A 121896-nucleotide genomic window follows, 5' to 3' on the forward strand; every position below is an offset into this window, starting at 1 on the left:
ATTTTTCTTTAAAAAGGCAGATGTACAGACAGAAGGAGAGACAGACAGAAAGATCTATCCACTGGTTTAACCCCTAAATGGCTGCAATAGCCAAAGCTGAGCTTACCAAAACCAGGAGCCAGGAGCCTCCTCAGTGCCTCCCATGTTGATACATGGGCCCAAAGACTCAAGCCATACTCTGCTAACTTCCCAAATAACCTGCAGGGAGCTGGATCAGAAATGGAGCAGTTGGAACCAGAACCAGTGCCCATAAAGGATACCAGTACCCACAAATAGAGAATTGGCCTGTTTAGCCATCACACCATCTCCAAAGGTCGTGTAACCTTTTAATGTGCTTTTGATTTGGCTTGCTTGTAATTCAATGAGGATTTTTACATCTATACTGCTCAAAGACATTCTGTAAAATTTCTTGTAATGTATTTATTTGCCTTTGATATTTCATGAATGTTGGTCTCATAGAACCAATTAGGCAATATCCCACCTCTTGTATGTTGTGCAAGAGTTTAAGGAGGACTGTTGATTGGCTCTGGCACTGGGGTGAAGTCTCACCACTGTTAGCCCTGTTCCATTCCTGCTCCCGGCAGCCAAGGAGAACCAAACAAGACTTGGCAGTACTCATGGCATCAACATGATATCGCAAGGAACAGGGCCTTCTCTGGCATCTAATTCAACATGGGCGGATATCCAAAGTTTCTTGTCCTCTGTTGGTCATTCACCGTGTGAAGGATGAAATCACTCACTTCTCTCATGTCCAAGTACTTCACCTAGCTGTGGAGCTCTTCTGGGGTCTCAAAAATTCAACTTTACAGAAGATACTAGAAGTTGAATGAATTCATATGATGGGAAATAAATGATAAATACATGGAGATGAAGCAATCAAAAGTAACAAACAATCAAAGACCTAGATTTGTAAGCCAAATTCCTGCTGAATTAAAGGTGTTCTTCCCATCCTGCTGAAGCGAGAGACCACTGCTAGTTGGGGGGCTCATTAGCATGCTGTTGGTTTCTCAGAGGTCAAGCAAAAATTATTTCCTGGGATTTTGTTAAAGACATTTCAAACATGGATCTCAAAAGAAGCAAAAATAATGATGTGAAAAATGTGAGTGGCAACAAAAGGGAAAAAAGGCTATAAAGATGGTTGTTTGCTATATTTTATCTTTATAACAATCTTCAGTTTTACTCACGATTGATGTTAGGGTAGCAGCATTCTGTAACAGTTGAGTGGAAAGAGAAAGGAAGGAGCCAAGACAGCCAACTTTCTAACCATTTAGCCTGACTCAAGGAAAGCAACAGAAGACATGCATAGTTCAGATAGTATCTGCAAGCTGTTTTACACACACACCCTTTTCAACCGAAATGACAAAATTTGAATGTGGGAATTTTTACTACTCTCACCTCTGGTCCAGTTCTGTAGTGTCCTTTTTAATTTTTAAAATTTTGATGATTTTTACATAGCTGATTACTATCTGGGAGAACAGTGAAGGTAAGTGCCTCCCAACTGCCTCAGTACCTGGGGATGGGGAACAGCCACCCAATGTCATCTAAGGCCCCTCGTGTGGAGCATGATCCAAGGGTCCTGCTCAAGTGGTTTCAATAGTTCAACAGTTCTGAAATGCTATGTATCTCAATGATCCAAGGATGAGGAAATCCTCTCAATGTCCTCTGACAGACATAGTGTACTCAGAGTTTCCATTCACCAGATATTTGCTGGCAACACTTGGCTGGGGTAGTTGACCAACTTGTTTGCCCTCTTTCCTGTTATTGTACTAGATGTCCTCTGCAGGCTCCAACGGACTGACATATCCTCCATGTACATCTGGGTATGTCATCTACTGCTTTGCCCAAGCCACTGAGGAGTCCCAGCTCTGACACATGCACCACATGGTCAGACCACAGATCCTGCAGTTCTCCCCACAGTTGGAGTTCTGAGTCCAATGATTCATTTGGGTGAATCCCCAAAAAGACCTTGTCTGAAGTGATCCCAGATCTGACTCTTGTGTGTGCTCACCAGTATGGGGTCTGGCTCTGTCTGTCCCCTACATCAGCCTATGCACACACTCTAGTACCTGCAATTGCTAGTTTAGTTCCTTCTCTAGACCTGACTCCTATGAAAACCAATGGATGTTGTGGTCCAGCCCAAGCCTGCCCACCACACACAGGAGCTACAACCTAGTCAGAATGATCCCCAGTGACCAGTGACCCTCAGTGGCCAGGGACCCCCCTGGTTCCTGCGCTTGCCAATTTATACAGACTGCTCCGGTCTGTCCCATATCCTATTCAGTTCTCACACATATCAATGGGCTTATAAACCTATCTCAAACCAACTAACCCCACTATCCAGCCCACACTCATGCTGACGGGTGCTGTTACTTGTTTAGCTAGGCACACCCCAGCCCTGGTTCTTATGCTCATCAGTGGAAGTTGCAACCTATCAGAGAGATGCACACAGTTTCCCTACTGGGCTCACTCCCAGTCCCAGATCTTGTACTCCTCTAGGTGTTTCTGCAGTCCAGCTTGACAGGATTTGCCCCTAGTCCCAGAACTTGCTCGCTGATGCTGCAGCAAAGCCCAACCAGCCTGCACTTACTCTGGCTTATGCATGCACTGGGGAGTACAATTGGTTAGCCCAGTCTGGTTCTCCCCTGACCCAGATCACATACATACAGGCCAATGGGTATTACAGCTCTGTATTGCCTGGACTGCCCCCATCCCAGTTCTCACATTTACCAGTAGGAGAAGTGGCCCAGCCATGTATCCCCTCCATAGCACCCCTACAGGGCTCATCCCCCTGACCCAGGTCCACACGTACTGGTGGGTTTTGTGGCCCAGTCTGGCATAGCTTGCCTCACCTTGGCATTTGCTGGCAGATGCTAAGGCCTGGCCCAGCCCAGCCTACCCCCAGTTCCAGCTCAGGCTAGTGGATGCTGGAGCCCAGCTCAGCCCAGCCAGCCTGGACCTAATGTGAACTTGCTGGTGTTACAACCTGACCACTCTGTCCTGCACCCCATCCTGGTGCTCAGATCTGCCAGTGGGTGCTATGAACTGGCCCAGCCTAGCCCGCTTTCAGACCTGACCCCCATGTACCTGGCCTGACCTGGGCTGCCCAAGCCTCGATTCTTTCACTCACCTGCAGGGACTGCATCCAACAGAGGAGTTCCCCAAACTCCACTATCAGGTTTCCTACCAGTGGCAGATCTTGCGCACACAGGTGGGTCCTTGACCCAGACTGACTTAGCTTACCTCCTGTTTGGGCAGGAACAGTGGCCTTACCCAATCAACCTACACCCATTCTGATTCTTATTGTTGGTTGCTACAGCCCAGGCACACCTGGTCCACACCCAGACATAGCTCTTGTGGCTCAACAGGAAGAGAGACCTAGCCTGGCCATCTCATACCCACCTGGCTCTCACTAGCATCAGTAGATACTAGAGTCTAGGCCAGTCTAGTGCACTTCAGACCCAGTTCAAACCAATGCCAAAGGATACTGCAGTCATGCCCAGTCCATATTGCCACCCCCTATCCAGCTCTTACACTCACCATTGGGAACCATAACACAGCCAGGGTGCCCCCTTAGCTCCCCAACCAGGCATAGCCTCAGCCACAGATCTTGGACATGCCAGTGGCTGCTCTGACACAGCTTGGCATAGCCCCTCCCATCTTGGCTTTTGTCATCAGATACTGTAGTCTAGCCTGGCCTGGCCCAACCCCAGTCCCATCTCTCACTGGTGGGTGTTGCAGACCAGTCCTGCCCAGTCTGCTCCCATCCCTGGCTCATGCAAACTGGTATGTCTGATAGCCAGCCCAGCATGACCTGCACTCCAGTTTGGATCTTGTACATGCCAGTGGACTAAGATTGTCCTGGCCCTGCCCAGTCTGCCCCACCCTATCCCCGAATCAACCTGCACACTTGCCAATGGGTGGAGCTACCTTGCCTGGCCTGACCTACACCCAGGCCAGAATCACATGCTTACCAGTGGGAGCTATGGCCTACCAGGGGAGTTTCCCAAGTTTCCCCTCCAGGCCAACTCCCAGACCCAGGTTGCACATGTCCAGTGGGTACTAGGCCCTTACCTGGCATAGTCTGCCCCCTCCACTCCAACCTTTGTATTAGCTGGTGGTTGTTACAGTCCAGCCCGCTCATTCCCTGATTTGGGGGTATGCCTGCAGGTGCTACAAACTGGATCTGCCTGGTCTGTTCCCAACCTCAGTACCCATGAGTGTTGGAGGGTTCCATGATCATGTTTAGTTCAGCCCATGACCACCCCCAACTCTTAAGCTAACCAGTACAAATTATAGTTCCACAGGGGTGAGCCCTCACATCCCCCACATCTGCTCCCGGATCTGGTTCTCTTGTGTGCTGGTTAGTGTCATGACCTAGTCTAATGTGACCCATTTCCTAATCTGACACTCACCAGGTAGGCCCCCAGCCCTGGCTTTAATGTGAATGGGTGAGTGGTATTCAGCTGTAGTCCATGCTAACTAGCCCAGCTCAGGTCTTCTACATGGACTGGTACATCAGTCCAACCCAGAAAGATTCTCTAGTCTCTTCCCTCTGAATCACCCAGTCTCAGCCCCCTCGCTTATCTCCAAGTACAGTGGCCTTGTTGTTGGGAGTCCCCAAGAAGTCATTCCTCACCTGTAACACACTCCCTCAGCAGTCCTCTCTACCCTTCATCACCCTGCCCTTTCCCCTGATCAATCCACGGTCCCTGCATGCTGGAGTACATAGGTACCCCAGCCCAGCCTTTTGACTCATGGCATGTGTGCTGTTCTGGAACCGTATCTCTCTCCACACCCAAGATACAGACCTACCCAAAGTGCCCCAAGCCCCGTTACCAGCCCACCAGGTCATCATGTTAACCTGGGGCTCTCCCGTCCCCACCCTCTATCACACCCAGGACCAAGCACCCGGGGAAATCCTCAGGCTTACTCAGTCTGCCTGGGCATTAGCCCCCAGGCTTCTGCATGCCCCTGATGGTGCTATCTGCCTGGCCTCCCTGTGAGCCCACCCCCAGGTCCCTATTAGCTGGCCACATGACAGTGGGGATCACCACCCCCCCCTCCAGTTCTGTGTTGTTAATTGAAAAAAAAGTCTATACCTTGTAGATTTTTGGGTTAACAACCTAATATATGCAATTTTTACAAAAATAAATCAATTCAAAAAGCAAAAAGGAAAAATTGGTGCTAATGTTTCTGAATGATTCTTGTATTTCTCTGGCACAGTGATATAGGCATACAATGAAGATCTGGAAAGCATACGGCAAATGAAATAATTCAGACAGAAGAGACAAACAGTATATGATCCCACTTATGTGAGGTATCTGTAATATACAAATTCATAGAGACAGAAAGTAAAAGTTACCAGGAACTAGGAGAAGGTAGAGTGAGGAGTTATTATTCAATGGGTAAAGAGTTTCTTTTTTGGATGGTAAAAATGTTCCTGAAGTAGTGGAGATTGCTGCATATTATAAATGTACTAACTGCCAATGAATTGGACATTCAAGGGTCAAGGTGTTACTATTATATATATATATATATATGTGTGTGTGTGTGTGTGTCTGTGTATATATTTATATATATATTTTTTTTACCATAATAAAATGGGAGAGGCAAAAATGGTAAAACAAACAAACAAAAAAACCCTCCAAATTTGGCAAAGGACATGAACCTACAAATCCAAGAATTTCAAAACAATCTTTCCCTAAAACAGTCAACCTTCTGGAAACTAAAGACAAAACAAGAGCTGAAAGTAGCCACAGAAAAGCAACACCTTATCACAAGAAACATGATTCAGGTGACTGTTGATTTCCCACCAGATGCCACAAAAACCCAAATGATATGGCACATTTTTAAGGTATAAAAAAACCACCAAAATGAAATCGTCCTAAAATTCTATATTGAATTAGAATATTATTTAGGATTCAAGGTGAAATAAAGGCATCATCAGAAAGGAAAACTAAATTCGTTACCATGCAACACACTTCGAAAGAATTATCAAAAGAGGATCTTCTTACCTTAGGGGAAACAATACTTGAAGGAAACTTGACTCATGCATAAAAGATGGGGAGTAGAAATGATGGACATCTGAGTAAATATAATAGTCTATTCTCTTTTTTAATTTTTTAAAATATGTTTGATGGCCTAAAGCAAAAATTACACCATCTAATGGGATTTTTAATAACTAGAGATATATGTTTGACAATTATAACATAAAGCATAAAGAACAAAAGGTGTATGGCTTCTACATCTCACTTAAAGTGGCAAAATACTATTTCTAAGTAAAAACCACAAGTTCAATATGTAACTTATGCATCTACTCCAGAAAGTTAGTCAGTTTCTTTTAAGTTAAATGCACATCTACCACAGAACCTAACAATCCTACTCCTGTTTGTTTATACAAGAGAAATAAAAACTATGGTCACACAGAAGCAGGCATTGAATGTTTATACCAAATCTATTCATAATCCAAAACAGAATTCACCTAATGGAAAAATGAGTAATAAGCTTGTTTTACCTATGAAATGGGATAACTATTTAGCTATAAAAATAAACGAGCCATGGATACATTGCCTCATGGCTAGAGGCTCCGGTAACTAATTCTGCTAAGGCATTCTGCATGCAAAGCAGCAGTTGGCCAAAACCAAAGCCTTCAGGTGATGGTGTTTCCTTAAGGTAACGAGATCAATTGTCAGAGGTCATTAGGGAGAAATATCAGCAGCTGGGGAAGGACCTGGACGAACCAGCCTGGAGGTCCTGGTGGATGACACTGCGTCAACAAGGTCCATGGTCGGCAAGGCCAGAGTCTCAGGCAGTACACATTCCCAATATAATTGATTTCAAGGAACTTTTGTAACTGACCAAGGGTTCTGCCCTCCTCCTCCTTCTGGCCACGGGATCAATCACCTAAGGACCTCCTGACTGGGAATGTGATTAGTCAAAAGTCCCACCGGTGAATCTAATCATGCAGTACACGTCCCCTAATGAATCAAAGCCACCTGGACACGCATTGCATTGTTCTTGTCTCCCTAAAAGGGATCCTCTGGCCTCTGCTTTCAAAACATATTTTTGTCGTTTGTCATTACAAGTTGTGTTCATCTTCGGTTGAAGCAAGGTAATATAATACATAATTTCATTTTATAATAGCCTCAAAATAATAAAACTCAACTGAAAAATCATATCAGTAGTTGTAATATCGCAAAACTAAAGAACATACAAATTGAAGATTTGAAGATTTTTAAATTCATAATATTAAGATTAACAAAATGACTTAAGTATGATTTGAATAGCATAAATAAGGAAAGTTGAGCGCAAACATACATAGTACCAAACAAATACATATATGAAACATTCACCCAAACTGATCATATACTCAGCAACAATCTTAACATGTTTCAAAATCTGAAATCATGCATAACATTCTTTGATATATCACAATAATACTTACTACACACCCATCAGGATGCATGAAAGACTTACTAAGTGTTCATGACAATTCCCACATAATGCCGCTGACAATGTAATGTTTTATGTTGTACAGCTTCTTTGGAAAGCAGTTTAGTAATTTCCCTAATTATAAATACATTTAATTATAAATTATAAATTATAAATACATGTAAGCCAGTTGTATTAGTCAGCTGTTCATTACTACAACAACTAAAGTATCAGAAACTACTTAAGCAGGAAGAAGTTTAGTTTTGGCTCACGGTTTTGGAATTTCACAATCCCAGATCAAGCAGCCCCATCAATCCGGCGCCTGATGAAGACGGCAAATGGCTGAAGGTGAGTGCAACAAAGGTATCACGCTGAATCGGGAAGCAGAGAAGAGCTGGGCTGACCTTAGCATAAACAACTACTTCTGAGGGCACGCACCTAATTATCCGCTGATCCCCCTCCCCCCCCACGGGCTCGCCTCCTAGACCGTAAAATCAGGTCTTCATCCTTAACCCATTAACTATTTCACAGAATGGTTTGAGGCCCAAGCACCAAATATTTGGGTCTTAGTGGGATACTATTATTCAAACCATAACGCTAATGATCCCATTCCCAGGTATTTGCCAGAGGTAAATGAAAGTGTAGGTCCACACGCACACTCACATGCAATGTTCAAGCAGGTCACCAAAGCCAAAAAACCAGCAAGAGCCTGTACTGATTTTTTTATGCCATATAAAACATGTCTAAAGATTGAAAATAGGTTTAAAATAGGTGTTTCACTTAAATTTATTTTTGAGTAGCTAATTCACTCATGTCGTTGAAACTGCCCAAAGTGTTGAAAGTAAAAGGTGCAGAGCCTTTCTCACACAGCAACGCCCGTCACAGCACCCTGATCCTTCAAGAGCCGTTGTGAGCGGAGAAAAAGCAGTCCGTGTGTGCGTGTGTGTGCACGTGCATCTGCATGCTTACCGGAGCCTCAGTGAGAGAATACAAACAGGGTGAACTCTCAGGGGGAGTTGCTGGATGAGATAAGGGAACTGAGATATGAAGACAGTCTTCATTCTTATACACATTTTCCTCATTGAACTGGTTGTTATAAACACCAATCTATTCCTAGTCAAGAGCTCAGGCCTTTGAGAAACAATTTACCTATCAGGTTACCTTTGGCAAATTTCTTACATATCCAGTGCTTCAATTTACTTATTTAAAAGGAAAGATATCGATCATTTCCATCCTACAAGTTTTGGGGGAAGATTACAATAAATAATCAATGTAAAGTAATTTTAGCCTGGTGCCTAGTATATAATTGGTGCCCGGTTAGTAAATAGTGAAAACTGTCAGCTGGTTTTAAAAATTCACCCTAGGGCCTGGTGCGATAGCCTAGTGGCTAAAATCTTCACCTTGAACACTCCGGGACCCTATATGGCCACTGATCCTAATTCTGGCTGCCCCACTTCCCATCCAGCTCCCTGCTTGTGGCCTGGGAAAGTAGTCCAGGACAGCCCAAAGCCTTGGGATCCTGCATCTGCATGGGAGACCTGGGAGGCTCCTGGCTCCTGGCTTCAGATTGGCTCAGCTCCAGTCGTTGCAGCTGCTTGGGGTATGAACCATCGGACGGAAGATCTTCCTCTCAGTCTCTCCTCCTCTCTTTATATCTGCCTTTCCAATAAAAATAAATAAATCTTTAAAAAATTTTCACCTTAAACTTAGTTTTAGAATGATTTTAGTCAACAATGATTCTAAGCAAACAGTGCCCAGATGAAGCTAGAAAGCAGACAAGAAAACAATGTCAAGTACAGAAACACTTCCGGTCCTGAGTGTAAACTCATCACTCAGCTCTCTTGCTCCACATGTCTGTAAGTTGGTATATTCAATTAACTAAGAAAGAGACAGAATCATGGATGCTCAAAACAAAACATACATTTGCTTGGGTCAGAAATAGCAGGCAACAAAATAGTAAGGTTCTGTGAAGCTACAGCCTTATAACCCAGTAAGATTTAAAAATTTTTTATGTAACAAAAGCACGCTCCTATGGCACAGAACCATGGACCTTTGTGTGAAAATGGTTATTGGCACTGCCTCAACTAACTGCTTATCTAAACCTATGGATCCCCAGTGTTAGGGGTGGCAGAGGAGAGAAAACTGCAGAAACCTGGGCAAAGCCAACTGATTCGGAGCCAGCTGCCACCTGGGGACAGGACTTTTGGCTACTAGAGCCTAGCTCTGGGCTAAGATTCTGGACAACTTGAGCAAAGAAACTACAGAGCTGCTGTGAAACATAGCTTGAGCACAAAAAAATGCAAAACAGGAAATTCTCCGTGAAAATACATCTGTAGATGAAAATTAAATACCACATTGTGAAGTTAATTGAACAGAAAAAGCCAAGAAAAGATTCACTAGAAGTAATCAAAAATATTTAAGCTTCTTCCTAAATAGATACAGAATCTGAAAGGAGAGAAGAGAAATTGAGGGGCCATGCAATGGCTCAGCTGGCTAATCACCCATACAAGTGCCAGCATCCCATATGGGCGCCAGTTCATGTCCAGGCTGCTCCACTTGCTATTAAGTTCCTTGCTTATGGTCTGGGAAAGCAGTGGAAAATGGACCAAGACCCTGCACTTACATGGGAGACCTGGAAGATGCTGCTGGCTTCAGATAGGCGTGGCTCCGGCCATTTCAGTCATTTGCAGAGTGAACCAGTGGCTTTAAGACCTCTTTTTGTATCTCCTTCTCTCTGTAAAAATCTGCCTTTCAAAAGGGTGCCGGTTCTTGTTCCAGTGGCTCTACTTGCTGTCCAGCTTTCTGCCTGTGGCCTGGGAATGCAGACAAGGATGGCCTAAGGCCTTGGCACCCTGCACCAGCGTGGGAGACCTGGAAGAGGCTCCTGGCTGCTGACATAAGAGTGATCCAGCAGATGGAAGACCTTTCTCTGTCCTCTGTCTCTCCTTCTCTCTCTAAATCTACTTTTCAAACAAAAATAAATATAAATCTTTGAAAAATATTTTTAAATGAAAACACACACAAAGTATTAACCACCCTACCAAAGTCTTTACTTTGTAACAGATGTTTCAGATAAATGTGTGTGTGTATATATATATATTTCTTTTTTTGCATTGGTATTTATAGAGCTGTTAAAGGTATGCCCAAAAACATTCTCCAATTTTGTTACATATTGCTTTGTTACATATTGCTTTGTTACATAGAAGCTGTATTTTCTTTCAAATAATGAAAAAAAAATTATCTGTTTGCCACAATGTTGGTCTTATTGTTGAAATTAATATTGCTTCTGTAATTTTAATTGAGATCAGTTTGGAATATTTCATAACATTTCCATTTTTCTTTGTGTCTTTAAATGTTTGCAAAGAAAAGGTAGCCTTCAGCAAATAATCAAACACTGGGAAGTACTAACAAATTTATTTGGTACTATTTGCATTATGTAACATATGTGCCTGTTTTATCAAGGTTAACAGCAGCATATAAAAATCACAAGCTAAAATATCCAATTTAAAGACTTACTTTGCTTAGAAATTGTACTGAATATACTGTGCATACAAACAATATTTACACAAGGGACTCACGAGCAGCAGAAGAGGGGGGTGAGCACAACAGTATAGCAATAGCAACAAGTAAGGCAGTATCATTAGACTGTGAATATATCTCTATTATTTGCTCTGCTTTCAGATTGTGGAAACATTAATCTTACCCTTAAACTCCATGTGCCAGCATTTCTGCTCTTGCTACTCGGCTTGACCTCAGTATATTTCATCAAATCATAAATCCCTCTGTTAGTTAATATGCTTTAATCTCAGCTAAGTTACAATACCTTCTATTCTTTCAGCAATGTCTTACCTGAATAGTCTTGAGACTTGTAAAATACATGTATTTCCCAAGAAACATTGGAAGGGAATCTGAAAAAGAAACACTACTGGCTCTCCTTCTAACCTAACTTGAAAGGACCCTAGTAAGAGTCAATTAGATACTTTTGACAGACTTCTGGTGACAACTTCAAGTATGGAAACATATAAAAGCTGATGGAACTCAAATAACCCTATGAGTTCTAGAAAAGTTCAGGAGTCTTAGAAGCAATGAGTCCAACATCATGGAAGTTGAAGGTAGCTGCAAACCCAGGTGATGAAAGCCCAGTCAGGTTGCAATCATAGCTGCCTCCCAGAGTGGGTATCAGCAGGTGCATATCCGGAGCGGAGCTAGGCAATGAAGTCAGAGAGTTGGATATGCGACGCTCACATCCTAACTGAAGACCAAATGCCCACTCTGTAATAGGAACCTTTAAGAAAAAGATGGCCAATTCATACTCTGTTTTTAGATAGGACATTCCATTTTATAACCTTTTTATTTTCACTATTGGTTATTTATTGTGGTTCACATTCTTTGTTACCTGTACTAGAGTCTTAAGTGTGAAATTTATTAGGTTGAAAATAGTTTTTAAATTTTAAAAAGTTCATATTTATACTGTCAGATTGACATATTTTCAGAAAAAAAAACCTCTTAAAATAATACATGGTATTTTTAAATTAAGTGGTGGTGAAAATTATGGAATTAAGGAAAGTTTGTTATACCCTCAGAGAATTAAAGATTTATTAATCTGCTGTTTGCGAGAAGCAGTCTGGAAAAGTAGCACAGGATGGCCCAAGTGCTTGAGCCCCTGCATCCATGTGGGAGACTTGGACAAAGCTCTTGGTTTCAGACCAGCACAGCTTCAAATATCATGCCCATTTGGGAAGCAAACCAACAGATGGAAGATCTTTTTTTTTTTTAAGATTTATTTATTTTTATTGGAAAGGTAGATATACAGAGAGGAGGAGAGACTGAGAGGAAGATCTTCCGTCCAATGGTTTACTCCCCAAGTGAGCGCAATGGCTGGAGCTGAGCCAATCTGAAACCAGGAGCCAGGAGCCTCTTCCAGGTCTCCCACACAGGTGCAGGATCCCAAGGCTTTGGGCCATCCTGGACTACTTTCCCAGGCCACAAGCAGGGAGCTGGATGGGAAGTGGGGCAGCTAGGATTAGAACCAGCGACCATATGGGATCCCGGTGCATGCAAGGCGAGGACTTTAACCACTAGGCTATTGCGCTGGGTCCGGAAGATCTTTTTCTCTGTCACTCTCTCTGTGTAACTCTTCCTTGCAGATAAATACATAAAATCTTAAAAAACAATCTTTTTTAAAAACAGATGAACATCTGAAGGTAACAGCTTGCTAATCTCGGACACAGAACATTTGAAAGGTTTTAAAGGCAGTGTATAAAGACTTAAAAACTTTAAACTTAGAAGTTTTTCACTGAAAAGGCTATTTACTTAAATACTGCCATGTATTTTAAAAACCTATTTCACTATCCATTTTGTAGATATGAAAAAATACTTTAAAAATTAAAAATTTCTTTTTGAAAGCTTAAATATGGGTAAATTGTTTCATTTCATAGTCAAACAAACAAGTCTTAGCTTTACAATAATGTAGCAAATACATATAAAAAGTTCTATTTCGGGCCCAGCGCTGTGGCCTAGCGGCTAAAGTCCTCACCTTGAACGTGCCTTGATCCCATATGGGCGCCGGTTCTAATCCTGGCAGTTCCACTTCCTGTCCAGCTCCCTGCTTGTGGCCTGGGAAAGTAGTCGAGGACGGCCCAAAGCCTTGGGACCCTGCACCAGCGTGGGAGACCCGGAAGAGGCTTGAGGCTCCTTGCTTTCGATCGGCACAGCACCGGCCATTGTGGTCGTTTGGGGAATGAATCATTGGACAGAAGATCTTCCTTTCTGTCTCTCCTCCTTTCTGTATATCTGACTTTGCAATAAAAATGAATAAATCTTTTTTTTAAAAAGCTTTATTTCATTACAATCAGTACAAGTAACCGGTCTTGGAGTGACAACTTCGAAGGAACAAAAACATGAAAAATCAAATGATGACATAGGTGAAACCTACAAAACTATAATAATTTTAAAACTCCAATAACTTATATGAAATATATGTTCAAATCACGTGGTTTTTTTTTTTTTCTGTGAATAAAATGGTTTCACCAACACCTCCTAAAATAAAGGCTGTCAGTTCTTAATAAAAGAGAGGGGTGGACATTTGGCACAGTAGTCAGGCTGATGCATGGGACACTTGCATCCCATTGGTAGAGGTTTCTGTTTATGCATTCCCCAAAAGGCACAAGGTAATTGTTCAAGCACTTGGGTCCTTGCTGCTCATGTGGCAGGTGCAGTAAGAGCTGAGGCTTCTGCCTTTGGCCCAGTCCAGCCACTGCAGCCCTTTGGAAAAGAACCAGCAGATGGAAGATCTATGTCTGTCTGACTTTCAAATAAAACAAAAATAATTTTGCTCAAAAAAGAAGAAACTAGGCCCATTTTCTTTCCACTTAAGGTATCATTGTATTCTTCATTCCATATGCATATAGTCACCAAAGGGATAATACATAAAACTATAATATCATCAATAAGAGAGTTTTTAGCAAAAAATAGTTATTTCTTTAAAGTAGCTACTCAATACAAATGCTGGAAAGTATAGGTATGATAAAAAAACATTAACATTAGACTCAGATCAAATTTGGTTCAGACTATAACACTAAAAACTAATGTCTCAGATGTTTGCTTGCCTAATATTTTTTCTTATACCCAAGGCAAAGTGACTTATTCTTGTTAATTTCTTTTAACAAATCTTTAGTATTTTAAAATTAATGGATGGAAAAAATTATAATTTCTGGCTCATAATTCAATGAGATACAAGGGTTAAAAAAACAACACAAGAAAATGATATCCAAATTCTCAGTATTAACCAAAAAACTATACTTTATAAACAAATATCCTTCAAAACATCATCAAAGTGTACTTATCATAAGTCCTATCCATTATGTAACAGAAAGCTATTAACATACTAAAATCATCTTGGATAATAATATCTTTTTCTTTTTACTTATTTGTTTCAAAGGCACAGGAGGAGTATAAAGATCTCCCATTTGCGGTTCACTTCCCAACTGCCTACAGCAGCTGGAGCAGGGCTAGGCCAGGCTGAAGCTGGGAGCTAGGAACCCAGTACGTGTTGTAGGAGCCAATTACATGAGCCATCACTGCTGATTCCCAGGATCTGCATCAGCAGGCATCTGACACTGGAAAAGGGGCCAAGGGTTAAATCCAGGGACTCACATCGTATGCAACATCCCTGCACAGACTACTCACCCTGGGCTCATGGGAATACATGAACAGGCCTTCACATGTGTAGCAAAAAGAATCTAGTGGCAGCTTTTTGATAATTAAAATCCCAGTGAAGACACCTGTATCCCATATTGGTACCTATATCTGAGTCCCAGCTCTCGCTCCTGACTTTAGCATCTTACTAAGCAGGCTAGGGGAGGCAGCAGTGATGTCTGAATTGACTGCCATACACATTGGGTGCTAGCACTCAACTACTGACTTTGTGGTCCAACCTCACCCTGTCATCATTGGTATTTGGAGGTAGACCAGCAGATGACAGCTCTCTGTCAAATAAATTAAAAGAAGAAAGAGAGAGAGAGAGAAAGAGAGAGAGAAAGGGAGAACCTAAGCATGAAAGAAGGCTTAGGAAAACTACGGTCTATGGCCAAATCCAAGCAACATCATGTTTTAGTAAATAGAAATTTTATTGGAACAAACTACTTACATATTATCTCCAATGCTTTTCATGATAACAAGGCAGAATTGAGTAACTAGAACGACATGGCCCATCATTTACTACCAGGTTCTGTAGGGAACAGGTTTGCTATCCTCTGCTATGTACTGCTACTTAAAGGCTTGGTTTGCATATTTGAATTGTTAGTTCCTAACTAGAGCCAAGACAGACAGTATGAGAATGCAAATCACCTCTGTTAGCAAGTAAGCAGGCTCTTCAAAACCTTCATAAAAATATGCATTATGAAAAAATAGGTTTCAAAAATATCTGCATCAAAATAAACTTTTTAATTCCAGTTTTTCCAAAACCTTTTTCAGACACTCTCTTACAATATTTCAATTCTTTTTTTGTTTTTATTGCCAGACTTTCTCAATGAAGGACATATCCTTCTTTTTCAGTGGACAGATGCAAATAGTTGAGTGATCAGCTACTTTCACTCTACATGGGGCAAGGTACAAGAACTGCCCAGACTTCCAAAACGAAGCATGGTGCCACTCAGTGTGTTCTAGAATTTTGTTAAGATCATGGTCTTGGCAACAAACTGAATGGTATTCTCAGGAAGTATTCTTCACACAGATTTTCTTTCTACTCTGCTTTTCTAAGGTTTATATTATTGCAAACCCTTTCCCTGTTACAGACTTAGGCTTCAACATGATGAATGACAGCTAATGGGACCCCCTCTCCCTATCTTTTCTTAAGGTCAGGAAAAATGAAAATGTTTGCCTCTTTCAAAATACTGAAAAAATTCAGTAACATGTTTTGTCTGTTTCATTCTTTTAGGTTGTCTAATAGCTGGAAAATTATATTAAATTGCATGTCTTTTGAAATGCAAGAAAAGCAAATCTACCCTCCTTATTAGCAATATTACTATACTTTTAATCCTAGTTTAAAATAAATCACATATATCAGTTTAAAAATATGGAATAAAGTCTTACCAGTATCTTTAACATGAAATTTCTTTGAACAGTATATAAATTCAATAGGCACCAAAGGTAATCTGAATCAAGCAGTGATTTGAAAAAAAAAATTATTCAGAGACAAATTTTTATTGCAAACATTTACTCAAAAACTACTATATACAGCAGAATTTTAATAGCCATTTAAAACATTTAACATTCAGTGAAACAAAATCTAGGGATTTAAAGCACATTTTAAGAAGTTAAAATGTAGCTTTTTAAATAAAAGCTTATTAGTACTTCAGAACAAACTACTGGTTTTCATATTATTTCTGTATCTATTATTTATTTTCTAGATGATAAAAAAATGGAAAAAATCAATGTAACAGCCATCTTATGGACAAACAGGCTCAATTCCCAAAACCAATTTTTACATCACCAAATTAGGTCCCATTTGAAGTTATTATTTTACAGTCAAAGAAAAGTCAATTAAACATAGCTGAATCCATGCCCAGACATGTTTTCAGTTTACTGCTTTATAATATCTACATTATACCAGACTTTGCTTTGGCTTCCAGACCTTTTTTATGGGCCTATTTCTAAAATTCTTCAAAACAATATTAAAAGCATAATAACTACAGGAGTTTCAACAATAGGTTTCTACTACATGGGATTTCTGCACAGCTTACTCACTGACAAAAAGCACAAATATAAAGTTATATTTTAATAATTTTACTTTCACTGAAAGTTTATTTCAAGGTAAGCTTACAGCCTGATAGGCTAACACTTGTATGGAGGTACATAGATCCAAATATTCTGCTTACATGCTTCTGACAGACTGGAATGTTAAATTAAAATCAAAATTAAGTTTATGTTCACCCAAGTTCTCATCAGGTCAATTTAACACTCTAAGCATGCTCTGTTTACCAGCATGATGTTCAAAACAAGGCCTTCATTAACAATGCCAATCAGCCTTTACTTTAAATCTACTGTTTCCCAAAGGGTGCACGCTCTCAAATCTCTGCCTTTAACTGAAAAGGATATACAGGCAATAATAACTTTCTGCTTAGAACTGATGAAAATTGCTAATGTGGCCAGAATTCTTTTAATAAATTCATATGGCAACCAAGTCCTACTTCCTCACAAACTGTTAAATCGACAGCTTCCCACTGCAAACCTAACCTTCATGAACACACTATTCATGTCTTTAGAAACCTGGAAAGCCATCCTAATCAAGGTAACATCGGTGGACTGGCCGGTTTATTGCTTAAGTTGAACAGATGGGTGAAGTGCAGGAAAGACCTCCTTCACATTTCTGCTTCTGATCTCCACTGCAGCGCCACTGAGCTCACCTGATAAGCTGCTGCAAATGCTCTTTCCACTGGGACACTGAAACTTAGACTAATTTCAACTTTTTTCTCTTTCATCTGCCAGGTCTACTGTGGTCTCTGTGGTGCCGGGACTATTTCCTCCAGGAATGTCATCTGTTTCAGACACGCTTTCCTCAGGGTTAGCAGCAGGATCACCATTACCTTTCTGAAGAATTTCTGTAGCTTCAAACTCCAGTACCTCTGATGGAGTCAACGGCTCCAAACGAACACTGCCTTGCTCACTGACATCAGAACTAACAGATTTAGGCTCATCTCTTTTTCTCAGAAACAGATCAATAGTAACATCACCAGATGCCAGGCGCAGATCCTTAATATTCTTTGAAGAACTAGCTTCATTGGAGTGAAGATCTTCCTTCTGATCACATGAAACTACCTTTTCTGAATCTGTGCATTTCTTCAGTTCTGCTTCCTGACAAACAGGCTGTACTTGTTTTTCCTTTTCCATTTCATCTGTACTAGTATTTGAATCATAATTGGAGACAGTCTTTGAGTCAATTTCCCGGTCTGTAAGACAAGGATCATTTTCCTTATCTGAAACTGTGAGGCTTTCTTCACTTTTTGCTGCTGACGAATCTTCACATAAATTTGCATTACATTCATTTTTTTCTTCTGAAGAAGCTTTATCATGTTTTCTGGGGGAAAGAAGTCATTTATTAGATATTTATTCAAAAACAATGTATCTGTACAGTTTTAAATAGAGACATTCTCCAAAAATTGAAAGAAGTAAAGGAACATTTGTCCATCAAAAAGGGAAAGAAAACTAAGGTTCCAACAAATGCCATCACAATGTAGGGAAAGCCCATGTTTTCTGGCAAGATTGTGAGAAATGAGTCACATCTATAAACTGGTTTTAGTCTTGGCTGTTATTATTTCCATTTGTTCACATCTTTTGCTGGCTGATAAATGTAATTTAAGCATTCTTAATTATCCATAAGACTACATAAAACCAGAAATGTTTGGAAAGGACTTTTTTTATGATTTATATATCATCTTATGTTTAGAATATCTTTTCTTATAAAAACCAAGATGAACATTCACAAATATTTCCCTAACATAAAAATTTTTTTTTGAAAGTCAGAGTTACAGACAGAAAGATCTTCTACTTGCTAGTTCACTCCCCAAATGACCTCAGCAACAGAACTTCTTCCAGGTCTTCCATGAGGGTGCAGGGGCCCAAGGACTTGAGCTGCTTTCCCAGGCCACAAGCAGGAAGCTGAGTCAGAAATGAAGCAGTTGGAGCAGGAAATAGTGCCCATTTGAGATGCCAATGATACAGGTGGAGGCTTAGCCTACTACACCATTGGCACCAGCCCCTTTTCCCTAACTTTCAATAGCTTAATTAAAAAATATAAACATACGCCTCAAAAATCTGGAAATGGTCCAAGTGTGGAATAGTGTGAACTTGACTCAGGTGCTCCAAACATGGGACGGACATCTCAAGTGCAGGCTTAACCTGTTGCCACAACACCTGCCCCCTACCCATTGCATTTATTAATCATACATTATTGGTATATCAGAAACATTCTGGTTATTATAACAAGTTACCTTAATATTCTTATTAATTTCACTAAGTCTTAGCTCATTGCTAGTCAACTTTATGCATTTAATATATGCTAAGGTCATAATTTCTCTTCATTTCAAGTATGTATAATTTTAATTTTATTCAGATTATGTTGGGCTAATGATATTTCACCAAAAACTGCAAAATAATACATAGATGATGAATTTACTTTTCTACCTAAAAAAGTTACCTTTCTGCCCCAGAATTCTAAGAAAAATGCTAGGAGGAGAAAAAGCTACATAACTCTATCATTGAAGCCTAAGAAGTACTTAAAAGACAAAATCTTTAGAAGTAAGTTCTAATTAAAATATTAGTATTCTCTTTTGCTAAAGGCATTATAAAATGTCTTGTTGAATACACATTTTAAAAATCAATCTGTGTGTTTTGAAACTTTCACACTGAACTCCTACAACAGAAGTAGCTTTGTAGTCTTTTGAAAATACTAAAAGATTTTAAAATTATACATTTTCAGGAATTATTCCCATTTTTAAAATTTATAGCCTCTTATAACTGTTTTTATTTAATAGTAGCATGTAAAACCTATGAACATTATATTTCCTGCAAGTATTTTAAAAAAAATAATTAACAAGGAGTGAGCATTAGTCCAGTGGTTAAAACCCCAGCATACCAAATGACAACAGCAGGTTTCAACTTCAGCTTGCTGCCAGTACTGACCAGGGATGTAGTGATGATGACTCAAGTAACAGCATCCCTGCAACCCACAAGGGAGGCCTAGTTTCCAATACTGCAGACATTTGGAAAATGAACTTATGGATGAGAACACTCTATTCTCTCAGTTCCTCAAATAAGTAATGAATATATATGTGTGTGTGTGTGTGTGTGTGTGTGTGTGTGTGTATACATATATATGTGTGTGTGTATATATGTGTGTGTATATGTGTGTGTGTATAAGAGAGAGAGAGATCTTTGAATTGGCTCAGCAGATGAAGCTACTGCTATGATGCCAGTGACCTGTATGAGCACTGAGTCAAGTCCTGGCTGCTCCACTTACAACCCAGTTCCCTTCCTGCCTGAGAAAACAGCAAAAGATGGCCCAAGTGCTTGGCTCTCTGCCACCCGCATGGGAGATCTGGATGAAGTTTCAGGCTCCTAGCTTAGGCTTGGCCCATCACTGACTGTTACAAACATTTTGATGAACTGACAGGCAGATCTGTCTCTGTGCAACTATAACTTTTAAAGTATCTTTAAAAAAATTAACTTATACAATGTGCTCTACAATAAGAATCTGAAGAACATATTGATATAAATTTTTCAAAATTTTAATTAGAAGTTATTATTGAAAGCAATGTCATATATATAATGACTGAAATAGTCCTACCAGTTTGTTATTAAATAATTTTTATATATTTAAATTTTCAAAAATTTTTTCCTTACCTTTCTGCATGTGATATTTGTATTTGTCCTTCAGTCATATTAGGTTTTGTAACTTCCTGAAAAATAATTAATTACACTTTCATTTTACATGATCAAGTTAAAGCAAAATTATTATACTAAACTTTCTGGCTAAAAGAAAAAAGTGTACAATCCAATATGTAAAAGAAACAAAAACAAATTTTAAGATAAGGTTATACACTAGAATAATTCTCATAAATAAAAGTAGGAGTAAAAAGAATTTTGGATTTATAAGATTTCTAGTGTGTCAAAAATTTTTCAAATAATTACAATGAGCAACTAACCAGTTACATTAATATTTATTTTATTTAACATGTGCTTCATATGTGGGCCATAATTATAATTAATTGAGTAAAAACAGTACAATATAATCTGGATATGAGTAACAAGATTCATCCACAGTATTTCACATAAACACTTTAAGTACTGACGCTAAGTTAAAACATTTCTGAAATTTCAGTTCCATTTTTAAAGCTATGATAACCCTTCCACTCTAAGGCAACGACACAATAAAAATCTAAGAAGTACTTTGTTTATTTCAAATGTTTTATAGAAAGTGAAGAACAATGTAAACCTAAGTTAGAGGTCAGCCTAAATACTTTGTAATCACTACAGAGAGCACATATGACCTATAAAGCATATAGAAAACTTATCTCATATTGCATTCATATTTGTAAACTCACATATAAAAATATACACATTAAGATTTACATCATCTTTATATAAAAAAATATGAGCACCACTTTTACAAACAAAAAATAAGTGGGTCAAATAGAGAACCCAAGGAAAACCTGTTAGATTCAAACCAAAGTCTAGCTTTTTACTACTTGAATAAATTGATTCAAGACTTTGAAGTTGGAATTTTGCATTAATCACATGCATTTATCTCCTCACCCTCTCAAAACTCTGCTAAAATAAGTGCAGTGAAATAAAATATTTTTCAGTCTTAAAGACAAGAAAACACTATCATATATATTTTGTGCAAAAGTAGCTAGAGAAGTATTAACTGTCTTAGCAGTATGAAGGAAAAGTACAATGGAATGTCCACAGAAGGGGTTCTGGGGTGTACTGCAAGGGAAGCTAAGACATCTGGTATTAACAGGAACCTAGTATCATATGCAATATATAAAAAGTAAAAATGAAGTGCAGGGCCTAACAGGAAGTTAAATGTTTCCCCTCCCAGTGCCTGTACCAGGTCCTTACTCTTGAATTGTGAACCAGAGACAACTCAGGCTTGTGAACACCAGGAACAGCAAACAGCGCACACACGATACAGAGAACAAACACAACTGTCACAAGTCCAAGGCTCCCCAAATCCCAGAAGCCAGGGAATTCATTCCCTACCTTAGCATCTCTAGCTATAATTTCAAAAACTTCTCTTTGGAGATAATCATCAGGCTCAAGAGACGCTTCTCACAATGACTTGACAGTACCTTCTTCATCTGAGAATTAGCTGAGTACCTGATTTTGCTACAATAAAGTGTGAACAATTCCCATGCTGATTGTGGTTTCACAGCTCACAAATCCATGTCAGCAGACTCAAAGTGCTACTCACAGATTCCCCGGGAGTCCTAACCACTTTAATGAGATATGTGAGGTCACAAATCTTGGCACAAAGGTAGTGGTAAGTAAAATTACTGTTACCTTAAGAGAAACCAAGGCAGATGGCATCAAACCCAAACTGTACTAGTAACCACTGTATTCTTCACTATCAAAAACAAGCTGCTCTACTGATTTTGCAATGGCATGAGAAAACTGTCTTCTAATAATCTGCATGTTATCACTCAAGTAAATGTACTTTTAGACACATTGGGGATGAGAAGAGAAAGAACTCCTGAGGATATGATTCATCCAAATGAGCACACCGAGAACACTTCCTGGCTCCTGGCTTCAGCCTGGAAGGCTCAGCCACTGCAGCCGTTTGGGGAGTAAACCACCTGATGGAAGATGTCTCTGTCTCTTCTCTTTAAAAAATCTTAATAAAACATTTTGTATTTGGTTCAAAGTAGCAACCCATCAAAATAATTTGCATTGAAAATTGTAATTTATTTATATAAGGATTCTAATTTAGCATGCTGTTTGCTATTAATGTTTTGTTTCTTAATATCTGATAAACAGCTTTCATTGTGTGCAAAGCCATCCTGATTGCATTTGATCTTAATGATCATCAGGTATGAACATCAGACTTTAATGTCAATTTTAGAATGAAATATTCCATTTGCTCACTGACTTCCCCTAGTCCCAAAAATATATATATACTTTACACAATATTAAAATGAATACTATCCTTAAAATCACAGATGAATTTTTTTATCTTAAATTATGATTATGAGCTAAGCAAAGCACAACTTTTCCATAATTATTTTAGGGATGAAATGTTGGCTGATACATTATGGCATAAATCTACTATGTTCAATGATGATCATATTCCTTGCTGAAAGAATTTTTCTGTAAATGCCATCTTCTTCTACTTACTAATAATTTCATAACCTAGATCATAACTGGCTTTAAAAAGTTTTACTGATACAATTATCGTTTTGTTTTTGGTTTGTCAGATCAGTAAAGCTTTCTCTTTATTATGACATGTTTTTAAGGAAACCATATGTAATAATCATTTATTCGTGACTGCAAATATACAGTTTATAATCAATAAGTAAAGTATTTTTATTTCCAATAGCATTTCATATTTAATATGATTAACCAACTGCATTACAAAATCGCTTTTGATTTTACAGACAAGATGAATTCCTTCTTATAATTAGTGAAAAGCTGGATTTGACTTGAAAAAATATAAGCACTCAGATACCCAATAATTTCTGTAAATTAATCTTATTATTTATTCATTTATTCATTTACTTATTTATAAGCAAGAGTTACTGAGAGAGATACCATCCATCTGCTGATTTACTCTCCAGATGGCTACAACGGCCAGAAGTGCACCAAGTGGAAGCCAGGAGCCAGGAACCACATCTGGATCTCCCACATGGTCCACTGTTTTTTCAGGCCATTAGCAAGGATCTATACTGGAAATGGAGCAGCCAGGATAGGAACTGGCACCCATGCAGAACACCAACATTGCAGACGTGGTTTTATCCATTATGCCACATGCTGGCCCCTCCCAACAATTTCTTTTGATTCTATAGGAGGTAAATTATTTTTGCACAAAAATACTAAAAGAGGGCCCGGAGCGATGGCGCAGTGGTTAAGGTCCTTGTCTTGCACGCCCGGGATCCCATATGGGCGCTGGTTCTAATCCCAGGAGCCCCGCTTCCCATCTAGCTCCCTGCCTGTGGCCCGGGAAAGCAGTTGGGGACGGCCGGAGGCTTTGGGACCCTGCACCCGTGTGGGAGACCCGGAAGAGGCTCCTGACTTCGGATCAGCATAGCATTGGCCACTGTGCTCACTTGGGGAGTGAATCATCGGATGGAAGATCTTCCTCTCTGTGTCTCCTCTCTGTATATCCGCCTTTCCAATAAAAATAAAATAAATCTTTAAAAAAAATACTAATATCAAAAATCATTTGCACATGTCACATTCTGTAAAGGATCATCTATTAAAATATCACTTTGAATATATTTTTTAAAATATTTCCATTTTCAAACAATATCATAATGAAATATGGGATTTTTGAGATAAATTCTGTGTAAATTCTTTCAAGTTAAAATAATTTTTGAGCTACAGTATTACTTTCTAAAATGGTATCATTAAAATTATTAGCAGAAACAACAAAAAAGAGGCAATAATTCTTTGGTATAAATATGCCAGACATGATGAATCAATTCAGCACTGGAACATTTTTTAAGAAGATACATCTTGTGAATATCTTTGCCCATAATGTGAAACATATTCTCTAAAATCCTAATCTTGATCTTGAATTGGCCCTTGCTTTGCTAAAATAATTTTTAATTTTGTTCAGAAATGGGTAACCATGATGAAAGATTACTAAAATTTATTTCAGGATTATCTTCTTACTTTTTTATTTATGTTTACGTTCTGGTTTTAGAAATTTTTACCTAATATCCTGTACAAAATCCAGAGTCTAAACATAAGACCTAAAACCATCAAACTAGCAGAAGAAATCCTAAGGGTAGTGTTGCAAGATATTGACCTAGGCCAAGAGTTCCAGGGTAGGCTGACCCTAAAAACATGGGCAACCAAAGCAAAAATACCCAAAGCAGAACAAACAATCCAGTTAAGAAATGAGCAAAGGACATTAACGGACACTTCTAAAAAGATGAAATCCAAATGGCTAGTAGACATATGAAACAATGCAAGTTCTCTAGCTACCAGGGAAATACAAATCAAAAACACAATGAGGTTCCACCCAACTCCAGTGAGAAAGGCCATCATTACAGAAATCAAGAAACGATCAATTCTGGCATGAATGTGGGGGAAAATATATCTTAACCCACTGTTGGTGGCTAAGTAAAGTAAGGCAACTGTTCTAGAAGACAATAAGGAGATTGCTCAGATATTTAAAATAGATTTACCATATGACCCAACCACTCCACTCCTGGAATTATATCCAAAAGACATGACATCTGTATATGAGAGAGTTATCTGTAATTTCATATTTGCAACAGCACACTGCACAATAGCTAAGATGAGAAACCAACCAAGACACCCATGGACTGACGACAAGACACTAAAATGTGATACATATACACTACAGAATACTACTCTGCCATAAAAAGGAATAATTTACCTTTGCCCTAAATAATGTCTGGTTTTTAACTACATTTTATACAACACTCAGAAGAAGGGGAAAATGCAATTCAATAGAGAAGCAATCAGCAAAATCAGACTCCAATATGACTCAGATGTTGGAAATATCAAACAGAAAATTTTACCTATGACTAATAGACTAAATGCTTTGGTTGCAAAAGTAGGCAATAAGCAATATGTATCATCAGAATAGGAATTTTTGCAGAAGGTTAGAAACTATAAAAATCAAAGCAAATACCAGAAAAAAATATTTTCAAAACCATCATAAGTAAAAAAAAATGCCTTTGGTGTGTTCATAACTGAAAAACGAATCTAAATTTGAAAATAAGTCAAGACATAGAAATTACCCACACTGAAACACAAAGACAAAAAAAAAAAGGAGTGGGGAAAAGGTCTGGAAACAAAAATAGGGTATTTAAGAAAAATGACAAACATAAAATGGTTTAACATATATGAAACTGGAACCCCAGAGGGAGTAAACAACAAATTTCTTTAAATTACCCAAGTAATAAAACTAAAACAAAAACTGGCAACCCAGAAATCTATAACTACAAAAATAATTTTTAGAAATGACAAAATATTTTTAAACAAAAAAGGCTTTTGCCAGTAGATCTGCAACATGAGATTATATCAAAGGAAATTCTGCAGGCAAAAGAAATATGATAGCAACAACAATATAAAGAAAATGAAGAGTATTGGAAGAAATAAAAATGAAATTAAGTCTAAAAATATTTTTAGTTTTTTTAATTACTTAAAATAAGTTTCTAAAGCAGAAGCTGTTGAATCCAGGAGCAGGTGTCACGGTGCTGCAGTTTAAATGGCCATTTGGGATACACACAGCCCGTATCAGAGTGCCTGGCTCCTCTGCTTCTGATGAAGCTTCCTGAGAATGTATCTGGGAGACTAAGACTGGTGCCTGGTTCTTGGCTTTCCTCTCCACATGGTTGCAATGTAAGACCAACCAGAGATAGGTCTAGCTGAAGCCAAGAGCCTGAAACTATCTGGGTGTCCCACCAGGATGGCAGGGGACTAAGCACTTGAGTCATCTTCCATTGATTTACCCAGGTGCATTAGCAGGGATCTGGGTCAGAAGTGGATCATCTTGAAAATGAACCAGCACCTAAATGGGATGCTGGCTTAATGCACTGAGCCATCACATCAGCCCCCATGCTATTAGTTACTACAGATATACACAAATGGAAACTTAGGATTTCAGACATCATGCCAATAATCTAATGTATAAACCATCAAGCTATGAAATAAAGCAGACTTTACCTTAGCCTCAGGTTCTCGTTCCTTACTGGGAGCTTCATTTTTTAATCTTAAAAATAAAATGAGCACTGAATATTTTATCTTGTACTTAACAATGATAAAACAGAAAATGTTTTGCTGCATGCTTAAGACAACAAAAATTTACTTAAACCAACGCATACTTTAAACTACAATACTGACTGTAAATATTTTAAAGTAGAAATTAAATGCTTCAACAAATGTGCCAACAGAGATTTTTTTCTCAAAAACCAAGAATAAGAAATATTCTCTTTGTTAAGTTTCAAAATAAATATAAAACACATTTACTGGAACAGTCTGAAAATAATGACAGGTTACATGCTTTATGAATATGACGTGCATCAGTCTTTACCATTGTAAAACTTAAAAAGTGAAAGCATTTTACTAATGTGAAACCCAATATAATAATGGCACTTCAATATATATATATATATATATAACAATTAATGTATTCTGCAAGCAATGAAATCAAAGGAATAATTGAGAATTTCAAGAAATATATTTCCTTAAAAGTCTCCATAGCATTTTAAAAATATTAACTATATTCTTAAAATCTTGCTTTCTGAAGTGAATTATAATTTATTGCAAAATTAACAAGGTCATATGCCATCTAGAAAACCTTGTAAAATAACTTAAAAGCAAGCTTTTCCACAATTTCTCTGTGTTAGAAATTGTTGATGACTAGATGTGTCGGTTAATATTACACAAGTCGCTTAATCTGCACAAGCAGGATGCCTACCTGATCTGAAATGCCATTAATCATGAGTTATTCATAGCTGTAGAAAGACTAAATGGCCAAGGGACACTTTATTTAACATAAGGAGCAACCATACTGTCTTAAATCTCACAGACAAAAATGAACACACCTAATAAGAAAGAAATGTCAACCACCCTTACGGCCAGTCTATGCAATATGGAGTTGGCAAACATTTTCTTTTTACCCATTCTCTGTGGGTAAATTTAAAAACATCACGAACATAAAATGCTAAGTTTACTACATACTACTAGTTATTGTTTGTCTATATTTTTGTTGTTACATAAAATTACACATAATTAAGATGTATCATATTCTTTCTGATCACTATACTGGAAGTGATTTATGACATAACTAATTTGTTACATTGAAATTAATAAAACCACCACAAAACACTGAGAAAATAGTAAAAGTCAATATGTTTGGGGGTTAAAGATACAGTAACTGTCTCAAGTATTTATTTGTGGACAATATTTGTAAAGATGAAACTCCCAAGTATACAGTACAATTTCATTGCTTTCAAGAACTGGTGAAATAATAATAGTATTAAGGATAAGACGTATAAAGCAGTAAGAAAATATGAAAAACCAGCTTAAAGAAACAAAAACTAGCTATTGGATTTATAAAGACTATATTTATACTATATTTATAGAGACTATAAGTTTATACTATAAGTATTTATAAAGACTATATATGTACTATATTTATTTAGAATATATATTACAATTGATTCTTATTTCTAAGTGCTTATTTTAAATTCAGCTTAGAAAAACCATAAAAAAATGGTCACAAGGCATTTTAACAAAATCTCATAAAAGATTTTTTTCAGCCTGTTAAAAAATGCTACCAAAGTAAAACTTAGCATCCTTACAAAAGAAATATTACCATACTAATCACCGTCACATATGTAACTGTAATAAATAATAAATTCATTTATTCAGTTATGATAGTGAAACCCACTATGCATGTTTAACTATTATTGCTGGCATTTCAGTTTGGAAAAAGGGAGTAATATCTGAATGAAGTTAGATGAGAGAGCACAGTGATTTACTGAAATAAGTAATTAAAGAGATATATAATCCCAATCTTATTTTTTGCCTTTGTCCATACTTTTATTCTTCTTAAGAGATTAACTTCAATACGCAGTAAAAGCATTTACAAATTCAAATTTAACAAAGAAACTAGAAAAGCACATTATAATTTGGTTGTTATAAACTCAGTCCTAACATATAATCTATTTTAAGTAAAGGTATATTTTAAGATTGATAACTTTTAATACAACTAGTAATACATAATTTTCTTACCTATAATTCCTATTCATTAAAGATGCCTGTTGAAATAGCATTTGAAACATTTAACTACTTTGGCAAAAACCATGAAATCCGCTAAGCTCAAAGTTCTGAGCTAATGACATGTCATTAGGTAACCACCATTCTCATCTGTGAAAGTTACTGTTTTTTTTAAAGAAAAATGCCGTGTAGCATTTAGCAAAAACATGAAGATTTCAATGTAAAGAGAATAAAAGGGCTATCAGCTATCGATTTCAAATCAACATCATCCACAGCAATCAGAACTCCAAATAAGTAGCTGTTTTCCTTTATGTTGTCCTTTTTGATATGTTTCTACAGGAAAATTCTTTCCCTCTAAAATAATTAACTACTCTCTTTTTTTTTTTACAGATTACAGAACCAATACAAAATTAAACATGAGTGAATATTCAATTATGCTTGTATGGTTTTTGAGGATTCAGTCACACCATAACATTAAAAAAAATATGAAAGCTGAAAAGAAACCAAATGGGTAAGAATATCTAGGTTCACTTCAATTAGCTCATATTGTTTCCAGTAACATTCAAAAATCAAAAATTTAGTGATTTAAAAACAATAATTTTCACTATAAGGGCAGTTGTAAACAAATTATAAAAAGCAATTGTGAAATCCACCAGTAGTAAACAAATTCTCAAGACCTTTCATTTAGGAGTGGGGAACCTGTTTTTTCTTTTTTTCCAGCCAAGGCTATTTGACTATTTTCAGCATAACTTCAAGCTATAAAAAGTATCAACATAAAAAAGTAGCCTGCTATAAACTGATTGAATTTCAAGTCCCACCTGCAGTTGCCTTGCACGAGCCAGAGCAAATATTTAAGAGGGCTTCTACAGTCTAGGGGTGTCAGACATTCCCTACCACTGTCCATAAGGACTAAATTTAAGACCGTATTAATCAGTCTAAGAAATAGCAGTAAAACATCCAGTGTGAAATTTCTGATCATTTTCTCAGAAAAGTGTTGACAGATTTCTGCATGGAAAGGGTTCCTGAGCTAAACAGTTACCAAGTTGTACAGACATTAGTATTGTACAGTTTCTTTCCAAAGGAAGGTTTTAGAAGATGACAAAAAGTTAAAATCACTCGCCCCCATTACGTAGACAAGAAAATATGAGGCCTAAAATACAAAAGTAATAAAGCAATTAAGGGACAGAATCAGGATTAAAGGTGTGGATTCTACTTCAAATTTCCACTCTATTATATCACAGCTGATTTTTCTATCAGATTACATTACCATCAACTGGTGAAAAGTGAAAAAGTTTTATTTTTATCTCCATTTCCCAGCTTGAACCAGTTTCCACCTTGGAAAAATCTCCAAATAATCTTACTACAAACCAACATATGCCATTCTTTGCTCAAATAATCTCTTGCCTGCACATGAGAATTACTGCTGTAAGACTGGGAGTCTACATCATCATTTTAGTCTACTGTGTCAGATTCTGTATACACTTCTGCTAAAAGATTCATGTTAAAGTGGACTTCTACCCCATACTCAGCCAACTATAAGCAAGGCAGGAAGTACAAGGGCACTTCAAAAGCTTTCTGGGAGGGTCCTGGTGCAATAGCCTAGTGGGTAAAGTCTTTGCCTTGCACACATCAGGGTCCCATGTGGGCACTGGTTCTAATCCAGCTCCCTGCTTGTGGCCTGGGAAAACCTTGGGACCCTGCACCAGTGTGGGAGACCCAAAGGAGGCTTCAAGCTCATGGCTATGGATCAGCTCAGTTCTGGCCACTGCGGCCACTCACAGAGTGAATCATTGGACAAAAGATCCTCCTTGGGCCCGGCGGCGTGGCCTAGTGGCTAAAGTCCTCACCTTGAACGTGCCAGGATCCCATTTGGGCGCCAGTTCTAATCCTGGCAGCTCCACTTCCCATCTGGCTCCCTGCTTGTGGCCTGGGAAAGCTCACTTGGGGAGTGAATCATCGGACAGAAGATCTTCCTCTCTGTCTCTCCTCCTCTCTAGATATCTGATTTTCCAATAAAAAATTTCTGCAAAGTGGAATTAAAAAATAATTTATTTCAGCGTAAAAATTTTCAAAATATATAGCCATGTCAAAAGTTCCCAGAAACTGTATATTGCAGGAAAAAAAGAAACTATGCATGGAATTAAAATATTTTAGTAAAAATAAAATTCTTTAACTCCCTTTTCATAAAAAATTTTAATTTCCTTCATATGTTGCCAACAAATATTAGTTATTATGACTGCCATGGCTGAACCCTGTGATCAGTCTTTATGGCCAGAATTTGCTTGACAGTGGGCAACCTTTTACGTCCAAGATTCTTCTACCATTTTATTTTTTGCCATGCTTCTGCCTCACTTTGAAATATAACAACACAGTATATTAGACATTCACCTTGATTGATCTACTCTTTACAGGCCAGTTTTAATTGCTGTAATGGGAAATAATCTACCTATTTCTAAACACATGACTATGGCGTGATCATCTTAAGTAAGCAAAGATAAAGCAGAAAAAACCATTCCAGAAAGCAAAGACACAATCAGGTAATAACAGACAAGGTATCTAGAAATGTTTCTTTCTTAAACAATAAGACTATTAAAGTAAAGCAGAAGATTTTAAAAACAGGATACAACTCTATCATGTTCTTTTCTTTTATTGACAATATTGAATTATATCCCATATAAGTTATAATGTATAAGCAACTACCCTTAGGACCCAGCATGTGAAACAGTGGTGTTAAGTTCAGAATCACAGGTAAAGGTCTGGAGTTTGACCTTTAAAGCCCTGAAGTTTCACCCATATCTCTTTGGGTTTAACATTCTTCCCTGCTTAGCACACTTCAAACATGTCAAACCTGCCAGAAACCACCAAATCTTGATGGAGCTTCTATTATTGATTTACCTACTGATTTGCAATTACTTATCAGTGCTAACTGTTTCACATCTAGTTTGAAAAGAAAAAAAAATAAGTTCCTAAAATGTATTTGAAATATTAATGTCTATGGTAGGAAGTAAGTATAAGGTGCAAGATTTCCCAAAATCTTCAATCCCACCCATATTTCAAAAGCTTAGAGAAGAAAATAAACCCAACATAAAGTAACAGACTAGATCAGTTACTTTTTTGTTTCCTGGTAACTTAAACATACAAACATTTTATTTTGAACCCCAACACTTGATAAACTGGGGACCAGTGCCATGTCTCTCAACAGGCTAACCCTCCAACCTTCAAGTGCCAGTACCCCAAATGGGATCCAGTTCATGTTCTTGCTGCTCTACTTCCCATTCAGCTCCCTGCTTGTGGCTTGAGAAGGCAATGGAGAATGGCCCAAAAACTTGGGACCCTGCACCAGAGTGGGAGACCCAGAGGAAGATCCTGATTCCTGCTTTTAGATCAACTCAGTTCAGCTCAGGCCACTGCAGCCATCTGGGGAGTGAACCAGAAGATGGAAAGTTTTCCTCGCTGTCTCTCCCTGTCGCTGTAAACGTTTCTAGTAAAAACAAAAATCTTTAAAAAGAAAAGAGTTGATTTAAGGATGAGAGGTGAAAAAAACTTGATAAACTGAATTATAACTAAAATCAAATAATTCCTCCCAGTAAATTAAAAATATTGGAATGACAGGAAAATAATAGAATGTTCCCTTACATATTTTTTCCGTGGTTATAAAACAGAACATTTTAATTGAAATAATATTTTCACATAAAACACAGAAAAGGTTGGTATTCTACTTCTACAAAAGTTAACTGCTCATCTATATTAAACAAAGTATGTGAGACAGTTGGGTCCTGATTGTAATATCTTGAGCTTAGTTAATAATCTTTTTACTGTACTTAGAACAAATGTGGAAGTCACACAAAGAACTCTATCAGCTTTCTAAAGCTGCTTCAAATTGTGACCCCTAGAACATTTCATGTGATCCATAAAACTAGGTTCAATAGCCTAGTTTTCAAACTTGAGTAACACCGTAGTCACCAGATTCTTACTCTGTAGATATGCTAAGGGAATCATCTTTCAAGTCTCAAGTTATTGTAACAAAAAACCTTCCAAAAACTTAAAAGTTTTATCATTACTCTGGAATTAACCTATCCAACCAGATACACTGTAGAAGATGGGCTGAGGGGATGAATGGAAAAGGAAACCGAAAACAGCAATTTTCACAACTGAATTATGGTGTCTCTAACTAGGTAAGTAGCTAAGATTTCTAGAAATGAATTCCTAGTAACAAAATGTTTTCCTTAAAAGAAAGGATCCCTGTAGGCTAAAAAGAATCATTTTTCTTCTAAACAGAGAGGACTAGGTTCTAATTTTGTTTTAATTGGAAAATCAGATTTCACAGAGAAGGAGAGACAGAAAAATCTTCTGTCCACTAATTCACTCTCCAAGTGGTTGTCAGAGCTGGAGCTGAGCCAATATGAAGCCAGGATCCAGGAGCTTCCGGGACTCCCATACAGGTGCAGGGTCCCAAGGCTTTGGGCCGTCCTCGACTGCTTTCCCAGGCCACAAGCAGGGAGCTGGATGGGAAGTGGAGCTGGTGAGATATGAACTAGCACCATACAGGATCGTGGTTCATGCAAGGTGAGGATTTAACAACGAGACTATTATGCCAGGTCCTGTTCTAATTTTCAACATACCGTGTTGTCTCATTGTCTCTGGACAGATTTTTAAAAATTAGTTCATTTTGACATTAAGGAGATTATGTAAGATTCAAATAAACACTGGAAACCAGAAGTTTACATAATTTTCTTACAAAACAACTGTAAATCAAAATTACTAATGCCTACAGTGTAAATGAACTTCTACTGAAACTCATAAGGATAATGAAATCTCACAAACATATAGTTCCCAGGAAGTTCTGCTATCAGCTAGCAATAATTATAGCGGATTTAAGGGCAGTAACAACAGAGGCAATAGCAGCTGAAGCACCAGTGACAACAAAAGTGTCAAGTCAACAGGTGCCTAGTTTGTCAGGCCAATGCCAAATAATTTTAATTAAGTATTTAACTTTCTTGTATTATCTGTATTTCTTACAGTTTACCCTACAAGGAATTGTTACATACTTTCAAAAAGAAGGAAGCTGAGGCTTAGCAAGGTCAAGTAATTTTCTCAAACAGACCTAAATATATCTAAAACTAGGATTTCAAATTTGGTCTAGTTGATTTCGAAGCTGTTCTTCTGGGCCAGGAGTTTGACATGGCAGTGGTTAAGATACTGCTGGCAAGGTCCACAGCCCATACTGCAATGACTGGGTTTGAGTCCCAGCTTCACTCCAGATTCCAGCTTCCTAGTAACACACAACTCTAGAGGCAGCAGGTGATGGCACAAGGACCTGGAAGATGTCCCTGTCTATCCTACCCTCTCTTTAACTCCGACTTTAAAATAAACAAATAAAACTTTAACAAAGAGAGAGAGAAGATGAACTTGATACATGCTCCACAAAATAGAATCCTAGGGAAGAATATAAAGTAGTACCCCAATATGTCTTATATTTTAAACTATGTAATCAAGGTAAAGCAAATATCTGCAAATAAAGAACTAAGATTACAAATTGAGAGATGGTTTTTTTCTGGGTAAAAACTGACAAAACTTGCTAGATACAGAGAAGAAAATAAAGAGTAGTACATCACCATGCTCACCCACTACTACAAATTTTGAATATTTTGGAAAATCTTTCATTTATTGTGTAAATTAGTTTAGATATATAAAATTAATAGATTCAATTTTCATTATTAATTGCAAGGAATGCATTACACAGTAAGAAGTCACTTAAACTAGCTTTGAATTGTGTTCCAAAGCAGAAAGGAAGCAGTTTTATTTTAATATAAAAATAGCTAGCATGATTGAGTCATAATTTCAGTGACTGCTTATCCTAGGGCTACTAAGATCACAAAAGGCACTTGCCTGGAAATTAATATTCAAGAATTAAGAAATTACTCAGTAGCAAATAATACCTGAGGCACTTAAACAATACAATCTTTTATTAACAGAGAATATTATCAAAACTATTTAGTATATCCATATTCAAAGTAATCAAAACATGCCAAATTTAAAATTTATATAGGAAACACATGTGTTACTGCTTATAATACACATATTTTAACATATTACTTTATCCAAAGGAACATTAGTGGTTTTGTAGATATTATGTCTGAGTTACACAAATCTGCAACTTTTAAAGTTGCTTTTTAAGATCTTCAAGAATAGGTTTTGTTACTTCTTTACACTTTACAACTCAATTATTAAGGCTATGTTAAAAATAAGTCCAAGATAAGATAAAATAATGCCTAATGGTCTGAGCAACAATTAACTTAAAAAGATAAAAATAAGAAACTATATGAATTTCATAGAGAAATCTCTTGGAGTTCTTAACAAAACCAACCAATCAAGTTTTTTTAAAAAAAGGAGTAGAAAAACAACTTTCAATAAATTTAGAGAACATAAAGTTAAGCTATTATAAAGAAAAATCTTAGCACTGGAATTACTGAAAACATTATAGTTAATACTGGGTAACATATTCTAATGAAAGAAAAATAAAGAACACTAACTGTAGAGACCTGTTATTCCAAAGTCAGGAAAATAGCCACTGGGTCCCAATTAACAGGAGTTTTTGTTTTCTTTGGACTGCACTCATGCTAGAGGAAGATTTAAGAGCAGCAGCCAAAATCATTAAACTTCAACTTGGATGTTGAAGCATTGATTTGATGGGCTTGCTTTGTAGCCGACCCATTAGGTTAAGGTCATGAGTCAAAGCCACCAGTGGGAACTGTGCTCAGAGTGGTGGGCTTCGAGGCTCTCTCTGGCCAAACAAGGGTCCGCCCTACAGGAGGCCAGCCACAATGGAAGGGAGTCTGCCCAAGATGGGATAACTTGAGGTCACAACCTAGATCAGGTCCCATTGTCAAATTATTCAAATTCCTTGGAAAGAGAGAACAGGCATCAGTTGTGTCCATCGAAGGGGGACACTGTCCAGGTGTACCCTGGATATTTTTTGAAATCTCTGGGCTGCTTCTGCATCTGAAAAATAAGAAAAATAGCACAATGACAGACACGAATGAGGAAAAGAACTAAGCATCTAGCCTAAAAACTAAGACATAAAAAATTAAAGCAGACAGAACAGACAAAAAGACAAACAGCCACATAAGTTGGAATGTACTATTCTGCAGGCAAGTACAGCAGAGAAAAACAAAAAAAGAAAATCATTTTAAACAAAGAAATAAAAGACTATAGCAACAAAAGTTGGTTTTTAGAGGTGGCCAACTAGAAGAAAAAAAAGACATGTTAGGATATGACAATCTGACACAGATTAGGTAGAATAAGAATCTAGACCCATTTGAAAGCTGAAAAGAGCTGAATAATGAGAGCTAGTGTTATAAACCTGGCTGCTTAACTGCCTTTGTGTAAGAAAACATCTCAGAACTTTGAACTTAGGAAATTCCAACTTGTCTTGCACCAGGTCATGAGCTCCACAGAGCAGGAACCTATTTCAACAAGCAGCTTTAGAGAAAAAAAAAAATAAAAGACTTTAATATTTTCCATTCCTATTAATGGTACATTTAAAACTCAATAATGTTACATTCAAAGTAAAATGCACTGAATAAAAATTAAACTTACTCAGAAAGATGTTCAGAAGTTGGGGTACAAACAGAAACTGAAATTAGAAGAAAAGTTTTACATTTACAACAGCATATGAAATATAAAGACTGACAGTAATGAGTAAAGAGCCTATATCATAGCTGAGCAAAAATATTAAAATAAATACCAAAAATTCAAAATAGCATTGCATATACATACCTTTCTTCATTACAACTTGGCAAATGTGAGTTTCATGTTGACATAAATGTGTAGCCATATTATCTAAGTCAGAAACATCACTTAGTAAATCACAATTAAGGCACACCACAGTAATGCCCCTATAAAAAAAAAAAAGGACTTTATCATCATGGAAACTTCATGTACATGTTCAGTAATCATTTTTCCATGACTTTCCATTCATTATGAATTACTCATTTACTTGAAAGACAGAGAGAGTGGAAAAGGGGAAACACAGAGAGACTGTCCATCCGCTGGCTCACTCTCCAAATGGCCACAAGGGTAGGACCAGGCAAGGTTAAAGCGGGGATCCAGAAACTTCATCTGCGTCTCCCTCATGGGTGGCAGAAACCCAAGCACTTCGGCCACTATCTGTTGCCTTGTAGGTACATTAGCAGAAAGCTGGATTGGAAATGGAAGCAGAACCTTACATTAGATATGGTGATATGGGATGCAGGCATCTCAAGTAGTAACTTAACCTACTGTATGTACAACACACACTCATGTAATTTGTTTTTTGTGCTATAACTACAACTTTCCATTTATGTTATTTAAATTTGAAATAATTGAAAATTATCTTTAAAATGACAGAACTATTTCCACATTATGTGACTATATGTTTGTAAAAAGTATGTATGTTTAAAAAATCCTATCATACTAGTTGATAAAAGCTAGGCTTGGCTCCACTAACAACTTGTATAATTAAGGCAGGCCAGATTCTCTGTGTCCTTCTGTCCCTCTACAATATCATAGTATTTATGAATTAAATATACATATACTGAATTTACCTTTTTTTAAAGACATATTTTAGTACTTTTTTATACACAGTGAACAAAAAAGTACAGTGTGTGTTCTAATATTGATTACAATATAGTATTTTATTTAGTTGAGAATAAAATTAGGAGAAATATAAGAGTTTCAAAACAAACAATAAGACAGCTACCATTAGCTATATACTATATGTTAGGTGTTTTCCCAAATCCTATTTCAATTGATATTCACTGCAAGTATACAAAGTTGGTTTATTTTACTTAACACTGTAGCTGGCATTTATCTTACTTAACACATTAAGTAGTAAATAAAATATTTTAGCTTGATGTGTTCATCATCCTAGCACTGTGAACTGACCACCTACTGAGTCTAAACTACTCATTCCTTTGAACAATACCTTATTGGGCTCTACGGTTTTCTTATAAAATAATTTCAACTTTTCAGAGATTAGGAAGCAATTCTTATACTCATCAGATCAAACTGTGTAGCATTTCCTAATTCAAGAATGTAAATATAATTGACATATAAAAGTATATGACATTAGCCCTAAGATTCTAATTTAGAAGGTACCAAGATTTGTGATGTTTAGTTGCAAATTACTTTTACATAGCATATAGACTGTAAAAGCATACAGACTGTAAAAGTAGTGAAATCTTTCAAGTATTTGGGAACTTGTTAGTGTTCTTAAAGAAAATCAATTATATTAAATATGACATTGAGTTATTTAAAATATTTTGAATTGTGAATAACAACTAAAAAGGTTGGTGCTTAACTTAATTAACTTTGTCATATATTGGTAGTGTTTTTAATAGTAGTTATTAAAAGTGCTAGATTTCTAGATGGAATATTATAAATCAAACTTACATGGTTAACTAAAAGTTAAAATCTTAAATACTTAGTTTAAATAACTAATTACGTTCTTTTCTATCAACCAAACATCTGCACTCACAAGCATTAAGCAGTCTCACTAGTAAACTGGAGGCTGTACGCCCGTTCTGTAAAAACTTGTTAACTGAAGAAGGGGTAGAATCCTCAAGTTCTCCAAATAGGTATTTATAATTGATAAAAATAATCAAACTTCTTGATCTAAGAAAATGTGGAGGGCTAGGAATGTCATTAATAAAGTTGGTTTGCTGAGAGAAGTCAGAAACCCAAGTCCAGAGAAAATAAGACAATATCATACTCTCCAACCAGGTCAAACTAGATAGAACTCGTGTTAATTCCTGATTTCCCCATTTGTTTTGCTTGTAGCTCCTCCACTTAGGAATCCATGGGATTCTCTGGATGCCTTCTAATGAATCACAAACTAGCTTCTTCATAAATTGTAAATGATTTTGCTAAGGTTAGAAAAAAAGTGAAATGTGGTCACTGCTATTGTTTATTAACAGATATATTTTGAGGTTCACCACATAGCAAAAATTCATGTTTTCTCCACATACAAGCAGTTGATATTAGACTGACATCTCCCCTGAATACTGTCCTGTACATCTGGAGGCCATATAAGCACAAGACTAACCATCATAAAAATAAAATCATTTAGGGCCAGTGTTGTAGTATAATTGGTAAAGCTGCCATCTGCAAAGTCAGCATCCTAAATGGGCACCCATTGATGCCTGACTGCTGTTTTCTAACCAGCTCCTGCTAATGGCATGGAAAACACAGCAGAAGATGGCCTAAGTGCCTGGGCACCTGCTCTCTACATGAAGACCCAAAAAGCTGGCTTTGTTCTGGTCAGGCCTTGGTTGTTGCTGTACTCTGGAAAGTGAACCAATGGGAAGATCTCATTCTTTTGTATCTCCCTTCCTCGTTCCTTTTCTCCCTTTCTCTTTTTTCTGCTTTTCATAAAATGGTAAAGTCACTGGTGCCAGCACAGTAGTGTAGCAAGCTAATCCTCTGCTGATTCAGTTTTCTGCGTATGATCTGGCAAGGCAGCAGAGATTGGTCCAAGTCTTCAGACCCCTGCATCCCTGTGAGAGACCTGGAGGAAGCTCCTAGCCTTTGGCTTTAGATGCGCTGAACTCTAGCCATTGCGGCCATTTGGGAAGTGAACCAGCAGGTGGAAGATCTCTGTTTCTCCTTCTCCCTGTAAACCTGCCATTTGGATAAAAAATGAATCAACCTTTAAAAATAAAATAAAATGTAGCATCACAGAGAGATGGAGAGACAAAGAGAATTCTCCATCTGCTGGTCCATTCCCCAAATGGTCCAGCTGCAAAATCCAGAGCTGGACTGGTAAGAAGTCAGGAGCCTATTACTTCTTTTGGGTCTCTCATGTGGGTAGCAGCAGCTCAAGCACTTGGACAATCTTCCACTGCCCTCCCAGATGCACTAGTAAAGGAATTTGATCAGAAGTGGAACAGCCACAACCCATACAGGATGCTGGCATGGTAGACAGAGGCCTAACTTGCTATTCCATAACATGGGCACCTACAAAAATAAATAAATAAAAACCCACAATGAGGTTTCACTTCACCCTAGTTAGGATGTCTATTATACAGAAATCAGAAAACAATAAATGCTGGTGAGGATGGTGGGAAGGACGGGAAAGGCACACTAATTCACCGTTGGTGGGAATGTAAACTAGTACAACCACTATTGAGACAATATGGAGATGATGCCTCAGGTATCCGGAAAGAGGACCCATCAATCCCACTCCTGGGATTTTATCACATAAAATTAAATCAGCATATTAAAGTTACCTATACCCTCAATTCACAGCAGCAAAGATAGGGAATCAACCAGATGCCCATTAACTGATGATGGGGATAAAGAACATAGGGCCTCCATATGTGTACATAGACATCCACGCACTATGAAATATTTCTCAGGGACAAAAAAGAATGAAATCTTGTCTTCTGCAACTAAATGAATACAATTGGAAACTATTATGCACTCCCAAATTTTTCCTTATCTGTGATAACATTCAGAACACACACACACACAAAATGTAATTTATATGAGATCAGCTTTCAAAGATTTGCAAGTTGTTTATACTCTTTAAAATTTTTTTTTCTACTTGCTATGTGTGGATATCTTTACCTATGCAAGTGTTAAGCCTATAATTGCAAAGTGAGTTGAGAGTATGTGACTATAAAAATTAGAAAAGAAAGTTAACAATAAATAAAGGAAGGAGGAGTGTAGGTGCGGAATGTAGGCAGGCAGAGAATAGGATGGAAAGAACCACTGTGCTGCTAAATCTATATAATGAAGCATGTGAAGCTTGCTCACTTTATATAAAAGGCATAAAAACAAAATAAAAAAACCAAAAAAAGCCAAATCATATACTTTGTCCTATAATTACATCCTCCTAAATATAAATAAAACTGCTAGTGCTTTTCTGATGCCATTTCCTTCTACACTAAAGCTCTGATCCTCTTCTTTCTTAAAATACATGTTAAATATTTTTGTAATATTATTAACTCATTACTTAATCTATGTCAGGCTTATCTTAGACAAAGCAGTGCATCAAAATCTTGTAATACTCAAACAGGTTAGGTCCTGGGACCAGCACTGTTCCATAGTAGGTTAAGCCTCAACCTGCAATGCCAGCATCCCATACCAGCACCAGTTTGAGTCCTGGCTGCTACACTTTTGATCCACCTCCCTCATAAGATGCTTTGGGAAAGCAGTAAAATATGGCCCAAGTTCCTAAGTCCCTGCATCCAAGTGGCAGACCTGGAGAAAGCGCCAGGCTTCTGGCTATGCACTAGCTCAGCTCCAGCCACTGTGGCCATCAGGGAGTGAACTAGTGGATGGAAGGGCTCGCTCTCTTTCTCTCACCTCTCTCTGTAAATCTGCCTTTCAAATAAAAATAGGTAGAGCTTTTGAAAAAAGGTAGGTGCTATAATTATCATTTATTATTAACAGTAAGACTTATCTTAAAAGTCAGATCTAGGTTTGAAATACAGCTCTCTGATTACAAAGCCCTATTACAATACATGTCCATATAGTGACAGCATCATACTAATGACAGAATGTAATCTCATCAGCGTAAATTGCATCACTATTAAATTCATAATTACCACTTTTAATCTGTAATGACAAATGTTTACAACTCACCTTACATATTCTGACTTCATCCTTTCTTTAGTATCACTTCATTCTACATAAAACATTAATGTTTTTCCAGTATCTTCTGAATAAAATTTAAATCCATAACTTAAATTTCAATGTCTTCAAATTTAGCTGTAAGCTCAATACTATCATCCTAGACTCCAATCTTTTTATTCGATAAACTACTTGCTCTATGCATTTATTACTTGCCATTTCTTCTATACATCTTCTAAATTTCACTTCTGTTCCCTTATTTGTGTTCTAGTAGATTGCCTATACCTCTTGTATCAGAAGCTACAACAGTCATTCTTTAAACATTATTCTAAATAACTTCCCTCCTTTCTTGAAATAACTCTCAATGCACTTATCAAAAAAAAATTTTTTTTCATATTCTTACATAGTTGATTAGGGTATAAAGGGTCAAGGGCTACAGAAAAGTGGGTAAGGCCATTGTTTCCACATTAATATCATCATTTTCCCCCTGTTTATTTCACCCAATGAATTGCACATTCCTTGAGAGTTAGTTCAAAATCACTTTGTCAGTTATTTTCATAGGGGCTGACACAACCTGTACTAAACAGAAAAATGGATGCTGGGGACACTGCATTGGCTCAACAGGCTAATCCTCTACCTATATGCACTGGTATCATATATGGGTACCAGTTTGTGTCCCAGCTAATCCACTTCCAGTCCAGCTCTCTGATAATGAGCCTGTGCAAACAGTAGAGGATGGCCCAGGTCCTTGAGCCCAGGCACCTAAAAAAGCTCCAGGTTCCTGGCTTCACTGGTCTAGCTTCAGTTGTTTCAGCCCTTTGAGAAGTGAATCAGCTAATTAACATTTCCTTTTCCTTCTCTGTAACACTGCCTTTCAAATAAAAAATAAGTAAATCTTTAAAAAGAAAGTTATTTCTATTCTCTGGGCCTGGTATTTGATGCCTATTGTATCTGGAGTTTTTGAGAAGCATTTCCATACTTTGTATGAATAATTCATACCACAAGTCATAAATTTATCAGAAGTTTACTATATTAAGGGCAACATAATAAATAAAATAACACTAGTAGGATTAATTTTACTTTGTGGTAAGTCTTAGTTTTACTTTTTTTCTCCCTAACTTCAAAGTTATTATAAAGATCAATAGTTTATCTAAAAAAAGATAATAAAAATGCAGTTTATTAGATAGACATGCTGCACTGTTTTACAAAGTGGGCATTTCCGAAGTATCTAAACTAGGCGTAGAGTATTTTGTATTTACTGAATAGAGCTTATTCTTGCAATGCTGTGTTAGTAATTGCACTGGTGTGACAGTACCCTGCGTGTCAGGAATGTGTGCACAGCACCACTCAGTGAGATTTTACAGAGGACAGAACAGAAAAGAATGTCCTCCCAGGATCTTAATCAGTAAGCCTTAATATTCTTATTTTTCTATTCCAGTTTCACAATATCAACTTTGGTGTTAAATTAGGTATATATTTTAAAGCACATGTTACTAGCACAAAACTAGTGTTTATTTAATCAAAGAGAAGTTCTTATATGATATTGAACTTCATACTAATCCACTTATTTACAAAGTTACCACTGTTAAAGCCATTGTAGAATACTGAGAAAATCTTTCAGCAAAGTTGGCCTTCTAAGTTTAGAGTGCATTTAGATAAATAACTAACATGCAGTATGTATATGTAGTATCTGGTTGCTCCACTTCCCTGCTTGTGGCCTGGGAAAGCAGTGGGGACGGCCCAAGGCCATGGAGCCCTGCACACATGTAGGAGATCCAGAAGAAGCTCTTGGCTTTCAGCTTCAGACTAGTCCAGCTCCAGATGATGCAGCCACTTTGGGATTGAACCAATGGATGGTGGATGGAAGATCCATATGTGTGTGTGTATGCATCTCTTTCATGTAAAATAAATCTCAGAAAAAAAAAGGGAGAGAATGCCTTTATTTTGTTGTTCTGGGTATTTTCTTTTGTCTTACCATTCTCATAAGTTTTAAAAGATGTCTGTATTCATATTGAATCATTTTTATTTGGAAAATTTCACTTCATTGTTTTAAAGGATGTTTGTATTCATCTTGAATTTTTTATTTGGAGGATTTTATTTCATTGTTAATATATAAAATTACAAATGAAGGACAAAGATGAGATATAAAAGGTATTTATTGTCACTTTTTGAAGTAGTGCACAAATAACATGAATATGGTTTAAATAAATTCATATTTAATAACTTCAGGTAAAATATATTTTGACTTTATTGTTTGACTTCATGACTCTGCTTATGATTAAGACATCTATTTGAATGAATTTACCAAATTTCTAATTGTGGTTTGTAAATATAAGGAGCGATATCACTGATTTTTTATTTTGTCACTTTCTTGCAAAATATCTGTTAAGCAATAATAAAGAGAGATCTACTTCCATACTAAACAGCAATTTACTTAACTAGATTATCTTAAGTGTCTTTTCAATACTCAAGTATTACTTGGGAGTTTTAGTATTATTTTACTATGTCAGTGAGTGAAAGTTTCATCTTGATACTGTTTATCACCACTGAAGTAAAAGTAGTAAGAAAATGACTCCTCTAAACTAAGGATATCAATGAACATTACTCTGTAATACATAGTAGCAATTATTTAAAGCATCTCAAAACCAGATTAAACAAAAATTCATAGAAAGCTACAATGAGATACCACTTTACACACACCCATGCAATCATATTCTGAAATCAGTAATGGCGTGGATTTTCATCACAGCAGTTAATATGCTACTTGGGAAATCCACAAAACATACTAGAATGTGTTTTGAGTCCTGGCTTGCCCATTTCTGATCCTCCTTCCTACCAATGTACATACTGGAAAGTAGCAGATGGCAGCTCACACACTCGGGTTCCTGCCACCTGAACAGGAGGGCCCAGAATGAGGTCTAGGCCTGGCTTCATCATAGACCACCCATGACTGTCACACAGGCATTTGAGGAGTCAGTCAGAGATGGAATATATCTCTTGCCCTTTTAAAAAAATAAATAAAATAAAACTTTTAAAGGGGTCAATGTGATGGCTCAGTGGCTAAATCCTCCCCTTGCATGTGTCCAGATCCCATATGGATACCAGTTTGTGTCCTGGCTGCTTCACTTCCCATCCAGCTCCCTGCTTGTACTCTGGGAAAGCAATAGAGGACAACCCAAAGCTTTGGAACCCTGCATCCTTGAGGGAGACCTGGAAGAATCTCTTGGATTTTGGCTTTGTAATAGTTCAGCTCTGGCTATTGTGGCCACTTGGGGAGTGAACTAGCAGAAAGAAGATCTTTCTCTCTGTAAACCTTTCCAATAAAAATAAATGAATCTTAAAAAAAAAAAACTTGTTTAAAAATCAGTAACAATGGGAATGGGCAATTAGCTTAGCAGTTAGGAAGCTGCATCTCACAATGGGACTGTTGGGTTCAAATTCCAACTTTGGCTTCTAACTCCAGCTCGCTGCTAATGCAGATGCTGAAAGGCAGTGGTGATAGTCCAAGCAAGTAATTGGATTTCTGCCGCCCACCTGGGAGACCTGGACTGGATTCCTAATGCCCTGTTCTTGCCCCCAGCTGTTGTAGGAATTTAGGAAGTTAATGAGCAGATGAAATATTTCTGTCTGACTCTCAAAATTTAAAGAACATTTTTCCCTATTTTATTATTATTATTATTTTATGATCTATTTCCATAGGCTCTGGGATTTCCCATCCCCCCCCCAAAGTTCCCTCTCCCTCACTTCTGATTTATCCTCTAGTATTATAATGGGTGGTCTTTCATGAATAGTCATTAGTCCATCATTCTGCTACTGAAGTGTTTCCTGACATCACATGCATGGACAATGTCAGAGTCCAGCTTCCTACTGTCAGGATATATTCAACAGTTTTACTGGGAGTTCACCTTTGGTAAAGAACAATATTTTAAGAGACACAAACACTGGCAAAGATGTGGAGAAAACGAAACCCCCACAAAGTGCTAATGGCAATGCAAAATAGCAGATCTACTTTGGAAGAATAAATCCTCAAAAGCTCAACACAGAGAAGACACGTCCATAGTAACAAATCTTAGTAGTATTATTTATAATGACCTCAACATGAAAGTAATCTAAATGGATAAAACTATGGTATATCCAGAAAATAAAATGTTATTCTGTTATTTTAACAAGCTGAAGTACTGATACATGCTACAATATGGATGAACCTGGGAAACTTTAGACTGGATGAAAGCCAGGAGTCATAAAACACCACATAATGTATGCTTCCATTGATACGAAAGGTTCAGAAAGCATAAATCTCTACCAATAAAAAACAATTAGTGGTGGTTTAGGGATGGACAGAAAAATGGAGATGACCATTAATGAGAAAAAGTTTTTTGAAGCGAACATGTGATAAAATCAATTATGGTAACTGTTATGGCTCTTTGGATATAACAAAGCATATTATTTTACACATTAACTGCATAAATTTTAACAAATCATTTCTCAGTAAACCCTTATGTAAAGAAAACAAAACACTGAGGAAAGAATTTTGCCTGACAATTCATATATTGCTTGGTTCTCTTGCATCCCATATGGAAGTGCCTAGCATTGTGTTCCAGCTCCACTCTTAAATCCAACTTCCTGCAAATGAGTACCTTTTGAGGCAGCAGATGATGGCTCAATAGCTGCTACCCAAAGACTGAGCCCTTAGCTCTTGCCTGGGCCAGCCCCAACTACTCCAGGCTCCTGGGGAGGGATAAGGGGTTAGAAGATTTCTGCATGTGTCTCTTCTTTATTTCTCTCTGCCTTTAAAATTAAAACAATAGTAATAGTAACAAAATGACCACTTTTGAATAAGAATAAAAAATGACCAACTAGTTACCTGAGTTCTGAATGCTTCTTAAATATACAAAACCTTTTACTTGGACGGTTACTATGAAAGCTGGAGAAACAAAAGAGATTTTAGTAATTACACAGCAAAGGATTTTCATTTTAAACTATATTTAAGCTGATACTTAAGTTTTCAGATTTTAACAGAATAGTATGATATAAATAATGTTTGTCATCCCTCTGCTTTTTTATCTTAATTTTATCTACTTGTCCTGATGATACTTATTTTCCTAAGTGTATTCTTAAATGATCAGTATCTTAATATTATTGTATCAAAAAAATTTACAAAGTATAACAGTACCAAATCAAATTCTATGTATTAATACTTGAAAATAAGTTTGAATTTTTGTTAATAATATGAATGCTTATCAATAAAAATCTCTAAACTTCCAAATATTCTCTAACCTTAAAACATGGATATGTGGAGTGAGAAGGACAGAATTCAGATCATCTAGAAAGCAAACAGTACTTGAGCAAATCCCACTGTATACCACTTGTAAATTTAAACTTCAAAGCATTCTTTACAGTTATTAGTAGATGTTAAAAAAAAAAAAGCAGAACTCACAAATTAAAGCAATCTTTCCCTAAACACAAGAACAGAAAACCTTAACCCAAATTTTGTAGTTAATAATAACTGTTTTCATAACCCAAATTTTGGTGAGGAAAGCTTCCTTTACTAGAAAGCCAGGATAAGGTTAGTACATTCTTTCTAAAAATGGAATCATGGACTCATAAAATTACCTCAGATCTTATTTAGAAACGCAAACTTTCAGAACCCCACAAACCTACTGAGTTAATCTCTAGCAGCACAGCCTTGGAATCTGCTGTAGTAAGCTTTTTCAATGATTCCTGGACCAGCTCAAGTTTGAGAAGCATAAGCCAACACACCAAGTTAACAGTTACTCTCAGACACAAGGTAATCACCACCACCACTACCACGTGCATTCAAGGAAAAACAAACATTCATGCTAGCTATAATGACTCAGATGATTGTTGATATCCCTTCTATTTGAGAGTAACCAGTATTTAAGAATTTACAAATCTGAGACAATATCACAAAGTTTTGTTAGAAGACAGCACCAGGAGATAGGGAAGCATTAAAATTATAAGGAAAAATTTACATTAATAACTTTTTCATCAGAGGGTTGAATCCAAGATTTTGTCTGATTCCTAAGAATATGTGAATGACACAAGCTGTTTTAAAAGTGAGATTTAAAAGCTTTTCTTTCTCTTCAAAAAAGGATTCTGGTTTTGGATCATTTATCTGTATGATAAGAGAAAAATTATTTTCAGGTCTTTCTGATACTTTTCACAACTGTTTATTACTGGTACCACATGATACCATATTAAAATTAGAACCATAACATTTAATTTTTTCTCAACTTAGTTCAAGAGTTACCTAACTACAAAAAATGGGGGGCTTATATCACTTCTTTATCTAAGTTTAATATACAAACTCCATAATCATAGTTTTTTGAACTTCAGGAATGGAAAAATGAATTCAGAGTTCAGAAACTAAAGGAAGAAAAAACTACCCTTCTTTTTCCTATTTGATTTCTACAAAGGTAATGGCAATATAGAAATAAATCTAACAAAAGAAAAAATTAAGATTTTTATTATAACATAGTAAAAACATGATATTAATACCTAGATTTAAAAACCCTGCTACCTGGATACATTAATGGATATGATTGTCAAACCTCATTAAGCCATTCTCTGTAAATGAGTGGATTTTATTATGTTTAAATTATACATCAAGAAAATACAGGACAAAACCTCTTCAACCATATTTTTCAATAGTCTTGACTACATTCAAGTAACTACTTTCCAAGAAACACAAAAAGAATATTTTCATTAACATTCAACAATATTGCTAATATGGTTACCATTTCAGATACAGTAATTAAAGGATGCTGGTATGGTAAGATGACAAGTTGACTGTCCTAGAACTTATGGTTTGGGTACAAGGGTAGGGAGACAGAAAGAAACTGATGCAGAAAAAATGTCCCATGAATATATTTTCACAAATAATTAAGATAAAGATCACCAATGACACATATAGAATTTTGTGGTTACACAGAGAAAGCTGCAGGCAAATGGAATAGAAGCCAGCCAATACATAGGAGTCCATTCCAGTTAAGAAGAGTCTTACTGCTTTGTTCCAGGCTAAGCAAAGAACAACAGTGAAGATATGTAAGGGTTTTCAAGAAATTAAAAAGCTAAAGGAACTGAAAAAGGAGTACCATCAGCTAGATTTAGCACTAACTCTTGTGAGCATCTGGGGAATGAAGTAGTAGACAACAGATATTTTCTCTGCCTCTGAAATCAATTAAAAAAAAATAGCTGTGAGCATTTGGGGGAGTTGGTAAGAAGATGTCACTTGAGACATCATATTCTATGGAATTTAGACCAACTACATTCTTAATTCCTGCTTCCTGTCTTACCTGGGAGATTACTACTTACAAGACAGACACAGACTGAGGTCTAGGCTCCACACTTTGGCTTTGCCCAGCCCTAGCAGTTGCAGACAATCTGGAAGTTAATCAGTGAATGGGATCTCTCTCTTGACTAGTCTGTTTCCTTGCCTCCCTTCCCTTCAAGCAAAAATGTAAAAGTAATAAACAGGAGGCAGCATTGTGGCAATGCCAACATCAGTTTTGGGTGCTGCTTTGAGTGCCAGGTCTCCACTGCCAATCCACCTCACTGCTAATGCAACTGGGAAAATAGTGGAAGATGGTTCAACTACTCAGGGTACTGATCTTATCTGGGAGACCCAACTGGAATTCTAGACTCCTAGCTTCGGACTAACCCTCACCTGTCCGTCTCTCCCTATCTCTGTGTAACTCTATCTTCCACATAAATAACAAATCTTTAAAAGAATAAACAAAGATTTAGTTAATGATAAATCTAAAATTTAAATTAGGACATCTCGCTTTTATTAATCACACATTAATTCTAAATATTTTTTAAAATCGTATTGCATTGAATTTTTACTTACTGGAGAGACAAAGACAGAAAGAGAAACCTCCCATCTACTGATTTACTTCCCAATGACTACAAAGCCAGTAGCCTGGGATGGCAGTGACACAGGTGCTTGAGCTCCACATTTCCTGTACTACTGCTTCTTGGGATATGGAATTAAGCCCAGACATTCAATATGGATGCAAGCTTCCTAATTGGTATCTTAACCACTGTGGTAAATGTCTAACCCTTTTAAAAAATGTTTTCATATATTTTACATTAATTAATTTGAGAGGCAAAGAGGGAAGTGAATAGAAACAAAGGGCCGGACACAGAGGACAACCTGATTTTGTATAATCTCTCTGGTTTATTTCTGAATAGCTTTTGCCATTTTTTTAAAATGAAAATCTATCCTAAAGGAAGTTTTCTCTACTAATGAGATCAAAATGAAAGTAATATAAGTTGAAGCATTTCATCAGCATGGAGTAAATTCAAATAATGTAAGCTGAATGAATTAATGAAAAAGAATCCAATAGGGACAGCACGGCTAGAACTGCTCAGCATATTCACGGAATGAACTCAAGTATAAATGACTGGCTGACTGGCTGAGGGGAAAGATGGTTGTAAAGACAGATGGATTAAAGGTAACAGAGAGAAAGGGAGATAGATCCAATGAAATTTCTAAAATCAGTGGAAATTCTGATGTGTCTCAGGGTACTCATTTCAAGGTTAACACTAACGATATTACATGTATTTATTTTGGACATATACCCTAAACATTAAAAATTTTGGGAAATTTGGAAATTTATGAAATATCTATAGGGAAAAATGAGAGAAAATCTATTTGCCTAACAAATCTATCTTAACTTCATTGGTTTAATAAACTCATCTCACAATTTTATTCTAAGTAGTATCTTGAGTTGATATGCCAGAAAATAGTTTCAGGCAATGTCTTAAAACTTTCTTCTAGTTCCTTAATGAGAAAATCTGTCTCCTAAAAGAACACCTTTATTTTCAAAACAAAAATTTGCTGACATATAATTTTAATTGGCGATTTACATGTTTAACTCATCTTACCTCATCATATGATTTACATAGGCTTTGCTACAGCTAGTGTTGTATCTGCAAAAACTACAGTGGACATATGTAGGAAAATGGTTTGCAAAATCTTTTATTTCGGAACAACATTCAATGCACTTGTGAACGCCCCGACGATACCTTATGGAGACATAAAGAAAATGATAAAAATATATTTTAAGACAAAAATATTAAGGGAGAGCCTTATTAATGTTCTGTTAACTAAAGGATGAAGTTTTTATGCTTAAATTTGAGTTAGTATTGTGTTTCAGGAATAAAGATTACCTTAAGTTCCTCAATGCTGTATTAACTTTACTTTTTTTATTGCTACTAGCCAATGTGCTTTGTTTCTTTTGTATATTAGATATTTTTGATTTGTATTTAGATTTATTTCCATTAGGCTTACTGGCACTGGGTTTACTTGCATTGGATTTGGTTGTATTAGGTTTACTTGTATTCAATTTTGTGGGAGTTTTATCAGTTATATTTTTAGTCCTTGGAGGTGAAAGCTGAAGGGTAGAAGTGCTTGCACTAATGGATGGTGTAACTGAAGATCCTGATTGAAGAGGTCCAACTGAAGCTCGAATAGTAACCTACAAAATGAAGGGAATATTTGCTTTAAGGAAGTCATCATTACATTAGTATTAGAACAGCACTGTACAAAAAGCTAAACATCAAGTATTAAAGAAAAGCATAATCTGGTTAAGTCTTCCACTTATTCTAAATGCTCAAACCAATACAATAGAATTAAACTTGGTATGTATTCACTTGTAATATTACATACTTGTATTTTTGTACAGATATCAGTTGTATGTTAACAGTTATTAAGGGATAATTAGGAGTTAATGCAAATTATATGAATATAAAAAAGAGCTCATTCCACAACTATTTTTATGCTCTGATACATATATGACAAAAATTCACAAACACAGAGCTTAAGATTTAAAGCCTGAAAAGTAACTCCAGAAAGGACACCTTTTTCCTTTCACAATTACAAAACAAAATAGGTTCAAAGTAAATGTGACCTTTTCTTTCCAGGAGTGGATTGCCTAGCATTTATGCTTATAGATTTCTGAAAGGAGTTGTATCGATTCTGTATACTACAGGAATAGTTTAGTAATATTTAGAATTTTCTTACAGAGAAGTAATATAAAGTTTATCATTTAGCATTTACAAGGCAACAATTTTATCTGTTGGTTTGTAATAGAAAGCACCAACGTTCTCAAGAAAATATCCTAAGAAATACACGTGCTTGGGTATCATTAAAAAAAGCACTGGACCAGGAATCAATACAACTGAGTTTAAATGCCTCTCTGGCCATGTGATCCAGAAAAAATAATTAATCTTTCTGAGCCTTTTCTCACCACAATACAAATCAATACTTTATATCACTGGATTGTTGTATGGGTTAAGTAACAGAATTATGAAAAAAAGTACACTGAAAGCCTAATTTCAGGTGCCACAGGAACATTTAGTATCATTATCATCATCATTATTATTATTAATAAGGGAAAAAATGAGAGAGTACTGCACTGCTTACATTAGTGTTCTGCATGTCTAGTCCCAGCATGAAATGAATGGATTGCAGGGAAGGATGCTGGATAGCTTCTCTTGCTCTAGGTCTTCAGAGCATGGCTTTACATTGTTTAGTTAATTCAAATAACAGACATACCCACACTCAAAGTACCCAAGCCAAATATAAATGTTTTGGGGATTATTTCACTTTGGATTATCCATGCCTCTGTTTCCCTCCACTGGAGCAAATATTCAAGAGCTGACTGTATATAGAGAAGTCAGAGAAAACAGATGTACGTAAGGCAAAAACGGAAAAGTAAATTAGAATCATCAGTATGCAGTCAGACATGTGTTTGCTGATTTAAAACACAATGCTATCCAGCAGCAGAACTTGCTTCTCTGAGAGTATACTCATTCATAACAACTTCAACAAACATTTGAAAATGAACCTATGGTATTCAAGGTGCTGTACCAGATGCTGGGGATACAAAGATAAATAAAACTGGATTCCTGACATAAAGCATTTTATTCTCCAAAAGCTAAAACTAACATACATAAGGCCAACTGGAGTAGCTCAAAACAGGCTACACAGTACTGAAACAACCCGCTGGCACAGGAAACAGTTCATCTGGTTGCACTTCTTTTTTTACAACAAAATACCATTTCAACATAACATCCTTCATGGACCACAAAACAATATTTACAAGTTTTTCTTTTTAAGCAAAAGTATTATAAAACCTAAATTTAAATTGTAATAAAATCAGAAGTCATCTTTAAAAATATATTCAAAAAATAAACTAAATCGTATTAAATATGATGCTAAAATACAACGTATTTGAACTCACTTTTGTCCCAGGAGGCAATCCTTCTAGTTGTTTAGGTTTTATAAATGTTCGATGATGCTGAGTCTTGTGATCCATTTTCTCTTTGCATGTCAAAAATTGCAATCTGCATTTTGTACAACGATGTATTCCTTTTTTCTGTTTAGAAGGCAAAATAATAATCATCCCTGTAAGTTTAAATCCTTTGTCACAAGGTTGTTCTACCTAGATTAAACGATGCATAAATTACCTTAAAATGTGTGTAGCTTCACAACATAACTAATTCCAAAATATTATTTCAGTTTTTACACAAATATTAGTATTTTGATATGAAAGTGAGCTATATTATGTTTTACCTAGGGAAAAGAAATCACTTTTTTTTTTAAAGATTTGTTTTGTTTATTTTTATTTTTAATTTGTTCTATTTCCATTTGATTAACAAGTTGGCAAAATTAATGTTTTAAGACAAAATAAATCTAACCAGACAATTCAAAGAAGGTTATGTTACAGGAATGTTTGTATGAAGCAGTGTTGTCTAATAAAATCACCTAATAGTGACAAGATCTAGAGCTGCATTGATCAGCACTGTAGCCATTGTGGTTACTGATGAGCACTCAAGATAGGACAAGTACAACTGAGGGGACTGAGCCTCTAATTGGAACTGAAATAATCTTAGGTGGGTGGTGGATACTGCTAAGACCATGTAGATATGAAAGTATAAAACACAACAACTAACAACAATCTACTAAACTGGTTAGGAACCTCTTACTGAATCCCTCCTTAAACTCCGTCCTCTCATTACAGACAGAAACTGAGAACCCTGAAAAATCTCACTTTGCCACAGAAAAAAACAGGTTTATTCTACAAGTCACTAAACTGCAATTCTTTTAACTTATATACTTTCATTAAAACAAAAGATATGCAACTTACATGCATATACAACTTAAAAGTATATGCATATTCGAGAGTATCTTCTCTAAAATTCTGCCAGATCCATCAACACTTTCATTTAAACACAATTGTAAACTTTGATTAAACTGTGTAGTCAGTGTGCAAAAGTTGATCCCATAATCAGATTTAGTCGATTCAGTTGCTTCTGTTTTGATAAAACCACTACGGCTTTTCCAAGCACTCAGAAAAAGTCCAATTTGGAACAAAAAATTTAGCCAGAACAAAAGATGGTTTAATTGATTAATAAACATAACATCAGAACTCTAGGAAAGAATACAAGTACTAACACTGGGTCCCCCAAATTACATAGTGCAACTGTTAGAAGTTATGCAATAAACAATCTACGATCTAAATATAGCTCGAATTCAGAATCAAGTAGTATCATAATTGTTTTCTTTGGCATGTAGTTACAAAAGCCCACTTTGGGGCAATGACGTCAGGTTCTCTCAATCAAATGGGAAGTTAGTAAATGGAAATAAAGTTTGAATAGAAAAAAAAGGGAACACAATTATGAGTTCTCAACCTTTTCTTTCTCAGTCCAAATTCAACTTTTCCCTTATCCTAACCGCCCCCCAAATGACCCCATATCTACCACTTGACTCTGAAATAACCAATCTTTTATAAATTCCATTCTTCCTCTTTTTCTCTCATATTCAGGCATCCCTTTTTCTTCTCTTTCAGAACTTTTGTTACTAACAGCTACATAATGGAAATAAAAAGAAGTTTTATAAATCATTCATCACAATTTACAAACTAATGTGATCTGGAACTCTGCCTCCTTTGCAAAATAAATCTAACTGGGCCCAGTGTGATAGCCTAATGACTAAAGTCCTTGCCTTGAATGCGCCGGGATCCCATATGGTGCAGGTTCTAATCCTGGCAGCCCCGCTTCCCATCCAGCTCCCTGCCTGTGGTCTGGGAAAGCAGTCAGGGACGGCCCAAAGTTTTGGGACTCTGCTCCTGCTTGGGAGACCCAGAAGAAGCTCCTGACTCCTGACTTCGGACTGGCTCAGCTCCAGTCGTTGTGGCTGCTTGGGGTATGAATCATCGGATAGAATATCTTCCTCTTTGTCTCTCCTCCTCTCTGTATATCTGCCTTTCCAATAAAAATAAATAAATCTTTAAAAAATGAATCTAACCAACGTTCTATGTCATACTCCATCCTTTTGGTACTGCAACAAGAACAAATAAGAACTGGTAACTCTCACCTGATGCTTCATGTAATGGTGCATATAGGGTGTTGCAATTTTAATAACTTTGAGGCAAAATGGACATAGCAAGTTCTTAGTGTTTTCATGAGATGTTCTGAAATGAGTTTCTACATCAGAAAATGATGATGATCTATAATTGCAAACCTAGAAATTGAAGAAGGTTTATTTCAATTTGAACATTAGCAACTGACACACAGTTAAAAAATAACAAGGATGAACCAATTGTTTGGAAGATCATTTTGTACTATTAATGCAGCTCTGATGCCTAAACTAACATGAATTCCACTAATGATGAGAATGAATTCTATCAAAAGATAATCTTTGATACAGGTTAAGTTATCTTTAAGGTTAGGGAATACGTCTCAAATCAACTAGATTCTCTTTTTTTCTAATGAAAATTTTTATTTATCATTCCCTATCTTGACTTGAACTTTCCAATTCTAGTCTCCTGCTCTTTAAATGTATCCTCTGCATATAAAGAGCATTCTCCATTCGATCATAATGCTCCAGGATACTGCAGTAGCAACTGATCTTTCTCTTGCTTTCTTATTTCTTTAAATTCTGGGGGAAAAAAAAAAAAAGAAAGAAAGAATCCCAAAGCATTCACTAGCGTTCTTTGAAGCTAACAACATCTTTTTTCCCTTTGCATACTTACATTCTCCCCATATGGTAAGATAAGTCCACACGTTTGTCTTTCTCTATTAAGGCACTTATCTGCCTCATAAACGGATGGGCGAAAACACCAGCATCTGAGCCAAATCCAGCTCCCTGCTCTCACCTCATGAAATGAATACTTACACCAAGGAACTTTTTACTGATAATTTAACTACAAGAGGGTCTTCTAGCTGCCATATTTATCTAAATATGAATATAAAAATTAAAAACTAATATATTTTCTGAAATATTAAAATTATATCAAACTCAATTTAACACCCAGATACAGTTTTGTTGGAAAACAGACACATCCATTTATCCACTCATTGTCTATGGCTGCTTTTGTGTTATGACAACAGAGATGACTAGTCACAACAGAGACTGAACAAAGCAAAAATTAACAGAAAATACAGTGAAAAAATTTTATTTTTGTTCAAAAAATTTCCAAATCCATGCATATGGTCTTCAAATAGGCTTATGAAAATTCGTATTATGAAAAATGATGCATAGATTTAAAAACTGTACCAACACAAACATCTTTTAATTCCATTTTCCACTAACGTTTTGAAGCACATGGATACAAGCATGACAAGAATGAAATATTTAGTTTTACTTACCATTTTTACTTTTATAGAAAACAAATTATGCTGACTTCAGGTCTAACAAGTTTAAATTGTAAAAAGAAAAAAGAGAAACCAGCCCAACAAACACAGGATTAATGTAATAAAATCTGTGTGTACCTGGCAAATATACGGCATCTCACCAGGTTTATGATTGTCCTTCATATGTTGCAAAAGAACATGTTCTGTCTCAAATGATAATTCGCAGATTTTACAAATTGCTGAAAGTTGAAGGGACACAGCATTATAACTTACTAGGATATAAACCTAAAATAAACACTTCATACATCTTTATCAAAACTGACAATAATATTAGTTGCAATGGCAATGGGGATGAACAATCAATAGTATGGTAGCTGTGTGCCAAACACACAAAGAACTTTATTACATTAATTAACTCAATCTGTGTAACAACACTATAAAGACAGTCTATCTTTTATCCTCACTATCCAAGTATTAGGTAAATTAGGTAAATTACTTGAAATCATATATCTGTATTTAAAAGCAGCTGTGGGATTTGCATACAATATATTCAGCTCCAATATCTGCTATTTTAACTATAATCGTAGTGGTGGGCACTGAGCACAATGGGTGAAGATGCTACTCAGTAACCCACATCTCATATTTGTGCTCCTGGATTCAAGCACTGTCAGCATTCCCAATTCTAAAAATGCACACCCTTGGAGGCAAGTGATGGCTCCAGCAGCTGGGTCTGTGCCAATCACACAGGAGACCTGGACTGTTTCCAGCTCCCAGGCAGTGGCACAGCAGCGATCTCTAAGTCATCCTATCTCTTCCTCTCTGTTACTCTGTCCTTGTCTCTCTGCCTGTCAAATAAAAGCATTTTTTAAATGGGGAAAAAAAGATTCTAAAATATTTTTAAATTGAAAGGATGATTTTCTTTTTATTTTCCAAAAATACAGTTTTGTAGGTATAGGGACTTCTCCCTCGTCCTCCCCCTCCTCCCTCTCCATTTTCCCCTTTCATAATGAGAAAAGATTTTTTAAAAACTACAACTGTTACTTTTCTAACTAAAGTTTAAATGAAGAGACTGGTATCATATGATCTGAAACTTCTAGCTTAGTCCCCACATATAAAGCACAGGTTATGCCCAGCCAGTGATCACAATGGAATATTCATATTTCAAGAGAGATTTTAATTTTTATTAGCTAACTTGATCTAAAAATTTAAGAAAGATCAAAATGAAAATTTTCAATTTTTCTTCAAATTTCAAAGCCTATTTCTTACTCTTGCTTTTCAAATAGATTTAAGTTTTTTCCACAATTTGTATCATCAAAGCAAGTTACATGAAATTGTAACTTACTAGAAAATTCATGGGGAGTGTGTGTACTTTCGATGTGACACTGCAGCTGAAATGGTGTGGGAAACTGACGGTAGCAGTGCTGGCAGGTGGTGTGGTTTTCCCAGCTCTCACTGCTCTGCTTCTCAAGTTCCAAATGATGTTTCATGTGGTTCATAAACCTATAAATGATTGTCAACAGGTGCAAAAGTTCAGATTTAAACAGAAAATCTCGCAAGTGTCTGAACCTATATCTTAAAAGAGATCAATTACTTAAAATAAAATGGAAAGCCTTAGTCTTCCAGAAAGGTGTAATGCTTAATTCACTTAATTTAAATGATTTGGCTAAACCTTTTCACTTTAAAAAAAAAACATCATTAATGTAGTTATCTGAAATATCACTAATGATGTAATTCTTAAGTCATTACTTCAGATAAAATAAAATTTTTTAAGATAAAAATAGCAGGGCTCTTTTCCATAGCTGACATACTTCTCATATTTTAAACATACTGAAAGGAAGAAAATCCTACCACCAAAAACAGCTACAGAGTCAAGAGAGAGATCTTTTACGGCTTTGAAGATACACAATAGATTCCAGATGCTTCAGAGACAGCTTACTGGTATTTTCACTGTGTCTTGATTTCCAAATACATGTAAGGGTAATTTTAATGCCTACAATTACAAGAACCTTTTGTTTTACTTAATACCACCAGTTTACTGTTAGTACAGACTGTTCACTTGCAGACTGTGCCCTTTGCAGGCAATGTCCATTTTTCAGTTTTACATTGTGCTTTTTCAGCTTCCCTAAAAGGCTTCTTATGAGCAGGAACTACGACCTTTAACAGAAGAGAGTACAATATAAATGGAACACCTACTTAGAAGAGTGTACTGAAGTTTTTGCTGAATGTCAAACCAGAGCTTTTTAATCGAAACAATTTTTACATTTGTCAACTATTAAGTTATTCACTGTGAATCACACACACAAAAAGTAATCTGGAAAGGAACTAATAATGTCACCAGTCTGAATAATCATCATTACGAAGATTGTAACATCTCTTTTTCACACACACAAATATTAGTGCTCATTAGTGCAGGTCATGGTGTCTTTTGAAATTTCTCCTATGATTTTTAACACCAGCTCTATAGACACTGCAGAAAACCCTAGCCTTAATTATTTTCATATAGAAAAAGGTCATGAGCCACTAAACTTCTGGCACATAGTTTCAAGTACTTTAAGTATATCTACGTATCAGCTGTCTCTCCCTTAATTATAGGATCAGCTGTTTCTCTTTTGTTATAGGATCTTTCATCAAGAGATCACATTTTTTCAAATCCATACTTGGAAGTTGGGGTGGGGGAAAGGCAAGCTTCCTGCAAAAACTGTCACAGAACAAAATAAATAAAATCTGTTTTAGTGACACCCAACGTAGGGAAACACACAAACACACACACAACAGAACACAGTAGAAATTCTTAGCCTTCCTTGCCTTCCCAGTTTATAAAAGGAAAAATTAAAGTAACATTATTTATTTCACTTTAGTCATAGGTATTTAACGTTAGTTACATTAAGTAAATAATCCATATTTTAAAATGCTCAATCTTTAGCAGTTTATTTAAAATTTTTCATTATTCTGACGATTTATACTCATATAACTAGTCATTTTTCATGTTTCATACTGAATGGGCTACTCACAAAAATAAATCCAGAGAGTCACTGCTGAAATAACTTACATTAACATATACCTAACACTGAACAAGAAACTAAGGAAATCAGTGAGCCTCACTCTACTCATTTTACCCTATTAGCTATCAGGACATCCTGGGGTATTTTACTACAAAACAGAAGGAAAATGGAAATAGATGGCAAAGTCCTTCTATAATAGTTGTTCACTGTTCTATTTTACAGCACAATTTTCTTTCTGTTAAACTCCTGGACCACAGAACACTGGAGGCTATTGAAACGTGATAAAAGAATGTGAAGAACTACGAAAAATTCATATAAAATTAAGGATGCAATAGAACTTGGAAAATGATAAAGTGCTATCATACAGAAATCATTAACAATTATTACAACGAAGTATTGCAGTATACTTCAGGATTTTTCTCCAGAAATCACAGCAACTATATAAAAGCTGGACCCAGAGTTTCATTACAGATGCTTCAGCGTGCAAACTATAAAAGACAATTATTAAGAATAAACATAAAAAGGCGAAGTACAGGTTTATGTTTTTAAACACACATCTCACTTGTGGAAAATACTCTAGTGCTTGCAATACATTCTGAAATGTGTCAAAAATACCAAACACTAGGTAGAACAATGAAAAAATATATACAAATGAAGCATAGTACAATGTTAAGGATAGAACCAGGGTGCTAGGTATACAAATGGCCAACGCTACATTTTTAAAACTTCAATATCAGAAAAAATTTTATAAGAAAATGATGGGAAAACAATCTTACCTAGTATAAAACGTCAAACTATATAACCAATGAAAAATACCATTGATCTGTCTTGTTACTTTGTTCTTGTTATTAACTTACATAGGATGATAGCTTTATACATAGTATATCATGTAACTCAAAGTTTACAAAGCTTAAATGCCTAAAATTTAAAATATGTATTTATAAATAATATCTTCAAAATTCCATTGGAAATTATCTTTTTTTCAAAGGTGTTAAATTTTAAAATAAAAAAAATTAGGTTTCCTACAACTGGTGCCTCTCCAAAGTAGATCCTTTTCCCAAATGGTAAAGGTTAAAAAATTATAAATATCAGCTAAAACATTTGGGCATTAAATAATATTAGTGTGTCCAACTGGACAAACATAAAGAAGTAAAGAAAAATGAAAAGCAAACACAGCTGAAGAAGTAAAAATATGCAGTAAAAATTATTTCTTAAGAAACATATAAGAAACACTTTATGTGGATCTAGAAATCAAGCACCAAAATATAAAAAAGAACAAATGCTTTTCATTGAGAAATTCTGCCTTTGTTTTGAAAGGAAAATGTTAAAACTGCTCATTTAAAGCGGCACTGAAAAATATAAGACAAAGACTCAACATTTGTATCTAAAACATTTCAATTTTTAAGCAGAAACAAAAATAAGCATTTACATACCTAATATTATTTTTTAAGACTTTCAAGCAACTGAAGCATTTAAAGGTTGTATGAGTCTTCTGTTCTTCCTGGACATCTCCTTCATGTTTTCCATAATAAAAGTCATTAACTAACATGATCAATTTTCCTTTCTCTGAATCAACAGTCTTACTTTTATTTGTTGTACTTGAAAACTCTGTTTTAGCCAGCCCCAAAAAGCTATTTATCATGTCTGGACAACAATACTGAAAGAGAGAAAAAAAGGCTTATTTATTTTTTCAAAAATTAAATAGCAAAAAAAATGATTCTACATTTACAACTAAGGCCAGACCATGTAAAACAATGCTCGGTAATATATACAAAAAGAGTTGCCAAAAATTCATAGTGCTTGCACAAATACAAAAAAGTTCAGACAATCCCTAATACAGCAAAAAAAAAAATTTTTTTTTCAAAGAGAAATGAAAAATGTCAGGACTGGACTATAGATTTAGCAGCTTTTAAATGCAATTTACCTGTCCAAATGTAAGTATTTTATAATAATTTATCCCTTAATGAAAAATCATATATTTCATATTAATATCATGATACAGTATAGGAGGGAAATATAGTTCATGAACCTTAAAGTGCATGTCTAATTATTTTAAAAGAAACAGAATTTCATAAAGCTTGACTTGAACTGGACTTTGAAACAGGTAATCTGTCAGTTTCCAGACTCAAGGCACTAAAAATGTGTGGAGCGCACACACACACACAAAAAACAAAACCAGGTCTTAGTTTCATCTTGAAAACTTCAAAAATTGTCTTAAATTCAGAATGCTTAAATATTTGGAGAGGAATCAAGATTTCATACAAACAGATTTTTTTCATACATTAAGTATATTCTAAAACAAGATATAATTAATTCAGCAACTGTAAACTGTCAGTTGTAGGATTTCTCTTAGGACAATTTTTCTCTGAGTGCAATCAGAGAAAGACCAAAATTAGAAAAATAAGTGCTTGTTAACATGCTAATTCCTATACTATATGTCAAAGGGACTAAACTACAATATCTAGAGATGAGGCCCAAAAGCTGTGTTTTCTTACAAACAACACAGGCACTTCTCTTACAACATAAATGCTTGCTAAAAATATTTATGTCACTAGTAGCAACATAAAAAAGTTTAAAAATCTATACACAATTCTCTAACAACATCTACTTCCTCTTTTGCTACATGTTAGGTAACTGGTTAAATATTTTTCATTACATGGGCCTTTACTCCAGGACAGATCTGTAACATTTCCTTCAATGTGGCATTGCTTTCATTTTGTTTCACTTGTCAACTTGCCAAAGAAAAAAAATAACTACAAAAAAAAAACACAAAGAAAACTGAATAAAATTATACATAAAAATGATATAATCAAATGGTAATTAGGAATTAAGGTAGAAACCACATGTAAAATTAAGGCAAATACATTTGTTTCCTGATGTAGTACAATTCTTTTCAGCTTTAAACTCCCAGCAGACCACAGTTGAAATGAAACCATAACAGATATAGATAAGAAAAGTTTCACTAGGTTGGCACTGTGGTACAGCAGGTTAAGTCCCAGCACCCTGTATCAAAGAGCAGTTTGACTCCTACTTGCTCTGCTTCCAATCCAGCTTCCTGCCAGTAAGCCTGGAAAGGCAGAAGAGCATGGCCTGAGTGGCTTGACTCCTGACACTCATGTGGGAGACCATGACAGAGCTCCTGGCTTCAGACTAACTCAGCACTTTGAAGTGGGGTTGGTGAGGTGGGGGTGATGGGGGATAAGATGGTAGGGGTTGGAGGTAGCTAAACAAGCAGAGAGATCTCTTTATCTGTTTCTCCCTTTCTACCTCTCTGTCACTGTGCCTTTAGAATAAAATTTTCCTTTTAAAAAAAGGCAGATTTTAAACAGAACTAAGAGACAGAGAGAGAGAGGTCTTCCATCTATTCATTCCCCAAGTTGATCTAATGGCTAGAGCAAAGTTGATCAGAAGCTGGGAGTCAGAAGTTCATTCAGGGTCTACCTTGTGGGTGCAAAATCCCTTCATTCTACCTGGATTTCCCAGGCCATAAGCGGGAAGCTGGATGGGAAATGGAGCAGCCAGGACATAAGCTGGCACCCATAAAGGATGCCAGTGGTGTAGGGTGAAGATCAGCCTGATACACCACCTGCTAGACCCAAAATAAAACTTTTGTATAAAGAAAAATTCTGTTGGGTCCGGCACAGTGGCGTAGTGGTAAAGGTCCTCGCCTTGCACGCCCGGGATCCCATATGGGCGCCGGTTCTAATCCTGGCGGCCCCGCTTCCCTTCCAGCTCCCTGCTTGTGGCCTGGGAAAGCAGTCGAGGACGGCCCAAGGCTTTGGGACCCTGCACCCTCCTGGGAGACCCGGAAGAGGCTCCTGGCTTCAGATCGGCATAGCATCGACCGTTGCGCTCACTTGGGGAGTGAATCATCGGATGGAAGATCTTCCTCTCTGTCTCTCCTCTATGTATATCCGCCTTTCCAATAAAAATAAAATAAATCTTTAAAAAAAAAAAAAGAAAAATTCTGTTACACATTTTTCTATATTATTTCTCAGATATACACAATTTTTTTTAAAACATTCATTCATTTTACTTGAAAGTCAGAGACAGAGAGATCTTTCCCCCATGGGTTCACTCTCCAAATGGCTGCAATGGGCAGAGCTGGGTTGGTTAGTCTGAAGCTGGGAGCCAAGAGCTTCAACCAGGCTCTCCCATCAGTCTAAGGGCCAAGGGTCTTAAGCCATCCTCTGCCGTTCTCCTAGGGCATTAGCAGGGAGCTATATCAGAAATGGAGCAGCCAGAACTTGAACCAGCACCCAAATGGGATGCAGGCATCACAGGCAAAGAGCTAGCCTGCATGTGACCGCACTGTCCCCTCCAACACATACAGTATTTAAAAGCTCAAACTTAGGGACTTTTAAAAAATTCTTTCAAAATATGCAAATTTGTAAACATAAATGGAAAAAAATAAGGATCTACAGCTATTCAAATAATTACTTCTAATCATGTATGTAAGTGGCACAATCTTAACAAGTAAAATTCTCTCCTTCTCTACATTTTTCCTATCAGGAAGATCTCACACAATAATGGAAAAATTATAATATATCAATATATATAGACTAGGCTAATTAGCAATGTCAATAATATTATGTTTCAAATATCACATTTCACTTTTATTAGAAGTTACTCAATTGAATCTAATTTTGCACTTAAGTCTCTTTTTCTTTCTGCAATCTACATAAAAATTTAAATATATGGTAAGTGTGATAAGGTTTATATTCTTCAGAAATATTTGATTTGGTATATCTGTAGAATTAAAGGTGACTTACAATATCCATATGTGCTTAAATACAAGACAAATGATCAATTACTTGCTTTTCTATTTTTACACGATCTTACAGAGAAGTAAGATAGGATTGCATTTTTCCAAATAAATACACCAACCTGGTTCAGAGAATCTAATTTAAACAATGTTTCAGATACCTATAAAAGAGCTGAATAACAAACCATTAATAACAACAGCCAGCAGCAAGTAGAGATTTAGTAATTGAGAGAAAAGCAAATATCCTACAAAAAATATCCTTTGGAAAACAATTTAAGCAGTAAGCTCAGACTGAAGAGACTAGAGCAAGTCAGAGATTGCATGGCTTAGGTATGGCTGAAGATGAACTGGTCATCCTATGCTCAGCCTTAGTAAGATTTTGGTTTCAGCCCTTATCTACAGCACCCAACTCCTCATTAATCTGTTATTTCCCTGCATGAGCCATTCTGCAAGTACCAAATATTTTTAATGCCATTTAATATGATTTGAAAAAAAAATCACACATTATTATACATTCACTATTCTCATCTCACTAGCTCAACTCCATAGACTGCATTCTATTGGTTTGTTACTGGCCTAATAACTCAAGTAGTATTTTCAGAGTAAAGGCGCTGGCATTGTATTTTTAAATATTAAAACAGTGTATCTCACTTGAATAACAACCAAAGGTCAACATTTTTATCTTTCCCATCTGGAAGTCATCCTAAAGCCATAACAACCAAATTCTACAAATCTGATTTTCACTGAACTGTCAGGCAAAATTAACACATACTACAAAATATGAAAGAACTATCCAAGATGGTAGAAGGAGGGTAATTGAAAAATCAAAGAATTCAAAAGCACTCATCAGTAGAAACATATTAGAAAATGTCAGTAAAAATATACATCCTAAAGTTGAGATACTGTAACATAAGTTACATCCTTTGTTCCCAAAATAAGGTACTGTAGCTGAGCTTAAAAAATACCTAAAGATCAGTTCAGAAGTAGAAAAGTAATACATTAAGAATCAGACACATAAGTCATACTTGCAGGAAGCCTTTTTCATTCTACCCAAATGTTATGAATGAACTCGCAAGCTGTGAGATTATCATGGCAATCCATGGTTTCCTCCCAAAAGGGATTTTATATAAAACAGCAGTCCAAGAAAATCCAACCTGTTCAACATGATAGGAACTCATGTCCAAAATTTAAAAAAAAACTTAAGAAAAAGCAACCAAATAACAGGAGAATATAAAATTATTCTAAAAACCCCCCAAAACATGTTGCCATGGAACAGATGCAGATCTGGACACAATGGTTCAAAGTTTTGCAACAAATGTGAAAACACCAATAGGGTAAGTGAGTAAGTGCCTCTATTTAAAAACTACGAAAACAAAAAAAAAATGGCAAGACAATTAAAAAAAAGAATGACAAAAGTAAACTAGAAGGAGAAAATAAAATGAACCAGATAAATTAACTTGAGTGGGATATAGTGGTGAACAGACACTGTAAAATAAGACTAATAAAAACAAAGTAAATAAAAATTTTAAAGGGCACAAAGAAAATGAGTTATACCAGCCAAAGACATCAAATTCATATTAGGTATATAATAAACTGAAATAGTTCTTTTCAAATGCAATTTAAAAAAAAAGGGTGCTCAAACAAAGGACAACACAAACACAGGTTAGAATAATATGCTAAACACAACATTCAAAATTCCAAATACCAACTTATGGCATTATAAACTTATTAAACATCAGAAATAAAAATCAGGCAAAAAAGATGAAATCACTTAATAAAGGGAAATACAATTCTGGCTTGTCCCAGATTCCTCAAAAACAACATTCATTGTTAGAAAATGGAAGCAATAACAAGATCATCAAAATGGGGGTTCCATTTACTTAATTTCTAACCAAAATGTCTTTTAAGAAGGCACTATAGTCAAATTTTTTGAGGATGAATTTCAGTTCAACAGAAAACATGAGAAAAATTTTGTTACTAATACTGACCATATTTACCATGGGAAACGAAAATATTTTAGAGGTAGATTAAGAAAAAGTTTCTAAGGATCAAATGAAATAATGCATTTTAAAAAGAGTTTATTTTATTTGAAGGACAGAGTAACAGAAAGAGAGAGAGACAGAGAGAGAGAGAGAGAGAGAGACTGACAGACAGACAAAAGAGATCTTTCATTTGCTAGTTCCCACCCAAATGGCCACAACTGGTGGGACTGAACCATGCTGAAGCCAGGACACTGGAACTCATTCTAGTCTCCCACAAGAGAAGTAGGGGCCCAAGTACTTGGGCAAACTTCCACCGCTCTTTGGTACATTAGTAGGGAGCCTGATAAGAAGTAGGACAGCCAAGACTCAAACCAGCACTTTGATATAGGATGCTTCACAGGCAGCTACCAACTGTGCCACAGCAGTAGCCCATATTTTATTTCTTTTCAAATAATGCACTCAAAGCTTAGCAATATATCTAACACCAGATATCAGATAAACTGTCTTAATCACTGCAGAATATTAAATATTTTAAATATTCTGTTGAAAATATTTCTATAATAGTCAATTTTCATTTATAATGAAAAACCATTCATGATGATCTAAAAAAATTCACATTTTCTCAAATAGGAAATCAATATCATCATATAAAAACTTTACTGATACATAAAAATGTATAAACAAAAGTTAAAAAAAAGTTTTAAAATTTCCCTTTATAGATTTAAAAATTTCTTTGTATTTCTTCATGATATAAACATACATTGTTCATAGTCTATTCAACTTAGTTTAACAGTAAGTCTTATAAATTCTTCTATATTATTACCTATTACAGATTATTTTCTTTGTTAAAATGATGCAGTGTTCTATTATATGAATATTCTATGATGTCTTGGTAGTCTCCAATGTAAATAAGCAATGTTATAACATAAATTCTGGAAAATGGCTGCTAGTGTGTTCAGGTGCAGATATATGTGTATACATACGTGTACATATATGTATGTATACATATACATTCACACAAAAATATACTACAATTATACATGAAAGTCAATTTTTAAAATTTTTAAATGCGATAATTCTTGGCTGATATCCCATAAGAGCATTGGTTCAACTCCTAGTTGCTTCACTTCTAATCCAGCTCTGTTACGTGCCTGAAAAAGCAGCGGAATATGACCCAGGTTTTGGAGCCCTTGCACCCATGTAGGAGACCCAAAACAAATTCCTGGGTTTGAACTGACCTAACTCTGGCTGCTGCAAACATTAAGGGAGTGAACTAGTACATGGAATTCTTAATTCTTCCTCTCCCTCTGTTTCTCTCTCTGTCAGTCTTTCTGGCCCTAGCTCTGTAACTCTGACTTTCAAAAAATAAGCAAATCTTAAGAATAAAAAACATTCAGAGGCCAGCATTGAGGCACAGTGGGTTTAAGCTTTTGTGCTTAACACTGCTTCCCTGTTTGAACACTAGCTTGAACCCTGTCTGCTCTACTTCCAATCCACCTCCTTGCTAATGCACCTGGTAAAACAGCAGATGTCTGGCATGCATGGACACCTGCCACTCACAATCAGGAAGCAGTTTCCAAGCTCCTGGCTTGGGCCTGGGCCAGCCCCATCCACTGCAGCCATTTAAGGAGCAAACCAGAAAACAAAGATCTCTGTCTCTCCTTCTCTATTTGTGCTTTTCAAATAAACAAATAAACCCTAAAAATTATTTAGAAAGAATTCTCAAATCCAATAAAAAATAATCATATTGAATTTAAATTTTACGTACAGAAATAAATCTGAACAAATCAATAAACAAATTTGCAGAATTCTTAAAAAATAAAAGTTTGAAAGAATTTTACCTTCATGTGATTTTTCAGAGGATCCAAAAGATTGAAATGAATATTGCACTTTGGACAAGCTTTTGGAAAAGGTGTTCCATTTTTAGATTGATTCGATGAGGCATTTGTACCTAAAATACATCCAAGATACTTGAGATTTAAAATCATCACTTTTTAATCTTAAATAGTCATTAGTAATAGTTTTTGAAATTTACAACAATTCCTAAAATAAAGCTAATTTCTTTTTATTTGTCATATCTTACTTACCCTTTGATGGCACTGCCTGGGGAGGGGTCACTGAAGGAGATGTAACTGAAGGGAATACAGCTGAAGAATTTGTTCCAGGAACATTTTCACCGGGCTTGGGCTTTTTTGGACTAACACTGTTGGCTTCAGAAGCAGAAGGACGTTTTGATAAAAATGAATTTTCATTCACACCTTGAATGGTTTAAATAGTAGAAAAAAGTATTTTAAAACATTTTAAAATTTGCTTGCAACAAAGTAAAAGTATTTCAAAAGTTAAAGTTAATCAAATTATCATGCAAACGACAACAATAATAAAAGCTGAGTGATCCAAATTCAGTAGGCATAAAGAAAGAACTTAGAACAATTATTATGGACTTCATGTAATTAAATAATTTATGAATTGTTTTTCATGCAAGAAGACTCTGAATTGGCTTCAAATAAAAAAAAAAACTACTATTAAAGAAACCAGATCAAAATATCCAAAGCCAAAAGATAAAGCAAAAAATATTACTCTCAATTGTTTCTACAAATGAATGCTTTTTCAGTGTTTACATAAATACTTTGAAAGTACCACTGTTTGTCAACAATAAGTGGTATTTGTTAAAAACACACAAAAAAAAACCTTACAGACTCTTAAGATGCTTTTTTATTAAATAATGTAGAACATGAAATGGGAAGGTTTTCCATCTGAGAACTGCTTCATTCAAGAATTTAGGTGATATTACACATACTGGCTAGTACAGAGTAGAAACAGCTCTGAATGAAATCACTCATTTGAAAGAGTGTATAATAGAAATAGTTGGCATAATGATTTTTGCAATATGTACCCAGAGCTTAATGGGCTCATTTTGAGGAATATACGGGGTATGTGTGACAGAAACTCCCTCCTCTTTTATGTATTAGATTTTCACACTAAATTTTATTTGGATATGGATTTCATTTCTATACCTTTTCATTTGAAAATTATCCTAAAGCTAAAAAAGTTTAGCCATTTTTAGAGCATTAGCAAGAGAAATGAGGATATTTAAGACTGTACTTGGACCAATTGAAACTTTTTGAAAAAAACAAACAAAAAAACAAAAACAAAAACAAAAACATGGGGCTAGCACCCTAGATTAGTAGGCCAAGCCTGCGCCTGCGTACCAGCGTCCCATATGGACACTAGTTCATGTCCCAGTGCTCCACTTCTGGTGCAGCTCCCTCCTGCTCGCCTGTGAAAGCCGTGGATGATAGTTCAAGTCCTTGGGCCCCCACACCCTCATGGGAGAACTAGAGGGAGCTCCTGGTTCCTGGCTTTGAACGGGCTCAGCTCTGCCCTATGTGGCCATTTGAGGAGGGAACCAGCAGATGGAACATCTCTTATCTATCTGTAAATCTGCCTTTCAAATAAAAACAATAAATTAATTTTCAAAAACTTTTAAATACATAACTATAATTTGTAAAAAAAAATTCTAAAACTGCACATCAAATTTAAAATGCTCTCAATATATCAAAAAATATAGAGGTAAAGTAAACACACCAGAAATAATTCAATCATTTGAATGAGAAAAGGTAAAGTCAAAAACAAATTCTATTCCTTCTTGCTAAGTATGTTCACATTTTTCTTTTTCTTTCAGTTTTCTCCTTTCTAAAGTTAGTTACATCATGTTTTATAAAGCTATTTTAAGGAAAATTGTAATAATAATTTCTTTAAAGCACCTAATGAAACACTTGGTATACTCCACAATAAGTGATACCTATTACTGTTACTAATGGAATACTTTACATATTAACTTACTTCAAAAGAGAAAACAAAAATTACTTATAAAGGTCAAACATGCCAATACTGGTATTACTCTAATTAGTGTCTCTCTATTCACCTTAAGGTAACACAAAATGTTTTTTTCCTCATTATTAAATCACTTGATTACTGATAGAATCACAGCAGTGACATGGGGAAAATTCTGTGTAATCTCACTAGCACTTGAAAACCCAATGAGCACGGATATTATAAATTAAGCACACTAGATGACAGAAATAGACACTAAATACAAGAAATGATTCAAAAAAAGAAATCTCAACATTAAATAAAATCTTATTTAAATTTACATTTGCTTAAAATCTGACCCTATCCTTACTGATTTCTGATCTCATTGGCTCATGCTACTTCCCATGTTCTTTCCTCATTACGATCAAGCTCAAATTCAGTCTTCTCAAAATTCCCCTATTTCCCTAGACAGTGTCTGTCAATCATACCACTGCACATTATCATTTATAACAACTGCTTATTGTCTAGACCTTTAAATCTTGTAATTCACTTTCATATTTCACTTACTTGGGAATCAAAGAGCCCTGTGTGAAATAGAGTGAGAATAAAATTCATATATGAATGCTTCAAAAACTAACAGAAAATGGAATTAAAAAGTTGGCTCCAAGTAAGAATTAGCTCAAAGCCGTGGGTCTACTTTAGAAGAAGAAGGAAAATATATAAAAAATCACCCAACCAAGGCATTCAATAATTAGTAAGCAGCATTCTACCTTTGGAAATATGAAACATAATACACCAGGGTATAGGTTTCAAAGTCAATTACATATACAGTTTATTTTTTTAATCTTTATGAAAAAAATTACAAACCTACCTGCTACAGAAACTGTTGGTCCACCTTGAAAATGTGATAAGCTTACATCCCGGGTCAAGTCAAACAGTAACTCCGGAGCACTATTAGATACAACTTGCAAGGAGTTTGTTACAGAACCCTGTCAAAACATTTTAAATCGAGAATATAATATTTATTCAACATAATCATTTATTATATAAATGCTATAAATGGAAATTTAATTATCTGACAATATTCTAAGGATAGCTTTGATAAGTTAATTGTAAATAAGTTAAAAAGCAAAAAGGTAATATTATTTTGCCAAAATTATCACGTAAAAGTGAAAGCAAACTATTAATTTATAGCTGGTTTATTCCTAACTAGCCAACTAAACAGCCCAGCACAACTTTTACAAAGTAAAGAACATAAACTCATTTTACATTAACAATTGTGCTACGACTTAAAAGGATTCCACAATTATAGTAAGCCCATTTAACAGAAGACAAAAAGAATTCAACAAAACCTTCATGTATAAGAAGACTAAAAATATAAAACATATTGAGGAAATTTAAAAATTAGTTTGTATACTTCTAAAAACTCGACAACAAAAATGAGAACTGGGAAAAAATCTGTGGTACTGTTCATCAGCTTAAAGCTGACCATATCATATGATATGAATTTTAGAATCACTTTATTGAAAAATTGTATAAGCTACAGATCAGAAAGATGAAACATGGGCCCCTCACTCTTCCTATCATCCCACAGAAAGCTGTGCTGTGTCAGGCAATCTCCTGTTCTATAAAATAAAAATGAAAGCAACTTGGTCACAGGTAAACAAGTTAAAAATGGCAGGCAGAGTTTGGGATAGAAGCTGCTTACAGGAGACTGCTCCTGAAGATCTGGGGACTCACAGAAATTTTCAGCCTTCCCATCAATACATCCAGATAAACAGGAAGACACCAAGATGAATGAAAAGTCTGAGGTGAACAAAATGCAGTAAAGTATAAAGTAGTATGCATAATTAGTATAGTTATGGAAGCCGCGATTACAATGCGGGTATGTATACTTCAACATTATGACTTATCTAATATACTGCTTCATTAATACATAGTTCAATGTTATTTATAAAATACACTAAGCCCTCAGAATTACTTTTGGAATGTCATGATGAATAAAGTTTTAAGATTAACAATATTTAAAAATCAAAAAAGAAAAACCCAATGAGAGAAAAATGGGCACAGAACACACACTAAGAAAATTCAGAAGCAAAACACAAATAAGCAATTGAATATAAAACACTTTCTTCCCAACTTACTAAAGAAATCAGGCATGTTTACTGAGTTGGCACGGTTCTGAACATAGTAATAATTTCTACAACATAAATCACTACTCTGAAAATTTTCATAATGAAAGAAAAAAGAAAAAATCAAAACTATGAAAAATATAAATAAGCTAGGAAGAAATGACTAATTGCAAGGTGGACTCCTGAAGAGAATCAAGGGAGGGAGTGGAACAGGGCATTACCAGAAAGAAATGGCAAACTTCTAATAAAGCCTGCAATTTAACTTTCAATTTTTAGCATGTTAACATTAAGGAAACATGGGTTAGAAAAACATGGGAATGTTTAATTCCACTTTAGAGAAAAAGTAATGATAACACTTACTATTAGCAAAATGGAGTTTATGCTCTGGTATAATTTTTCTGCGTCAAATTTTTTAAATTAAATTTTAAAAGATTAATTTATTTCAAAGAGTTACTTCAAAGACAGTGGTGGAGAAATACATGCATGTGTATGGGGGAGAGAGTGAGCTCTTACATCTGCTGGCTCACTCCCCAGTGGCTATAATGGCTGCAGAAGCACTAGTCTAAAGACAGCAGCCGGAACCATCTTCCAGGTCTCACAGATGGGTGCAGAGGCCCAAGACTTTGGCCATCCTATGCTAAATTCCTAGGTACATTTACAGGGAGCTGGATTGGAAGTAGAATAGGCAAGACTCAAATCAGCACTAATATGGGATGCTGGTGCCTCAGGCAGCGGCCACAGGGCTGGTCCCTTTGCCTAACAGTGCTGGCAGCTATCAAAGATTAACCTTTAGTTAAATTATCCATTTTCAGGAATTTATGAAGAAATAAAAATGTTACTGAAAAAACAATAGCCTATACAGATCAACTGGCAAAGTATCTGTTTAAAAGAACCAATAAACATGCTTTAATTTAAAAATATGCACAAAGAAACAAACACATTTCAAGTCAGAAAAGGCTCTAGTTTCTTTTATTACAACAATAATCTAACCATTAGCATTTTTTCCTCCCCCAGATTTGATGATGGAAGAATTTTTAGCAATCAAATTACATTAAATCAGGTTTTTCCAGTTATTCCTGACCCCTCAAGTGCCAACAAATTACGATAAGCCTGAGAAAACCAATCAGTTAATTTGACATAACCTATGGGACCTCAAAGTTTGCAAGACAGAGAATCAGTGGTCTCCATATTATTGCCACTGTCTAAAGACATGTATTTTAAGAAAAATTTACTATTGATCCTCTTAAAGCAGTGGGAGCCTAACTCTTTGCCTTTAAGAACTCTTAACACTTTTAAAAATTACTGAACTCAAAGCTATTGTTTTTATTAGCTATACCTATCAATATAGAACATACTATATATTAAAACAGAAAACTTCAAAATACATATTTATCTGTTTTTAAATATCAAATGTATGTTCCTTTAGAGTAGCATAAACAATATTTTTATGAAAAGTGACTTAAGGGCCCGGCGCGGTGGCGCAAGTGGTTAAGTCCTCGCCTTGCACGCCCGGGATCCCATATGGGTGCCGGTTCTAATCCCGGCAGCCCCGCTTCCCTTCCAGCTCCCTGCCTGTGGCCCGGGAAAGCAGTTGAGGACGGCCCAAAGCTTTGGGACCCTGCACCCGCGTGGGAGACCCGGAAGAGGCTCCTGGCTTCGGATCGGCATAGTATCGGCCCGTTGCGGCTCACTTGGGGAGTGAATCATCGGACAGAAGATCTTCCTCTCTGTCTCTCCTCTCTGTATATCCGCCTTTCCAAATGAAAAAAAAATAATAAAAATAAATCTTTAAAAAAAAGAAAAGTGACTTAAAACACATGAAAAACAGTAAATGTGGAGCAGCACTGTTTTGCATTTTTGCAAATCTCTTAAATGCCTACCTTAATCAAAACCTGCTACAGATTCTTACCTATTTGTGATTTCAAAATTTTCATTGAAGAATATAAAGAAAAATAGGCTTCACTAAAGCAATATATTACTGAGAAAGGCAAAAAAAAAGTCTAATAGAATTTTAAGATACAACTTTAATCTGTATGAAAACTCAAAATTTTGTACTTTTTTGAATGCTGCAATGAGAAATCTGAATTCATACCCCTGAATTTTTTGTACTATTCCACTGAAATGGTCTCTTACACTTTAAACAGTACTTTACCCAAACACAATCTTACACACATTGACGATGTGGAAAATACTGGTCTTTGTGAATAGGTGTATTTTCCAAATGCTGATATAGTTCATTATACAACATAAGTCATATATTTTTCCCTCTATTTTATTTTTAATTTTATGGTATAATTCCATAGGCTCTGGGATTTCCCTAACCCCTTTCTCTATCCCCTCCCCTTAGTTTGTTTCCTCCATATTATTACAATAGTATAGTATTTCATAAGCAATCATAAGTCATATATTTTAGTATTATTAACCTGAAAAAAAACCTTAAAAATGACAAGGTGCTTAAGATTTCAGTAGCAGATAAACATTTTCCAAAACTCTAATTTTTGCTTAACAATTTCAACTTTATCATTAGAAAGAAATAATCTTATCAGTTTTCTTTTGAAGTAACAGGTGCAACCTTTGTTCAATTTGAGGAAATTTTTGTTGGATACTCAAGATTTGGTAACTATGTAGAATAGACAGACTCTAACATTGCCTCCATGATCCCTAGTCCCTGATTCAGGTGTTACGTGATTCCCTGTTTTTGATTGTGGTAAGGACATAGGAATACTCCTAAAATCAACACCAAAGGTGACAGGCCATACACAATTATATATACATAATTTTACTACCCATGGCCATAATGACATCTAATTAAGGACTCCTTCTTGCTACCTTTTAAGGAAGCAAAGTGCCACACTGGAAAGAGATACTTGATACAAGCCAGAGAGATAAAGGGACTGTCAGTCTGATAGACTTTTAGGAACACAATGCTGTCAACAACCATGTCAACTAGGAAGCAGTTCTTTCTCTAGCAGAACTTCCAATAAGACAACTTCAGAAACCACACCTTGAATGCAATCTTCTGAGAAATAAAGCAGAAAATTCAGCTAAGCCATGACTTGATTTCTGACCTACAGAACTTTGAGAATGTAAATTGTGCACTGTTTTAAGCTAAATATATTTATGGTAATACTGATACGATACATAGAAATAAATCAGTAATGCAACACAGTTTGTCAGTAGTTCTTCAAATACAAATGACGTTCTATTTTTAAAAAGCAGGTAATTTTAGGTCACAGTTCAGTCATACCAGTGCTTTTCTTCAAAGTAGTCATGATATCTCAGACAGAGAGTACTCATTTCATCACACAGAATATTACAAAAGACATAATTAAAGAGCAGAGATCTAACAAAATTAATAAAACATCAATGCTTCATTAAGAAATTTAGTAGAACCAGGATATTTTTAGTGAGTGTGAGACAGATGACTAATGTGAAAATACAGCACATTTTGATGTCCTTGCACAATTAGGCATAACAACTAACCCACCTTTACTCTGGCATCATCAAAAGTTATTACACTAGAAAAAGCAAACAGTGAGTCTGATTATGATGACAACTGATTTCTACACAATTGGAAGAATCTTGAGTATCCCTGGGAGCTGCAATGCCTTTCAAAAATTTTCCCAATTAAGAACACTTACCTCAGCTTGCAATTTAAATATAGTGCCATTATGCAATGTTCATGACTGATTATACTTTTGTTTATGTTTTTGATAGTCTAGGTCTCAGTACCATACTTACTTCAGCATGTATTTGTTAACAGACTGGGTAGTTAATTCTTGCAGTTGTTACCTGAGTACTAGCTGAACCATCACTAAGATGGCAATAAGGCTATTCTTGTATTATAATCACTAAAGGTGCCATTTGTGACACTGGCATCCCATATGGGTGCCACTCCATGTCTTAGCTGTTGCACTTCCAATCCAGCTCCCTGCTAATGGCCTGGGAAAAGCAGCAGAACAAGTTCCAAGTGCATAGGCTCCTGCACCCTCGTAGAAGATTCAAGATGAAGCTCATGTCTCCTGACTTCATCCTGGCTCAATCCTGGCTGAGGAGCAAATCAGAGACAGGAAGATCTCTCTCTCTGTAACTCTAGCCTTTTAATTAAATAAACACTTTAAAAGAAAAAGATGGTAACATTTCAGATGCTGATTATGCTGATACCTATTATTATCCAAAATTTTAAATGGTTATTCTTAATACCGATAAACAATACCTAATATTTTTGAGTCGACTGTGTAGTTTCAGACACACTTACAGTTTTAGTAAAAGGTTGAACAATAACAGAACTATTTGAAGATCTAGATTCAGGATGAAAATTTGCTGGTGAAGGAGTCACAGGATTTGATGATGGATTCACATAGTGCTGATTTGTGGGCTTGAATGTAGCCGAAATACCTGTATTTTTAAATTACATAATATATTCAATATACTTTATATAATCAATTATATCTAAACTTTACTTTAAAATGAAAATAGTATAATAATACTATACCTCGATTGACTGCACCATTCTTTACTCCCCTTGAATATGAGCTGGGATTTACTCTGTTCAAAATATCTACAAAAAATTATATTTACTTAAAATTAATTGTTGAAAGAAAATAAACACAAAGATAACGAAAAAACATAAATTAAAACATGTAGTTTTCTGGATGGAATGTAAATTATTACTGACTTAAGTTTAGACACATACACATCTACTAAAGGAACAAAGAAAAATTACCAGCCATAATTTGTATGGAATAAGAACAAACTTTCTTATTGTAACTCAAAATCTAAAAGGTAGAAATTAAATAATAACAAATTTAACTAAATATAATTCCAAATATCTGCATGGCAAAGAAACAGTATACATTCTGAAGTTCTTTCAAAAAATATATGTAACAACAACCTACAAATGAAGTAACCTCCCTTTAATGACAAGCTTGTATAAACATCCAGGTTCCTTTGGCACAAAGTCAAATCCTTGTGCTATCTCCTTATTCCATTCACTCCTCTAAAAGCCATAACATTTCATTATGGGGAACTTCATCAAGCAAGAAAAGTTATCAGAGAAAAGTAAACTAAACTGAACTTATAGTTTAGCAGACAAGGATGTCCGCTATCACCACTTCTATTTAACATAGTACTGGAAGTATTCACAAAAGCTATCAGACAAGAAAAAAAATCAAAGGAATTCAAATTGGAAACAAGGAAGTCAAGCTATCACTATTCGCAGATGACATGATCTTAAATAAGAGACTTGATGAAGAAACTGCTAGAACTTACACAAGAGTTTGGTAGAGAAAAAGAGTACAAAATAAATGAACAAAAATCAACCAAGGCACTCAGCCATCTTGGCTCCTGCCTGGAGCAGCTGGGGCCATCTTGGCTCTGACCGCTGACTGCCCACCAATGAGCTCTGGGGACTTGGGGGCAACAAACTACTGCCTAGAGACATCCATGGATAAGGACACCTTATGTGTATGTGAGCAATGAATCGGGGGACACCTGACAACAGGGCCATTATACTTGCTGGTAAGCCATGGGACTGAGACCTGGAGGTTTGGAGGGGAGAGACTGGAAGATCTGTATGGGTCACAATGATTCACCAGTCCACATAAGAGTTCTGAGATGGGCTTGTTAGCACAGAGCATCATTGACCACCACATGCCACCCCACATGAAAGCTATGGCTAGGGGCCTGTCTAGCAGATCTAGATCCCAGTATCTGACTGGGTGTTGGAACAGGAGACAAGTCATATTAGGTAAGGCCATGACACTAACAAACACGTGAGAAAACCAGGTCCAGGGTAAATTCTGTGGGAAATAAGTGGGCCCAACCCTGTGGAAATACAAGTCCCACTGGTTAGTTCAAGAGCTGGGGTGAACTAGGTGTGAATATGTGACCCACCAACACTCACAGGTACTGGGGCTAAGAATAGGCTAAGCAATTCCAAGCTGCAGCACCTGCATGTGCATCCCAAAACAGGGTGTGGGGCAGACCAGCCCACAACATTCACCAGCTCATACAAAGGCGAAGATGGAGGGGTAGGCTATGCTGGGCAAGGGCCTAATACCTGCTGGCACATGTGAGATCTGGGTCTGGGAATGGGCCGAGTGGGGGAACATGGGAAATTCCTCTAAAGAGTCAGAGCTCCCACTGATGAGCATATGGTTCAGACCCAGGGCAAGCTGGGCAAGACAGCCCCATCAGTTGGCAGCCCCATCCGTGTGGGTTGGTTTTGGAAGAGGGCAGGCCAGGCAGGGTCAAACAACCTTAACCCACTGGCGAGTAAAGAAACCAGGCTGGAGTACAGGTCATGCCAAGCTATGGTATCATACCTACTGGTTTATATGAGCCAGGGATGGGCACAGACTGAGCAAGGACAGGTTTTAGCACCCGCCAGCAAGAGTTAGGACTGGAGACTGGCTAGGTCAGAGGAGGCTGCAGCATCCAAAGGCAAAGGCTAAGACAGATGGGGGTGCTAAGCCAGACTAGGTCAGAGTAACCACTGACACACACAAGATCTGTGGATGGGAACAGGCCTGGTTTGGAGCTAAAGGGACATTGGTTGGGGTGTGATTCCCAATGGTGAGTGTGAGGGCCATGGTGGGGGCTGTGGTCTGATCTGGATATGGCTGCAGGATCCCTCGGGATGGGTGTGGGCTGGGTCTGGAATGCACCAGAGTAGGCTACACTCCAGGACCCACTGGTGCTCATGAGAACCAGGTTGGGTGTAGGATGGGCTAGGCTAGGTCTCTGCCTTGCTGAGCCATGCGTTAGCTGTGTCTGGGGTGGACCAGGCTTGGCTGGGCAGTAACACCCAACAATAAGAATCAGAATGGGTGAGGGCTGGTCAGGAAAGGCCACTGTTCCTGTGAGACAGGAGCAAGACTAAGTAGGGCTGGCCCAAGGACCCACCAGTGTGCACAAAATCTGGCATTGGAAGAAATCCTGATGGGGGAGCTTGGGAAACTCCTCTGTTGGGACACACTCCCTGCAGGTGAGTGAAAAAAACCAAGATGGAGAGCAGCCCAGGTCAGGCCAAAATACAGTACCCACTAGCATACATTTGGCTTAGTTCGGGGGTAGGCCAGGCTGGGTCAGTTCACATCACCCACTGGCAAACTGAGCACCAGAATGGAGTGTGGGTCAGGCCGGATGGGTCGCATTACCAGCCAGTCCACATTAGGGCGAAGACTGGGGGCTTGCAGGGCTGGGCTAGGCTGTAGCCCCCACCAGCATGAGCTGGAATTGGGGGTGGGCCAGGCCCGGCCAGGCTACAGCACCCACTGGCAAATGCTTAGGTGAGGCAGGCTGTGCCAGACTGGACCTCAGTATCCAAACTTGTGAAACCCAGGGGGTGGTGAGGATGGACCCAGTGATGGGGCTGCAGGGGTCCTCCTACTGGGCCACTATTCCCACTATTTCCACTGGTGAGCATGAAAGCTGGAATGGGGACAGACCAGGCCAGGCAGGTCCACAATATCTGATGACCTACATGTGAGTTGGATCAGAGAAAAATCATGCTGGGCTGACTGTACCTTTTGACTCATGCATAAGCCAGAGTGGGTGTGGGTAGGTTGGGTTTTGCTGCAGCATCAGCTGGCAGATGCTGGCACGGGGCAAATTTTGTCAGGCACAGACAAGGCTAGACAGATGGTGGCACCCACTGGAACCAGTGTGGACTGGATAGCAGGGCTAGTTGGGATGAACTGGGCTTCAATGCCCATTGACATGTACAAGAATCGAATGGGATATGGGACAGACAGGACAAATCAGCTGTATATGCTGGCAAGCACAGGAACCAAGGTAGAGGGTAGCCTTGGTGGGGGTTATTGCGGCTCATTTCAACTAGGCTGCAACTCACACTGAGATTCATCTGAAGGCCAAGTATATGGTAGGCAGGATTGGGCTGGATTCCAACCCTTGGGTCTGCGTAAAACACGTGTCTGGAGACAGAACTGACCCAGCAATTGCAACTACCAGAGTGTGCATAGGCTGATTTGAGTGATGGACTGTGCCGTACCCTGTACTGGCAAAGACACAAGAATCAAGTCTGGGATGGAATCAGATGAGGTTTCTTTGGCAATTCCCTACCAACTGAACCGCTGGTCTTAGAACCACAACCATGGGAAGAATTGCAGGTTCCATGGTCTGAACATGAAGTGCATATGTCAGAGCTGGGCTTCCTCAGTGGCCCAGATGTAACAGTGGACAGCATATCCAAATGCTCATGGAGGATATGGTAGTACACTGGAGCCTCCAGAGGATGCCTGGTACTATGGCAGAGGACAGAGGACAGAACAAATTGATCAGCTGCTCCAACCAAGCACTGGCCATGAATACCTGGGCAGATGGAGACTCTAAGGTTGACCATAGCAGCCAGTGGATTCTGGAGAGATTTCATCACAACTGGAGTGTTGGGATCAACAGCAATTCAGGACTGCTGAACTATCAACACTTCTTGAGAACTTCATGACATTGTAAATTTCTTTTTTTTTTCTTTATTATATTTCATTTTATGACATCGTTTCATAGGCTCTGAGGTTCCCCCAACTCCTCCCCATACCCTCCCCCCATGGTGGATTACTCCACCTTGTTGCAGTATTACAGTTCAAATCCAGTCATGTTTCTTTCATTGCAAGCATCTACCATGCATAGATCCCAGCATCTTACTGTCCAGATCAATTCAACTGTTTCTTGGGGAGACCATCTCTGATCTAAAAGCAGAGCTGGCAGAATATCGTTCCAACCAAGTAAAAGCTATAACATAACATCAACAACAGTTTACAAAATTATGGAGTTAACTGACATGGTACTGAGTGACTGATATGTTAGAAAATGGGAGTTTTTAACCACATCCTGTGAGTACTTCATTGACATTTTCCAATTTTAGTTTGTATACAACCGGCTTCTATCCACCTTAAAATGGCTATAGGATACTATTCAACTGTCTCACATCTATTTTCATTTCTGTATTTAGCAGTTTATTGTATTGAAGCATAATTTTTACTGAACTTGGCAGATTTTAGGTTAGTCCAAACTGGCTTATAACTTTAACAACGCATATTTCAACAGTTGAGGCACAGAACCGTTTTAGAAGCGGTATGCAGAGAAATCTTCAATACCCCAGTAAGGAGCAACTTATTTTCGTGTCCTACCTAGTAAGGTATATGTGAGCATGACATCGTAAATTTCTATTTCTTCCTATTGTTGATTTTGTATCACAGCTTCTCATTTAAGGGGATGTATAGTAATTGTTTAACAGATACTATCATATCCAGATGTGAAGATACAATACAGTGGGTATCTTTACTTCCAGATCAGAGATGAACTACCGATGAAACTGTTAACTATATCTTGACAACAGGATGCTGGACTCTTGCCATTGTCCACACCCACAATGATGGACATATGACTGTTAATGAAGAATTATACTATTGTAATAATATAGGGAACTCAGTAGGGGAGAGGGGACTTGGAGTGGGAGCAGGAGAAATCCCAAGGCCTATGGAACTGTATCACAAAATAATAATAATAATAATAAAGAATATTTGAGAGAAAAAATCAACAGCCACAGTGTATACAAATAACTCCAAGGCAGAAAAACAACTAACCAGCATGGTATCCTTCAAAGTAACAGAGAAGAAAATGAAATACCTAGGAATAAACCTAACTAAAGATGTGGAAGATCTCTATGAAGAAAACTACAAAACACTAAAAAAAAAAATAGGAGACTTTAAAAAGTAGAGAAATATACTATGTTCCTGATGGGCAAAATCAATATCATCAAAATGTCCATATTACCAAAAGCAATATATACATTCAACACAATCCCAATCAACTTACCAAGAACATAATTCATGGAGCTGGAAAAAAATAACACAAAGGTTCAATTGGAAACACAAAACACCACGAATAGTCAGAACCATCCTGAAGAATGAGAACCTAGTGAGAGGCATCACAGTCCCAGACCTTCAGACATATTATAGGGCGGTAATTGCCAAAACAGCCTGGTACTGGCACAAAGACAGAGAGGAAGATCAATGAAGTAGAATAGAAGCAACAAAAGGGACTCCACACAGGTACAGAAAAATCATCTTCAACAAGAAAACACATGACAATCAAAGGAAAAAGGAAGATCTCTTCAATAAATGCTGTTGGGACAATTGGTTGATAGCATACAGAAATAAGAAGCTAGACACACACCTTTCACCATACACAAACATCAAATCTAAATGGATAAAAGATCTAAACTACATCCAGAAACCATCAAAGTTTTGGAAGAAAAAGTGGGAAACACTCCGCAAGCTACAGCTAGAGACACTGACTTCTTAGAAAAATCACCAAAAGCAAAGGCAGTCAAGACCAAAATAAACAAATGGGACTACATCAAACTAAAAAGCTTATGCGCAGCAAAGGAAACAATCAACAAAGTAAAAAAGCAACCAACAGAATGGGGAAAACAAATCTTTGCACACTACACAGGAGACAAGGGGATAATCTCCAGAATATATAAAGAACTCAAAAACAACCAAAATAACAAAACAAACAAACCAGTCAAGATGGGCATGGGAAACGGGCAGACACTTTACCAAGGGACAAATCCAAATGGCTAACAGGCATAGGAAAAAATGCTCAAGTTCTCTGATAATAAGGGAAAATCCAAATAAAAACATCATCACTGAGATACCACTCAATTCCAGTAAGAATGGCCAACAACACTTGCTGGCGAGGATACGGGGAAAAACGAATCCTATTCCACTGCTGGTGGGATTGCAGGCTGGTGCAGCCTCTATGGAAATCAGTATGGAGAACACTCAGACAACTAAAAATCTGCATACCATATGACACAGCAATACCACTTCTAGGAATATATCAAAAATACCTGTTACGTGAAAAAGCAATATGCACCCCAATGTTCACAGCAGTACAATCAAAAATCACTAAAACTTGGAAGCAACCAAAATGCCCACCAACAGAAGACTGGATAAGGAAACTACGGTTTATCTACTCTACGTAATACTACTCCATTATTAAAAATATATATACATGTCTTGTGACCAAATGGGCCCGCGTGGAAACTATTATGCTAAGGGAAATGAGCCAATACCAAAAGGTCAGATATCATATGTTTGTCTTAATACAAGAAAACACGATGTCAAATCTAAAAATCATATCTTATCACATTTCCAAGCTGTCTGTACTACACACAATAAGATCTTGTGATGTAACCTATTAATCAACAATTCACGATAGACTGATTGCATATGATTACCTAAGACTTTTAGTATCCCTCTTTTCACTGTTAGTACTACTATCCATGGGTAATGATTATCTAGTTCGTTCTGTACTTCCATTTGAACCTACATAGTCATATGCTAGCATTAATTTCTGCAGGAAGATATTGGACACTTTTTTGTACCACCCTAGCATCACACTGATGCCCCTGCTATGAGTTTGACAACACCATGGAGATGAAGATTCACTATTCCATTTTATTTAAATTTTTTCTTTCTTTTTCTCCTCTCAACCCAAGGTGGACTATACGTTAAGGGGGAGGTATAATGGAAGTGCAGCAGAAATAAATATGTCCATAGGCAGAAACAGAGAGAAGTGTATCCCCATACTTGCAAGACAAAGATGGTCCCACAGCAAAATAACAGATAAGCCCCTACATTGTTTGGGGACACCTCAATGGCAGTACGATGGACATCTGACAACAATGGGGGAGGAGAGGGAGGAGAAAACTCAATGCCTATTAAACAGTATCATAAAATAAAGAAAATATATTTATATTATTTTTAAAATTTAAGATATTAAATTAGATTAATGGTGTTGCCTAACAATAAATACTACTTTCTTTCTTGTTTTCCTAATAATAATAACAATAATAATAATAAAAGCTCACCTAAAGTACAACAGTTTCTGGAAATGACAATGCTGTGCTTAATAATTAAGCACTATAGTAGACTTATTAGAGAAAAATCTGCTCAACCAGGGGCCAGCATAATAATTTAATAGACTAATCTTCCACCGCAAGTGTTGGCATCCCATAAGGGTACCAGTTCATGCCCTGACTGTTTTACTCCCCCTCTAGCTCCTTGGTTGTTGCCTGGGAAAGCTGCAGAGGATGGTCCAGACACCTGGGCCCCTGCTTCCACATGGGAGACCCAAAGGAGGCTACCAGTTCTTGGTTTTGGATCAACTTAACTCTGATGACTGCAGCCATTGTAGAATGAACCAGGAGACAGAAGATCTTTCTCTTTCTTCTCTATAAATCTCCCTTTCAAATAGAAATAAATAAATCTTTCCCAAAAGTCTGCTCAATTTGACACTGTTTATACTAAACCTTTCAAGATTAAATATTAGTGACATCAAAGGAACACTGGTTTAATAATTTTTAATGATACTAACCTATAAAATACAAGCTTATCCTCCATTATGACAGCTTTACATCCCATGTCAAAATATTTTATAGATTATACAAAAAACAATAAGGCCACTTAAAATTCTTTGTATTAATTCAGAAAATGAATTCTACTGTGGCCAATCCCCTTGTTGATTGAATTATTTCAAAACTAACAGCTGGTGTTCTAGCTGAATACTGTTTATACTCACCCACAATCAGTACAAATTCAACTTGAGATTCTGAATAATAATATTACAACATGTTAGCATTCCAGTATAAAATAACCAGTAACTAAGAAACAGTAATTAAGAGAAAATAACATTATGTTCTATTCTCACTAGAAAGCAAGATATTATGCTTGATCATTTTATAATACATGTGGTTCACCATATAACACACCAGGAGAGATTATCAATCTGTCTTAAGTAACCAGTACTGAAAAATCAATTGCTTAAATAATGACTCTGCCTCTGGATAAAACTGATTGAAAGCACCATACAATCTACAGATAAGAGAAGCAAGATCAGACCGGCAGAAAATTTTAAAGTATTTAAGCATATTTCAAAAGTATGATAAGTAATAACACAATAGTATGTTGGTTACACCATATAGTTTGGTATATTCTCTTGGCTTAAAACCAATGTACAAACATGAAAATTACAAGGAAACAATACATATACATATATTTTCCTTTCCTTTGAAATTTGTACATTATCTCTCTGAATTTTGTTATATACAATTTTAGACATTTTTACCCCATGTTGTTAGTGCCTGTTTTTTAACATTATAAAAATTTTAAGTCCAAATATTCTAAGTGAAACCTAACCATCATGATGATGTAAATGTGTGAATTGTTACATCATCCAAGTACAACGGTTGTATACAGCGTCCTTTTCTGAATATAAATAGGATTTGCTAAAAGATGGATGTAACCCAATCCTTGTTGCCTTTTGGTACACATGCAAGAGACTGTGCACTCACAGTCTATAAATTTTGCAGACACACAAAGACAATGTGATGAGGTCTATATGTGAGACCTCCCATCTGAGACTCACACAAACTTAATTAGTATATTTGAAATTTTTGGCAAAGTATTTCAAATTCTTCCTTTTCTTTATTCTGTGCTTAAGTGAATAAAAGTGAAAAATGTAGATTAACAGGTTGACTCAGTTTCACAAAAATTATGATTTCTGATCTCAAACCATCTCCAAAGTCACCAATTGATCTCAGTACCTGTCTCTTTCTTCACATCTGATATTTAAAGGCTTACTCCTCCTTTAAGACTCCAAACACATTTTCTCCCCCCTTGGAAACAGTATCTTATAAAAAGTGGCTTCACTAAAAGTAAATGCTTACTTGAAATTGCTGGTTTTGAACTTGATATCTCTCCAACAAAGATGGGCTCATCATCATCATCATCCTCAACCTCTTTTACTTTCTTCTGCCATGGCTCCAGTTCTTCTTCCTCACATTCCATAAAGAGTTCCGCCATTTTTGAAATATCTAATAGTCAAAAAGAGAGAAACAAATCTTATTTTAAAAGAATTGTTAAATTATATTGGGATACATAATAAGATACTTAAAATAGCAACGATGAAAAATTCAGAGTCTAAAATAATAACTAGTAAATTTCAGGTACAGACACATAGAAATGAAGGAAAGGAGAGTGGACTGGAAGAAGAAATCAGTAGTTCTCTACAATGAACAAAAATTTGGGGGACAGTCAAATTCAGCCAAATGAGCTTCTGTCACACATCTGGAATGTGACCTATAAAGACTATTATTAACAAAGATAAGGAAAAAAGCAGATAAGCAGTAAGAGGAAACGGGAAAAATAAATTAATAAAACTAAACTTATTTCTGGGATGCCAACCATAGAGCAAAGGATGAAGTTCTAGACTAAAATACAAAAATTGAATGCCACTTACTCCACCTTGGGCAAATTAGATAGGTACGACCTGAACAAGTGATCAGAGCAGTACACACAGTAAATTTTATTATTTTTAAATTCTAACCGAGTACATAGAGCTTGTAAGCATTTTAGTACTTCACTCTTAAATATAAACAAATAATAAGTATAAGGAATTATAAGAGAACCTATTATCAAAAGACAAAAGTAAAAAATAGCAAAGTAAAAGAATCCTTAGGAAAAGAGACAACACATAGATAAAGCAAAAGAAGATGCCCCAAAGCCTTGGAACCCTACACTTCTGTAGGAGACCAGGAGGAGGCTACTGGCTCCTGGCTTCAGACTGGATCAGTTCCAGCATTGTGGTCATTTAGGAAGTAACCCAGCAGATGGAAGACCTTCTTCTCTGATCCTCCTTCTCTCTCTAAATCTGCTTTTCCAATAAAAATAAAAATAAACTTTAAAAAATATATATTAGAAAAGAAATCTGTGTATTTAGAGATATAAGAATGAACTTTGTAAAACATAATGTTCAGAAAAATAAGGTACAGAGTTCAAAACGTGATAGCCAAAACTACTAAATACAGTTAAAAACAACCAAAATACTAAGTTGAATGAATAACTCCAGAGTTAGAACAAAAAGAGAAAATACACTAAATAGGTCAGATGGGGTTATCAGAAAATTAATTTCAAAGGTACAATATCCATTTGATCAAATTCATACAAGGAAAATAAAAAGCAGGAGTAGGTTATTAAACAAATAATCCAAGAAAAAAACTTGGTAGGAGTTTTAAATTTCCTAGATAGGAGGACACAGATCACTGGGTTGAACTGGTCTTCAACATGATGGTCTTAAACAACATGATAAACAAAGAAAATGATGTACCAAGAAATATCACCACAAAATTTCAGAACAATGAAGATTTAAACAACATCCAAAGATACACCAGTTGACAGGGCTAAAACAGAACAGGTCATATACCAAAGACCAAGAGTAAGACTAAAGCTTGAAAACAAATAATGCTCTAAAGGTTCAGACTGAAACTAATTTTCAACCATAAAGTTTATACACAAACTTTTCAACAAATATTAGGACAGAAATAACCAGATTTACTTCCTATGGATTCCTTTCTAAAAAACATGCCATCGAATCAACCAAGGGTAAGAATCATTAACCAAAAGACACAAGAGGTTTGCAACCCAGCACCAAGTCCCAGTTGGCCTGCAAAACCAGTTAAGACTGGATTAAGAGAAAAGCACTTCAAAAGCAATGCCGCTGAGGACCATAAAAAAGGTGATTAATAGGTGTGGAGTACTTCTATGTGTACAAAAGTGTTCTTGAGGAAACTCGTTTTTTAGATTACTTTTTAAATGACATACATATATTGCTTTAAGATATGGAGGAAGGAAGAAAAGCATTAGGAATAGGAGGAGAGGAGATAGGGAAGAAAAATACACAGTACTGAAGAACTAAAATAGCAATAGAGATGGATACCAACAGTGCTTAGCTAGAGAATAACACAGGGAGAGAATGCAAGAAACGAAAACCTCCAGGATTCTGACTTAGACAATGTTTAATTCATCCTTTAAATGTTGTCATTTCTAAAAGTATTTTTTTTATTAAAACAATACCATTTTGAAAAAGACTCAAATTTGAAAAATTACTCCAAATAAAGAGAATGTTCCATGATGATCTTAGTACTGAAACAATGCTTTGGGAATGGCATTAGTAGGAAATGTAAATTAAATGCCATTCTTCCAAATTTTTTTTAATTTACCTTTTATAAAAATACATCACAAATCATTTATTGGCTCAATGTTACTTAAGGATATACTTGTCCATCTACCAGAAAAAGGCCTGTTTTCCAAAATGTCACCAACTTTATAAATGTTATGCTTTTTAAATTAATTATACAGTTTTTCAAGTCAAATAACTAAAAATGCCCATTTTAACTGACAATTCATAGCTTGCCACTTGCATATTCTATGTATCTCAAACACTGCCCTCATGGCTACTTCTACCTACAACACACGTTCTTTTCACCTATACAGTGTACATTAATGAATAAAAAGCACACAGACCATGGACTTAATGAACAGCTCAAATCTCCACTGCACCATTTCTAACCACATGACTGGAGGAATCACTGCAGTATACTTTCCCACATGTAGAATACACACATAATATATAATAGAAGATATTTTATAATGCATAGATTCAAGTGCCATATGAAGGATCTAACTTAAAGCAGATATTAAACAAAAAGTTAAATTTCTGTTCTTCCTAACTTTTGGTTCACATATAACTACCACAGTGAAATATCAAATTTTTACTTTTCTTCTAATTTTGAACTACACTGATAATTCAGTATTAACATAAGTGGTCTCCAACTGCTCACTATGATTTCATATCATAAGTCAAGTAGAGCTAACCTGAGTGTATCTTCAACCATATAATAGTATATAATAATGTATGAACTAGGTGATGTGAAGCAACACTTAATTTTAAAATATAAGAAAGACCCATTGTATACTGCTAATAAAAGTAATGCTTACTTGCACATGGTATTTATTATGATGAACTATGCTTTCCCCAAAGTCAGATGTTGAAGTCCAAAAATGCAATTTCTTAGATTATAACTGTATTTGCAGACAAATGTAGAGATAATTAAGTTGAAAATGAAAACACTGAAGTGTGTCCTCATCCAACCTGACTGCTGTCCTTCACAGAGATCAGGACACAAACAAATGTACTAAGAGAGGAACACATAAAGAACTGAGCAGAATATGCTATTTCCAAGTCAGGGAAGATTGGAACACTCTCACAGGGCCCTAAGAAGAAATCAACCCTACAATACCTATATCTTGGAATTCAAAATTCAAGAACTTTGAGAAAACAAATTTCCACTATGTAAACCTATGGTACTTTGTTAGGGCATTTTGTAAGTAAACTAACACAGTATAATACTAATTAAAAAGTTCTTCCTTGTTTTTTAACAGGGCTCTATCACTGTTAACATAACCAAGCTATATTGCTGAGAGAAAAAAAAAGACTTGAAGATATTTATTATCTACATAATTTTATTTAGAAATAATTTGGATTTGTCTATGCGTAGAAGAAATCCAATTAATTATTTATAGCAAACTGACAACACAGTGAAAACATTTCATTTCTGCTTTACTCATTTCATTTACATTGTTTTTGCATATTTTCTACATTAACAATTTTAAGTGTTTAAATAAAATTTATCCCACCTCTCATCCTTTCCCCTACATCAGTTTATATGAATGCCACACACACTAGTATCAGGTGGCAGCAACACTTACTTTTTGGTTGAAAAGGGTTGTCGCCCATCAAGTTGCAGAGTTGACTTTCTGTAAATTGTCACCTGAGTACTGACACATGACATCAGTCAATTTTATTAGTTACTTTAAGTAACATGAAATACTGAAATATGAAACTTTGGATTCTTGGATCTAATTTTGATCTCTTCACTCACCATGTGACTCCAGACAAGACAGCAAATAATGTCTTGGTTTTCCTTCCTATAAAATAAAGATACCTATAATTAGGATGTTTTTCACTAAATTAAATTTATACGAATTTAATTTTTTCCCATAAAATTTTAATTTTTAAGTTTGATATATTCATCACTCATTCTATTCATTTCTGAACAACTTAAATTGAATAAGTAAAATGGTGGCTGTGAATTAGCTGCATGGCAAGTCCCAGTTCCACCAACCAGGAAGTAAACAAAACAAGATTCAGGCTGGTTAAGATCACTTGATTCCAAAACAGCACCCAGATTAACTGCTACCAACCTGCAAGCTCACTGTGTCCTCATTACAATGTATTAGCATAGTAAAAATGGCTCCCTCCACAGCAGTTCACAACTGCCATGGCAACCTACGGAAGTGACCATATAAAGAGAAAGAAGAGGCAGGTCCCTAATTCCTAGAAGTCCCTGCCACTTTTCCAGAAATATGATTAATATTCTGTCCAGATGTTAACATCCATTTCCTAGACCTCTTAAATGGAGAAACTCATTATCAGTGGAGTAGTCTGTTTTTGCTGCTTAACTCCTTTTCTGGCTCAAGATTGATCTCTCACCTTCCCCAAAGTGGGAGAGTAGTCCCACAATGCAGGAGCCCCCAGCTTTCTGGAATTACTTGTGTTAAGTATATTTGAAGTAATTTGATGAATTAGTAAATTAAAACTAATTGGGGAGGACAGCATTGGGGCACAGGAAATAAAGCGCTGCCCATGATGACAGTATCCCATATGGCCTCCAGTCCTGGCTGCTCCACCTTCAATCCAACTGTCTGCTAAAGTATCTAGGGAATACAATGGAAAATGGATCAAATGTTTGCGCCCCAGCACCCCATGGAAATTTCTAAGAATCTTTCAGCTCCTGCCTTTGCCAGCCTTAACTGCAGCAGCCACTGGGGAGTGAATCAGTGAATGGAAGGCATCTGTCTCTCCCTCTCTTTCTCTATAACTCTGCTTTGAAAATAAATCTTAAGATGCTAATAAATAATAATTTAAAGTATTCTTTTGAAAGAATAAATAATCACCCGATAATGAATTATTTAGTAAGTTTGATTTCTGGAATGCTAGGGGACATTAATATTTAAATGCTACATTTCAAAACAACTGAAGTTATTTTTATAAGAAAACAATTTAAAACTTTAAGTTTTCTGTATTAAGTTTATATTTTTATTCCTAAGAAGAACAAAAAATAAGGTTGTATTTTATCATAGACCGATTCGAAAATAAACTATACATGACCCACTTCATGCAAGCAACATGTTGAATTCTAGAAGAAACCAAAGATGAATAAGTCACAGTCATAGCCTTCAAAAGCATACAATCTTGTATTCTGCAATTCATTGGGCTTTCAACCCTGTTATCAAAAGAATACATCTGAACTGCTTTACTTGAACCATGACTTTGTTTTGGTAATTCCCACACATGAGACAGCATAACTTTCTCTTTTTCATTTTATTGGAAAGACAGAGAGGCAGAGTCTTGAATCTGCCAGTTTACTCCCCCAAAATTCTTAATAGTTGGGGTTGAGCTACACTGAAACCAGAAGCCTAAAACTCAATCTAGGTCTCTCACATGTATGACAGGCATCCAAGTCCTTGAACCATCACATGCTACCGCCTATGTGCACATCAGCAGGAAGCTAGATCTGAAGCAAGAAGCTCAGACTCCTACCAGGCACTATGATATGGAAATAGTATCTTAAACACTGTACCAAAATCCAATCCACCAGCATAAAGAAAAACGTTTTTTAAAAAATTGCTTTGGTTACAAAGAAAAAAGATTTAAAAAAAATTAGACACTAGAAATCTAAAATACTGAAATACAAAGCTAACTCCATTTTCAGATTCCTTTTTCCTCAAAATGAAAAAAACAAGTTTTCCTAGTTTTACATTTCCAGATTGTCTGAATTGAATTAATCCAAAAAAAGACTATTACTTGTAACTTCAAAAATTATTATTATAATTATAAGCTGTTTGTTCAGTTCCATACCTAGCCCCATCTCTCATACAAACTAATGTGAGCTCTCACCTAGCCAAGCCCAGTCCACTACAGGTCCAGTCTGACCAGTGGGTACTATGGTCTACTTACTCAGGGCGACCCCAATAACCTCCACTCCTGCTTTTATATGTGTCTGCATGTACTATGGATTAGCCCAATTCATCCTGCATCGCATCTAGCTTTCATGTACATTCATGTGTACTGTGGCTTAGCTCAACCAGGCCCACCTCCAGACCCAGCCCACCCACATGGGTACTGCTGCCTTGACCAGCCTGGCCTACTCCCAGCCCTAGATTTCATGCTTACCAGCAGGAGCTGCAGCACAGCAGGGTAGTAGCCATAATTCCCCTACCAGGTATATTCCCAACTCTGGATCTTGCATCTGCTAGTGAGTACTGCAGTCCAACCTGACATGATTTGCAGCCAGTCATGGCACTTGCCAGCAAGTGTTGTGGCCTAGCCTAGCTGGCCTGCAGTCATTCTGGTACCTGTGTGTGCCAGCAAGTACAGCAGCCTAGTTCAGCATGGCCCACTCCCAGAATCACCAGTGAAAGTAGTGGCCCAGGAAGGGAGTCCCTGAAGTTCCTCTTCCAGGCTCACTTCCAGTCCCAAGTTCTTGAGCATACCAACAGGTACTGCAACCCACTCTAAGATGACCCACCCTCAGTCTCAAGATTCACCAGCAGGTGCCACTGCCTGGTTCAGCCTGGTTTGTCCCCAGTTCCAGCTCTCATTGGCAAGTACAGCAGCCCAGCCCAGCCTGCACACCCCCCAACCCTCATAACTGGCAGGTGTTACAGTACAACCCAGCCTGGCCTTTGCCCCATTCAAATTCTCACTTGCACCTGTGTGTGCTGTGCACTGGCTCAGCCCAGCCCACCCTTAGATTCGGCTTACACATATGCTGATAAATTCCACAGCCCAGCCTGGTCTGGCCTGATTTGTCCCCAGTTCCAGCTCTTGCACTGACCAGCCTAGCAGGGGAGTTCTCCAAGTTCCTCTACCAGACTTACTCCCAGCAACAGATCTCACATATGCCTGAAGGTGCTGTGGCCCAGCCTGATATAGCCACCCCAAGTCCTGGCTCTCACTGGTGGATATTGAAGCCCAGCCTAACTGGCCTACACCCATTCTGGCTCTCACTGATTGGTGCTACAGCCTAGCCCAGCTTGATCCACCCTCAAACCCAGCTCTCATGTAAACCCCACACCCATTCTGGCTCTCATGCACACCAGCGGGTACTACAGCCTAGCCCAGTCTGGCCCACTAGTACCATAAACAATCTGTTCCCAGACCCACTTCTCCTGCATCCTGACAGGTGAGGTAGCCCAGCAAAAGGTGCCTCACCCCTTGCGCCAACATTCACAGGCAAGTACTACGGCCTAGCCCAGCCAGGGATGCCTACCATCCCCAGTTTTGAGTGTGCCAGTGAATGGTGGGTGATGCTATTTAGCCCAGGTCAGGTCTTCCACATGATCAGGTCCTTGGCTTGACCCAGACATGCCCTTTGGTATTCCCTCTCTAAACCATTCCATCTCAGCTCCCTCAGCTACTTGTAAGTGCAGTGGCTCATTCTGCAGGAAACTCCAGAAGTCATTCCTCCTCAAACAGGCCCTTAGCTGCTCCCACTCCAATACGACCCCAGATCTTTCCTGGGCAATCTGCAGCACGCCCCCCCCCCCCCGCCCTTCCTGGGGCCAAGATGGTAAATCCCAGATAGGCATTCCTCACATATCTTTAAAAACAAAAAAAAGAATAGAAACTATGCTAGCACACTGGTATAGGTAACACAAATGTGGCATTAACCAGGCCCAGAATGCCCACCAGCTATTACCTGCTTTTCTCCCAGCAGTATTAACATTTGTCTAGGTACAAAGCAACCTAAGCAGTTGCCCACAGCTGGGGATTATCTCCTATCTGGCCAAGCCCCAGCTGCTGCAGACATTTGGAAAGTGAACCAGCATGGAACATCTTTCTCTTTGTCTCGGTTTTTCAAATAAAATGAAAATATAATAACAAATGTTTAAAGCTTTTTAAAAATATTGGACATTTTCCATTAACTTTTTAAAGCTCCCTACTAGGATGAAAATTAATTCCAAAAAAGTTACTTCAGACCCCCAAAATACTTCAGAATTTAATCCATTCCATTTTGCAAACTGTCCACATGCTTATACTTCTCATTCTATTAATATTTTCAAGTATATTTAAAAGTAAGCTATGCATAAAGATTTGTCCCTACAAAAATTTTTAGATTATCAATGTCAATGTGGGCATAAGTTTCTTAACAATTTGAAAAATTCAATTAATCCACTGATGTCATTTGATACAATTTGCTTCATTAAATATCACTGGTAAATGCATGTAATCAAGCACACAGCAGGTACTATGTCCACATCACCTGCTAGATACTAGAGAGGGTCTTTACTCTTCAATAGGGAAGGAGTGAACAATTCCACAAACCACACCTACAGGGTCTGCACAAAGTCTCAGTAATGCCACAACTTTCAGCCACGTCACTTTACAACTTCAGCCTCAGAAAGTCAATTCAGATGATGGATTCAACTGAACTAACTCAATACAGTTTTTTAAAAAAGAGTCTAGTCATATAATTTAAACACTGAACAAAAACAGTAAAATGTGATGAAGAAAGAATGCCAGGTTCAAATTCCGCCTCAACTACTTAATTAGCCCTATACCCTGGCTTCATGGGATTACAATGAAGATTCAATGAGATGACCAAAAAAAGCACATAGCTCAATCCCCGGTATGCAGAAATCATTCAATAAATCACAATCGTTTTAATTCTAGGCTAAATTTCACTTTAAAGAACTTCAAGAACTAATCTCAATCCTATCATCACAATGGAATTTACATGCTATCAGCTAAGCACTTACAAACCAAGGGATGTTGTTATATAAGACACCAAGTAACAGGCAGGCATTTAGCACAGTAATTAAATCGCCAATTGCAATGCCCACATCCCCATCAGAATGCCTGGTTCAAGTTCAGCTCCTCCACTCCAATACAGATTCCTGCTGATAATAAATGATTGCTCAAGTACTTGGTTCCCTTTCACCCACATGGGAAACTCAGAATGAGTTCTGGACATTTTGGCTTCAACTCAGCCCAGCTATTTTAGGCATTTGGGGAGTTATCTAGGGAATGGAAGATTTCTATCAATCTATCAATCTCTCCTTCCACCATCATCTATCAGTCTGCTCTTCAAATAAAATGAAAGCAAATTAATAAATCAAAAGCAAAGAGTTTCAGTATAGCATCATGACAAATTTTAATTCTATAACTACCATTTTCTAGAAAGTGGCTGTCAAATCTATACACATTTTAACTTTAAAAAAAAGCATTTCCGAATTAATCATCAGTTAGTGTATTGTAGTATTGGAGTATTATTAATATACTATTTATCCATATCCTGAAAATATAATCTAACAGAATAAAGCAAGTATCTAACTTAAAAATATCAACATATAAAAATCTACATTTGGATAAAGTATTTACTACTATTTCCATATGAAAAACAATTCGATTTTGCATGTATCCTGTATCTTTTTTTTAAACTCTGACGGATTGGGTCATTATAACATGAGCAGCAGGTCATGCCAGAGTCTGATGTTAGCAACAAATATCAAAGCATGGGTTCTTTGCTGCTCCACTTAAAATGCAGCTCCCAACTAATGCACTGGGAAAGACAGCAAATATGGACCGAAGTGCTTGGGCATCTGCCATCCACATGGGATACCAGGACACAGTCCCTCGCTCCCCGTTTGGGTCTGGCCCTGCCCTGGCTGTTGAAGTCATTTGGGGATTGAACCAGCAGGTGGAAAATGTCGCTCTCTCTTCCTCTTGTAACTCATAGAAGTAGAATATAAAAGTTGATTATGAGGGATGCAGTGAATTGTTCTCTTCCTGGATTCCATTAGTTGAAAGTATTCAGTGAAGTAATCTAAGGAATTACATAAAGTTAATCCCTGGGTTTTTCATTATAAATATCCTTTTTAACTGAGGGCTGTGTTCCCAATCAAGAAGGTAACAACATCATAACACAAAGGAGAAAATAAAAAATAAGAAACAGAATCATTTCAAATCAGTAGAAATTTAATTCACAACTTGAGTTTAAGATGAACACTCTAGCTGTAACAAACATTAAGCATTTAAGAATTGTGCTTGGGGCCAGCATTGTGGCACAGCACAATAAGCTACCCCCCTCTGATGTCAGCATCCCACACAGGTGCTATTTGGTGTCCAAGCTGCTCAACTTATGATCCAGCATCTTGCTACTGAGTCTGGGAAAGCAACAAAGGATACACTAAGCCTTTGGGTTCCTGTTGCAGGCTGCTGCTATGCCACAAAACCACCCCTATTGCTCAACCTTAAAGCTTTGGTTTATGTTTTATACCATTTTATATAAAGATACAAAAGTTCATCTGGAAACACAAGAGAGCACAAATAGCCAAAGCTATCCTGAAGACTAAAAATTAAGCTAAAGGAATCACAATTTCAGACCTTAAGACATACTACAGAGCAGTGGTCATCAAAACAGTCTGGTACTGGTACAGAAATAGAAAAAAAGATCAATGGAACAGAATAGAAACACCAGGAAGGAGCCCACATATGTATAGTCAACTAATTTTTTTTAAAGATTTATTTTTATTATTATTTTTTTTTTTATTGGAAAGGCGGATATACAGAGAGGAGAGACAGAGAGGAAGATCTTCCGTCCGATGATTCACTCCCCAAGCGGGCGCAACGGCCGATGCTATGCCAGTCCGAAGCCAGGAGCCTCTTCCGGGTCTCCCACGCGGGTGCAGGGTCCAAAAGCTTTGGGCTGTCCTCGACTGCTTTCCCGGGCCACAGGCAGGGAGCTGGAAGGGAAGCGGGGCTGCCGGGGATAGAACTGGCGCCCATATGGGATCCCGGGCGTGCAAGGCGAGGACCTTAACCACTGCACCACCACGCCAGGCCCGTCAACTAATTTTTGACAAGAAAATTTAAAACAAGCCAGGGAAAAAGCCTTGTCCATTCAACAAATACTGTTGGGACAAATGGATAGCACCCCTGCAGAATTAAAAAGACCTGCACCTGTCACATTACACAAAAAAAATCAACTCTTAAATATTTCAAAGTCAAAAATCTACACCCAGAAACCATCAAATTATTAAAGGAAAACATAGGAAGCACACTCCAAGATATAGAAATAGGGAAAGACTTCTTGGAAAAGACACCGAAAGCATGGGCAGTCAAAGACAAAATAAAACAAATGGGACTACATCAAACTAAAAAGCTTCTGTACAGCAAAGAAAATAATTAACAAAGTGAAGAAACAACCAACTGAAAGGGAGAAAATTATTGCACAATACACAACTGATACAGCACTAATATCCAGGAGTTACAAAGAGCTTCAGAAACCCAGGGACAGATTAAAAAAAAAAAAAACAAAAAACCCTCTGCAAAGAAATGGGTGAAGGAAATCCACAGACATTTTTCAAAAGAACAGATTCAAATGGCTAGCAGACATATGAAAAGATGCTTGGGCCCAGCAGTGTGGCCTAGCGGCTAAAAGTCCTTGCCTTGAACACGCCAGGATCCCATATGGACGCCGGTTCTAATCCCGGCAGCTCCACTTCCCATCCAGCTCCCCACTTGTGGCCTGGGAAAGCAGTCGAGGATGGCCCAAAGCCTTGGGACCCTGCACCCGTGTGGGAGACCCGGAAGAGGCTCCTGGCTTCGGACTGGCATAGCATTGGCCATTGTGCTCACTTGGGGTGTGAATCATCGGACGGAAGATCTTCCTCTCTGTATATCTGACTTTCCAATAAATAAATAAATCTTAAAAAAAAAAAAAAAGATGCTCAGACTCCCTAGCCAGCCATCAGGGAGATACCAATGAAAACCACGCTGAGGTTCTACCTAACTCCAGTGAGGTTGGCCTACACTCAGAACTCTACTAACAACATTTGCTGGCATGGATGTGGGGAGAAAGGTATTCTCCTTCACTGCTGGTGGGAGTGCAGGCTAGTACAATCATTATGGAAATCATTATGGAGAATGCTTAGAGAACTGCAAATAAGCCTGCCATATGACCCAGCTATCTCACTCCTAGGAATGTATCCAAAGGAAATGAAAACTGGATATATGAGAAGGGGATCTGTAATCCTATATTTACAGCAGCACAATCTACAATAGCAAAGACATGGAAACAATCCAGAAGCCCATCCAAAGAGGAGTGGTTAAAGAAACTGGTCATCTACTCCATGGAATATTACTCAGCCATTAAAAAGAATGAAATCGTACCATTGCCAACTAGACAGTCCCAACAAGAAACTATTATGCTCAGTGAAATAAGTGAATTCCAAAAGGACAAATATCATATGTTCTAATATAAGGCAGCCTTCATGCAAATTTTAAGATTAATAACTCTTTCCATACTATTTTTGCTACATCCCATGTGTTTTGATGCTTTTGTTTTCATTTTCATTTCTTCCAAATAGTTTCTTTTGTCAAATTCATCACTGGCTCATGAATCACACTGTAGCATCCTTTTATCCAAGAAGCTTTTGTGGGCTTTTTTTCTTCACCCATGTGTTGGTTAATCAGTGGTGTGTTTAGCGACTCCATGGTGCTACATATTTTTGATTTAACTTCATACCTGTTGTTGACTTTGTTTTGTGGCTTCTCATTTAAGAGAATATAGTGATGGTGTAGTAGAAACTACCATATCCAAATGTGAAAATAAAATGCAGTATGCATCTCTACTTCCAAATCAAATATGGACTCCCAATAAACTGTTGGACACACCCAGACAGTGGGATGCTGGATGTCTGTACCAGCAATGTCAGGGCACACTTAAATGACAGACTGATGGACTTATGACTGCTTATGAATAACTATGCTATTGCAATAATATGGGGAAAATCAGTCAGGGGAAAGGGTGGGAATTGGGGAGGAGGAAGTCCCAAATCCTAAAGAATTATACCATGAAAGTCAAAAGAAAAAAAATTTTTTTTAAAGAAATGGGAGCCCAGCATGGTAGTCTAGTGGCTTAAGTCTTCACCTTACACATGCGGGGATACCATATGAGCTCCAGTTCTAATCCCAGCGGCCCTACTTCCCATCCAGCTCCCTGCCTGTGGCCTGGGAAAACAGTTGAGGATGGCCCAAAGCTTTGGTACCCTGCACCCATGTGGGAAACATGGAAGAAGCTCCGGGTTCCTAGTTTTGGATCAGCTCAGCTCCAGCTATAGTAGCTGCATGGGAATAAATCAACAGATGGAAGCTCTTTCTCTCTGTCTCTCCTCTCTGTATATCTGATTTACCAATAAAAATAAAATCTTAAAAAAGAAGAAATGGAGGGTTATAATTTTAGAATTCAAATTTCAAGTAAACTTATCTTTGAGTAATAATGAAGCATATTCAACTCAAATTGTGTGATCTCTCAAGAATTCCCACCTCAAGAAGGTATTACAAAATTAAATTTATTTAAATGTTCATTACCTTAAAATCCTATGGATAGGTTGGCAGCAGGTTAAGCTGCCACATGGCATATCAATATCCCATATTGAACTGCCAATTAGAATCCCAGCTCTACTTCTGACTCAACTCTGCCAACAGTGGCTGAAGTCCTTGACATGGGAGATCCAATTAAAGTTTTTGACTCCTGGCTCTGGTCAGACCCAGTCCCTGCTGGTACAACCATTTAGAAAGTGAATCAATACACCAAGAACTTTTTTTCTTTCTCCTGTTTCTCCTTCTCTTTGTCATGCTATGTTTCAAATAAACAAATAACAAAAATTATATGAAATCTAAGAATAAGGAGCTATTTTTAAAACTCCACTGTACACTAATTTCGTATCACCTGTTAATTTCATTATGGAAATCCACTGTAATAGCATTAGAAAAGCAAAGGATATCACCTACTCTGGCATTAGAAACAATAAGCACTAAACCTACATACAATTAGAAGCTGACAGCTAAAACTTGTTTCAGTGTCAGCTAAGTATCAATCTTTTTCAGAATCTGTCTAGTTCTTCTTTTTGTTGTAAAGGGCACATTTCAACCACATAAACCAGAAACATGACTACCAGCACCTAAAAACACTGCAGACAAAATTCCTAGAATCTTAAGATACTTGAGAAGATATATCTCACCTAATTACTCAAAGATTCTGATTTTTTTTTTAAGAATACTGCCTCCTGATAAAGATCACTCAGAAAAACAAGATCTTAAAAGGGAAGACTATGAATACTTATAATCTTTAAAAAGGTTGAGATTCAGCCTTAAAAACAAAAAAAGAGGTCTACAAAAAGATAGGATTAAGTAGGCAAAACCCAGGTCCTAAAAGAGGTCACTTAAGTTCCAAACACGTGAGATGAGTGGTTGGACCAACTTCTCCTGACTACTTCCTAATTTAAACAAACAAAAAAAATTATTATCTGAAGGTAATTTGCCTAAAACTTAACATTTTCTCTGAATTAGCAGAAATCTAGATGGATTCCTTAAAGTCAAAACAATTATCTAAGCTGGCAAAATCAATCCACAAATAATTAAGAATTTTTTTTAAAAAAATCACAGTCACTCAGTATTTAATGTAAGGTAAAAACATCAATACTGCAAAGGGTATGAAAAAGATCTCAACTTGGTAAGTTATTGATTAGGGAGATTAATAAATACAAAATAGGACAAAATTACTGTGATAATAAAAACCAAAAGTGGTAACAAGGGCCTAGTGGCAAGACTGGTCTCATAGCTAAGATGACAACATTCCTTATCAAAGTGCCTGCTTCGGTGTCTGAATCTGGCTTTATATATCAATTTCCTGTTGTTGTAGACCCTGGTGTGCAGCAGATGCTAATTCAAATAGTTAGGTCCTTAACATCCACATAGAAGACCTGAACTAACTTCCCACCTCAACCATTTGGAGCATTTGGGAAGTGAACCAGCAGGTAGGACCTCTCTTTGTGTCCCTCTTCAATAAATAAAAAATGAAAATAAATAAAATTTTTTACAGTGGCAAAGACTCTGGATAATGTTAAAGAGTGGGGGCTATACATACAAAGAGTTTTTAAATTTCATGCATTTTATACAAAATTTCTGGGAAGACAAGGTAGTGTATCAAGTTCTCATAAGATTCTATGAATTAAAAAGTTAACAATCTTTGGACCAAGGCTTGTATGTGCTTTGATGTAGTAAGTTACTGTCTACATTGCCAATAACCTTAAGAGTCTCAGCTGCTCCACTTCCAATCCAGCTTCCTGCTAATGTACTGGGAAAGCAGTGGGAGTGGTCCAAATACTTGGGCCTTTGCACCAATGCTGGAATCCTTAAAGAAACTCCAGGCTTCTGGACTCAGCCTGGCTCAGAACTGGCCATGGCAAACATTTGGGGAGTATACCAGCAGATAAAAGATCTTTGTCCCTCCTTCTAACTGTGTCTTTCAAATAAGTAAAACAAATCATTTATATTACATATATACAGAAGTCAAGAGTTTAAAAAAAGGCAATCATACCTAGTAGGGCTACTATGAAGGAGGCATATGCATTAATCCTTAAAGGAAAGAAGTTTTCTTCTCATTACCATTTTTTAAAAAAGTATGTAAGATAATAATATGAGGCTTTAAAATATCTCAAAAAGAGAATGATGGTAAAGGCTTGCATTTGCCAAAAAAAAAATTTACAAAAGTATAAATTTTGAACTTATCAGATACCTTTTGGTTGCCAGAGATCCATAGATGAAGAGTTTTTCCTTCCAATGCTATATTTATAAAGCATGTACTATGTGCCAAATCCCAGAATAACGAATCAAAAACTAAGATACAGTTGTTATACACATGAAACATATTTATAAGAGACAGATATTCACACAAAGAGATATAAGCTAAAAATAAGTGCAATGAAGCCTATGAACTGGAGTTATTAGCACAATTTAAGCTGGATTCCCTAAAACAGGGTGATAATTAAGTTGTCATTTGAGGAAACGAGGAGGAACGGAGAATTGCTATAGCCATTAACAAAGGGTTGGAGGCAAACAGAAGGAACAAAACATTTCATGCAAAATGAACAGTATGTGCAAAAGATGTACCATAACAAAAAGACTGTGATTTAGGCAAGAAAGTGCAAAACCAGGACAGAGAATCTAAAACAGTTTACTCATTCTGTGTTTTCTCAGATGATGTTCCAGGATTGTTTTTTCAGATGGCACTTCAGGGAGGTTAATCTTGCAACACTACTTCGAAGGGCCAGATCACTAGTCAACCAATGAAAGCTGCAAGAAACCAGTGTAAGAGTTCTAAACACACAAAGCATGAAGATGTACACTGCTTGAGTGGGAAGGATCCACCTGCCTCTCTTCTACATCCTAGATGTGTCTTGCAGGCAGGAAGAATGCTCTTGCTGCCCTCTGTAGTTTCTGGATGCAAGCAAGAAGAACCTTTCTGCTCTCCCTATTCCACATTCTGGATACTATTCCCCCATCCCTGCTGTAAAAGCCTTCCCAAACTGCATTTCAGTTAGACATCCCCACTGTCACCTTAACATGTCACAATTAAAGTTTTCTATCAGCCAACTCCAGCTTGTGACTATTTGGCAACAACCCAAGAGGACAAGACTCTGTAATCTGCTAAATCAAGAAGGGAACACACCAAAGATGAGAAACTGAAAAGAAGCCATTGTGACTTAAAAATAATAGGCAGCGTGTGTGGCATGATAGCCTAATGGCTACATACTGGCCTTGCACACTCCAGGATCACATACAGGCATTGGTTTGCATCCTGGCTGCTCCACTTTCCTTCCAACTTCCTGCTTGCGGCCTGGGAAAACAATCAAGAATGGCCCAAGGCCTTGGGACCCTGAACCCATTTAGGTGACCCAAAAAAGGTTCCTGGCTCCTGGCTTCAGAGCCTGGCTCCTGGCTCCTGATTCCCATCGTGAATCAGCGAACATAAAGATCTTTTCTCTCTGTATCACCTTCTCTTTGTATATCTGCATTCCCAGTTAAAAATATATTTTTAAAATAAGCAGCAAAAAGTTATTTGGTAGCAGCTAAGAGTCAAATAAGAAGCACTGTGTGGATCAGATTTGTGATTTACAAGTTTTAAAATTATAAGATTTGAGTCTAAAATCAGAAAGATTACAATCCCCACTTGGCACATTGGTCACAGACTTTTATAACAGACAGCCCAATTCAAACTGTCTTATACAAAAGGAGATTGTATTGGCTTACTCATGGAAAGAAAAAATAAGTATAATTCAAGCCATATCACTTGAGTCTGGGTTTCTGTCTCCATTCCTGGCTTCACTACCTCCACACTGATTCTGTCCTCAGGAACTCCATCAAAAACGACTGTCATAAATTAACTTTTAAGATGCAAATGTAGAACAATAACAAGAGGAGTAGCTCTGACTGAATCCTCTTCCTTAAGACAATCGCTCTTCCTTAAGACAATCGCTGCTGCTGTGAAGCTGCTGTGACAGGTCTAGGCCTGTATCAGTTTCCCTGGTGCCAGAAGTTGAGAATATCTGCCAAGAAGCACAAGATTGTCTCCCAAACCAAAGTCAAGATCTCTGTTCCAAAGGTAAGGCTGAATGGATGTTGAGTAGGGAAACCAACTAATGTCCATTATAAGGAATTAAGAACTACAGCTTCATCTAGATCAAGTTAAAAACAATATTTAACCAGGGAAGAATTAATTGAGAGTATAAAACCAAGGTGGCAAACGTGAAGGCTCTTAACAGATAACCTCATTGCCACATAAATTCAAATCAACTACAGCTCCCACACACAAAGGTCATAAAAATAACGGAGCCTTTGAAGCCAACTAATAATAAGCAACCGTGTTACTGGCTTATATTATTATTAGTTTAAATATAATTTTTTATTATTTTCCAGCATACCTATTTTTTTAAGATTTATTTATTTATGTTAAAGTCAGAGTTACAGAAAGGAAGATACACACAAGAGACAAAGAGAGAATCTTATATACCTTGGTTTATTCCCCTTATGGTCAGAATGACCAGCCCAGAGCCAGGAGCCAGGCGTTTTATCCAGGTTTCCCAAGGTCAGTGTGAAACAATATACTGCATTGCAATGACTTCTGTTTACCTCATCTCTCAACTCCAGGGCCACATCAAGTGACTGACCTGTACCACCGAAGTTTATGTTAAGCGCATTCCATGTTCACACAGCAAGAAAAGTGCCTAATGACGACTTTCCCAGAATGAATTCCCATGGAAATTTGCAGGAGAAAGAAGAGGTAGGATTGTCGTTTGTGGTATAATAATAGTTAATCATTTTGAGTAAACTGGATAATTTAATTCTTAGTGCTAAGTTTTAATACAACTACTTCATTTACTATATTCAGCTACATTAGCACTGCAAATCAATCATAACTATCATAAAGTAGTTTTTACCATTAGATAACATTTATTAAAGCATTCATTATTTCATTTAATCCTCAAAAATCCCAATGAGGAGCAGATACTGTGGCTCAGCACTTAAGCACTTGGAATACCAACATGATATACTGGAGTACTTGCTTGATTAAGTGATGGCTCCTGTACTTGAGTTCCTCCCTCTTACCTGGCTATTCTGCAGGGAAATATGGTTCCTAGTTTCAGCCTGCCTGGTCCAGCCCAAACTGGAGCAGACATTTGAGAAAACAAGCCAGAGGATGGGCGATCTCCATCTCCCATCCCTCCTCTCTCTTCTGTACCACACTGCCTTTCAAATAAAAATTAAGTAAATCCCAACGAAACAGACACTATTGCCATTCCCATTTTATAGCTGCAGAAGCTAAGATTTAGAGTTTAAGGACCGTGCCCAAAATAGTATTACTAAATGGCAGGTCAAAAACAAATCAGGGCAGAGCACTGTGGTGCAGCACATTAAACTGCTGCCAGGAGTACCAGCATCCCATATGGGCACCAGTTCATTTCTGATCTAGTTCCCTGCTAATGTGCCTGGGAAGGCAGCTTGGGCCCCTGCCACCATGTAGAACTGGATGAAGTTCCTGGCTCTTAGCTTTGACCTGGCTCAGTTTCAGCCACTAGAGCCATTTGGGTAATGAACCATGGGATGGGAGATTTTACTCTCTCACACTCTAATTCTGCCTTTCAAATAAAACCTTAAAAAGAAAAAAAAAATCAAACCAAAACACTTCAAAAACAGTGGTTTCAGACATAATCAATTATAGGGTAAGAGATTTCATATTAATGTAAGAACAATTAGCAGTTAAAGCATCACAATGAGAGGAATTTTATAAGATACATCACCAAATAAAAATATAACAAATCCAAGCATTATGTGATTTAAAATGATCACTTTAAGATCCCATCAAGAAAATTTCAAACCCTATAAATATAGCCATCTAGTACAGCTATGTAAATTTCTAACTAGGTTGAAAGAGATATTTTTATTATCAAAGTAAAAAATAAAAAAAATTTCAAGTCAGTAGATATTAAACCATGAAAATTTCATTTTAATAAAGCTGCTTAACTTGAAACTTCAATTGGTTTAACCTGAAACTCTCAATGATACCATAATCTATTTTATTCTGATTCAGATCAAATACCTCAAACATGTTTTATTATCCTGACATAATAAATATTTTAGAATTTCAACTTTCATTAAAAGAAACAAAAAATTTAAATGAAATAGTAATAAGCAGAAAGGTATTCTTCAGGATACACCTTAAATCTATAAATTCTTCGAAAGAAGCAGTTGCTGAATACTTATGCAAAGGAGCTTAAAAATGTGGATGGATAGACAGAACTTTACATTTTCCATGAACTTTTTCAGGCTCCCTGTATACAACGGGGTCATTTTCTCTCACAACAGCATATTGGTTATCTCCGTTTGCACTATTTTCTTTGAATCCAACCCCAAGGCTTCTCCAAATTTAGCCAAACTGCAAACAATTTGCTTTTGTCTTTGCTACCCAGGTTGCCAGTGTACAAGGAGCAGTTACCACATAGTCCTTTGCTAAAAATATTTACTCAAGTATTCCAACAGTCAAATCAAATTATTTTTTCTTCATTTTCATTTTCTTACATCTAGCTTAATCCTATTTCTTAAAAGACCAACTTTAGTAATTTTCTGTACACCAATGGTGCAGTTCTCTACCCAATGGGTTCCTTTTATATTCTATAGATTATCTACATTCCTTCTTCATTAAATACTGTAAAACAGGTTTTCCATAAAGTTTAGATCTCGCTCTAAACAAACTGTTCTCGAGGAGATCAGTCTAATAAATTCCACAAACTCAGCTATCAGTTTTCAGGAGCAATCTGTATTGCACGATGTATATAAAAGTATCAAATAACAGACTCTAACTTTGACATCAATTAAGTTCTATTCTCTCCTCTTAACCAGACACTGCTATCTACAATACCTAAATTCATCTCAAACTCAGTATTTCCCAAACTGAACTCTAAAAATCAGTTCTGTATTATTCTCAGCCAAAAAAGTGGAAATAACCCAGATGTTCAACTGACAAAAGCATAATAAACCCCAGTTTATCCAAGCAGGGTAATATTATTCAGAAATTTTTTTTTTACAAAGTACTGGTGCATGCTATTAACACAAACCAGTCAGTTGCATATATATATATATATATATATATATATACACACCAAATATCAAAAATTATCAAATCCACAGAGACAGAATGCAGATTAATTGTTGCCAGGAGTTGGAAAAAGGGGGAAAAGTAAATTCATGCCTTGCTTTCAAGCAAAGGGAGGGCACCACACTCTTCCTGCATCTGCTGATTCTCAATTGCCTTCATCTTAAAACAATCCCGATGCCAAAAAGGTGTACTCGCAGCAGTGTGTCCAGATCCCACTCACCTGCTTCGAGCATTCACTGGCTGCAACAGTCAAGTACTCAAATTTTTTTTTAGTTCGTACCCATAAGGAAACAGAAGAAAATGAAGGAAGATACTTCACAATTATTAGGTGAGCCAGAAAACAAATGCACAGATAGTTAACAGCATTTTTGGTTCTAATGTTGACACTATAACCAATCACATAAGAGAAATCTCAGACTGCCTTCAAATGCGATGTCCAAAACAAATGTTTTCATTTTCAACAATCAAAACATGAATGCTTCTGAAAACAAAAAGGAAATAAGATACTGTCATGAAGCGGGAAGGACTTCATGTCATTTACTTGCAATAACAACACATACCATGTTGTTTTGATAAGACATGTTAGTCCACCCTCATCTCTTACATATGTACACTAGGACTATACGATACAACTCATAAATCCACAAGTGTTAACCGCAAGTGCACACAAAAGTGACTGGAAGGAAACAAAGATGCAAAAATTAAAACGTACTGAGTAGATCACTCTTTCAGATTACTTGTAAATTTGAATCTGAAAATATCTTACAAAGAAGCCAAAATGATACCACCACAGGTTTCAAAAACATTTCAAACATTTGTTTGGTACATATGTAAAAACACAAAAGGAATGACAAGCTAGAACCTATTAGATTGCATTTGAAATCCCTAGCCAGTATTTACAACATAAATAGTTCCAGGATCCTGTATGACAGTTGAGTAGTTAATTGTGGCCTTCAGATGATGCTGTCCATTTCAAGTATATACATGTACAAAATCTGGAAAAAAGAGCCTGACATGGTAACCTATTGGCTAAAGTCCTCGTCTTGCATGCGCTGGGATCCCAATATGGACGCAGGTTTACGTCCCAACAGCTCCACTTCCCATCCAACTCCCCACTAAAGTGGCCTGAGAAAGCACCTGCATGGGAGATCTTGAAAAAGCTCCAGGTTCATGGCTTTGGATCAACTCAGCTCTGGCTGTTGCAGCCACCTGGGCAGTGAATAAGGGGATGAAAGCTCTTTCCCTCTGTGTTACCTCCTCCCTGTATACCTGACTTTCCTATAAAAATAAATCTTAAAAAAAAATCTGGAAAACATCTAGGCATCAGTGCCAATGAAACATCCTGACGTGGAAGATGCAAAATCTACACAGAAATTCTGAAAGGGCTAAAGGCAGAACCAAGAGATAACAAGCATTATAAAACTTACAAAAGAATTCCAAAATTCTGTCATAACATCACAAGATTTTTCAGAAGCGTGGGATTGGCTGAGTATTATTCAGCAAAAAACTTTCCTCAGCTGATACTCTTTTTTTTTAAAAAAGATTTATTTTTATTTTTATTGGAAAGGTGGATATACAGAGAGGAGACACAGAGAGGAAGATCTTCCGTCCAATGATTCATGAGCGCAACGGCCAATGCTATGCCAATCCGAAGCCAGGAGCCTCTTCCAGGTCTCCCACGCAGGTGCAGGGGCCCAAAGCTTTGGGCCGTCCTTGACTGCTTTCCTGGGCCACAGGCAGGGAGCTGGATGGGAAGCGGGGCTGCCGGGATTAGAACCGGTGCCCATATGGGATCCCGGGCGTGCAAGGCGAGGACCTTAACCACTTGAGCCATCGCGCCAGGCCCTCACCTGATACTCTTAATAAGACCGGAATTTCTGTGAATTTTCACAAATGGAAATGGGAGTCAATCCATCCCTACACAATCTGAATTTCAAACACACTCCATGATCTTTCCTGTCTAAAGGAAAACTAGTTACTGTCCTGAGCTCAATGTATTCCCAATCATTAACCGGTTTAAAGGTTCTTACCTAAAGGATCCTGAAGTGACATACATTATAAAGACTAGAGATAAGGGATGAACTAAAACAAAAAAATGTTTTTAGTATAAATTCCCAATATCTATTATCTAAGAGTAATTTACTTTTCATTTACAAAACTTACTATGCCAGTTACACAATCTGTAATAAAACAAAACTCTTCATATGGCTTCATATTTTATGTTCAACAACAACAAAAAGCAGGGTGAGGAAGGAGGATTGAAAAAACAATTTATTCCTTTCCTTTGCCTTTCTCTCCCCTAACAAGAACACCCAAGCCAGGAGCTGAACTAGACACAATGTATTGATGTGGGAATGCTGAGATTTCTGACTTGCCAACATCAGAACTTGTGCCACCACAATCACCCTAAGCAAAATCTGAAAGGCACCAAGTCTTTCTGCCTTCTCTCCCTAGACATCCCAAGCTCAAACCCAATTCCAGGTTCCCTAAATTAGGCAGGCCTAGTCCAGCTGCTCCTGCTAGTCCCCATTCCCACAGGACTCTACCTGTTCATTAGATTACTAACCTCATACCAAGTTTATGCCAAAACATCACACCTCAGACTACTTGCTAATTGCAAAAGGAAATGTTTGCAAGGGAGATAGCTGGTCATCTTATCAAACAGTGTTACTGATAGGAGAACCCTACTGTATGTGCCTTCTGAAACATACTACTATTTGAGTTAGTCTTGTGAAAAATATTAAACCTAAATCTACTCAAGTGTTTAGCCCCTAACTTTTCAAGTGTGTAACAGTGTACCAAATACAAGGGGTAGAGGGAAAAATCGAAGGAGGAATTTTCTTTCTTTTTTTTTTTTTTTGTTAGTGTTCTGAAGCATGCAGTCCATCTTTATTACAAAACCAAAGTGGCTCAAGGCCCACAATGTAGACCAGAAAAATTTCACTGGAAGCAACAAATACAACTTTCCAGCTTCAACCTCAGAGTAGGGACTGGATCTCAATTGTCCTCCAGCACTGTGGAGGACATTTTGCTGTGGAGGACAGCTACTTTTCCTTCTTTCTTTTTTTTTTCCCACTTTTAACATGTTGGTTACTCAATACCATGTCAACTAATTCCATAAAGTTACAAAATGTTACTGATGTAATGTCGGGCTTTTAATTGATTGGGATAATACTATGCTGGCTCTACCTTCAGACCAGAGATGGTCTCCCCAAGAAACCAGACCATTGAACTTATCTGGACAATAAGATGCTGGACTTTATGCTTGGTAGATGCTTGTAATGAAAGAATCTCAACTGAATTTGAACTGTGGTTATGCAACAAGGTGGAGGAATCCACCATGGGGGAGGTTGGGGGGAGCGGAATTCCAGTGCCTATAAAACTGTGTCACATAATGCAATGTAATCAATAAAAAAAAAAAGGAAGGAGGAATTTTCAATAAAGTGAAACACAAAATGCAGTTACTCTACAAACATGGGTTATTCTACAAGACTACTGACAGGGGTTCTTCAGAAGGACTAAAAAAAACAAGAAGGGAAGGAGTAACTCCAAATTATATGAGACTATAAGAAATAAACGCAACAAATGACTGAATTCTGGTTCCAAAAGAATGACTCAAAACGACGCTAATACATATTACGTATTTGTAGCAGACTTTAGCAAATGTTCTGTACTTCCCAAGTGTGAGTATGGCACTCTAATACAGTATATAGGAAAATTGCCTTCTAAAAGTAAGTACAATGACATACAGGATTTAGGGGTGATCCTCTGAAATACTCAGCACTAACACAAATGTAATAAGATGTTAACCACTGAAATTAGGTGGTAGGCACAAGTGTTCAGACAGGTCATTAATCTCCACAGTGCTTGAAAAACAGAGAGTACTTGATAATAGAAAGTGGCAAAATGAACAGATCTTGAAAACAGAAATGTGAAAGGGGCAACCAATGGTATCCCCTACACTTTTGCTGAGTCTTCTTTCCTGTTCCCAACCCTTCAATCCCAGCCAAAATGGTCCAGATGACCTAACACCCTACAACCAGCTCAGCTCCTCCTAGTCCCCAGTTTCCAAGTCCAGGAGACTCTTGCTTCCTTATCTCCCAAACACACCTATCAACAAAGACCACTTCAAAAGGGACTACAAGGTACAAATTAGCTGAAATGACCCAACTGATAAAAATACAAGATAGTAGGATAGTGTTTCTAACAACCTGGAAATATCAAGGGCACAAAGCCCCAAGTGCATTTTGTAAGCAAAGGCACGGTTCATCTTTTCTGCTGACAGCCTGAGCGGCCCAGGGATTCCCAGAGCAAGGCACCTCACAAATGCTAAGAGGAGGCTTTTGTACTGCCCAGGTCTCCTGGCAGCAGCTCTTCATCTTGGGTTTAATAGCATCCAAAGACATCAGATTCTGAAGACTAACCAATCCAACCCAGCCACCCCCGAAAAAAAAAAAACTAATAAAAATAAACAAATAAACAGAAAAGCCTAGTTTTTAAACTGACAATGTTGAAGAAACTCAAAACTCGCCAAACAAAGGGCGCGCTTTGGCCAAAGGTCTCCCAGGCTGGCAGAAGTGGGTCTGCAATGGCGTTTTTACATTCTCCTGAAAAGCAGGAAAACTTGAGCTAAGTTAGGCAGGAAGTCTTCCTTCCCGAGAGCAGGTGGAAAAAGCTGAAAGAGAGCGTTCATGGCAGCTCATCAGGCGAACCCCGCAGGGCTCGGCGAGAAAATGTTTGCATCTTTACGATTCTCCTCGGGGCCCTTCGCCTGCACACAATAACGGGACATGGACGGCAGAGCCGGGCAAGTCCCGCTGACCCGACCGAGCTTGCGAGGGGAACGGCTGAGTCCCTCCGTCAAACGACGGGCCTCGAGCCTCCAACTTCCGAACACCCTCTGGTCTCTTCCTACGACTCGACACACTCGGGGTGGGCTGCGGTGCGAAGAGCGCGCGGGTCTCCGCCAAATATCGGCACGAAACGTACAAAGGAGCGAAGGGGCAGCCGAGGAGAGGAGGGGGTGAGGGGAGAGCAGAGAGAAGGCAAAACCAGGTTGGGAACAAACAGGCGCGAGGCCTGGGCGGTGAGGCGGCGCGGGCGGAGGCGAGGCGGCGGCCTGCGCAGCCCGGGCCTGCCGCAGCCCAGGGAGAGGGAGCTGCCGCGTCGCGCCGCCAGCCCTCCCCCGCCGGGGCCGCAGCAAGATGGCGGGCCGGCCGCCGCCGCCTCCGCGCAGCCGGTCCCCTCCCCCGCGCCCTGGGCGCTCCCGACGACCCGCGCCGGCCTCGAGACCCCCCAGCCCTGCGCCCCCGGAGTGAGGCGGCGCAGGCCGCGCGGGAGGGCCTCTGCCTGCTGCAGCGCGGGGCGGGCGGGGGCGGGGGGGCGCTTACCGTGAGCGGAGCGGATCGGCCTGACTGGAGCCCTGAGGAGGAGGAGAAAGAGGAGGAGGAAAAGGAGGAGCACGAAAAACTACACGGCGGCAACGGCGGCGGCTCCCATTGCGGAGCAGGCAGCCGAGCCGTGGGAAGGGGGGTGAAGGGGTTCGCGAGCAACCGGCGCGCTGCCTCATGGGTAGGCTCCAGGTCAGCCTCCGCGCGTCCGGGTTCCCGGTCTTGTCGCCGACGCGAGAGAAGGGCGGACGGGCGGGTTCCCCCCCACATGTGCACCGCGTTGTGGGGCCCTCGAAGGCCTTCCACCACACGCCACGCATCGGCTGCGGGCTTGGGCCGGGGTGTGGCAGGCGATGGGTTCGGGCCTGCTCGCTGGCCAGCCCGAGGCAGCGGCCCCGACATTGTGAGTCTTCAGGAACGCAGTAGGCCGGCCTTGTGTGGAAGGGCTGCTCTTCCGCAAGGCTGGAGAAGTCAGAAGTGCCAGGGTTGCAGGGAACTGTGCGTGAAGAATGAAGTCGCCGGCCAGATGACGAAGACGTTTTATTAAGTGGCCGAATTTACTAAGCATGTTTTGGCCGTGGCTTTTCAAGTCCTGCCATATGGATATTGGTCGGGTTTTTTTTAAGTTATCAGTTTCTCAACAAGAAAAAATGTGCAAAAGTACTGCTCCATAATAAGCACCAAACTTTGCGTTCTAATCTGTAAGGAAGGCAACCTTTACCGATTGTCTTTACAAGGGCCTTAGTGGTCCAGCTTTTAGAGTGACCCAGACTTGAACTCTTACCTCACGAGAGCCTGAGTAGACACATCATTCATCACTGCATCCTACAGATTCTAGCTTCCTCTTTGACTTGACATCTTTAGACCTATCCCAGTTTTTCTCTCGTATGTCATCGCAATAGCCTCCACATTGATGAGCACTCCCAGATTAATCTTCCAGAAAGCCACTTGGATCACCTGTAGATTCCTGGCATGGCTACAGATGCCACAGAAGAAATATGGTTCGTCCACAATCCTCATAAATGTTTGCTGGGAACCCTGTAGCGAAAGACAGATCAACAATGGGAGAAAAAAAAAGTTTATTCTTTCATGTAGCGTACACCATGTGCAAGAAACTTAAGTGGATGATAATTGAAGGCAGTGGCTTAGAACTCTGGCTGCTGTACTGGTCACAACAACATTGGACAGTATCTCTGGAGCATAGACAGGATAAAAAGGCAAGCAAGTTCCACTTCCAAAGGTAGGCAACTGGAAAGGGAAATAGGTGGGTGGGAACTGATGGACTAAATGTGTGTTTGTAGATTTCTACTGATGCTGTCTCTGAACTCACAAAAATTGTCCCCAAGAAAGGAAGGTTTATATCCTATCCAAAAGACAGAGGGAGGAAAAAAACAGAAAGGCTTCTTCTGTTTGCTGTTTTGTAATAGCCCTTAACTCAAAAATACTCTCAAAGAGACATGCTTCACTGTTTGATTTGCATCATGGAAGCTATAACCCTTTCTTAATACTCTACTCAGCTTTCTATTCCCTGCTGGCCCTAAATATTACCCGTAATATTACCTGTATGGCGGGGAGGTGGGGGGTTGAGAATAGCAAGCAAAGAAAGTTTAAAATTCCAGAATCGTGGAACATCTTTAAGTCATGGTTTTTCAAATAGAGTGCATCAAGGTTAGCAAGGTGTTTTACCTGGATGGTGAAGATTCATCTGTACTCTTTAGTCTGGTCTTTGTTCACAGACACAAAACTTCATGTTGTCAGTTCATGCTAACTAATTATATAAACAGATGTATTGACCAAAGTTCTACGTTTTGTTTCATGAAAAACTAACCACCATGAACAACAACAACAAAATCTGGCCAAGGTATTCTTCAAAATGAACATTTATATGAGAAACTGAATTAAAGGGATGCCTGGTTAGATTGGAATCAACATAAACAGAAATGACTTTTTGGATTTTTACCTACTCCATCCTTAAAATTACTCTTCCTTGTTTTCTAGAGCACCATTCTAGGTTATCTTGATTTACTTTCCACTTCCCTAGCATATTTTAAGAGTTTCTCTTCCTGTTATAGAGAAGGCCCTTGGCTAGACCTGGTCCATGTTCTTGTGAACACATTAGAAAGAATTCAAGGAAGAAACTTAGATAAAAGTTAGCAGGAAAGTAAGATTTTTATAAAGTTCATGAGGGTGCACACTTGAAGAATGAGTGCAGCAATTTCAAATGAACTGCAGTTTTCAGGATTTATGGTGGTCCTTTTATAAGATAAGAAACAGTGGTAGCAGAGCTTAATTGAATATTCAAATAGGGTGGAATTTGGGGCAGAGCTCAAGTTCCTCCTATTTACTTGCCCCCTTCTTAAGAATTCTCAGAAGTGTCAGGATGCAGATCAGGTACAGTACACATCAAATCTTAGAATGATGGCATCAGGTGTATGATGGGAGTTCCAAGCATGTTGATTTCATTACTTCACAGCCACCTGTGTCAGAAATTTTCTCGGTGGAACAACCCCAGCAGTTGTGTCTGCATGTAAGGTGTGGAGTTTAGGTGTTGCATACAGGAACTGCCACACCCATGCTGCCACTCTCCAATCCCTTCTCATTAGCTACCTCCTTGCTTCCTTCATGCTGGCCTGTTACATTTCTCTCTCTCTCTCTCTCTCTCTCACCTCTTTAAAGATTTTTAATGCAAAGTGATAGAGGAGACATACAGATTTTCTACCTACTGGTTGATTCCTCATTTGCCAGCAATATCAAGACGTATGCCAGGCCAAGAGCCAGAAACTATTGGTGAGAAGAACTTGGGTCCCTGCTGCCTCCCATGTGAGGAAAGCTAGATCAGAGATTCAGAGTAAGCAGGACTCATGAGTACTCTGATTTGGGATGTGGGCATCCCAAGCAGTGGCTTAACTGCACCACAGTATCTTCATCCTCAGCCTCCTTTTGTAAGCAGTGAATCCTCACAGAAATTTTCCTTAAGGGAAATTATGCTCTACACTCTTCCCTGACTGATAGTAATGCATGTGGGTGATTCTCCTGCTTCTTTCCCCAACTTCCTTCTGTTCATTTATGAAATTCAGGCAGAATTAATTTGTCTCCCCCACAGCAGGTCCTAGAATGAGCTAAGTGAAATAAAGTTGTCAAAATTATCCTTATTCTCTGAATCAATTTTCATCTCAGGCCAAAGTGAAGCCCAAGACTTGTGTTTGCAGAGAAAAGAGAAATTCTTGGGCCAGTAATCTTCCACCTGCAAGCATTATTGTCGCATATGGGTGCCAGTTAATGTCCCGGCTGCTCCACTTCCCATCCAGCTCCCTGCTTATGGACTGTGAAAGCAGCAGAGGTTGGCTCAAGTCCTTGGGCCCCTGAAGCCATTTGAGAAACTCCTGGCTTCAAATCAACTCAGCACCAGGCCTTGTGACCATTTGAGAGAGAACCAGCATATAGAAGATCTGTGTGTGCGCACACCTGTGTCTTTGCTCTCTTTCTCTAATCTCTATAAATCTGCCTTTGAATAAATAAATAAATAAATAAATCTTTTGAAGGAAAAAAATTATTTCACTAGATAGTATGGCATTAATATATGAATACCAGAAGATTTCAAATCTTCTTTTCTCTTTACTACGGCAGCCAACTGAGAACAAAATTAACACAAGGGAGAGCTAGTAGAACCGATGGTAGGAAAAGGAAGCCAATCCCTGAGATTATCAGAAATTTCTAGATCAAACCCAGCCTAAGCCTTATGCTACCTCTGGACTTCCCAGTTACCTGAGCCAGTGAATTACTTTGTTGATAAAACCAAAAGGGTCCAGAATAAGACATTGTAGTATGAAAATCATTTTGAATAATTTTCTTATCTACTCAGAAGTGGAGCTTTCCAAAAGAACCCCAATGCCCTCTGTGGGGAGGCCAGAGAAGGTTGAGTATTATCTATGTTTGAGGTTAAACGGTATATGAACTAAGAGTCTTCACCAAGGCAGAAAAGGCCAAGGGATCAAAGAAAGAGGCAAACAAATCCAGGATTACAAAGTGCAATTTATTAGGAATTTAAAGGCTGAAGCATGATCTTGGGTGGCCTCCAGATAGGAGAACCCATGCCACGAGGCATAAGAAAACAAGTTTTATAAGGGGTGGGGGGGAAGTGAATTGTGGCTAATCTGCACCTGGACTTTCTCAATAAATATTAACATTCCAGGAATCAGATAAGAGACTTGGCAGGTAATAGATAAGAGCAGCAGGTTATCTCAAAGACTGTATTTTTCCAATAGGATTTGGGTTGACAGCCAGTGTTTACCTAAATGACAAGATGGCTGTTACATCCAAGATGATTGTGATCATGTCCAACAGTATCCCTACAATCAGATACCATAAAAATTGTCACTATACCAGACATTCTCATGAAACCATTCTCCGAAGGACTCATTTGTCTTTCTTAAATGTCCCTTGTTTCCCTTTAAGTATTCTTTCTCCCCTGTCTCTTTAGTGTTTTTGTTCCAGGAAGTATTCTCTCCCTCTCCTTCAGGGCAGTATATAAATATATAAATTTCAAATTGTCACTACTGCACACTTGAGTCTCATTTCTTTGTAAACTCTCATAAACACGTGATTAAGATGTGTCTTTCTCTTGCTAATCTGCCTTTTATCAGTTTAATTCATCAACTCTGCCTTTTATCAGTTTAGTTCATCTGTTAAATGCTCTCAATTTGTAAACATAAGAAGATAGAGGAAAAGTCCTTCTTACTGTTCAGAGCTAGTTGTGTTGAGTTTTCTGTTACCTGCTGCTCACAGCATCCCATGGCAGAGACCTGGGCACACATTATCTCTAGGAAGCCCACATTTCCTGGCTGCCTTACCTCCCAATCCAGGTGCACAGGACTGTTTCTGGTCAGTGCATTGTGGATAAAAGTAATGATTGCCCCCATGGAAGCTTAACTCAAAATCTCCAGTGATTCATACTTTCTGTTTTTCATACATCAGTCAGCCAAATACAGAGAACTCAGAAGCTGAGAGATGGTAGCAATGTTTTATGGAAAGACTTCAGATCTCTTCATGACTGTGTAGAGCACATCCTGATCCTCATTTGGACTGATTAAAGTAAAATATAAACTTTGGTTGGGTTATGAGAGTGTCAGAGGTTGTTGAAAGAGCTACAGTCACTAAGCCTGTAGTAAAAGTCTTGGTGGGGCCCAGTGCGATAGTGTAGTGGTTAAGGTCCTTGCCTTGTACACAGCAGGATCCCATATGGGAGCCGGTTCTAATACCTGCAGCCCCTGCTTCCCATCCAGCTCCCTGCCTGTGGCCTGGAAAAACAGTCGAGGACGGCCCAAAGTCTTGGGACCCTGCACCCGCGTGGGAGACCCGGAAGAGGCTCCTGGCTTTGGATTGGCTCAGCTCCAGCCATTGTGGCCGCTTGGGGAGTGGATTATCAGAGGGAAGATCTTCCTCTCTGTCTCTCCTCTCTGTATATCTGGCTTTCCAATTAAAAAATTAAAAATGAATCTTAAAAAAAAGTCTTGGTGGCCTATCATTAAAAACAACTCTTGTATACATAACATTAGCAGTAGTCAGGTAGACAAAGTGGGAACAGATGTAGCAGGCTGGACAACTGAAAATCCATATTAGACATTGGCTAAACTGTTTATAGTATCTCAGAAGATAGCCCTGTGTTTACATAGCTAGTAACTCTAAGGGAACAGTTCAAAAGGCACCAGTTGTGAATGTTGGTGGGTTTTGGTATACTTAGCAAGGTATTAAGAGATACCATAGAATAGAAGTAACCAGTTTATAAACAAATGAAAGAGAATACACAGAGTCGAATATTTGGGGGAGAGAGCTTTGCAGGGTGAGAAAACAGAACTTCTAAATTTCAGAGATGCAATTTTAAAAGGCTCTGAGCAAGGAAGCTCCAGAAGAATTTAAACAAAGTGACATGCCCTTAGGAAACGAGTTTTCAAATACCATCAAAATAACAGTTGTAAAATTCATAAAGAAAGAATGAGTCAACAAAGCAGAAAAATAAGGCAGCCTTAAAATTATGCCTCCTAAGGAATACTTTGAATGTTTCAACCACATACCCTTTGATATTTACAGTAAGCTGCAACTATGGCTCAAAAATATTCCTATGGATCAAACATATTCCAAGAAATCACATCTGTACTGAACCCATGCAGACTTTTTTTTTGGCCATTTTCTCTAGCACTATAGTTATTTATATAACATTAACATTTTATTAAGTATTATATAGAGTTGATTTACAGAATACCTGAGGATATGTGTAGGTTAAATGCAATACCATTTTATGGATGGGATTTAGCTTTCAGGGATTTCAATATCCTCTAGGGATCATGGAACAATAGCCCCTGGATATAGAGTAAAAACTGTATCTAAATTTTTTGGGGATGTTCAGTTATATCTGCCTTTTGGGGATGTTCCCCCTGCCTCCAGTTTTCTTAGTATTTATTTGGACCTGCCAGAATCTGTAAATATTTTTAATAGAACTGCCCTTTGGTTATTGTATCCACTTTGCCAATCTTCACAAAGTCTGCAGCTACCTGGTAAGTTACATTGTTTCCTGGGTGGTTCTTTTTTTTTTTTTAAGATTTATTTATTTTTATTACAAAGTCAGATATATAGAGAGGAGGAGAAACAGAGAGGAAGATCTTCCATCTGATGATTCACTTCCCAAGTGAGTACAACGGCTGGTGCTGTGTCAATCTGGAGCCAGGAGCCAGGAACCTCCTCAGGTCTCCAGCTGGATGGGAAGTGGAGCTGCCGGGATTAGAACCAGCGCCCATATGGGATCCCGGCGCATTCAGGGCGAGGACTTTAGCCACTAGGCCACACCGCCGGGTCCCGTGGGTGGTTCTTAACCAGTAACTGACATTTGCAGGAGTGTGATAGCTCTGTTTTCCCTGTCTTGAGTGAGAGCAACACTGACTCCGTCATTCGGTAAATAAGGCGTGTAGAGTTTTGCCTAACGTTAAACACTTGCTTCTGTGCAAATTAGACTGTTATCTGAGATACAAAGCCACCCTTCTTTACTCAGCTTTGTGTTGCTAGGAGCTGGGAATCTACAAACCACCTTTGTGCTTTGTCAGTCACTCCCTGTTAGGCTCTGCCAACACAGAGCATTAGAGGAAACCACAAGGCTATAGGAGGAAGAATGGCTTTGCTCCTTCCTGTTTGCTTATATTTGCTTCCCCCCACCCCCGAGTGACTCTGGCAACTTCACAGTACTCTAGCAGAGACAATTTATTCCTAGAGACGAGACTGAATTCAGTTTGTATTTTTCCCAACACTTGGAGAACATTATGTCCCTCACCAAGACGAGGAGAGCACCTGCTTCGTCAGAGGTCTGGCTCTCAGCTTTGTGGTGTTTCTCATGTGAGACACTCCAGCAGAAACTGAACAGTGCTCCCCATCCAGAGGTTTGCCTTTCAGCTCTATGGGCCCCAGGCTTCTGAGAGTTAGTAATTTAGAACTCTGCTTTGTTCCCCCAGCTCTGTGGTGGTGGCAGCTTCTTGAGGTTGCTACCTCCATAATATTTAATGTGTGGAGTTTTAGATTTTTATTTAAAATAAATGCTTTTGATCTCCTCACTAAATCCTGAGTGATGCACTTGGATTTTCCCCTTCCTTACCCCAATCTTATACACTGCAAGATTCTTAATACATCTCCTAGTATCAGTGTTTACAACTCTTCTCAGAAGCTGCTTTGGGGGACTCAGTCTGCAAATGCCTCAGAAACAACTCTGGGTATTTAAAAAAAATTTTTTTTATTTGCTTGCTCTACTATCAGTTTCTGATTGATTACCATATAGTCCTTGAGTTACTACAAAATGTTCTGTTATGTATTTGATAATTAATTACTTGTAGTGTTATAAAAACACTTTTTCAAAAAAAAAAAAAGCAACAGATATAAAGGGTTCTCAAATGTTCAAGAAAATGACAGAAAATGTAAGGATGAATTTCCAGCATTTTTTTGTGCTGAAACAAACTTACCTTTCTGTTCTAGGTTTCCATGAACTTTTTGAGGTGCTGTTACATGTAACATTATGAGTTTTTAAATTATTATTTTTGTTAAGTATTTGTTTTTATTGAAAAAGTGGACTTATATAGAGACGTAGAGACAAAAAGAAAGATCTCCAACCACTGGTTCACTCTGCAAATGACTGCAATGGCTGGACCTGAGCAGATCCAAAGCCAGGAGCCAGAAGACCACTCAAGGTCTCCCACATGGGTGCAGGGTCCCAAGGCTTTGGACCATCCTCCACTGTTTTCCCAGGCTACAAGCAAGGAGCTGGATGGGAAGTGACGCAGCTGGGACATGAATCAATACCTATAAGGGATGCCAGTGCTTGCATTTTGATGATTAGCCAAATGAGCCATTGCAATGGCTCCTGTTTTGCTTTCAAAACATATCAGATATTTACAAAGTGCTTGAGATAAAATGTATACTCTGTAACATGATGTGAATGGGCCAATGAACTAACCCGTTCATTCTTTGTTTCACACTTTTTCTGACTGAGAGGTGCTGCAAAGCTAAAGCAAAAACAACTATATTCTTTCTACAGTCTTGCCACTAGAGTTGTAGATATGATAAATTTTGCTAATGTGGTGCACTTATATCAGATTTGAAAGATGAAAATAAAGCCCAGACTATGACAGTATTGCTGTTGCCCAGAAGGTTATGAAAATAAGTGTGCTAAAAAGCAACCACAGTGGCCAGCATCATGTAACCAGGTAAAACAGCCACCCAACGCCAGTGGAATCCCAGCTGCTCCACTTCTGATTCAGCTCCCTGCTGATGGGCTGGGAAAGCAGCGGGAGATAGCCCACATGCTTGGATCTCTACAATCACATCAAACCTGGAAGAAGCTCATGGCTCTGGTCTAGCCTAGCCCTGACTGTTACAGCCATCTAAGGAGTGAACCAGCAGTTGCAAAATCTGTGTGTCCCTCTCACTGTAATTTGCAAATAAATAATAAATCTTTTTTTAAAGTTGCTCATTTATTTATTTTTATTGGAAAGTCAGATTTACAGAGAAAAGGAGAGACAGAGAAGATCTTCCAACTGCTGGTTCACTCCCTAAGTGGCCACAATGGTCAGAGCTGAGCTGATCCAAAGCCAGGAGCTTCTTCCAGGTCTCCCATGAGGGTGCAGGGGCCCAAAGCTTTAGGCCATCCTCGAGTGCTTTCCCAGTCCACAAAGGAGGGAGCTGGAAGGGAAGTGGAACATCCGGGATACAAACCAGCACCCATATGGGATCCCAGTGTATGCAAGGCAAGGGCTTCTACCACTAGGCTACTGTGCCAGGCCCTTAAAAGTTTTTTTGTTAAAAAAAAAAAAAGAGGTTTTAGTATCCTTCTACCAGCTTTATGTATGTGAGAAGCAATTGAGGCAGCATGTATGGTGGCAACAGCAATAACTTCTTTAACCCTTAAAATCAGCTGTGAAATTATAGCAGTCCCTTGATTTCTATTTCTCCAGCCCTCCCACCAATGTTATACTCCCCTGTATTAAATATTTTTCTATTTAAAATGCCTGTTTTGTGTTTCCTACATCACATTCCGATGAATTAGCATGTTGCACTGGGCATTTAATGATTGAAACACTATTTTTCTTGCTAACCTTATCTTGTGAAGCTCTTTGCCATCGCTACACTGTACATCACTACCCCACACATTGTACCTCTTTCAGGTCCTCGCTCAGTTGTACCATATTTTCTACTGATGCCCTCTGCTTGAAATAACGCATTTACACTTCGCTACGTCTTACTCTGTAAGATTCAGCTTGCGCCTTACTTTAATTTCTTCTTTCTAAAGATTTGTTAATATTTATTAAAAAGTTATGTTTACAGACAGGAGGAGAGACAAAGAGAAAGATCTTTCATCTGCTGGTTCATTCCCCAGTTAGCGACAACATCCAGAGCTAATCTAGTCTGGAACCAGAACCAGAATGTTCTTCTGGGTCTCCCATGTGTGTGCAGAGTCCCAAGACTTTGAGCCATCCTCTGTTGCTATCTCAATCTTCAAGCTGGATGGGAAGTGGAGCAGCCAGGACACAAACTGCTACCCATGTGTGATCCCAGCACGTGTAAGGATTAGCCATTATGGATTTAGCCATTATGCTATGGTGCCAGGCCCCAGCTTGCATCTTATTTAATGTGGGTAGCTGCTGGTGTTATCTCTGCCTCCATCTGTGGGCTTGTAGTGAACATTTCACATTCTTTTGTTTACTGTGTAGCATATGAGTACCCCATCTGTGTTTGAAATATTCCCTATTCCAATGGAGTGGAGGTTTCCACTGCTCTAAAAACAAATGGAAGCTTCTTGCATTTTCTACCTGCTTTGTAGTTAGGATGCATGTGCATATGATCTAGGGTCAGTTAATTAGAGAATAAATAGTGTAAAAATACATGTTTTAGCAAAACTCTGACATTGCACAGCAGTAGACAAGGTAACTAAAATCAGTTTTTAGACATAACAACAGTGCCAGCACATATAGTAACAGTTTTGTTATCAGTATTATGGGTAGTTCAGGCTGCCAAGTCTATGGTGCTACTGGTTAACAACAGTGTCCTCCCTCTCCTAGTTCTGAGTTATCTTGGGGTTTTCTCATTAGTGCATACTCTCTGAG

The 121896-nt window shown here is 37.5% G+C and overlaps 1 protein-coding gene across 11 annotated transcripts; it reads right to left on the bottom strand.

Moving 5' to 3' along the window:
* Positions 1-15444: 15444 nt before the first annotated feature.
* ZNF280D (zinc finger protein 280D) lies at positions 15445-111599 on the bottom strand. Of its 11 annotated transcripts, none has more exons than XR_005882584.1 (23): positions 111263-111424; positions 89190-89235; positions 85137-85283; positions 83990-84019; positions 75876-75941; positions 75639-75778; positions 70120-70237; positions 67523-67693; positions 67277-67386; positions 60122-60345; positions 57029-57186; positions 55825-55925; positions 54428-54574; positions 52293-52427; positions 50218-50525; positions 49933-50073; positions 45887-45946; positions 36187-36305; positions 36007-36043; positions 26350-26395; positions 20332-20387; positions 17337-18007; positions 15445-16085 (listed from the first exon to the last, which is right to left on the bottom strand). XR_005882584.1 is itself a non-coding variant. In XM_040969012.1 (23 exons), the coding sequence occupies exons 3-23, from the start codon at positions 85270-85272 to the stop codon at positions 16065-16067; spliced, it is 2583 nt and encodes an 860-aa protein (XP_040824946.1). In that variant the 5' UTR covers positions 85273-85283; positions 89190-89235; positions 111263-111424; the 3' UTR covers positions 15445-16064. The 11 variants fall into 11 exon arrangements, 10 of the variants coding, with proteins under 10 accessions (XP_040824946.1, XP_040824941.1, XP_040824942.1 ...); XM_040969012.1 differs by having other exon boundaries at positions 17749-18007; XM_040969007.1 differs by lacking the exon at positions 15445-16085 and adding an exon at positions 89017-89085 and having other exon boundaries at positions 16116-18007; positions 111263-111306.
* Positions 111600-121896: the final 10297 nt, after the last annotated feature.

The sequence above is a fragment of the Ochotona curzoniae genome, unplaced genomic scaffold, assembly GCF_017591425.1.
Source record: "Ochotona curzoniae isolate NIBS_2020 unplaced genomic scaffold, NIBS_Ocur_1.0 scaffold_4701, whole genome shotgun sequence".
Taxonomy (NCBI): Eukaryota; Metazoa; Chordata; class Mammalia; order Lagomorpha; family Ochotonidae; genus Ochotona; species Ochotona curzoniae.

What these genes read in the sequence shown, in the direction of transcription:
- ZNF280D (XM_040969006.1), bottom strand. Translation starts at nt 111,532, where the DNA reads ATGTGGGGGGGAACCCGCCCGTCCGCCCTTCTCTCGCGTCGGCGACAA. An exon ending in GAATGGTGCAGTCAATCGAG is followed by an intron (nt 75,779 to 75,875) that starts GTATAGTATTAT and finishes TTAAAAATACAG; the next exon opens with GTATTTCGGCTACATTCAAG. An exon ending in TTCAACCTTTTACTAAAACT is followed by an intron (nt 70,238 to 75,638) that starts GTAAGTGTGTCT and finishes ATGTTTTGACAG; the next exon opens with GGTTCTGTAACAAACTCCTT.